The sequence below is a fragment of the Oncorhynchus masou genome, chromosome 15, assembly GCF_036934945.1.
Source record: "Oncorhynchus masou masou isolate Uvic2021 chromosome 15, UVic_Omas_1.1, whole genome shotgun sequence".
NCBI lineage: Eukaryota > Metazoa > Chordata > Actinopteri > Salmoniformes > Salmonidae > Oncorhynchus > Oncorhynchus masou.
In genome coordinates this window covers 74,854,053-74,977,587 of record NC_088226.1, presented here as the reverse complement: position 1 = coordinate 74,977,587, position 123,535 = coordinate 74,854,053, and the positions used below count along the sequence as shown (strand labels likewise).

The 123,535-nt window shown below is 45.1% G+C and overlaps 3 protein-coding genes across 3 annotated transcripts in view; all 3 read right to left on the bottom strand.

Moving 5' to 3' along the window:
• Nucleotides 1–1,908: 1,908 nt before the first annotated feature.
• Nucleotides 1,909–40,438, bottom strand: fbxl22 (F-box and leucine-rich repeat protein 22). Its single transcript, XM_064990237.1, has 2 exons — nt 39,961–40,438; nt 1,909–3,421 (listed from the first exon to the last, which is right to left on the bottom strand). The coding sequence occupies exons 1-2, from the start codon at nt 40,335–40,337 to the stop codon at nt 3,064–3,066; spliced, it is 735 nt and encodes a 244-aa protein (XP_064846309.1). The 5' UTR covers nt 40,338–40,438; the 3' UTR covers nt 1,909–3,063.
• Nucleotides 40,439–57,295: 16,857 nt separating this feature from the next.
• Nucleotides 57,296–90,873, bottom strand: usp3 (ubiquitin specific peptidase 3). The gene is made up of 14 exons (XM_064990236.1): nt 90,500–90,873; nt 87,064–87,124; nt 86,723–86,866; nt 85,209–85,292; nt 84,148–84,229; nt 80,394–80,476; nt 76,201–76,314; nt 72,977–73,090; nt 71,973–72,188; nt 69,014–69,120; nt 68,837–68,917; nt 65,355–65,587; nt 62,207–62,274; nt 57,296–59,989 (listed from the first exon to the last, which is right to left on the bottom strand). The coding sequence occupies exons 1-14, from the start codon at nt 90,588–90,590 to the stop codon at nt 59,815–59,817; spliced, it is 1,653 nt and encodes a 550-aa protein (XP_064846308.1). The 5' UTR covers nt 90,591–90,873; the 3' UTR covers nt 57,296–59,814.
• Nucleotides 90,874–104,960: 14,087 nt separating this feature from the next.
• si:dkeyp-73b11.8 (BPTI/Kunitz domain-containing protein) overlaps nt 104,961–123,535 on the bottom strand; it is a 23,186-nt gene continuing 4,611 nt past the window's right edge. The window contains exons 2-6 of the mRNA XM_064990235.1: nt 122,953–123,159; nt 118,759–118,935; nt 118,393–118,437; nt 114,477–114,555; nt 104,961–106,598 (exon numbers count right to left, since the gene is read on the bottom strand). Of these exons, the coding sequence (XP_064846307.1) occupies nt 106,514–106,598; nt 114,477–114,555; nt 118,393–118,437; nt 118,759–118,935; nt 122,953–123,159 (593 nt within the window). The 3' untranslated portion in view covers nt 104,961–106,513. The remainder of the gene's footprint in view (nt 106,599–114,476; nt 114,556–118,392; nt 118,438–118,758; nt 118,936–122,952; nt 123,160–123,535) is intronic.

Genomic DNA, 123,535 nt, shown 5'->3' with positions numbered 1-123,535 from the left:
CTGTATCTACAGTACAGTAGTTATATCTCTTCATTCTGTATCTACAGTAGTTCTATCTATTCATTCTGTATCTACACTAGTTCTATCCATTCATTCTGTATCTACACTAGTTCTATCTATTCATTCTGTATCTACAGTACAGTAGTTCTATCTATTCATTCTGTATCTACAGTAGTTCTATCTATTCATTCTGTATCTACACTAGTTCTATCTATTCATTCTGTATCTACACTAGTTCTATCCATTCATTCTGTATCTACACTAGTTCTATCTATTCATTCTGTATCTACAGTACACTAGTTCTATCTATTCATTCTGTATCTACAGTACAGTAGTTATATCTATTCATTCTGTATCTACACTAGTTCTATCTATTCATTCTGTATCTACAGTGCAGTAGTTCTATCTATTCATTCTGTATCTACTCATTATGTATATACAGTAGTTCTATCTATTCACAATGTATCTACAGTAGTTCTATCTATTCATTGTGTATCTGCAGTACAGTAGTTCCATCCATTCATTCTGTATCTATGCCCTCTCCCCCTCCTCCCCTTGCCCTCTCCCCCTCCTCCCCTTGCCCTCTCCCCCTCCTCCCCTTGCCCTCTCCCCCTCTTCCCCTTGCCCTCTACCCTCCTCCTCTCCTCCCCTCCCCTTGCCCTCTCCGCCTCCTCCCCATGCCCTCTCCCCCTCCTCCCCTTGCCCTCTCCCCCTCCTCCCCATGCCCTCCTATGCCCTGTCCCCCTCCTCCCCTTGCCCTCTCCCCCTCCTCCCCATGCCCTCCTATGCCCTGTCCCCCTCCTCCCCTTGCCCTCTCCCCCTCCTCCCCATTACCTCTCCCCCTCCTCCCCATTCCCTCTCCTCCCTCCTCCCCATTCCCTCTCCTCCCCTTGCCCTCTCCCCCTCCTCCCCTTGCCCTCTCCCCCTCCTCCCCTTGCCCTCTCCCCCTCCTCCCCTTGCCCTCTCCCCCTCCTCCCCCTTGCCCTCTCCATGCCCTCCTATGCCCTGTCCCCCTCCTCCCCTTGCCCTCTCCCCCTCCTCCCCATTACCTCTCCCCCTCCTCCCCATTCCCTCTCCTCCTCCTCCCCATTCCCTCTCCTCCCCTTGCCCTCTCCCCCTCCTCCCCTTGCCCTCTCCCCCTCCTCCCCTTGCCCTCTCCCCCTCCTCCCCTTGCCCTCTCCCCCCCTCCCCTTGCCCTCTCCCCATTCCCTCTCCCCCTCCTCCCCTTGCCCTCTCCCCATTCCCTCTCCCCCTCCTCCCCTTGCCCTCTCCCCATTCCCTCTCCCCCTCCTCCCCTTGCCCTCTCCCCATTCCCTCTCCTCCCCTTGCCCTCTCCCCCCCCTCCTCCCCTTGCCCTCTCCCCATTCCCTCTCCCCCTCCTCCCCTTGCCCTCTCCCCCTCCTCCCCTTGCCCTCTCCCCATTCCCTCTCCCCCTCCCTCCCCTTGCCCTCTCCCCCTCCTCCCCTTGCCCTCTCCCCATTCCCTCTCCCCTCCTCCCCTTGCCCTCTCCCCATTCCCTCTCCCCCTCCTCCCCATTCCCTCTCCCCCTCCTCCCCTTGCCCTCTCCCATTCCCTCTCCCCTCCTCCCCTTGCCCTCTCCCCCTCCTCCCCTTGCCCTCTCCCCTTTCCCCCTCACAGAGAACATGTTGGAAACTCTGCACTCCAGTCCATATCCACAGAGTCCAGTAAAGTAAGCAACTTAATGTGTTCAAAGGGGAATTGGTCCAACATAGCCTGCACTGCACTGTTGTTTTCTGGGAATGAAACGTGAGGCGTTAATTGTGAATGACTCAATCAGTTTATATAACATTGAGAGTGACAGGCTTACATTCAGTTAGGGACCTCAACTGTGTCATCCACAGTTAGTGTTTAATAAAACAAACATTAAAACAAATCTCAGTATAAAACCCAACCACACAAAAAGTATAAAGCACCTCAAATAAAAATCGGTATAAAGTCCAAAACAATTATAATAATTGCCACTTTTAATTCAGAACCGAAACTATTTTTGCTCCTATCAATAAGACTGAAGTCCAAAACAAGTCAACAGTGACCCTCCCATTCACCTTTAGGCATTTCCACACCGCCTCCTAGTGGTGAAACTATGGATTGTGTCCCAAATATTCCCTACATTACTATTTACCAGAGCTCAATGGGCCCTTGTCAAATGTAGTGCACTATTTAGGGAATAGGGTGCCATTTGAGAAGCAACTGTCTGTGGTTAAGTCTATGGTCCTCTGGATAACTGAAGAACCTTCAGCAGTCCGTATTGGGTTCTGGTCATCTGAAGAACCTTCAGCAGTCCGTATTGGGTTCTGGTCATTAGGATAACGGAAGAACCTTCTGCAGTCCATATTGGGTTCTGGTCCTCAGGAGAACTGAAGAACCTTCAACAGTCCATATTGGGTTCTGGTCATCTGAAGAACCTTCAGCAGTCCATATTGGGTTCTGGTCATCAGGATAACTGAAGAACCTTCAGCAGTCCGTATTGGGTTCTGGTCATCAGGATAACTGAAGAACCTTCAGCAGTCCATATTGGGTTCTGGTCATCAGGAGAACTGAAGAACCTTCAGCAGTCCGTATTGGGTTCTGGTCATCAGGAGAACTGAAGAACCTTCAGCAGTCCATATTGGGTTCTGGTCATCAGGATAACTGAAGAACCTTCAACAGTCCGTATTGGGTTCTGGTCATCAGGATAACTGAAGAACCTTCAGCAGTCCATATTGGGTTCTGGTCATCAGGAGAACTGAAGAACCTTCAGCAGTCCGTATTGGGTTCTGGTCATCAGGATAACTGAAGAACCTTCAGCAGTCCGTATTGGGTTCTGGTCATCAGGATAACTGAAGAACCTTCAGCAGTCCGTATTGGGTTCTGGTCATCAGGATAACTGAAGAACCTTCAGCAGTCCGTATTGGGTTCTGGTCATCAGGACCATGACAACTGCAGGACATTCTGCAGCAGTAGGTTTGTCTCCCAAATAGCTCCCTATTCCGCATGTAGTGCAGTCCTTTTAACCAGGGCCCATAGAGACACAGCCTCATCAGGGGAACTGTAGTGATGTCATCAGGAGAACATTAGGCCCTTCGGCATTAGTCTCTGTCTGAGTGGTAGGTGTGTCCTCTTGTCCGGTTTACTATCAGGTATCATCCCTGCGCTCCTCTCAGCGGTCAGCCTAATGTCCGGCCGTCTTTCCCGGATCATCTCCAGCCCTGCCTGGGTAACGTTACGGCAGAAGTCCACTGTGACCTGGTGGAGGCCGGCCCCGTGGAGCACCAGGGCCTGCAGGGTCAGGTCTGTGACCCGGACACAGTTCTCCAGATGGAGGGAGCGGAGGCGACTGCAGCTCTGCAGAACACAGATCACTTCCTGGTCTGAGATATGCCCGCAGCCAGACAGGGTCAGGGACAGCAGGTTAGGACACCTGGAGAAAGGAAGAATCATGTATATTTCACATTGTAATAATTTAGCAGGCGTTCTTAAAGAGAGACTTAGTTAGTGAATTCATCTTAAGATAGCTGGGTGAAACAACCACATTATCACAGTACGTAGTAATGTTTTCCTCAATAAAAAGGTATCAGAAAAGTTAGTGCTAGTAGGTAAAATGTGTGGTAAATAAAGCATGCGTAACATGATCTACAGTAACAGTCAAAGACCTGGAGGGAGGAAGAGACCAGGTTAATGCTGGTACTAAACTAACCACACCTGGAGGGAGGAAGAGACCAGGTTAAGACTGGTACTAAACTAACCAGACCTGGAGGGAGGAAGAGACCAGGTTAAGGCTGGTACTAAACCAACAAGACCTGGAGGGAGGAAGAGACCATGTTAAGGCTGGTACTAAACTAACCAGACCTGGAGGGAGGAAGGACAAGAGACCAGGTTATGTCTGGTACTAAACTAACCAGACCTGGAGGGAGGAAGGACAAGAGACCAGGTTAAGGCTGGTACTAAACTAACCAGACCTGGAGGGAGGAAGAGACCAGGTTAATGCTGGTACTAAACTAACCAGACCTGGAGGGAGGAAGGACAAGAGACCAGGTTAATGCTGGTACTAAACTAACAAGACCTGGAGGGAGGAAGAGACCAGGTTAAGGCTGGTACTAAACTAACAAGACCTGGAGGGAGGAAGAGACCAGGTTAAGGCTGGTACTAAACTAACAAGACCTGGAGGGAGGAAGGACAAGAGACCAGGTTAATGCTGGTACTAAACTAACAAGACCTGGAGGGAGGAAGAGACCAGGTTAAGGCTGGTACTAAACTAACAAGACCTGGAGGGAGGAAGGACAAGAGACCAGGTTAAGGCTGGTACTAAACTAACCAGACCTGGAGGGAGGAAGAGACCAGGTTAAGACTGGTACTAAGCTAACAAGACCTGGAGGGAGGAAGAGACCAGGTTAAGGCTGGTACTAAACTAACAAGACCTGGAGGGAGGAAGAGACCAGGTTAAGACTGGTACTAAACTAACAAGACCTGGAGGGAGGAAGAGACCAGGTTAAGACTGGTACTAAACTAACAAGACCTGGAGGGAGGAAGAGACCAGGTTAAGACTGGTACTAAACTAACAAGACCTGGAGGGAGGAAGAGACCAGGTTAAGACTGGTACTAAACTAACAAGACCTGGAGGGAGGAAGAGACCAGGTAAAGGCTGGTACTAAACTAACAAGACCTGGAGGGAGGAAGAGACCAGGTTAAGACTGGTACTAAACTAACAAGACCTGGAGGGAGGAAGGACAAGAGACCAGGTTAATGCTGGTACTAAACTAACAAGACCTGGAGGGAGGAAGGACAAGAGACCAGGTTAAGGCTGGTACTAAACTAACAAGACCTGGAGGGAGGAAGAGACCAGGTTAAGGCTGGTACTAAACCAACAAGACCTGGAGGGAGGAAGAGACCAGGTTAAGGCTGGTACTAAACTAACAAGACCCGGAGGGAGGAAGAGACCAGGTTAAGGCTGGTACTAAACCAACAAGACCTAGAGGGAGGAAGAGACCAGGTTAATGCTGGTACTAAACCAACAAGACCTGGAGGGAGGAAGAGACCAGGTTAAGGCTGGTACTAAACTAACAAGACCTGGAGGGAGGAAGGACAACAGACCAGGTTAATAAGGCTGGTACTAAGATAAAATAACATGTTAAGATGGTCATACTACTATAGCCAATAGAAACGCATTGAATAACACATTCATATTAATGGCAAAAAAGACAGTCAAAATAAAGTCTCTCTCCTTTGTGTAAAACACTAAAGCTAAAGCTGAGGAAATATCTATATTTTTTTGCACATTTTTAAACCCTTTTTTTCGATGACACAAAACTACTTCCTACATTTGTACGGGTCACCTTCAGAGTCCCGTGACACATGTGGGGGTCGTAGAGGAACATGGAGAGCACCATCATGTTTGTGAGAGCCTCCCCATTCCACAGTGGGGTCATATCAGTTTGTTTCAGACAGAGGTTGCAGCATTAGAATGATCAACTTCAGAGGAGGAGTCCCATTGGGGTTGTGGGGGTCGTAGAGCAAAACAGCCAAACCATTTGGACGCTACAAACATTTTTTTGTGAAAAGACCTATTTATTTTCGGGATGTCTCAAGGTCTGACAAACACCACTGTAGCACAAAGGCCTATATAGGCGGATGCGGCTATTGACACACAAGGGTGTGTCAATAGACTCTTCAGGCTGTTAAGCGATTCTGGGTCCTTGAAAAGCACTATATAAATACATTAATATTACACTGAACAACCTATACATACCGAGTGCCTTCAGAAAGTATTCAGAGCCTTTGACTTTGACATTTTGTTACGTTACAGCCTTATCCTAAAAGGGATTAAATCTATGTTTTTCCTCATCAATCTAAACCCCCCATAATGACATCACAACATCACAATGCTCCATAATGACATCACAATCACCCATAATGACATCACAATACCTTATAATGACAAAGTGAAAAAAAATGTTTACAAAATGTACTAAAAATATAAAACAGAAATACCTTATTCACTATGACAGAGCTCCAGAGTTCCCCTGTGGAGAAGGGAGAACCTTCCAGAAGGACATACATCTCTGCAGCACTCCACCAAATCAGGTAGAGTGGCCAGACGGAAGCTACTCCTCACTAAAAGGACACGACAGACCGCTTGGAGTTTGTCAAAAGGCACCTAAATATTCTCTGATCAAATGAAACCAAGAATAAACTCATTGGCCTGAATGCCAAGTGTCACATCTAGAGGAAACCTGGCACCAGCCCTACAGTGAAGCATGGTGGTGGCAGCATCATGCTGTGGAGATGTTTTTCAGCGGCCGGGACTGGGAGACTAGTCAGGATCAAGAGAAAGCTGAACGGAGCAAAGTACAGTGAGATCCCTGATGAAATCCTGCTTCAGAGCGCTCAGGACCTCAGACTGGGGTGAAGGTTCACCTTCCGACAGGACAACGACCCTAAGCACACAGCCAAGACAAGCAGGAGTGGCTTCGGGACATCTCTCTGAATGTCTGTGAGTGCCAAGCCAGAGCCTGGACTTGAACCCGATAGAACATCTCTGGAGACCTGAAAATAGCTGTGCAGCAACGCTCCCCATCCAACCTGACAGAGCTTGAGAGGATCTGCAGAGAAGAATGGGAGAAACTCCGCAAATACAGGTGTGCCAAGCTTGTAGTGTCATGCCAAAGAAAACTCTAGGCTGTCATCGCCGCCAAAAGTGCTTTAACAAAGTACTGAGTAAAGGGTCTGAATACTTATGTAAATGTGATATTTCAGTTGATTTATTCTAAAAACCTGTTTTTGCTTTGTCATTATGGGGTATTGTGTACAGATTGATGAGGGGAAAAACAATTTCCCTCTCCCCCTCCTTCCCCATTCCCTCTCCACCTCCTCACCTTGTCCTCTCCCCTCCTCCCCATTCCCTCTCCCCCTCCTCCCCTTGCTCTTCCTCGCCCTCTCCCCCTCCTCCCCATTCCCCTCTCCCCCTCCTCCCCCCTCCTCCCCATGCCCTCTCCCCCTCCTCCCCATTCCCCTCTCCCCCTCCTCCCCTTCCCCTCTCCCCCTCCCCTCCCCTTGCCCTCTCCCCCTCCTCCCCTTGCCCTCCTCCCCTTGCTCTCCTCCCCATGCCCTCTCCCCCTCCTCCCCATGCTCTTCCTCGCCCCTCCCCCTCCTCCCCTTGCCCTCGCCCCCTCCTCCCCATGCCCTGTCCCCCTCCTCCCCTTGCCCTCTCCCCCTCCTCCCCTTGCCCTCTCCCCCTCCTCCCCTTGCCCTCTCCCCCACCTCCCCTTGCCCTCTCCCCCTCCTCCCCATGCCCTCTCCCCATTCCCTCTCCCCCTCCTCCCCTTGCCCCCTCCCCCTCCTCCCCTTGCCCTCTCCCCCTCCCCCTCCTCCCCTTGCCCTCTCCCCCTCCTCCCCTTGCCCTGTCCCCCTCCTCCCCTTGCCCTCTCCCCCTCCTCCCCATGCATGCCCTCTCCCCTCCTCCCCATGCATGCCCTCTCCCCCCTCCTCCCCATTTCCTCCTCCCCTTGCCCTCTCCCCCTCCTCCCCATGCATGCCTTCTCCCCCTCCTCCCCATTCCCTCTCCCCCTCCTCCCCTTGCCCTCTCCCCCTCCTCCTCATGCATGCCCTCTCCCCCTCCTCCCCTTGCCCTCTCCCCCTCCTCCCCATTCCCTCTCCCCCCCCTCCTCCCCTTGCCCTCTCCCCCTCCCTCCCCATGCATGCCCTCTCCCCCTCCTCCCCATTCCCTCTCCCCCTCCTCTCCATTCCCTCTCCCCCTCCTCCCCTTGCCCTCTCCCCCTCCTCCCCATGCATGCCCTCTCCCCCTCCTCCCCTTGCCCTCTCCCCATTCCCTCTCCCTCTCCTCCCCATTCCCTCCCCCCCCCCCCCTGCCCCCCCCCTCCCCTTGCCCTCTCCCCCTCCCCTCCCCTTGCCCTCTCCCCCTCCTCCCCTTGCCCTCTCCCCCTCCTCCCCTTGCCCTCTCCCCCTCCTCCCCTTGCCCTCTCCCCCTCCTCCCCATTCCCTCTCCCCCTCCTCCCCATGCCCTGTCCCCCTCCTCCCCATGCCCTGTCCCCCTCCTCCCCATTCCCTCTCCCCCTCCTCCCCATTTCCTCTCCCCCTCCTCCCCATTCCCCTCCCCCTCCTCCCCTTGCCCTCTCCCCCTCGACCTCTCCCCTTTCCCCCTCACAGAGAACATGCTGGTAACTCTGCACTACAGTCCATATCCACAGAGTCCAGTAAAGTAAGCAACTTAATGTGTTCAAAGGGGAATTGGTCCAACATAGCCTGCACTGCACTGTTGTTTTCTGGGAATGAAACGTGAGGCGTTACTTGTGAATGACTCAATCAGTTTATATAACATTGAGAGTGACAGGCTTACATTCAGTTAGGGACCTCAACTGTGTCATCCACAGTTAGTGTTTAATAAAACAAACATTAAAACAAATCTCAGTATAAAACCCAACCACACAAAGAGTATAAAGCACCTCAAATAAAAATCGGTATAAAGTCAAAACAATTATAATAATTGGCACTTTCAATTCAGAACCAAAACTATTTTTGCTCCTATCAATAAGACTGAAGTCCAAAACAAGTCAACAGTGACCCTCCCATTCACCTTTAGGCATTTCAACACTGCCTCCTAGTGGTGAAACTATGAATTGTGTCCCAAATATTCCCTACATTACTATTTACCAGAGCTCAATGGGCCCTTGTCAAACATTGTGCACTATATAGGGAATAGGGTGCCATTTGAGAAGCAACTGTCTGTGGTTAAGTTTATGGTCCTCAGGATAACTGAAGAACCTTCTGCAGTCCATATTGGGTTCTGGTCATTAGGATAACGGAAGAACCTTCTGCAGTCCATATTGGGTTCTGGTCCTCAGGAGAACTGAAGAACCTTCTGCAGTCCATATTCGGTTCTGGTCCTCAGGAGAACTGAAGAACCTTCTGCAGTCCATATTGGGTTCTGGTCATTAGGATAACGGAAGAACCTTCTGCAGTCCATATTGGGTTCTGGTCCTCAGGAGAACTGAAGAACCTTCTGCAGTACATATTGGGTTCTGGTCCTCAGGAGAACTGAAGAACCTTCTGCAGTCCATATTGGGTTCTGGTCCTCAGGAGAACTGAAGAACCTTCAGCAGTCCATATTGGGCTCTGGTCTAAAGGAGTGCACTATATAAGGAATAAGGTGCCATTTGGGACACAGCCATAGCCTGGGCTGTTATTAACGGGTGTTCTAGGGTGAGCTGCTATTAACAAGTGTTCTAGGGTGGGCTGTTATTAACAAGTGTTCTAGGGTGGGCTGTTATTAACGGGTGTTCTAGGGTGAGCTGTTATTAACAAGTGTTCTAGGGTGGGCTGTTATTAACAAGTGTTCTAGGGTGGGCTGTTATTAACAAGTGTTCTAGGGTGGGCTGTTATTAACGGGTGTTCTAGGGTGAGCTGTTATTAACAAGTGTTCTAGGGTGGGCTGTTATTAACAAGTGTTCTAGGGTGGGCTGTTATTAACGGGTGGGCTGTTATTAACAAGTGTTCTAGGGTGGGCTGTTATTAACAAGTGTTCTAGGGTGGGCTGTTATTAACAAGTGTTCTAGGGTGGGCTGTTATTAACGGGTGTTCTAGGGTGAGCTGTTATTAACAAGTGTTCTAGGGTGGGCTGTTATTAACAAGTGTTCTAGGGTGGGCTGTTATTAACAAGTGTTCTAGGGTGGGCTGTTATTAACAAGTGTTCTAGGGTGGGCTGTTATTAACGGGTGTTCTAGGGTGGGCTGTTATTAACGGGTGTTCTAGGGTGAGCAGTTATTAACAAGTGTTCTAGGGTGGGCTGTTATTAACAAGTGTTCTAGGGTGGGCTGTTATTAACAAGTGTTCTAGGGTGGGCTGTTATTAACGGGTGTTCTAGGGTGAGCAGTTATTAACAAGTGTTCTAGGGTGGGCTGTTATTAACAAGTGTTCTAGGGTGGGCTGTTATTAACAAGTGTTCTAGGGTGGGCTGTTATTAACGGGTGTTCTAGGGTGGGCTGTTATTAACGGGTGTTCTAGGGTGAGCAGTTATTAACAAGTGTTCTAGGGTGGGCTGTTATTAACAAGTGTTCTAGGGTGGGCTGTTATTAACAAGTGTTCTAGGGTGGGCTGTTATTAACGGGTGTTCTAGGGTGGGCTGTTATTAACGGGTGTTCTAGGGTGGGCTGTTATTAACAAGTGTTCTAGGGTGGGCTGTTATTAACAAGTGTTCTAGGGTGGGCTGTTATTAACGGGTGTTCTAGGGTGGGCTGTTATTAACGGGTGTTCTACAGTGGGCTGTTATTAACAAGTGTTCTAGGGTGGGCTGTTATTAACGGGTGTTCTAGGGTGGGCTGTTATTAACGGGTGTTCTAGGGTGGGCTGTTATTAACAAGTGTTCTAGGGTGGGCTGTTATTAACGGGTGTTCTAGGGTGAGCTGTTATTAACAAGTGTTCTAGGGTGGGCTGTTATTAACAAGTGTTCTAGGGTGGGCTGTTATTAACGGGTGTTCTAGGGTGAGCTGTTATTAACGGGTGTTCTAGGGTGGGCTGTTATTAACGGGTGTTCTACGGTGGGCTGTTATTAACGGGTGTTCTACAGTGGGCTGTTATTAACGGGTGTTCTAGGGTGGGCTGTTATTAACAAGTGTTCTAGGGTGGGCTGTTATTAACGGGTGTTCTAGGGTGGGCTGTTATTAACGGGTGTTCTACAGTGGGCTGTTATTAACGGGTGTTCTAGGGTGGGCTGTTATTAACGGGTGTTCTAGGGTGGGCTGTTATTAATGGGTGTTCTAGGGTGGGCTGTTATTAACGGGTGTTCTAGGGTGGGCTGTTATTAACGGGTGTTCTACAGTGGGCTGTTATTAACGGGTGTTCTAGGGTGGGCTGTTATTAACGGGTGTTCTAGGGTGGGCTGTTATTAACGGGTGTTCTAGGGTGGGCTGTTATTAACGGGTGTTCTAGGGTGGGCTGTTATTAACAAGTGTTCTAGGGTGGGCTGTTATTAACGGGTGTTCTAGGGTGGGCTGTTATTAACGGGTGTTCTAGGGTGGGCTGTTATTAACGGGTGTTCTAGGGTGGGCTGTTATTAACGGGTGTTCTAGGGTGGGCTGTTATTAACGGGTGTTCTAGGGTGGGCTGTTATTAATGGGCGTTCTATGGTGGGCTGTTATTAACGGGCGTTCTATGGTGGGCTGTTATTTACGGGTGTTCTAGGGTGGGCTGTTATCAGGGCAAGGTGTCTGGTAACATGACTGAATACAAACAGTGCAGCTATTCCCTCCGTAAGGCTATCAAACAAGCTAAGCGTCAGTAGGGAGACAAAGTAGAATCTCAATTCAACGGCTCAGACACAAGAGGCATGTGGCAGGGTCTACAGTCAATCACGGACTACAGGAAGAAATCCAGCCCAGTCACGGACCAGGATGTCTTGCTCCCAGGCAGACGAAATAACTTTTTTGCCCGCTTTGAGGACAATACAGTGCCACTAACACGGCCTGCAACGGAAACATGCGGTCTCTCCTTCACTGCAGCCAAGGTGAGTAAAACATTTAAACGTGTTAACCCTCGCAAGGCTGCAGGCCCAGACGGCATCCCCAGCCGCGCCCTCAGAGCATGCGCAGACCAGCTGGCTGGTGTGTTTACGGACACATTCAATCAATCCCTATACCAGTCTGCTGTTCCCACATGCTTCAAGAGGGCCACCATTGTTCCTGTTCCCAAGAAAGCTAAGGTAACTGAGCTAAACGACTACCGCCCCGTAGCACTCACTTCCGTCATCATGAAGTGCTTTGAGAGACTAGTCAAGGACCATATCACCTCCACCCTACCTGACACCCTAGACCCACTCCAATTTGCTTACCGCCCAAATAGGTCCACAGACGATGCAATCTCAACCACACTGCACACTGCCCTAACCCATCTGGACAAGAGGAATACCTATGTGAGAATGCTGTTCATCGACTACAGCTCGGCATTCAACACCATAGTACCCTCCAAGCTCGTCATCAAGCTCGAGACCCTGGGTCTCGACCCCGCCCTGTGCAACTGGGTACTGGACTTCCTGACGGGCCGCCCCCAGGAGGTGAGGGTAGGTAACAACATCTCCTCCCCGCTGATCCTCAACACTGGGGCCCCACAAGGGTGCGTTCTGAGCCCTCTCCTGTACTCCCTGTTCACCCACGACTGCGTGGCCACGCACGCCTCCAACTCAATCATCAAGTTTGCGGACGACACAACAGTGGTAGGCTTGATTACCAACAACGACGAGACGGCCTACAGGGAGGAGGTGAGGGCCCTCGGAGTGTGGTGTCAGGAAAATAACCTCACACTCAACGTCAACAAAACTAAGGAGATGATTGTGGACTTCAGGAACAGCAGAGGGAACACCCCCCTATCCACATCGATGGAACAGTAGTGGAGAGAGTAGCAAGTTTTAAGTTCCTCGGCATACACATCACAGACAAACTGAATTGGTCCACTCACACAGACAGCATCGTGAAGAAGGCGCAGCAGCGCCTCTTCAACCTCAGGAGGCTGAAGAAATTTGGCTTGTCACCAAAAGCACTCACAAACTTCTACAGATGCACAATCGAGAGCATCCTGGCGGGCTGTATCACCGCCTGGTACGGCAACTGCTCCGCCCTCAACCGTAAGGCTCTCCAGAGGGTAGTGAGGTCTGCACAACGCATCACCGGGGTCAAACTACCTGCCCTCCAGGACACCTACACCACCCGATGCTACAGGAAGGCCATAAAGATCATCAATGACATCAACCACCCGAGCCACTGCCTGTTCACCCCACTATCATCCAGAAGGCGAGGTCAGTACAGGTGCATCAAAGCTGGGACCGAGAGACTGAAAAACAGCTTCTATCTCAAGGCCATCAGACTGTTAAACAGCCACCACTAACATTGAGTGGCCGTTGCCAACACACTGACACTGACTCAACTCCAGCCACTTTAATAATGGGAATTGATGTAAATATATCCCTAGCCACTTTAAACAATGCTACCTTATATAATGTCACTTACCCTACATTATTCATCTCATATGTATACGTATATACTGTACTCTACATCATCGACTGCATCCTTATGTAATACAACCCGGTTCCGGTTTGGAGCGAGCGGTCGCATCTACACTCGCATCTACACTTCGGTCCGCAGGTAGTATAACTTTTCATTACATTTTCATTACATTTCATTATAGTACAACGGTTTGATTTGTCTAATCTTAGCAATTTCTTCTTAGCTAGCTACATAGCCGTCTTTGTATCAAAGATAATTGCGTAATTATCGTATTTCGTCGTCCTAACGTAGTCTACACTGCTAGCTAAGCAGCTAGCTAACGTCCACTGTCCACCAGCACTGTAGAAACTATTACACTCAACTGAACAACTCGATTAGTGTAGTGTTAGCTAGCTACATAGTTGTCTTTGCTGTCTTCGTATCCAAGATAATTGTGTAGTTTAGAGTGTGTAGACTTAGAGTGATTATCTTAATTTACCGAGGTTAGCTAGCCAGCTATTTGTCGTCCTTAACGTAGGAGATACTGCTAGCTAGCTAGCCAACAGCTAGCCAACGTCTACTGAATAGAACTTCAACTACCCGGTCAACATTCCGCTTCGCTCCACAGGTAGTATCACATTTTCATTTCACTTCATTACAGTACAACGGTTTGATTTGTTTGATCGTAGCTAGCTAGCTACATAGCCGTCTTTGTATCTAAGACAATTGTGTAGTCTAGAGCGATTTTCTAGGTTAGCTAGCCAGCTATTGTCGTTCTTTTAACGTAACGTAACGTAATCAACACTGCTAGCTAGCCAGCTAGCCCCCGAATAGCAGCACTGTAGAAACTATTACAGTACAACGGTTTGATTTGTTTGATCGTAGCTAGCTAGCTACATAGCTGTCTTTGTATCTAAGACAATTGTGTAGTCTAGAGCGATTTTCTAGGTTAGCTAGCCAGCTATTGTCGTTCTTTTAACGTAACGTAACGCAATCAACACTGCTAGCTAGCCAGCTAGCCCCCGAATAGCAGCACTGTAGAAACTATTACACTCGACGGAACGACTTGATTAGTGTAGTGTCAACATCGCAGCCACTGCCAGCTAGCCTACAAAGTCAACAACGCAGCCACTGCCAGCCAGCCTACTCCAGCAGTACTGTATCATTTCAATCATTTTAGTCAATAAGATTCTTGCTACGTAAGCTTAACTTTCTGAACATTCGAGACGTGTAGTCCACTTGTCATTCCAATCTCCTTTGCATTAGCGTAGCCTCTTCTGTAGCCTGTCAACTATGTGTCTATCTATCCCTGTTCTCTCCTCTCTGCACAGACCATACAAACGCTCCACACCGCGTGGCCGCGGCCACCCTAATCTGGTGGTCCCAGCGCGCACGACCCACGTGGAGTTCCAGGTCTCCGGTAGCCTCTGGAACTGCCGATCTGCGGCCAACAAGGCAGAGTTCATCTCAGCCTATGCCTCCCTCCAGTCCCTCGACTTCTTGGCACTGACGGAAACATGGATCACCACAGATAACACTGCTACTCCTACTGCTCTCTCTTCGTCCGCCCACGTGTTCTCGCACACCCCGAGAGCTTCTGGTCAGCGGGGTGGTGGCACCGGGATCCTCATCTCTCCCAAGTGGTCATTCTCTCTTTCTCCCCTTACCCATCTGTCTATCGCCTCCTTTGAATTCCATGCTGTCACATTTACCAGCCCTTTCAAGCTTAACATCCTTATCATTTATCGCCCTCCAGGTTCCCTCGGAGAGTTCATCAATGAGCTTGATGCCTTGATAAGCTCCTTTCCTGAGGACGGCTCACCTCTCACAGTCCTGGGCGACTTTAACCCCCCCACGTCTACCTTTGACTCATTCCTCTCTGCCTCCTTCTTTCCACTCCTCTCCTCTTTTGACCTCACCCTCTCACCTTCCCCCCATACTCACAAGGCAGGCAATACGCTCGACCTCATCTTTACTAGATGCTGTTCTTCCACTAACCTCATTGCAACTCCCCTCCAAGTCTCCGACCACTACCTTGTATCCTTTTCCCTCTCGCTCTCATCCAACACTTCCCACACTGCCCCTACTCGGATGGTATCGCGCCGTCCCAACCTTCGCTCTCTCTCCCCCGCTACTCTCTCCTCTTTCATCCTATCATCTCTTCCCTCTGCTCATACCTTCTCCAACCTATCTCCTGATTCTGCCTCCTCAACCCTCCTCTCTTCGCTTTCTGCATCCTTTGACTCTCTATGTCCCCTATCCTCCAGGCCGGCTCGGTACTCCCCTCCCGCTCCGTGGCTCGACGACTCACTGCGAGCTCACAGAACAGAGCTCCGGGCAGCCGAGCGGAAATGGAGGAAAACTCGCCTCCCTGCGGACCTGGCATCCTTTCACTCCCTCCTCTCTACATTTTCCTCCTCTGTCTCTGCTGCTAAAGCCACTTTCTACCACTCTAAATTCCAAGCATCTGCCTCTAACCCTAGGAAGCTCTTTGCCACCTTCTCCTCCCTCATGAATCCTCCCCCCCTCCTCCCTCTCTGCAGATGACTTCGTCAACCATTTTGAAAAGAAGGTCGACGACATCCGATCCTCGTTTGCTAAGTCAAATGACACCGCTGGTTCTGCTCACGCTGCCCTACCCTGTGCTCTGACCTCTTTCTCCCATCTCTCTCCAGATGAAATCTCGCTTCTTGTGACGGCCGGCCGCCCAACAACCTGCCCGCTTGACCCTATCCCCTCCTCTCTTCTCCAGACCATTTCCGGAGACCTTCTCCCTTACCTCACCTCGCTCATCAACTCATCCCTGACCGCTGGCTACGTCCCTTCCGTCTTCAAGAGAGCGAGAGTTGCACCCCTTCTGAAAAAACCGACACTCGATCCCTCCGATGTCAACAACTACAGACCAGTATCCCTTCTTTCTTTTCTCTCCAAAACTCTTGAACGTGCCGTCCTTGGCCAGCTCTCCCGCTATCTCTCTCAGAATGACCTTCTTGATCCAAATCAGTCAGGTTTCAAGACTAGTCATTCAACTGAGACTGCTCTTCTCTGTATCACGGAGGCGCTCCGCACTGCTAAAGCTAACTCTCTCTCCTCTGCTCTCATCCTTCTAGACCTATCGGCTGCCTTCGATACTGTGAACCATCAGATCCTCCTCTCCACCATCTCCGAGTTGGGCATCTCCGGCGCGGCCCACGCTTGGATTGCGTCCTACCTGACAGGTCGCTCCTACCAGGTGGCGTGGCGAGAATCTGTCTCCTCGCCACGCGCTCTCACCACTGGTGTCCCCCAGGGCTCTGTTCTAGGCCCTCTCCTATTCTCGCTATACACCAAGTCACTTGGCTCTGTCATAACCTCACATGGTCTCTCCTATCATTGCTATGCAGACGACACACAATTAATCTTCTCCTTTCCCCCTTCTGATGACCAGGTGGCGAATCGCATCTCTGCATGTCTGGCAGACATATCAGTGTGGATGACGGATCACCACCTCAAGCTGAACCTCGGCAAGACAGAGCTGCTCTTCCTCCCGGGGAAGGACTGCCCGTTCCATGATCTCGCCATCACGGTTGACAACTCCATTGTGTCCTCCTCCCAGAGCGCTAAGAACCTTGGCGTGATCCTGGACAACACCCTGTCGTTCTCAACCAACATCATGGCGGTGGCCCGTTCCTGTAGGTTCATGCTCTACAACATCCGCAGAGTACGACCCTGCCTCACACAGGAAGCGGCGCAGGTCCTAATCCAGGCACTTGTCATCTCCCGTCTGGATTACTGCAACTCGCTGTTGGCTGGGCTCCCTGCCTGTGCCATTAAACCCCTACAACTCATCCAGAACGCCGCAGCCCGTCTGGTGTTCAACCTTCCCAAGTTCTCTCACGTCACCCCGCTCCTCCGCTCTCTCCACTGGCTTCCAGTTGAAGCTCGCATCCGCTACAAGACCATGGTGCTTGCCTACGGAGCTGTGAGGGGAACGGCACCGCAGTACCTCCAGGCTCTGATCGGGCCCTACACCCAAACAAGGGCACTGCGTTCATCCACCTCTGGCCTGCTCGCCTCCCTACCACTGAGGAAGTACAGTTCCCGCTCAGCCCAGTCAAAACTGTTCGCTGCTCTGGCCCCCCAATGGTGGAACAAACTCCCTCACGACGCCAAGACAATGGAGTCAATCACCACCTTCCGGAGACACCTGAAACCCCACCTCTTCAAGGAATACCTAGGATAGGATAAGTAATCCTTCTCACCCCCCCCCCTCCCTTAAATGATTTAGATGCACTATTGTAAAGTGGCTGTTCCACCGGATGTCAGAAGGTGAATTCACCAATTTGTAAGTCGCTCTGGATAAGAGCGTCAGCTAAATGACTTAAATGTAAATGTACATGTATCACTAGCCACTTTAACTATGCCACTTTGTTTACATACTCATCTCATATGTATATACTGTACTCGATACCATCTACTGTATCTTGCCTATGCTGCTCTGTACCATCACTCATTCATATATCCCTATGTACATATTCTTTATCCCCTTACACTGTGTATAAGACAGTAGTTTTGGAATTGTTAGTTAGATTACTTGTTGGTTATTACTGCATTGTCGGAACTAGAAGCACAAGCATTTCGCTACACTCGCATTAACATCTGCTAACCATGTGTATGTGACAAATAAAATTTGATTTTATTTTATTTTATTAACAGGTGTTCCAGGGTGGGCTGTTATTAACGGGTGTTCTAGGGTGGGCTGTTATTAATGGGTGTTCTAGGGTGGGCTGTTATTAACGGGTGTTCTAGGGTGGGCTGTTATTAACGGGTGTTCTAGGGTGGGCTGTTATTAACGGGTGTTCTAGGGTGGGCTGTTATTAACGGGTGTTCTAGGGTGGGCTGTTATTAACGGGTGTTCTAGGGTGGGCTGTTATTAACAAGTGTTCTAGGGTGGGCTGTTATTAACAAGTGTTCTAGGGTGGGCTGTTATTAACGGGTGTTCTAGGGTGGGCTGTTATTAACGGGTGTTCTAGGGTGGGCTGTTATTAACGGGTGTTCTAGGGTGGGCTGTTATTAACGGGTGTTCTAGGGTGGGCTGTTATTAACGGGTGTTCTAGGGTGGGCTGTTATTAACGGGTGTTCTAGGGTGGGCTGTTATTAACGGGTGTTCTAGGGTGGGCTGTTATTAACGGGTGTTCTAGGGTGGGCTGTTATTAACGGGTGTTCTAGGGTGGGCTGTTATTAACGGGTGTTCTAGGGTGGGCTGTTATTAACGGGTGTTCTAGGGTGGGCTGTTATTAACAAGTGTTCTAGGGTGGGCTGTTATTAACAAGTGTTCTAGGGTGAGCTGTTATTAACGGGTGTTCTAGGGTGGGCTGTTATTAACGGGTGTTCTAGGGTGGGCTGTTATTAACGGGTGTTCTAGGGTGGCTGTTATTAACGGGTGTTCTAGGGTGGGCTGTTATTAACGGGTGTTCTAGGGTGGCTGTTATTAACGGGTGTTCTAGGGTGGCTGTTATTAACGGGTGTTCTAGGGTGGGCTGTTAATAACGGGTGTTTTAAGGTGGGCTGTTATTAACGGGTGTTCTAGGGTGGGCTGTTATTAACGGGTGTTCTAGGGTGGGCTGTTAATAACAGGTGTTTTAAGGTGGGCTGTTATTAACGGGTGTTCTAGGGTGAGCTGTTATTTACGGGTGTTCTAGGGTGGGCTGTTATTAACGGGTGTTCTAGGGTGGGCTGTTAATAACGGGTGTTTTAAGGTGGGCTGTTATTAACGGGTGTTCTAGGGTGGGCTGTTATTAACGGGTGTTCTAGGGTGGGCTGTTAATAACAGGTGTTTTAAGGTGGGCTGTTATTAACGGGTGTTCTAGGGTGAGCTGTTATTTACGGGTGTTCTAGGGTGGGCTGTTATTAACGGGTGTTCTAGGGTGGGCTGTTAATAACGGGTGTTTTAAGGTGGGCTGTTATTAACGGGTGTTCTAGGGTGAGCTGTTATTAACGGGTGTTTTATGGTGGGCTGTTATTAACGGGTGTTCTAGGGTGAGCTGTTATTAACGGGTGTTCTAGGGTGGGCTGTTATTAACGGGTGTTTTACGGTGAGCTGTTATTAACGGGTGTTCAAGGGTGGGCTGTTAATAACGGGTGTTTTACGGTGAGCTGTTATTAATGGTGTTCTAGGGTGGGCTGTTATTAACGGGTGTTTTACGGTGAGCTGTTATTAACGGGTGTTCTAGGGTGGGCTGTTAATAACAGGTGTTCTACAGTGGGCTGTTATTAACGGGTGTTCTAGGGTGGGCTGTTATTAACGGGTGTTCTAGGGTGGGCTGTTATTAACGGGTGTTCTAGGGTGGGCTGTTATTAACGGGTGTTCTAGGGTGGGCTGTTATTAACGGGTGTTCTAGGGTGGGCTGTTATTAATGGGTGTTCTAGGGTGGGCTGTTATTAACGGGTGTTTTACGGTGAGCTGTTATTAACGGGTGTTCTAGGGTGGGCTGTTAATAACGGGTGTTTTACGGTGAGCTGTTATTAACGGGTGTTCTAGGGTGGGCTGTTAATAACAGGTGTTCTACAGTGGGCTGTTATTAACGGGTGTTCTAGGGTGGGCTGTTATTAACGGGTGTTTTACGGTGAGCTGTTATTAACGGGTGTTCTAGGGTGAGCTGTTATTAACGGGTGTTCTAGGGTGGGCTGTTATTAACGGGTGTTCTAGGGTGGGCTGTTATTAACGGGTGTTCTAGGGTGGCTGTTATTAACGGGTGTTCTAGGGTGGGCTGTTATTAACGGGTGTTCTAGGGTGGGCTGTTATTAACGGGTGTTCTAGGGTGGGCTGTTAATAACGGGTGTTTTAAGGTGGGCTGTTATTAACGGGTGTTCTAGGGTGGGCTGTTATTAACGGGTGTTCTAGGGTGGGCTGTTAATAACAGGTGTTTTAAGGTGGGCTGTTATTAACGGGTGTTCTAGGGTGAGCTGTTATTTACGGGTGTTCTAGGGTGGGCTGTTATTAACGGGTGTTCTAGGGTGGGCTGTTAATAACGGGTGTTTTAAGGTGGGCTGTTATTAACGGGTGTTCTAGGGTGGGCTGTTATTAACGGGTGTTCTAGGGTGGGCTGTTAATAACAGGTGTTTTAAGGTGGGCTGTTATTAACGGGTGTTCTAGGGTGAGCTGTTATTTACGGGTGTTCTAGGGTGGGCTGTTATTAACGGGTGTTCTAGGGTGGGCTGTTAATAACAGGTGTTTTAAGGTGGGCTGTTATTAACGGGTGTTCTAGGGTGAGCTGTTATTAACGGGTGTTCTAGGGTGGGCTGTTAATAACAGGTGTTTTAAGGTGGGCTGTTATTAACGGGTGTTCTAGGGTGAGCTGTTATTAACGGGTGTTTTATGGTGGGCTGTTATTAACGGGTGTTCTAGGGTGGGCTGTTATTAACGGGTGTTTTATGGTGGGCTGTTATTAACGGGTGTTCTAGGGTGAGCTGTTATTAACGGGTGTTTTACGGTGGGCTGTTATTAATGGGTGTTCTAGGGTGGGCTGTTATTAACGGGTGTTTTACGGTGAGCTGTTATTAACGGGTGTTCTAGGGTGGGCTGTTAATGACAGGTGTTCTACAGTGGGCTGTTATTAACGGGTGTTCTAGGGTGGGCTGTTATTAACGGGTGTTCTAGGGTGGGCTGTTATTAACGGGTGTTCTAGGGTGGGCTGTTATTAACGGGTGTTCTAGGGTGGGCTGTTATTAACGGGTGTTCTAGGGTGGGCTGTTATTAACGGGTGTTTTACGGTGAGCTGTTATTAACGGGTGTTCTAGGGTGGGCTGTTAATAACGGGTGTTTTACGGTGAGCTGTTATTAACGGGTGTTCTAGGGTGGGCTGTTAATAACAGGTGTTCTACAGTGGGCTGTTATTAACGGGTGTTCTAGGGTGGGCTGTTATTAACGGGTGTTTTACGGTGAGCTGTTATTAACGGGTGTTCTAGGGTGAGCTGTTATTAACGGGTGTTCTAGGGTGGGCTGTTATTAACGGGTGTTCTAGGGTGGGCTGTTATTAACGGGTGTTCTAGGGTGGCTGTTATTAACGGGTGTTCTAGGGTGGGCTGTTATTAACGGGTGTTCTAGGGTGGGCTGTTATTAACGGGTGTTCTAGGGTGGGCTGTTATTAACGGGTGTTCTAGGGTGGGCTGTTAATAACGGGTGTTTTAAGGTGGGCTGTTATTAACGGGTGTTCTAGGGTGGGCTGTTATTAACGGGTGTTCTAGGGTGGGCTGTTAATAACAGGTGTTTTAAGGTGGGCTGTTATTAACGGGTGTTCTAGGGTGAGCTGTTATTTACGGGTGTTCTAGGGTGGGCTGTTATTAACGGGTGTTCTAGGGTGGGCTGTTAATAACGGGTGTTTTAAGGTGGGCTGTTATTAACGGGTGTTCTAGGGTGGGCTGTTATTAACGGGTGTTCTAGGGTGGGCTGTTAATAACAGGTGTTTTAAGGTGGGCTGTTATTAACGGGTGTTCTAGGGTGAGCTGTTATTTACGGGTGTTCTAGGGTGGGCTGTTATTAACGGGTGTTCTAGGGTGGGCTGTTAATAACAGGTGTTTTAAGGTGGGCTGTTATTAACGGGTGTTCTAGGGTGAGCTGTTATTAACGGGTGTTCTAGGGTGAGCTGTTATTTACGGGTGTTCTAGGGTGGGCTGTTAATAACGGGTGTTTTACGGTGAGCTGTTATTAACGGGTGTTCTAGGGTGGGCTGTTAATAACAGGTGTTCTACAGTGGGCTGTTATTAACGGGTGTTCTAGGGTGGGCTGTTATTAACGGGTGTTTTACGGTGAGCTGTTATTAACGGGTGTTCTAGGGTGAGCTGTTATTAACGGGTGTTCTAGGGTGGGCTGTTATTAACGGGTGTTCTAGGGTGGGCTGTTATTAACGGGTGTTCTAGGGTGGCTGTTATTAACGGGTGTTCTAGGGTGGGCTGTTATTAACGGGTGTTCTAGGGTGGGCTGTTATTAACGGGTGTTCTAGGGTGGGCTGTTATTAACGGGTGTTCTAGGGTGGGCTGTTATTAACGGGTGTTCTAGGGTGGGCTGTTATTAACGGGTGTTCTAGGGTGGGCTGTTATTAACAAGTGTTCTAGGGTGGGCTGTTATTAACAAGTGTTCTAGGGTGGGCTGTTATTAACGGGTGTTCTAGGGTGGGCTGTTATTAACGGGTGTTCTAGGGTGGGCTGTTATTAACGGGTGTTCTAGGGTGGGCTGTTATTAACGGGTGTTCTAGGGTGGGCTGTTATTAACGGGTGTTCTAGGGTGGGCTGTTATTAACGGGTGTTCTAGGGTGGGCTGTTATTAACGGGTGTTCTAGGGTGGGCTGTTATTAACGGGTGTTCTAGGGTGGGCTGTTATTAACGGGTGTTCTAGGGTGGGCTGTTATTAACGGGTGTTCTAGGGTGGGCTGTTATTAACAAGTGTTCTAGGGTGGGCTGTTATTAACAAGTGTTCTAGGGTGAGCTGTTATTAACGGGTGTTCTAGGGTGGGCTGTTATTAACGGGTGTTCTAGGGTGGGCTGTTATTAACGGGTGTTCTAGGGTGGGCTGTTATTAACGGGTGTTCTAGGGTGGGCTGTTATTAACAAGTGTTCTAGGGTGGGCTGTTATTAACAAGTGTTCTAGGGTGAGCTGTTATTAACGGGTGTTCTAGGGTGGGCTGTTATTAACGGGTGTTCTAGGGTGGCTGTTATTAACGGGTGTTCTAGGGTGGGCTGTTATTAACGGGTGTTCTAGGGTGGCTGTTATTAACGGGTGTTCTAGGGTGGCTGTTATTAACGGGTGTTCTAGGGTGGGCTGTTAATAACGGGTGTTTTAAGGTGGGCTGTTATTAACGGGTGTTCTAGGGTGGGCTGTTATTAACGGGTGTTCTAGGGTGGGCTGTTAATAACAGGTGTTTTAAGGTGGGCTGTTATTAACGGGTGTTCTAGGGTGAGCTGTTATTTACGGGTGTTCTAGGGTGGGCTGTTATTAACGGGTGTTCTAGGGTGGGCTGTTAATAACGGGTGTTTTAAGGTGGGCTGTTATTAACGGGTGTTCTAGGGTGGGCTGTTATTAACGGGTGTTCTAGGGTGGGCTGTTAATAACAGGTGTTTTAAGGTGGGCTGTTATTAACGGGTGTTCTAGGGTGAGCTGTTATTTACGGGTGTTCTAGGGTGGGCTGTTATTAACGGGTGTTCTAGGGTGGGCTGTTAATAACGGGTGTTTTAAGGTGGGCTGTTATTAACGGGTGTTCTAGGGTGAGCTGTTATTAACGGGTGTTTTATGGTGGGCTGTTATTAACGGGTGTTCTAGGGTGAGCTGTTATTAACGGGTGTTCTAGGGTGGGCTGTTATTAACGGGTGTTTTACGGTGAGCTGTTATTAACGGGTGTTCAAGGGTGGGCTGTTAATAACGGGTGTTTTACGGTGAGCTGTTATTAATGGTGTTCTAGGGTGGGCTGTTATTAACGGGTGTTTTACGGTGAGCTGTTATTAACGGGTGTTCTAGGGTGGGCTGTTAATAACAGGTGTTCTACAGTGGGCTGTTATTAACGGGTGTTCTAGGGTGGGCTGTTATTAACGGGTGTTCTAGGGTGGGCTGTTATTAACGGGTGTTCTAGGGTGGGCTGTTATTAACGGGTGTTCTAGGGTGGGCTGTTATTAACGGGTGTTCTAGGGTGGGCTGTTATTAATGGGTGTTCTAGGGTGGGCTGTTATTAACGGGTGTTTTACGGTGAGCTGTTATTAACGGGTGTTCTAGGGTGGGCTGTTAATAACGGGTGTTTTACGGTGAGCTGTTATTAACGGGTGTTCTAGGGTGGGCTGTTAATAACAGGTGTTCTACAGTGGGCTGTTATTAACGGGTGTTCTAGGGTGGGCTGTTATTAACGGGTGTTTTACGGTGAGCTGTTATTAACGGGTGTTCTAGGGTGAGCTGTTATTAACGGGTGTTCTAGGGTGGGCTGTTATTAACGGGTGTTCTAGGGTGGGCTGTTATTAACGGGTGTTCTAGGGTGGCTGTTATTAACGGGTGTTCTAGGGTGGGCTGTTATTAACGGGTGTTCTAGGGTGGGCTGTTATTAACGGGTGTTCTAGGGTGGGCTGTTAATAACGGGTGTTTTAAGGTGGGCTGTTATTAACGGGTGTTCTAGGGTGGGCTGTTATTAACGGGTGTTCTAGGGTGGGCTGTTAATAACAGGTGTTTTAAGGTGGGCTGTTATTAACGGGTGTTCTAGGGTGAGCTGTTATTTACGGGTGTTCTAGGGTGGGCTGTTATTAACGGGTGTTCTAGGGTGGGCTGTTAATAACGGGTGTTTTAAGGTGGGCTGTTATTAACGGGTGTTCTAGGGTGGGCTGTTATTAACGGGTGTTCTAGGGTGGGCTGTTAATAACAGGTGTTTTAAGGTGGGCTGTTATTAACGGGTGTTCTAGGGTGAGCTGTTATTTACGGGTGTTCTAGGGTGGGCTGTTATTAACGGGTGTTCTAGGGTGGGCTGTTAATAACAGGTGTTTTAAGGTGGGCTGTTATTAACGGGTGTTCTAGGGTGAGCTGTTATTAACGGGTGTTCTAGGGTGGGCTGTTAATAACAGGTGTTTTAAGGTGGGCTGTTATTAACGGGTGTTCTAGGGTGAGCTGTTATTAACGGGTGTTTTATGGTGGGCTGTTATTAACGGGTGTTCTAGGGTGGGCTGTTATTAACGGGTGTTTTATGGTGGGCTGTTATTAACGGGTGTTCTAGGGTGAGCTGTTATTAACGGGTGTTTTACGGTGGGCTGTTATTAATGGGTGTTCTAGGGTGGGCTGTTATTAACGGGTGTTTTACGGTGAGCTGTTATTAACGGGTGTTCTAGGGTGGGCTGTTAATGACAGGTGTTCTACAGTGGGCTGTTATTAACGGGTGTTCTAGGGTGGGCTGTTATTAACGGGTGTTCTAGGGTGGGCTGTTATTAACGGGTGTTCTAGGGTGGGCTGTTATTAACGGGTGTTCTAGGGTGGGCTGTTATTAACGGGTGTTCTAGGGTGGGCTGTTATTAACGGGTGTTTTACGGTGAGCTGTTATTAACGGGTGTTCTAGGGTGGGCTGTTAATAACGGGTGTTTTACGGTGAGCTGTTATTAACGGGTGTTCTAGGGTGGGCTGTTAATAACAGGTGTTCTACAGTGGGCTGTTATTAACGGGTGTTCTAGGGTGGGCTGTTATTAACGGGTGTTTTACGGTGAGCTGTTATTAACGGGTGTTCTAGGGTGAGCTGTTATTAACGGGTGTTCTAGGGTGGGCTGTTATTAACGGGTGTTCTAGGGTGGGCTGTTATTAACGGGTGTTCTAGGGTGGCTGTTATTAACGGGTGTTCTAGGGTGGGCTGTTATTAACGGGTGTTCTAGGGTGGGCTGTTATTAACGGGTGTTCTAGGGTGGGCTGTTATTAACGGGTGTTCTAGGGTGGGCTGTTAATAACGGGTGTTTTAAGGTGGGCTGTTATTAACGGGTGTTCTAGGGTGGGCTGTTAATAACAGGTGTTTTAAGGTGGGCTGTTATTAACGGGTGTTCTAGGGTGAGCTGTTATTTACGGGTGTTCTAGGGTGGGCTGTTATTAACGGGTGTTCTAGGGTGGGCTGTTAATAACGGGTGTTTTAAGGTGGGCTGTTATTAACGGGTGTTCTAGGGTGGGCTGTTATTAACGGGTGTTCTAGGGTGGGCTGTTAATAACAGGTGTTTTAAGGTGGGCTGTTATTAACGGGTGTTCTAGGGTGAGCTGTTATTTACGGGTGTTCTAGGGTGGGCTGTTATTAACGGGTGTTCTAGGGTGGGCTGTTAATAACAGGTGTTTTAAGGTGGGCTGTTATTAACGGGTGTTCTAGGGTGAGCTGTTATTAACGGGTGTTCTAGGGTGAGCTGTTATTTACGGGTGTTCTAGGGTGGGCTGTTATTAACGGGTGTTCTAGGGTGGGCTGTTAATAACAGGTGTTTTAAGGTGGGCTGTTATTAACGGGTGTTCTAGGGTGGGCTGTTATTAACGGGTGTTCTAGGGTGGGCTGTTAATAACAGGTGTTTTAAGGTGGGCTGTTATTAACGGGTGTTCTAGGGTGAGCTGTTATTTACGGGTGTTCTAGGGTGGGCTGTTATTAACGGGTGTTCTAGGGTGGGCTGTTAATAACGGGTGTTTTAAGGTGGGCTGTTATTAACGGGTGTTCTAGGGTGGGCTGTTATTAACGGGTGTTCTAGGGTGGGCTGTTAATAACAGGTGTTTTAAGGTGGGCTGTTATTAACGGGTGTTCTAGGGTGAGCTGTTATTTACGGGTGTTCTAGGGTGGGCTGTTAATAACAGGTGTTTTAAGGTGGGCTGTTATTAACGGGTGTTCTAGGGTGAGCTGTTATTAACGGGTGTTCTAGGGTGGGCTGTTAATAACAGGTGTTTTAAGGTGGGCTGTTATTAAAGGGTGTTCTAGGGTGAGCTGTTATTAACGGGTGTTTTATGGTGGGCTGTTATTAACGGGTGTTCTAGGGTGGGCTGTTAATAACAGGTGTTTTAAGGTGGGCTGTTATTAACGGGTGTTCTAGGGTGAGCTGTTATTAACGGGTGTTTTATGGTGGGCTGTTATTAACGGGTGTTCTAGGGTGAGCTGTTATTAACGGGTGTTTTACGGTGGGCTGTTATTAATGGGTGTTCTAGGGTGGGCTGTTATTAACGGGTGTTTTACGGTGAGCTGTTATTAACGGGTGTTCTAGGGTGGGCTGTTAATAACAGGTGTTCTACAGTGGGCTGTTATTAACGGGTGTTCTAGGGTGGGCTGTTATTAACGGGTGTTCTAGGGTGGGCTGTTATTAACGGGTGTTCTAGGGTGGGCTGTTATTAACGGGTGTTCTAGGGTGGGCTGTTATTAACGGGTGTTCTAGGGTGGGCTGTTATTAATGGGTGTTCTAGGGTGGGCTGTTATTAACGGGTGTTTTACGGTGAGCTGTTATTAACGGGTGTTCTAGGGTGGGCTGTTAATAACGGGTGTTTTACGGTGAGCTGTTATTAACGGGTGTTCTAGGGTGGGCTGTTAATAACAGGTGTTCTACAGTGGGCTGTTATTAACGGGTGTTCTAGGGTGGGCTGTTATTAACGGGTGTTTTACGGTGAGCTGTTATTAACGGGTGTTCTAGGGTGAGCTGTTATTAACGGGTGTTCTAGGGTGGGCTGTTATTAACGGGTGTTCTAGGGTGGGCTGTTAATAACGGGTGTTTTAAGGTGGGCTGTTATTAACGGGTGTTCTAGGGTGGGCTGTTATTAACGGGTGTTCTAGGGTGGGCTGTTAATAACAGTTGTTTTAAGGTGGGCTGTTATTAACGGGTGTTCTAGGGTGAGCTGTTATTTACGGGTGTTCTAGGGTGGGCTGTTATTAACGGGTGTTCTAGGGTGGGCTGTTAATAACGGGTGTTTTAAGGTGGGCTGTTATTAACGGGTGTTCTAGGGTGGGCTGTTATTAACGGGTGTTCTAGGGTGGGCTGTTAATAACAGGTGTTTTAAGGTGGGCTGTTATTAACGGGTGTTCTAGGGTGAGCTGTTATTTACGGGTGTTCTAGGGTGGGCTGTTATTAACGGGTGTTCTAGGGTGGGCTGTTAATAACAGGTGTTTTAAGGTGGGCTGTTATTAACGGGTGTTCTAGGGTGGGCTGTTATTAACGGGTGTTCTAGGGTGGGCTTTTAATAACAGGTGTTTTAAGGTGGGCTGTTATTAACGGGTGTTCTAGGGTGAGCTGTTATTTACGGGTGTTCTAGGGTGGGCTGTTATTAACGGGTGTTCTAGGGTGGGCTGTTATTAACGGGTGTTCTAGGGTGGGCTGTTATTAACGGGTGTTCTAGGGTGGGCTGTTAATAACGGGTGTTTTAAGGTGGGCTGTTATTAACGGGTGTTCTAGGGTGAGCTGTTATTAACGGGTGTTTTATGGTGGGCTGTTATTAACGGGTGTTCTAGGGTGAGCTGTTATTAACGGGTGTTTTACGGTGGGCTGTTATTAATGGGTGTTCTAGGGTGGGCTGTTATTAACGGGTGTTTTACGGTGAGCTGTTATTAACGGGTGTTCTAGGGTGGGCTGTTAATAACAGGTGTTCTACAGTGGGCTGTTATTAACGGGTGTTCTAGGGTGGGCTGTTATTAACGGGTGTTCTAGGGTGGGCTGTTATTAACGGGTGTTCTAGGGTGGGCTGTTATTAACGGGTGTTCTAGGGTGGGCTGTTATTAACGGGTGTTCTAGGGTGGGCTGTTATTAATGGGTGTTCTAGGGTGGGCTGTTATTAACGGGTGTTTTACGGTGAGCTGTTATTAACGGGTGTTCTAGGGTGGGCTGTTAATAACGGGTGTTTTACGGTGAGCTGTTATTAACGGGTGTTCTAGGGTGGGCTGTTAATAACAGGTGTTCTACAGTGGGCTGTTATTAACGGGTGTTCTAGGGTGGGCTGTTATTAACGGGTGTTTTAAGGTGGGCTGTTATTAACGGGTGTTCTAGGGTGGGCTGTTATTAACGGGTGTTTTACGGTGAGCTGTTATTAACGGGTGTTCTAGGGTGGGCTGTTAATAACAGGTGTTCTACAGTGGGCTGTTATTAACGGGTGTTCTAGGGTGGGCTGTTATTAACGGGTGTTCTAGGGTGGGCTGTTATTAACGGGTGTTCTAGGGTGGGCTGTTATTAACGGGTGTTCTAGGGTGGGCTGTTATTAACGGGTGTTCTAGGGTGGGCTGTTATTAATGGGTGTTCTAGGGTGGGCTGTTATTAACGGGTGTTTTACGGTGAGCTGTTATTAACGGGTGTTTTACGGTGAGCTGTTATTAACGGGTGTTCTAGGGTGGGCTGTTAATAACAGGTGTTCTACAGTGGGCTGTTATTAACGGGTGTTCTAGGGTGGGCTGTTATTAACGGGTGTTTTACGGTGAGCTGTTATTAACGGGTGTTCTAGGGTGAGCTGTTATTAACGGGTGTTCTAGGGTGGGCTGTTATTAACGGGTGTTCTAGGGTGGGCTGTTAATAACGGGTGTTTTAAGGTGGGCTGTTATTAACGGGTGTTCTAGGGTGGGCTGTTATTAACGGGTGTTCTAGGGTGGGCTGTTAATAACAGGTGTTTTAAGGTGGGCTGTTATTAACGGGTGTTCTAGGGTGAGCTGTTATTTACGGGTGTTCTAGGGTGGGCTGTTATTAACGGGTGTTCTAGGGTGGGCTGTTAATAACGGGTGTTTTAAGGTGGGCTGTTATTAACGGGTGTTCTAGGGTGGGCTGTTATTAACGGGTGTTCTAGGGTGGGCTGTTAATAACAGGTGTTTTAAGGTGGGCTGTTATTAACGGGTGTTCTAGGGTGAGCTGTTATTTACGGGTGTTCTAGGGTGGGCTGTTATTAACGGGTGTTCTAGGGTGGGCTGTTAATAACAGGTGTTTTAAGGTGGGCTGTTATTAACGGGTGTTCTAGGGTGAGCTGTTATTAACGGGTGTTCTAGGGTGAGCTGTTATTTACGGGTGTTCTAGGGTGGGCTGTTATTAACGGGTGTTCTAGGGTGGGCTGTTAATAACAGGTGTTTTAAGGTGGGCTGTTATTAACGGGTGTTCTAGGGTGGGCTGTTATTAACGGGTGTTCTAGGGTGGGCTGTTAATAACAGGTGTTTTAAGGTGGGCTGTTATTAACGGGTGTTCTAGGGTGAGCTGTTATTTACGGGTGTTCTAGGGTGGGCTGTTATTAACGGGTGTTCTAGGGTGGGCTGTTAATAACGGGTGTTTTAAGGTGGGCTGTTATTAACGGGTGTTCTAGGGTGGGCTGTTATTAACGGGTGTTCTAGGGTGGGCTGTTAATAACAGGTGTTTTAAGGTGGGCTGTTATTAACGGGTGTTCTAGGGTGAGCTGTTATTTACGGGTGTTCTAGGGTGGGCTGTTATTAACGGGTGTTCTAGGGTGGGCTGTTAATAACAGGTGTTTTAAGGTGGGCTGTTATTAACGGGTGTTCTAGGGTGAGCTGTTATTAACGGGTGTTCTAGGGTGGGCTGTTAATAACAGGTGTTTTAAGGTGGGCTGTTATTAACGGGTGTTCTAGGGTGAGCTGTTATTAACGGGTGTTTTATGGTGGGCTGTTATTAACGGGTGTTCTAGGGTGGGCTGTTAATAACAGGTGTTTTAAGGTGGGCTGTTATTAACGGGTGTTCTAGGGTGAGCTGTTATTAACGGGTGTTTTATGGTGGGCTGTTATTAACGGGTGTTCTAGGGTGAGCTGTTATTAACGGGTGTTTTACGGTGGGCTGTTATTAATGGGTGTTCTAGGGTGGGCTGTTATTAACGGGTGTTTTACGGTGAGCTGTTATTAACGGGTGTTCTAGGGTGGGCTGTTAATAACAGGTGTTCTACAGTGGGCTGTTATTAACGGGTGTTCTAGGGTGGGCTGTTATTAACGGGTGTTCTAGGGTGGGCTGTTATTAACGGGTGTTCTAGGGTGGGCTGTTATTAACGGGTGTTCTAGGGTGGGCTGTTATTAATGGGTGTTCTAGGGTGGGCTGTTATTAACGGGTGTTTAACGGTGAGCTGTTATTAACGGGTGTTCTAGGGTGGGCTGTTAATAACGGGTGTTTTACGGTGAGCTGTTATTAACGGGTGTTCTAGGGTGGGCTGTTAATAACAGGTGTTCTACAGTGGGCTGTTATTAACGGGTGTTCTAGGGTGGGCTGTTATTAACGGGTGTTTTACGGTGAGCTGTTATTAACGGGTGTTCTAGGGTGAGCTGTTATTAACGGGTGTTCTAGGGTGGGCTGTTATTAACGGGTGTTCTAGGGTGGGCGGTTATTAACGGGTGTTCTAGGGTGGCTGTTATTAACGGGTGTTCTAGGGTGGGCTGTTATTAACGGGTGTTCTAGGGTGGGCTGTTATTAACGGGTGTTCTAGGGTGGGCTGTTATTAACGGGTGTTCTAGGGTGGGCTGTTAATAACGGGTGTTTTAAGGTGGGCTGTTATTAACGGGTGTTCTAGGGTGGGCTGTTATTAACGGGTGTTCTAGGGTGGGCTGTTAATAACAGGTGTTTTAAGGTGGGCTGTTATTAACGGGTGTTCTAGGGTGTGCTGTTATTTACGGGTGTTCTAGGGTGGGCTGTTATTAACGGGTGTTCTAGGGTGGGCTGTTAATAACGGGTGTTTTAAGGTGGGCTGTTATTAACGGGTGTTCTAGGGTGGGCTGTTATTAACGGGTGTTCTAGGGTGGGCTGTTAATAACAGGTGTTTTAAGGTGGGCTGTTATTAACGGGTGTTCTAGGGTGAGCTGTTATTTACGGGTGTTCTAGGGTGGGCTGTTATTAACGGGTGTTCTAGGGTGGGCTGTTAATAACAGGTGTTTTAAGGTGGGCTGTTATTAACGGGTGTTCTAGGGTGAGCTGTTATTAACGGGTGTTCTAGGGTGAGCTGTTATTTACGGGTGTTCTAGGGTGGGCTGTTATTAACGGGTGTTCTAGGGTGGGCTGTTAATAACAGGTGTTTTAAGGTGGGCTGTTATTAACGGGTGTTCTAGGGTGAGCTGTTATTAACGGGTGTTCTAGGGTGGGCTGTTAATAACGGGTGTTTTATGGTGGGCTGTTATTAACGGGTGTTCTAGGGTGGGCTGTTAATAACAGGTGTTTTAAGGTGGGCTGTTATTAACGGGTGTTCTAGGGTGAGCTGTTATTAACGGGTGTTTTATGGTGGGCTGTTATTAACGGGTGTTCTAGGGTGAGCTGTTATTAACGGGTGTTTTACGGTGGGCTGTTATTAATGGGTGTTCTAGGGTGGGCTGTTATTAACGGGTTTTTTACGGTGAGCAGTTATTAACGGGTGTTCTAGGGTGGGCTGTTATTAACGGGTGTTTTACGGTGAGCTGTTATTAACGGGTGTTCAAGGGTGGGCTGTTAATAACGGGTGTTTTACAGTGAGCTGTTATTAATGGTGTTCTAGGGTGGGCTGTTATTAACGGGTGTTTTACGGTGAGCTGTTATTAACGGGTGTTCTAGGGTGGGCTGTTATTAACGGGTGTTTTACGATGAGCTGTTATTAACGGGTGTTTTACGGTGAGCTGTTATTAACGGGTGTTCTGTGGTATTATAGTGCGCTCCAACATTATTGGGACAGATTATTTTGTGTCCAATAGAAGTTAATGGTAAATAATGTATTGTGTCATGACTTTTTTACTTTTATTGTAAATAAGAATAGAATGTTTCTGAACACTTCCACATTAATCTGGGTGCTACCATGGTTATGGATAATCCTGAATGAATTGTGAGAAAGTTGCTTGTTGTTATGATATAAAATGCTAACCTCCCCTGTTATTGTAATGATGAGAGGTTAGCATGTCTTAGTGGTATGATATATAATGCTAACCTCCCCTGTTATTGTAATGGTGAGAGGTTAGCATGTCTTAGTGGTATGATATATAATGCTAACCTCCCCTGTTATTGTAATGGTGAGAGGTTAGCATGTCTTGGAGGTATGATATATAATGCTAACCTCCCCTGTTATTGGTAATGGTGAGAGGTTAGCATGTCTTGGGGTTATGATATAAAATGCTAACCACATTGTATTCTCTGTACAAAAGGTGCTTTAGTTTCTAAACAGTTCACCCAATATGGATGACAGTCTGCACTTTAACCTCATATTCATTGTGTCTTTTCAAATCCAAAGTGATGGAGTACAGAGCCTAAACAAATTGTCACTGTTCCAATACTTCTGGAGATCACTGTGTTTTTTCTGTTATATTGTGTTTTTACCTGACATTCTTCTCTAGGGGGTTGAAGAGGATTTCTCACATTCAACAGACATGCTTCTCTAGGGGGTTGAAGAGGATTTCTCACATTCAACAGACATGCTTCTCTAGGGGGTTGAAGAGGATTTATCTTACAGGCAACAGTCCCCTCGGTCATCTCACAGCTGTGACCTCAACAGCCTTCAGGACACAGAAACAATACCACTTAAAACAATGAGCCCCGTAGAGCCCACAGACAGACTCTCAGTAACTGTAGCAAGACCAGCTCACCTGGGATGTCAGGAAGCTAGAGAGCAGCTGTTGCTCCTCCAACATACCTACAACCTGTTCCTGCTAGTCTAGTCTGGAGACAGGCTGACAAGTGTCCTGGGGGGAGCCCCTGTGTTTCTCTCAGAGAGTGTGTGTGAAAGAGACAGACAGTAACTGATGGCAGCAGCAGTAGGATGTACATAATGTTTCTACCACCGTCTCTTATGACCAAAAAGACCTTCTGGACATCAGGACAGGGATTAATCACCTCGTACTGGACAAAAAACTTCTGGACATCAGGACAGGGATTAATCACCTCGTACTGGACAAAGAGCTTCTGGACATCAGGGCAGGGATTATTCACCTCGTACTGGACGAAGACCTTCTGGACATCAGGGCAGGGATTACTCACCTCGTACTGGACAAAGAGCTTCTGGACATCAGGACAGGGATTACTCACCTCGTACTGGACAAAGACCTTCTGGACATCAGGACAGGGATTACTCACCTCGTACTGGACGAAGATTTTTAACAAAGGATTTACTTCAGACACCGACAAATCCCTGTGATTCGCATGAAGAGACAGATATATCGGGGTCGTAGGTCGGGGTGCCTTGTACGGATTCGACTGCAAGTGGGTAATCTGCCTCTACCATCAGTCTTATTAGCCAACGTACAATCATTGGATAACAAAATGGAGGAGCTATGATCACGAATATCCTACCAACAGGACATTACAAACTGTAATATCTTATGTTTCACCGAGTCGTGGCTGAACGATGACATGGATAGCTGGCTGGGTTTACGCTGCGTCGGAAAGAAAAGCTGCGGCTGTCTATGTATATTTGTAAACAGCTGGTGCACGAAATCTAATATTAACGTAGTAATGCGTACGGCCCAGTACATCACTGGGGCCAAGCTTCCTGCCATCCAGGACCTCTTTACCAGGTGGTGTCAGAGGAAGGCCCTAAAATTTGTCAAAGACTCCAGCCACCCTAGTAATAGACTGTTCTCTCTGTTACCACACGGCAAGTGGTACCAAGCACCAATCTAGGTACAAAAGGCTTCTTAACAGCTTCTACCCCCAAGCCACAAGACTCCTGAACATCTAATCAAATGGCTATCCAGGCTATTTGCATCGGAAATGGACAGCTCATTGTGCTGAAAGTCAGAAAATTCCATAATTTCAACTGTTGTTCATTTTAATTCGACTTTACTATCAACAAGAGGGCTTTCTATAGTCAAGTGGAAGACAATTCTAACATTCTTCAAAAAGGAACAGGTTTCAATTGCAAATTTTACAAGGACATGTATCTGCAACAGAGCATGCTAAACTTAATTTTCTTCTTTTAATTCAAACAAAAGAGGCACTGTCATCCTTATTAACAAAAACGCCCCAGTCATTTCTGACCCACGCCCCAGTCATATCTGACCTCGCCCCAGTCATATCTGACCTCGCCCCAGTCATATCTGACCACGCCCCAGTCATATCTGACCTCGCCCCAGTCATTTCTGACCTCGCCCCAGTCATATCTGACCCACGCCCCAGTCATATCTGACCCACGCCCCAGTCATATCTGACCTCGCCCCAGTCATATCTGACCCACGCCCCAGTCATATCTGACCTCGCCCCAGTCATATCTGACCACGCCCCAGTCATATCTGACCTCGCCCCAGTCATATCTGACTCACGCCCCAGTCATATCTGACCTCGCCCCAGTCATATCTGACCTCGCCCCAGTCATATCTGACCTCGCCCCAGTCATATCTGACCACGCCCCAGTCATATCTGACCCACGCCCCAGTCATATCTGACCCACGCCCCAGTCATATCTGACCTCGCCCCAGTCATATCTGACCACGCCCCAGTCATATCTGACCTCGCCCCAGTCATATCTGACAACGTCCGAGTCATATCTGACCCACGCCCCAGTCATATCTGACCCACGCCCCAGTCATATCTGACCCACGCCCCAGTCATATCTGACCTCGCCCCAGTCATATCTGACCTCGCCCCAGTCATATCTGACCACGCCCCAGTCATATCTGACCCACGCCCCAGTCATATCTGACCCACGCCCCAGTCATATCTGACCCACGCCCCAGTCATATCTGACCTCGCCCCAGTCATATCTGACCTCGCCCCAGTCATATCTGACCTCGCCCCAGTCATATCTGACCACACCCCAGTCATATCTGACCCACGCCCCAGTCATATCTGACCCACGCCCGTCATATCTGACCACGCCCCAGTCATATCTGACCACGCCCCAGTCATATCTGACCTCGCCCCAGTCATATCTGACAACGTCCGAGTCATATCTGACCCACGCCCCAGTCATATCTGACCCACGCCCCAGTCATATCTGACCTCGCCCCAGTCATATCTGACCTCGCCCCAGTCATATCTGACCACGCCCCAGTCATATCTGACCCACGCCCCAGTCATATCTGACCACGCCCCAGTCATATCTGACCTCGCCCCAGTCATATCTGACCCACACCCCAGTCATATCTGACCTCGCCCCAGTCATATCTGACCCACACCCCAGTCATATCTGACCTCGCCCCAGTCATATCTGACCTCGCCCCAGTCATATCTGACCCACGCCCCAGTCATATCTGACCTCGCCCCAGTCATATCTGACCTCGCCCCAGTCATATCTGACCTCGCCCCAGTCATATCTGACCCACGCCCCAGTCATATCTGACCTCGCCCCAGTCATATCTGACCTCGCCCCAGTCATATCTGACCTCGCCCCAGTCATATCTGACCTCGCCCCAGTCATATCTGACCTCGCCCCAGTCATATCTGACCTCGCCCCAGTCATATCTGACCTCGCCACAGTCATATCTGACCACGTCCGAGTGTAGATAGATCTGGATCTCGGCACAACAACCCCAAAATAAGATATTGGAGACTTAATGCATCCACCCTTAAAGTGGAACTGACACGGTTTTAACTACTTTCCAGATAATATCAGTCCAAAGTACCACATTTCCAGTTTATGCTACAAAACCAACTTTGGCTAATATGCTACCTTATCTATTTATGTAGCAAGTTAACAACACTGAGCCTAATGTTAGCTTGCTAGCAGCTAGGAGGACGTCATGTCAGTGGAGGAGTGGGTGGCTGTCCTCTTATCGTTTTTCATTGGCTACAGCAAGAGATGTACGTGCCATTTGGTTAGCTAGCAATAAATGGCCATCACTATGCTGAACGACTTATCCAGTTAGCATCTCTCGCATTTGCAAATTCACTCTGGCTAGCGATCTACTCTGATTTCAGAGCACTCTTCAGAGATAGTAAATTCATCAGTTATTCTGCACTAACAAGCAAGACCCGGCGAAGAAGGAAATAAATTCCACAAATTAGCTTAAGACACACCTGTTAATTGAAATGCAATCCAGGTGACTATCTCATGAAGCTGGTTGAGAGAATGCCAAGAGTGTGCAAAGCATTGTGTCCCACCACCTGCCAACCCCTCTTTTTACGCTTCTGCTACTCTCTGTTCATCATGTATATGCATAGTCACTTTAACGATACCTACATGTACATACTACCTCAATAAGCCTGACTAACAGGTGTCTGTATATAGCCTTGCTACTCTTTTTTCAAATGTCTTTTTACTGTTGTTTTATTTCTTTACCTACCTACCTACCTACCTACCTCTTTTTTGGGCACCATTGGTTAGAGCGTGTAATTAAGCATTTCACTGTAAGGTTTACACCTGTGGAATTCGGCGCACGTGACAAATAAACTTTGATTTGGAGGCTATTTGGGGACTATTTGAAGAATCTCAAATCTCAAATATATTTTGATTTCCTTAACACTTTTTTGTTACTTACATGATTCTATGTGTTATTTCATAGTTTTAATGTCGTCACTATTATTCTACAATGTAGAAAATAAAAGAAAAGAAAAACCCTTGAATATGTCGGTTTTCTAAAACTTTTGACCGGTAGTGTATTAGTCATTTTGTCCTAATTAATCCTGTCCCCTAAAATGGGGGGACGACGTACCAAAAGTGCTGTAATTTCGAAACAATTGGAAATCGCCTGCTCGTCTTTCTGCAACTTGCCTGCCAATGCATGCTTGTCCCAACCAAGCACTCAGGCTAACGGGCTAAAGTTGGCTAGCTTGCTGGCTAGCTACTTCCAGACACAAATGAGAGAATACCTCACTCTGACCATTTTACCGGCCGTAGCAGAGCTGGTCAGGCTGTTTACATGTTATCTAGAGTGCTGATGACTAACTGTGCTGCTGTCAATAATTACCCTAACAATAATGTGCTGCTGTCAATAATTACCCTAACTAGTCAAAAGTTTAGTATTTTGTCCCATATTCCTAGCACGCAGTGATTATATCAAGCTTGTGACTCTAGAAACTTGTTGGACGCATTTGCTGTTTGTTTTGGTTGTGCTTCAGATAATTTTGTGCCCAATAAAAGTGAACACTAAATAATGTAGTGTCTCATTTTGGCGTCACTTACTGTAAATAATAATGTTTCTGAACACTTTCACAATAATGTGAATTCTACCATGATTACGGATAGTCCTGAATGAATTGGGAATAATGATGAGTGAGAAAGTTAAAGGCATAAATATCAGATCCTGAGGTTTTCGTCAAAGATCTCTGTACTTTGCTCCGTTGATCTTTCCCTCTATCCTGACTAGTCTCCCAGTCCCTGCCGCTGAAAAACAGCATGCTGTTGCCACCACCAGGCTTCACTGTACAGATGGTGCCAGGTTTCCTCCAGACTGGAGCTCTGTCAGAGGGACCATCGGGTTATTGGTCACCTCCCTGACTAAGGCCCATCTCCGATTACTCAGTTTGGGAGGGCAGCCAGCTCTAGGAAGAGTCTTGGTGGTTCCAAACTTTTTCCATTTAAGAATGATGGAGGGCTGTGTGTTCTTGAGGACAATGCTGCAGACATTGTTTGGTACCCTTCCACAGATCTGTGCCTCGACACAATCCTGTCTTGGAGCTCTACGGACAATTCCTTCCACCTCATGGCTTGTTTTTTGCTCTGACATGCACTGTCAACTGTGGGACCTTAAATAGACAGGTGTGTGCCTTTCCAAATCATGTCCAATCAATTGAATTTACAACAGTTGGACTCCAATCAAGTTGTAGAAACATCAAGGATCAATGGAAACAGTATGCATCTGAGCTCAATTTACAGTCCCATAGCAAAGGGTCTGAATACAGTATGTTTTTTATTTTTTTATAAATACATAAACATTTCTAATAAACTGTTTTAGCTTTGTCATTATGAGGTTGTGTGAATAGATCGATGAGGATCTTTATTTAATCCATTTAAGAATAAGGCTGTAACGAAACAAAATGTAGAAAAAGTCAAGGAGTCTGAATACTGTCCGAATGCACTGTACATAAACAGAAACACAGGTTAACACGTATAAACAAAAACACAGGTTAACATATATAAACAGAAACACAGGTTAACATATATAAACAGAAACACAGGTTAACATATATAAACAGAAACACAGGTTAACAGAAACACAGGTTAACATATATAAACAGAAACACAGGTTAACAGAAACACAGGTTAACATATATAAACAGAAACACAGGTTAACATATATAAACAGAAACACAGGTTAACATATATAAACAGAAACACAGGTTAACATATAAACAGAAACACAGGTTAACATATATAAACAGAAACACAGGTTAACAGAAACACAGGTTAACATATATAAACAGAAACACAGGTTAACATATATAAACAGAAACACAGGTTAACAGAAACACAGGTTAACATATATAAACAGAAACACAGGTTAACATATATAAACAGAAACACAGGTTAACAGAAACACATGTTAACATATATAAACAGAAACACAGGTTAACAGAAACACAGGTTAACATATATAAACAGAAACACAGGTTAACAGAAACACATGTTAACATATATAAACAGAAACACAGGTTAACAGAAACACAGGTTAACATATATAAACAGAAACACAGGTTAACAGAAACACAGGTTAACATATATAAACAGAAACACAGGTTAACATATATAAACAGAAACACAGGTTAACATATATAAACAGAAACACAGGTTAACAGAAACACATGTTAACATATATAAACAGAAACACAGGTTAACAGAAACACATGTTAACATATATAAACAGAAACACAGGTTAACAGAAACACAGGTTAACATATATAAACAGAAACACAGGTTAACAGAAACACATGTTAACATATATAAACAGAAACACAGGTTAACAGAAACACAGGTTAACATATATAAACAGAAACACAGGTTAACAGAAACACATGTTAACATATATAAACAGAAACACAGGTTAACAGAAACACAGGTTAACATATATAAACAGAAACACAGGTTAACAGAAACACATGTTAACATATATAAACAGAAACACAGGTTAACATATATAAACAGAAACACAGGTTAACAGAAACACATGTTAACATATATAAACAGAAACACAGGTTAACAGAAACACAGGTTAACATATATAAACAGAAACACAGGTTAACAGAAACACAGGTTAACAAAACACAGGTTAACATATATAAACAGAAACACAGGTTAACAAATATAAACAGAAACACAGGTTAACAAATATAAACAGAAACACAGGTTAACATATATAAACAGAAACACAGGTTAACATATATAAACAGAAACACAGGTCAACATATATAAACAGAAACACAGGTTAACATATATAAACAGAAACACAGGTTAACAGAAACACAGGTTAACATATATAAACAGAAACACAGGTTAACAGAAACACAGGTTAACATATATAAACAAAAACACAGGTTAACAGAAACACAGGTTAACATATATAAACAGAAACACAGGTTAACATATATAAACAGAAACACAGGTTAACATATATAAACAGAAACACAGGTTAACAGAAACACAGGTTAACATATATAAACAGAAACACAGGTTAACAGAAACAAACAGATATTTACTTACATGGTACAGACGCGTTCTAGGAAGCTGCTGACCAGACTCTCATGTTTACTACAGAGATCCTTCTGGAACTGATTCTTCATCCAGTCCTCTATGTTACAGACCTTGACCCTGGAGCTGTGCCAGGTGACAGCCAGATAGCGCAGCGACGATCCTAACACATAGTTCTCTCTCCTCAGCTCAGAGGGGGAGTGGAACAAGAGCAGTGACCACAGCCTGGGGTCCAGGTAGACCTCTCTGAGCCGATGGCAGGTCAGGGAGAAAGACCTACAACTGTCTTTATCCAGGTAGGAGAGGAGGTGGAGGAGACACTCCTGGTTCAACTGGGTGATGGTGAGGGCCGCAGTGGGCTGGATGAGCTTGGTGGTGCTGGCGTCCATGGTTGCACGGTGAGACAGACACAGAAAGACTGGCTGACCAGGCTCCGATGGACAGAGAGAGGCCTCGTCTGATCCTCGGGTCCCCAAAGCTTACCACTGACCAGCTGCCTCCAGGCTACAATGAGGCAGCAGCAAATCGACTGTATTGTCCTGCCTGGATATATGATGCCTTCTCAGCACAGGCTGAGAGCTTGGAGCAGGGTGGGGGGCTCGAGGGTAACACAGTTGCTGCTGGACATATATGGCTGTGGAATGGAGGTTATTTTGGGAGGTGGAGGCCAACTGTTTGGTGGAGCTGTCAGAGAGAGAAGTGTTAGAGCTAAGACACACACTGCCTCTGTGAGAGACAGACACACACACAAACCCCTCTCTCCCATCTGTCAACCTGTTTCCTCCACAGGTTCTGGCTCTCTGGACAGGGACAGATGTTTACACTAGCGTAGAGGCCCAGAATCTCAAATACAAATATCAGCCTGAATATACACCTTAAATATAAATATTATGTTCACTGGACGTGCTACCTTGTCCTGGACCTGCTGTTTTGGACTCTCTCTCTACCGCACCTGCTGTCTTTAACTCTGAATGATAGGCAATGAAAAGCCAACTGACATTTTCTCCTGAGGTGCTGTACCCTCTATAACCACTGTGATTATTATTATTTGACCCTGCTGGTCATCTATGGACATTTGAACATCTTGGCCCCATGTTCTGTTATAATCTCCACCCGGCACACTCTGGCCACCCCTCAGTCTGGTTCCTCTCTATGTTTCTTCCAAGGTCTTTCTAGGGAGTTTTTCCTAGCCACTGTGCTTCTACACCTGCATTGCTTGCTGTTTAAGGTTTTAGGCTGGGTTTCTGTACAGCACTTGTAAAAAAGGGCTTCATAAATACATTTGATTGATTGATTGAAACATACATTAGCCTGAACATATACATACCAGTCAACAGTTTGGACACCTACTCATTCAAGGGTTTTCTTTATTAAAAAAAAAATATTTTCTACATTGTAGAACTATGAAATCACACATACAGTGGGGAAAAAAGTATTTAGTCAGCCACCAATTTGTGCAAGTTCTCCCACTTAAAAAGATGAGAGGCCTGTAATTTTCATCATAGGTACACTTCAACTATGACAGACACAATGAGAAACAAAATACAGAAAATCACATTGTAGGATTTTTTATGAATTTATTTGCAAATTATGGTGGAAAATAAGTATTTGGTCAATAACAAAAGTTTATCTCAATACTTTGTTATATACCCTTTGTTGGCTGTCATAGAACCCCTTCTGTTTCTAGGTAGAACCCTTTTGGGCTCCATTCCACAGAGGTTCTACATGGATCCAAAAGGATTTCTACCTGGAACCAAAAAGTGTTCTCCTTTGGTGACAGCCGAAGATCCCTGTTGGAAGGCCTTGGACCGACCATGAGGCCTTGGACCGACCATGAGGCCTTGGACCGACCATGCTGCACTGAGATGGGCACAGAGGTATGTATGTAGTCCTTTTCAGTGTGGCGGAAAATTAATTGAACAGGAGAACAGGATGTGGTTGGTTGAGGAGGGAGAGCAGGGGGAGTGGTGGGTTGAACAGGATGTGGTTGGTTGAGGAGGGAGAGCAGGGGGGTGGTGGGTTGAACAGGATGTGGTTGGTTGAGGAGGGAGAGCAGGGGGAGTGGTGGGTTGAACAGGATGTGGTTGGTTGAGGAGGGAGAGCAGGGGGAGTGGTGGGTTGAACAGGATGTGGTTGGTTGAGGAGGGAGAGCAGGGGGAGTGGTGGGTTGAACAGGATGTGGTTGGTTGAGGAGGGAGAGCAGGGGGAGTGATGGGTTGAACAGGATGTGGTTGGTTGAGGAGGGAGAGCAGGGGGAGTGGTGGGTTGAACAGGATGTGGTTGGTTGAGGAGGGAGAGCAGGGGGTGGTGGGTTGAACAGGATGTGGTTGGTTGAGGAGGGAGAGCAGGGGGAGTGGTGGGTTGAACAGGATGTGGTTGGTTTAGGAGGAAGAGCAGGGGGAGGGGTGGGTTGAACAGGATGTGGTTGGTTGAGGAGGGAGAGCAGGGGGGTGGTGGGTTGAACAGGATGTGGTTGGTTTAGGAGGGAGAGCAGGGGGGTGGTGGGTTGAACAGGATGTGGTTGGTTGAGGAGGGAGAGCAGGGGGGGGGTAGAACAGCTACAGTGATGCTGATTGGTTGCTCTGGCTCATCATTTCTTGACTAAAAGAAATATAGATTTATGAATGAGTTTGCCATAGTTCAACGGCTGAAAAGCCTTCATTGACCTTCTCCCACAGACAGCAAGACATTCAGCATTCACTGAATGAAGGAGCCAAGCCATCCACAATTTCATTCATCAATGAAATAAATTATACTATCGCACATTCCCTGACATTATTAAAGTAGACTATAGGCTACTCCTGTAGCTACCTTGTACAACACCGTAATCATTGAAATAAGTAGAGTAGCCATCCACATTTCCACTTTTATTGATCAATGAGATAATACCGGCACATATTTACATTATAGTAGAACAGGCTACTCCTGTATCTGCACTATATTAGCGTTATGATTTCATTGGTCTTGTCAGGCATGACTTTAGGTCTTCAATCGAAGTTGTCTCTCTTTTCCCTCCTTCAGGGAAGTAGTACGCATCCCTTATTCAAATCAGATCCAGTGTTAATGTGTAGACCTAGTGACAGTGGAGAGATGCACCCACAGCTCCAGTGTTAATGTGTAGACCTAGTGACAGTGGAGATACACCCACAGCTCCAGTGTTAATGTGTAGACCTAGTGACAGTGGAGATGCACCCACAGCTCCAGTGTTAATGTGTAGACCTAGTGACAGTGGAGATACACCCACAGCTCCAGTGTTAATGTGTAGACCTAGTGACAGTGGAGAGATGCACCCACAGCTCCAGTGTTAGTGTGTAGACCTAGTGACAGTGGAGAGATGCACCCACAGCTCCAGTGTTAGTGTGTAGACCTAGTGACAGTGGAGATACACCCACAGCTCCAGTGTTAATGTGTAGACCTAGTGACAGTGGAGATATACCCACAGCTCCAGTGTTAATGTGTAGACCTAGTGACAGTGGAGAGATACACCCACAGCTCCAGTGTTAATGTGTAGACCTAGTGACAGTGGAGATGCACCCACAGCTCCAGTGTTAATGTGTAGACCTAGTGACAGTGGAGATACACCCACAGCTCCAGTGTTAATGTGTAGACCTAGTGACAGTGGAGATACATTAACACTGGAGCTGTGGGTGTGTAGACCTAGTGACAGTGGAGAGATACACCCACAGCTCCAGTGTTAATGTGTAGACCTAGTGACAGTGGAGAGATACACCCACAGCTCCAGTGTTAATGTGTAGACCTAGTGACAGTGGAGAGATACACCCACAGCTCCAGTGTTAATGTGGAGATACACCCACAGCTCCAGTGTTAATGTGCAGACCTAGTGACAGTGGAGAGATACACCCACAGCTCCAGTGTTAATGTGTAGACCTAGTGACAGTGGAGATACAGCTCCAGTGTTAATGTGTAGACCTAGTGACAGTGGAGATACACCCACAGCTCCAGTGTTAATGTGTAGACCTAGTGACAGTTGAGAGATGCACCCACAGCTCCAGTGTTAATGTGTAGACCTAGTGACAGTGGAGAGATACACCCACAGCTCCAGTGTTAGTGTAGACCTAGTGACAGAGGAGAGATACACCCACAGCTCCAGTGTTAATGTGTAGACCTAGTGACAGTGGAGATACACCCACAGCTCCAGTGTTAATGTGTAGACCTAGTGACAGTGGAGAGATACACCCACAGCTCCAGTGTTAATGTGTAGACCTAGTGACAGTGGAGAGATACACCCACAGCTCCAGTGTTAATGTGTAGACCTAGTGACAGTGGAGAGATACACCCACAGCTCCAGTGTTAATGTGTAGACCTAGTGACAGTGGAGATACACCCACAGCTCCAGTGTTAATGTGTAGACCTAGTGACAGTGGAGATACACCCACAGCTCCAGTGTTAATGTGTAGACCTAGTGACAGTGGAGATACACCCACAGCTCCAGTGTTAATGTGTAGACCTAGTGACAGTGGAGAGATGCACCAACAGCTCCAGTGTTAATGTGTAGACCTAGTGACAGTGGAGAGATACACCCACAGCTCCAGTGTTAATGTGGAGATACACCCACAGCTCCAGCACACAATGGCATGTAGGGGTGTAGTAGACAAGTCAGTTTAGGACAAATTCTTATCAACAATGACGGCCTACCGGGGCCGTCCTATGGGACTCCCAATCACGGCCGGTTGCAATACAGCCTGGAACCGAACCAGGGTCTGTAGTGAAGCCTCGAGCACTGAGATGCAGTGCCTTAGACCGCTGCGCCACTCAGGAGCCCTACATGTAAATTACATATATGCTACATTTACAATTGAATTCATCCATGAAATAAATACTAACACATCTAATTAAGTTATTTTACACTAGCCTACTCCCCTATCGACACAATATTACCTACGTGCTTTCAACAAATACGTTATCAAGGGAAATGTATTATTTTTTAAATAAACCAAGTTTTCCTCATCAATAAATATTTCCTAACGAATTCCCAATTTAATATAGCCTACTTACTCCTCAATCAGATCAAGGACATCGTGGTAATTATTTTAATCGTCTCAGGAAACTCTGGGGTTAACCCTCTCGAAAACCGCTTCTGCCGCTTGTAAAAACGACCCTAAAACCTTCAACTATAATCCTGAACCATTTTGATTGAGGTAGCGACATCCCAAGGATCCCGAATAGCACTGCGAAAGCCTATGGGACTCCTCTATCCGACTGAAAGCCACGGACAACTGTCTGTTTCGGCTACTGGGAACACAGTCTGTGATTGGCTAACAACATTTAGATCTGTATAGGGGGAGTTAAGATAACATACCATGAGGTGTTGATTGAGAGGCAGATTACCTACAGATTGGACAGTCTTTTTTAGGCCCTTAGAGATAACAGGAAATACACGAGCCGGAGACTACACTACAGCTCAAGGAGGCTACGTAGGAATGTCGACCTGCAGGGGGAAACATTTCTAACGTTTTATTAATACAAATATGAACTACGCACCTTATGACTCATTAACACGCAGACTTTAGTACAGGATTGGTACTGTATGAGACGGTAGTTACAGTGAGACGTCATGTAGAGGATTGGTACTGTATGAGACGGTAGTTACAGTGAGACGTCATGTAGAGGATTGGCACTGTATGAGACGGTAGTTACAGTGAGACGTCATGTAGAGGATTGGTACTGTATGAGACGGTAGTTACAGTGAGACGTCATGTAGAGGATTGGTACTGTATGAGACGGTAGTTACAGTGAGACGTCATGTAGAGGATTGGTACTGTATGAGACGGTAGTTACAGTGAGACGTCATGTAGAGGATTGGTACTGTATGAGACGGTAGTTACAGTGAGACGTCATGTAGAGGATTGGGACTGTATGAGACGGTAGTTACAGTGAGACGTCATGTAGAGGATTGGTACTGTATGAGACGGTAGTTACAGTGAGGCGTCATGTAGAGGATTGGTACTGTATGAGACGGTAGTTACAGTGAGGCATCACGTAGGCGTCACGTAGACGGCGAGAGAAGCATGAGATTGAGAGAAGCATGAGAGCGAGAGAAGCATGAGAGTGAGGGGAAATCACCAAGGTCAGGTGTAGTGTCTCTTAGGTTGTCATATAACAGATGTTATTGTGGTTGTAGTGAAATGCTTGTGATCCTAGCATCAACAGTGCAGTAATATCTAACTAAATGCTTGTGTTTCTAGCTCCAACAGTGCAGTCGTATCTAACTAAATGCTTGTGTTCCCATCTCCAACATTGCAGTAGTATCTAACTAAATGCTTGTGTTCCCATCTCCAACATTGCAGTAGTATCTAACTAAATGCTTGTGTTCCTAGCATCAACAGTGCAGTAGTATCTAACTAAATGCTTGTGTTCCTAGCATCAACAGTGCAGTAGTATCTAACTAAATGCTTGTGTTCCCATCTCCAACATTGCAGTAGTATCTAACTAAATGCTTGTGTTCCTAGCATCAACAGTGCAGTAGTATCTAACTAAATGCTTGTGTTCCCAGCATCAACAGTGCAGTAGTATCTAACTAAATGCTTGTGTTCCTAGCATCAACAGTGCAGTAGTATCTAACAATTCACAACAATACACACATCTAAAAGTAAAATAATGGAATTAAGAAATATATAAATATTAGGACGAGCAATGTCAGAGTGGCATTGACTAAAATACAGTAGAATAGAATACAGTATGCACATTAGAAATTAGTATAGCAGTATGTAAACATTATTAAAGTGACCAGTGATTCAATGGGGTGCAGGGTTGAGTAACCGGGTGGTAGCCAGCTAGTGATGGCTATTTAACAGTCTGATGGCCTTGAGATAGAAGCTGTTTCTCACTCTCCCGGTCCCAGCTTTGATGCACCTGTACTGACCTCACCTTGAGTTTGGTTTATTTTTACAGGGACAGTGCACAATAATCAACGTTTCAGTAAAAGTGCCAGTTTTAGCCAACCGGCTAATTTTCAACTGCAGTCCCTGTGCAGGTTATTAAAAACAATTACAATACAGACAATCATTGAGCAGTGAGCACACACAGAACAACATAGGACAAGCAAGACAGGTCTTAATGTTGTACAGCAAGCTTGGGCCCAACAAGTCAAGCAGTATGTAAAATGGGGGAGTATCACAGATTTGAAGTCAAACAATTTCGTATAAATCGGAAATTAGCTAGGTTGAATTTGGTTGTTTGAATGACCTTTTTCACATGCTTTTTAAAAGAGAGGTTGGAACCAAGTATGATGCCAAGGTACTTATCAGATACCACCTGGACATCTGGCTCAGTAGCATCAGATACCAGCTGGAGCTTCTCCCCTGACACACAGACATCTGGCTCAGTAGCATCAGATACCACCTGGAGCTTCTCCCCTGACACATAGACATCTGGCTCAGTAGTATCAGATACCACCTGGAGCTTCTCCCCTGACACATAGACATCTGGCTCAGTAGCATCAGATACCAGCTGGAGCTTCTCCCCTGACACACAGACATCTGGCTCAGTAGCATCAGATACCACCTGGAGCTTCTCCCCTGACACACAGACATCTGGCTCAGTAGCATCAGATACCACCTGGAGCTTCTCCCCTGACACATAGACATCTGGCTCAGTAGCATCAGATACCAGCTGGAGCTTCTCCCCTGACACATAGACATCTGGTTCAGTAGCATCAGATACCACCTGGAGCTTCTCCCCTGACACACAGACATCTGGCTCAGTAGCATCAGATACCACCTGGAGCTTCTCCCCTGACACATAGACATCTGGCTCAGTAGCATCAGATACCACCTGGAGCTTCTCCCCTGACACATAGACATCTGGCTCAGTAGTATCAGATACCAGCTGGAGCTTCTCCCCTGACACATAGACATCTGGCTCAGTAGCATCAGATACCAGCTGGAGCTCCTCCCCTGACACACAGACATCTGGCTCAGTAGCATCAGATACCACCTGGAGCTTCTCCCCTGACACACAGACATCTGGCTCAGTAGCATCAGATACCAGCTGGAGCTTCTCCCCTGACACATAGACACATAGACATCTGGCTCAGTAACATCAGATACCAGCTGGAGCTCCTCCCCTGACACATAGACTACTGGTTCAGTAGCATCAGATACCAGCTGGAGCTTCTCCCCTGACACATAGACATCTGACTCAGTAGCATCAGATACCACCTGGAGCTTCTCCCCTAACACACAGACATCTGGCTCAGTAGCATCTGTTGCCCTCTTTGTGAATAACATGCAGACAGTTTTTTTCACATTGAGATGCAAACATGAGTCACTGAGCCACTTTGTAACCTGGACCATTACAGTAGTGAGTTCTTGTGTAGCTTGTTGTTTTTTTTGTTGTTTTTTTTAAATTTTATTTCACCTTTATTTAACCAGGTAGGCTAGTTGAGAACAAGTTCTCATTTACAACTGCGACCTGGCCAAGATAAAGCTTAGCAGTGTGAGCAGACAACACAGAGTTACACATGGAGTAAACAATTAACAAGTCAATAACACAGTACAAAAAAGGCGAGTCTATATACATTGTGTGCAAAAGGCATGAGGAGGTAGGCGAATAATTACAACCTTGCAGATTAGCACTGGTGATAAATTATCAGATGGTCATGTACAGGTAGAGATACTGGTGTGCAAAAGAGCAGAAAAGTAAATAAATAAAAACAGTGTGGGGATGAGGTAGGTGAAAATGGGTGGGTTATTTACCAATAGACTATGTACAGCTCTTTGCATGCACATATATCACTGTATCATCTGAATACATTTGAACTTCAGACCCAGTACAGACAGAAGGCAGATCATTAATGTACAGGCTGAACAGGAGGGGCCCCAGTATTGAACCTTGGGGCACGCCCACATCATAGCGTGGGCGACAGCTCATTGCTCACTCTGACACACTGAGTTCTACCTTCAAGGTATGATTTCATCCATCTCAAGGCATCGGGGGAAAAGTTAACTTGGGCAATTTTGTGATGAGAATCTCATGGTTAACAGTATCAAAAGCCTTCCTTAGGTCCAGAAGCACAGCCCCAACAGCGCCCCCTTTGTCCATCTTGGACTTCACATTTTCCAGAAGAAAGCAGTTAGCCGTTTCTGTGGAGTGTTTCGCTCTAAAGCCAAACTGCATGGAGTGTAATGTGAAGGGGCTGTTGTTGATGTGGGCTTTCAGTTGCTCTGCGACACACTTTTCAACAACCTTTGACACCACAGGTAGTTTACTAATGGGCCTGTAGTTACTCACGTCAGCAGGGTCGCCCGATTTAAAGATGGCCGTCTTCCATACCCTTGGAAACACCCTGAGACCAATAGATGTGTTGGTGACTTTAGTAATGGGGCCAATGAGTGACTCTTTGTAGTTTTTAAGAAAGGTAAAGTCCAGCACAAACACATCTTTGGCTTTAGAATTCTTTAGTGAGCTTGTTCACCTTTGACTCAGAAACCTCCCTTATGATGAAGACAGGTTAAGCGTCATTCACTAGCACTGAGGCCAAGAAACCAGTGGAGGGGTTCTGTGTCAGTACCCTGACAGAGTCAATAAAGTAGGAATCGAAGGCTATTCCTTTTTTGACTGCATCCTGTGTTAGATTGTCATTCACCATGATTTCTAGTCTTTTTGCAGTGTTACTATGGTCTTTCCCTGTTAACTTTTTTAGATTCTAATATCAGTTTAGAATTTCCCTTTGCTTCACCAATTATGTTAATAAAAAGTTTGCCTTGGTCTGTCTGATTTCTTTCATCACCTTATTTCTCAACATGGTAAACCTACGTCTGCCATGCTCCAATTTGGAACTTAGGGCTATTTTTAGAGCATAATCTCGTTGTTTCATCATTTCCAGATTTCTCTGTTCAGCCAAGGAAGAGGGCTCTTCTGGCCAGGTTTGGATTTGATTTTCTTTAGGAAACCATTTATTGTAGTCTGGATTGTGGATAGAAAAACCTGACTATCAGCTTCCACGTCTGTATAGGACAAGAGATCATTCCAGTTTATTTCCTTAATTGCATTTAAAAAATATAGTTTAATTCACTCATAGGTATTCTTAGTTGATCCGGCATTCTAACAGTAGAGAGGTTAAACATGCTCTTAGACAGCTTTCTGGCTATAAGTGTCAGATTATGATCAGATAGCCCAGTAACCATATTGAATGAAGTAGTCACTCTCTCTCTGGTTTATTACTGAACACCAAATCAATCTGTGTTTTAGAGCAACAAGTCACCCTGCTTGGCCCTTTAACTAGCTGTGTAAGGTCAAAGGTATTAATGAGCCATTTGGGGGTTTTCCTACAAGACTTGTCGTCATAATTAATGTTAAAATCTCCCATTAAGATGACATCTTTCCCAAACTCACATTCCCTAAGCAAGTTATTAAACTGATAAAAAAACACACTTTTGGTGGAAGGTGGCCTATACATTCCAATAAGGGTAAAAGACATTTGGGGAGACAGTGTAACGTTCAGGCCGATACATTCTAGTTCATTATCACATGACCACTCAATTTGTTTACATCGGATATGTTCTTTAATGTAAATCATCAGACCCCCTTCCTCTTCCTTCAATCCCGTCTCTCCTGAAAACCTGGTAGCCAGGCACAACCAAAGCAGCTGTCGTGTCTTTGGCTATGCCGGATTAAGTGATATGACATGCTATTCTATAAAATACATTTCTCCGTAATTAATATTACCTGAATAAGCTAATCATGTAAATGTAATTAACTAGAGAGCCGGGGCACCACGAAAGAATATAACTCTTAAAGACCTAGTAATATTTTTCATCAATAGCAGTCAATATTAATCATCACCTTAATTCAGTCTCATCTGAAGTTGTACATTCTTGGTTATCTGCACAAACCCTGGCTAACAAGTTGTATCAGCAATACAAAATTGGGGTTAATTATTTATTTACTAGCTACCTAACTAATCACACAGAATTACACATACACAGAATGAATCATAACTTGATTACAAATTATGTCATAAAGGAAGATGTCCCTAGCGGGCGGAACAGATATGACAGCTTGTTAAACAAAAGAAAAGGGGCGGGGTTTGAGTGAAGGAGTGGGAAGACTGAGGAACAAAGGGTAGAAGCTGTGCTATCGTAAATACAGTATCTTATGCATTCTAAATTACCGCCCATTTGGAAAAGGAAAATGCAATAAATATTTATTCTGAGCTGCGCTTCAGTAGGTTGGTGGTAGATGGAAGGCCGTGTTGCTAAACCGAGTCCTTTGAAGAATGTCTTTGGTGGTCAATTGGATACGTTGTAGTAACGTCGTAGTGTGATAGACGGGATACTCTGTCTGTTCCTTCCTGACCTTCGTTTGCAGCTGCTGTTGCTAACTCAATGGCTAGGAGGTATCACTTCTGTAGTGAATAAGAGTTCAAAGTTCATACCATTCGCAACCAAAGCTCAAGCTGATGTTGGCTTCATTCTGTTAGTTATTGTCTGATCCTCGGAACAGGAGGTTATATTGTCGTCAAGGCTTTATATAGGGAGCGAGAGGAAGGTGTGTTTTAAAAGTTTTATAGCCCATGTCCCTTCAAAGGGGCGGGCCACTGATTGAGCAGAGCCCTACCTTATGAAAACCCACATTTTAGAAGCTAAAATCACATTTCATCCCATCACGAATAATTTCATATTCAAACATTTAAATTGAACAATTCCATGTGAATCCGATAACTCTGATGTGTAGCCTTTCCACTGTAGAGTTTGTCATCTTATCATTGATGAGAATGTATCAGATGACAACCGAACTGACATCATATTCATTAAGTACCACCGCATATGTTCAGTTGGTCGGATGACCAGAATATACTTCATTTCCCCCCACCTTCTGATGTTCCCAGAATCTCCATGTTAACCAAGGGGTTTGCAAATGTCACATCAGTAGGGTAGAGAGGAAAAAGGGGGGGAAGAGGTATTTATGACTGTCATAAACCTACGCCCAGGCCAATGTCATGACACAGCATATGGAGAGTTTTTATGGAGCTGTGTCTCTGAGAGGCAGAGGAAGTCAAGGTTGGAGTCAGTGAGAAGATGTTGAATTTGATCACTTTTTGGAATGACACTACGAAATGTTCAAGTGCCCCCCTAGTAGTCCCTTGGGCTTAGCTCTTGGGTCCCAGATGACTCCAGAGTGATTGACACATTGAAAAAAAGTTCCATTTTTGTTTTCTGCCGGCTGGGTTTAGGCCGCGTACCAGAAGCAGAGTCATGGATCACATTTACCGACTTGGGTATGTTTGAAGAGTCAAAATCTATCCTGGAGCCAGGTGAGTTGAGAGAAACCATGGGACCATAGCACTCACCCACTTCCACAGCGGCGACGATCAGTGGACGAGGTCATCCACTGCTTTCCACTCCGGTGAGTATCGCTGGCTCGGTGATGTTAGGCCCAGGGTTGAGGCTGGCTCGGTGATGTTAGGCCCAGGGTTGAGGCTGGCTCGGTGATGTTAGGCCCAGGGTTGAGGCTGGCTCGGTGATGTTAGGCCCAGGGTTGAGGCTGGCTCGGTGATGATAGGCCCAGGGTTGAGGCTGGCTCGGTGATGTTAGGCCCAGGGTTGAGACTGGCTCGGTGATGTTAGGCCCAGGGTTGAGGCTGGCTCGGTGATGTTAGGCCCAGGGTTGAGGCTGGCTCGGTGATGATAGGCCCAGGGTTGAGGCTGGCTCGGTGATGTTAGGCCCAGGGTTGAGACTGGCTCGGTGATGTTAGGCCCAGGATTGAGGCTGACTCGGTGATGATAGGCCCAGGGTTGAGGCTGGCTCGGTGATGTTAGGCCCAGGGTTGAGGCTGGCTCGGTGATGTTAGGCCCAGGGTTGAGGGTGGCTCGGTGATGTTAAGCCCAGGGTTGAGGCTGGCTCGGTGATGTTAAGCCCAGGGTTGAGGGTGGCTCTGTGATGTTAAGCCCAGGGTTGAGGCTGGCTCGGTGATGTTAGGCCCAGGGTTGAGTTGTACATCCCCGGAGAGCAGGAGGGTAGTGAACAGGTAGTTTAACAGTTTCCGATAAATGTTGGGCTTGTGTTTGTTACGCCTAAACGGTTCAGTGGAATAGGGAGCGAGGTAGACTTGGCCATTATTCAGAACATTATGGTATGCTGTGTACGGTCCGCTCCCGTGGAACAGAGAAACAATGTGTTTGGTGTTGATATTATCCGGCAGTAGACTGGTGTCATCCCAGCAAGGACACACTGAGATTATCAGTAGAGCAGCTACATAACTGACAATCATGGCAAAGTACTGGAGATAAAACCCATAATTGTGCTCTCTAGAGTGTAGGGGGCAGTATTTTGATGTTTGGATGAAAAATGTACCCAAATGAAACTGCCTATTTCTCAGGTCCAGAATATGCATGTAATTGTCAGATTAGGATAGAAAACTCTGAAGTTTCCAAAACTGTCAAAATATTGTCTGAGTATAACAGAACTGATATTGCAGGCAAAAACCTGAGGAAAATCCAACCCGGAAGTGCTGTTTTTCCTGAAAGCTCTCATGCTCTCTGCATGCCTTTCCTCCATTTAAAGGGATATCAACCAGATTCCTTTTTCTATGACTTCCACACGGTGTGGACAGTCTTTAGACATAGTTTCAGGCTTTTATTTTGAAAAATTAGCGAGAAAGATCACATCTCGTCATTGGATGGCTGGGTGCCAGCAGCGTTTTGCATGCGCCAACAGAGTGGAGCAGACATTTACTCTCTCTGCTATTGAAGAAGCTACAGCCAGGTTGAAATATTATCAATTATATATTGTAAAAACAACCTGAGGATTGATTATAAAAAAATATTTAACATGTTTCTACGAACTTTACGGATACTATTTGGAATTTGTCTGCCCCGTTGTGACTGCTCGAGCATGTGGATATATGAACATACCTCCATTTTGTTGGCGCGTTATTTTGGATATAAAAATAATCTTTATGGAACAAAAGGAACATTTATTGTGTAACTGGGAGTCTCGTGAGTGCAAACATCCGAAGAACATCAAAGATAAGTAATTAATCTTATTGCTTTTCCGACTTTCGTGATCAATCTACTTTGCTGCTAGCTGTTTGTAATGTTTGGTCTGCTTAGAGAGATGTCTTTACATAAAAGCTTGGTAAGCTTTTTTGAAATCTGGCACGCCAGGTAGATTAACAACAAGCTAAGCTGTGTTTTGCTATATTGCACTTGTGATTTTATTAAATATTTTTAGTAATTTAATTTGAAATTGGCGCTCTGCAATTCAGTGGATGTTGACGAAAATGATCCCGCTAACGGGATGGGTGCCTCAAGAAGTTAACTCTTTGCATGCGTTACTTAGCTGGGGTCGGCGTACCCCTGATGTTTTACATAAAATAACAGCATTTGAATGAGAAGAGGCACCTGCCGCACCACCCTGTCTTCCGTCCACCATTAAAAAATCTAATCAAATTGTATTTGTCACATACACATGGTTAGCAGATGTTAATGCGAGTTTAGCGAAATGCTTGTGCTTCGAGTTCCGACAATGCAGTAATAACCAACGAGTAATCTTACTAACAATTCAAAAACTACTGTCTTATACACACAAGTGTAAGGGGATAAAGAATATGTACATACAGCTATATGAATGAGTGATGGTACAGAGCAGCATAGGCAAGATACAGTAGATGGTATCGAGTATAGTATATACATATGAGATGAGTATGTAAACAAAGTGGCATAGTAAAAGTGGCTAGTGATACATGTATTACATAAAGATGCAGTAGATGATAGAGTACAGTATATACGTATACATATGAGATGAATAATGTAGGGTATGTAAACATTATATTAGGTAGCATTGTTTAAAGTGGCTAGTGATATATTTTACATCATTTCCCATCAATTCCCATTATTAAAGTGGCTGGAGTTGAGTCAGTGTGTTGGCAGCAGCCACTCAATGTTAGTGGTGGCTGTTTAACAGCCTGATGGCCTTGAGATAGAAGGGTGGAGGTGATATGATCCTTGACTAGTCTTTCAAAGCACTTCATGATGACAGAAGTGAGTGCTATGGGGCGATAGGCATATAGTTCAGTTATTTTTGCTTTCTTGGTCAGAGGAACAATGGTGGCCATCTTCAAGCAGACAGCAGACTGGCATAGGAAGAGATTGAATGTGTCCCTAAAAACTCGAGCCAGCTGGTCATGCTCTGAGGATGTGGCTATGGATGTTGTCTGGGCTGGCAGTCTTATGAGGGTTAACACGTTTAAATGTCTTACTCACGTCGGCCACAGAGAATGAGAGCCTACAGTCCTTGGGAACAGGCCGCGTCAGTGGCACTGTGTTATCCTCAAAGAAGGTGAAGGTGTTTAGCTCATCCGGAAGAAAGACTGTGTCCGCGATGTGGCGGTTTTCCCTTTATAGTCCATGATTGTCTGTAGACCCTGCCACATACGTGTCTGAGCCGTTGAATTGAGACTCCTCTATTCTGACACTTAGCTGGTTTGCAGGGAGAATAACTCCTGTTTGTAAACGTCCATGTTCCCAGTTAAATGCGCTGGTTCACACTTTCAGTTTTGCGCGAATGCCGCCATCTATCCACGGTTTGTTTTAATAGTCACGGTGGGAACAACATCCTCTATAAACTTCCTGATGAACTCAGTCACAGTGTCCATGTTACGTCAATGTTAGTCTCAAAGGAACATGTCCACGTGATCAAAACAATCTTGAAATATGGATTCTGATTGGTCAGACCAGCATTGAATAGACCTTAGCACGGGTACTTCCTGTGAGTTTCTGCCTATAGGAAGGGAGGAGCAAAATGAAGTCATGATCTGATTTGTCGAAGGCGGGTGAGGGCCTTGTAAGCATCCTGGAAGAGAGAATTGCAGTGGTCAAGTGTTTTTCCAGCACGAATACCAAACACAGCAACAAAAAAAGGGACCTTTTATCTTTCAATTCATAAAAATCCAAATAACTTCACAGATGTTAATTGTAAAGGGTTTAAACACCGTTCCCCATGCTTGTTCAATGAACCATAAACAATTAATGAACATGCACCTGTGGAACGGTCGTTAAGATACTAACAGCTTACAGACGGTAGGCAATTAAGGTCACAGTTATGAACATTTAGGACACTAAAGAGGACTTTCTACTGACTCTGAAAAACACCAAAAGATAGATGCCCAGGGTCCCTGCTCATCTGTGTGAACGTGCCTTAGGCATGCGGACTGCAGATGTGGCCAGGGCAATAAACTGCAATGTCCGTACTGTGAGACGCCTGAGAGTGCTACAGGGAGATAGGATGGACAGCTGATCGCCCTCGCAGTGGCAGACAAAATGTAACACCTGCACAGGATCAGTTCATCTGAACATGACACCTTCGGGACAGGTACAGGATGGCAACAACAACTGCCCGAGTTACACCAGGAACACACAATCCCTCCATTAGTGCTCCGACTGTCCGCAATAGGCTGGACTGAGGGCTTGTAGGCCTGTTGTAAGGCAGGTCCTCACCAGACATCACCGGCAACAACGTCGCCTATGGGTACAAACCCACTGTCGCTGGACCAGACAGGACTGGCATCAAGTGCTCTTCACTGACAAGTCGCGGTTTTGTCTCACCAGGGGCGATGGTCGGATTTACGTTTATCGTTGAAGGAATGAGCGTTACACCGAGGCCTGTACTCTAGAGCAGGATCGAGGTGGAGGGTCCGTCTTGGTCTGGGGCGGAGTGTCACAGCATCATCGGACTGTGGTTGTTGTCATTGCAGGCAATCTCAACTCTGTGCGTTACAGGGAAGACATCCTCCTCCCTCATGTGGTACCCTTCCTGCAGGCTCATCCTGACATGACCCTCCAGCATAACATTGCCACCAGCCATACTGCTTGTTCTGTGCGTGATTTCCTGCAAGACAGGTATGTCAGTGTTCTGTCATGGCCAGCGAAGAGCCCGGATCTCAATCCCATTGAGCACTTCTGAGACCTGCTGGATCGGAGGGTGAGGGCTAGAGTCATTCCCCTCAGAAATGTCCGAACTTCCTGGTACCTTGGTGGAAGTGTGGGGTAACATCTCACAGCAAGAACAGGCAAATCTAGTGCAGTCCATGAGGAAATGCACTGCAGTACTTAATGCAGCTGGTGGCCACACCAGATACTGTTACTTTTGATTTTGACCCCCCCTTTGTTCAGGGACACACTATTCAATTTCTGTTAGTCACATGTCTGTGGAACTTGTTCAGTTTATGTCTCAGTTGTTGACTCTTGTTATGTTCATACAAATATTTACACATGTTAAGTTTGCTGAAAATAAACAGTTGACAGTGAGAGGACGTTTCTTTGTTGTTGCTGAGTTTACATTGTATGTGTTGACATAACTTCGGTAAAACAAACACACCGATTCCATTGAGCTCCATCGTGTTTAATATGAGGAAGGATAGTGGTTTAATAGGTTTATATGGAATAATCTAAACATGTGTTGTTCTACTGCTCTTCAAGGAGGTACGATGATACGACCTGTATATTCTAAAGTTTTGTAAAAACAGATTCCATTGATCTGCATGTTGTTGTTTTTTCATACAGCTGACACCATTTCTATAATCTCTTCATCCTATTTAATAAAACATCTAGCCTGAAGTGGCAGACTGAGGAAAAGGAAACAGGAAAATCAAGAGAACATATTACATAATGTTGATACATTGTTCACATTGGTTCTGATCAAGAGGGTACACTCAGTCACTATATATCATTTAAAAATCAGGACATCAGTCAAGTTCTAATGCCTAAGATCACATTTAGTTGAAAATAGAAAACTACCAACTGGCTTAGACAGAGAAGACCAATAGACTCAAGAAAGAAATATACACATTTTCTGAACCTTGGTGTCCACCGCCAGGACAGGGTCATGTCCACCGCCAAGACAGATCACCACCAGGACATGGTCATGTCCACCATCAGGACAGATCACGGTCATGTCCACCGCCAAGACAGATCACCACCAGGACATGGTCATGTCCACCGCCAGGACAGATCACGGTCATGTCCACCGCCAGGACAGATCACCACCAGGACATGGTCATGTCCACCGCCAGGACAGATCACCACCAGGACACGGTCATGTTCACCATCAGGACAGATCACCGCCAGGACACGGTCATGTTCACCATCAGGACAGATCACCGCCAGGACACGGTCATGTTCACCGCCAGGACAGATCACCACCAGGACACGGTCATGTTCACCATCAGGACAGATCACCGCCAGGACACGGTCATGTTCACCGCCAGGACAGATCACCGCCAGGACAGATCACCACCAGGACACGGTCATGTTCACCGCCAGGACAGATCACCGCCAGGACAGATCACCACCAGGACACGGTCATGTTCACCGCCAGGACAGATCACCTCCATGGAGGAATGTTAATATGACACCATATTCTCTACACAGGGCACTACCCCCCTGACCGGGGCACTACATAGAGAATAGGTTGCCATTTTGAGACCCATTTTTTCCTCTTTCAAACAGAACTCAAATATCAAGCAGCAATTTGGTTGTGTGCTTTAAGGACGTGATTCAGGCTGAGAGGAAAAGGTCTTGTCCCTGGTGATGAGGTAGGTCTGGGGTCGGGAACGGTCTGCCGTCAGTCTGGTGTCGGGAACGGTCTGCCGTCAGTCTGGTGTCGGGAACGGTCTGCCGTCAGTCTGGTGTCGGGAACGGTCTGCCGCCAGTCTGGGGTCGGGAACGGTCTGCCGCCAGTCTGGGGTCGGGAACGGTCTGCCGCCAGTCTGGGGTCGGGAACGGTCTGCCGCCAGTCTGGGGTCGGGAACGGTCTGCCGCCAGTCTGGGGTCGGGAACGGTCTGCCGCCAGTCTGGGGTCGGGAACGGTCTGCCGCCAGTCTGGGGTCGGGAACGGTCTGCCGCCAGTCTGGGGTCGGGAACGGTCTGCCGCCAGTCTGGGGTCGGGAACGGTCTGCCGCCAGTCTGGGGTCGGGAACGGTCTGCCGCCAGTCTGGGGTCGGGAACGGTCTGCCGCCAGTCTGGGGTCGGGAACGGTCTGCCGCCAGTCTGGGGTCGGGAACGGTCTGCCGCCAGTCTGGGGTCGGGAACGGTCTGCCGCCAGTCTGGGGTCGGGAACGGTCTGCCGCCAGTCTGGGGTCGGGAACGGTCTGCCGCCAGTCTGGGGTCGGGAACGGTCTGCCGCCAGTCTGGGGTCGGGAACGGTCTGCCGCCAGTCTGGGGTCGGGAACGGTCTGCCGCCAGTCTGGGGTCGGGAACGGTCTGCCGCCAGTCTGGGGTCGGGAACGGTCTGCCTCCAGTCTGGGGTCGGGAACGGTCTGCCGCCAGTCTGGGGTCGGGAACGGTCTGCCGCCAGTCTGGGGTCGGGAACGGTCTGGGGTCGGGAACGGCCTGCCGTCAGTCTGGGGTCGGGAACGGTCTGCCGCCAGTCTGGGGTCGGGAACGGTCTGCCGTCAGTCTGGGGTCGGGAACGGTCTGCCGTCAGTCTGGGGTCGGGAACGGTCTGCCGTCAGTCTGGGGTCGGGAACGGTCTGCCGTCAGTCTGGGGTCGGGAACGGTCTGCCGTCAGTCTGGGGTCGGGAACGGTCTGCCGTCAGTCTGGGGTCGGGAACGGTCTGCCGTCAGTCTGGGGTCGGGAACGGTCTGCCGCCAGTCTGGGGTCGGGAACGGTCTGCCGTCAGTCTGGGGTCGGGAACGGTCTGCCGTCAGTCTGGGGTCGGGAACGGTCTGCCGTCAGTCTGGGGTCGGGAACGGTCTGCCGTCAGTCTGGGGTCGGGAACGGTCTGCCGCCAGTCTGGGGTCGGGAACGGTCTGCCGTCAGTCTGGGGTCGGGAACGGTCTGCCGTCAGTCTGGGGTCGGGAACGGTCTGCCGTCAGTCTGGGGTCGGGAACGGTCTGCCGTCAGGTTAACGCCTGGTGTCAGTCTCAGGTGTAGTTTTGTCAGATCTCTCTGTGTAGAAAAGAATGTAAGCCTTGGCTTTAACCACCGTCTCCTCCTCAGTCAGAGTCACTGTGCTGTCGTTGAAGTGGTACCAGCGACCCTCCCGTTTCCCGTACGCTGTGTAATGTCCCGATCCAACCCTGCCAACACAATGCAAACAGATTTGAATGGAAGAAAACAGAGTGAAACAGGTCAGACCAACTAGTAATGGGGGGGGGGATTGCTAAAGTTACAGATCGGGATATAAACTGCTCAAAAAAATAAAGGGAACCTTAAAATAACACATCTGAATGAAATATTTTTATTAAATACTTTTTTCTTTACATAGTTGAATGTGTTGACAACAAAATCACAAAAATTATCAATGGGAATCAAATTAATCAACCCATGGAGGTCTGGACTTGGAGTCACACAAAATTAAAGTGGAAAACCACACTACAGGCTGATCCAACTTTGATGTAATGTCCTTAAAACAAGTCAAAATGAGGCTCAGTAGTGTGTGTGGCCTCCACGTGCCTGTATGACCTCCCTACAACGCCTGGGCATGCTCCTGATGGTCTCCTGACTAAATGCATCTGCCAACTCCTGGACAGTGTGGTGCAACAGACTGTTGTAGGGAGGGTAGTGCCCTGGTTGGTGGATGGAGCGAGACGTGAAGTCGCAGATGTGCTAAATTGGATTCAGGTCTGGGGAACGGGCGGGCCAGTCCATAGCAGTCCATAGCATCAATGAGGATCTCATCTCAGTACCTAATGGCAGTCAGGCTACCTCTGGCGAGCACATGGAGGGCTGTGCAGCCCCCCAAAGAAATGCCACCCCACACCATGACTGACCCACTGCCAAACCGGTCATGCTGGAGGATGTTGCAGGCAGCAGAACGTTCTCCACGGCGTCTCCAGACTGTCACATGTGCTCAGTGTGAACCTGCTTTCATCTGTGAAGAGCACAGGGCGCCAGTGGCGAATATGCCAATCTTGGTGTTCTCTGGCAAATGCCAAACGTCCTGCACAGTGTTGGACTATAAGCACAACCCCCACCTGTGGACGTTGGGCCCTCATACCACCCTCATGGAGTCTGATTCTGACCGTTTGAGCAGACACATGCACATTTGTGGCCTACTGGAGGTCATTTTGCAGGGCTCTGGCAGTGCTCCTCCTGCTCCTCCTTGCACAAAGGTGGAGGTAGCGGTCCTGCTGCTGGGTTGTTGCCCTCCTACGGCCTCCTCCACGTCTCCTCATGTACTGGCCTGTCTCCTGGTAGCACCTCCATGCTCTGGACACTACGCTGACAGACACAGCAAACCTTCTTGCCACAGCTCGCATTGATGTGCCATTCTGGATGAGCTGCACTACGTGAGCCACTTGTGTGGGTTGTAGACTCCGTCTCATGCTACAGCTAGAGTGAAAGCACCGCCAGCATTCAAAAGTGACCAAAACGTCAGCCAGGAAGCATAGGAACTGAGAAGTGGTCTGTGGTCACCACCTGCAGAACCACTCCTTCATTGGGGGTGTCTTGCTAATTGCCTATAATTTCCACCTGTTGTCTATTCCATTTGCACAACAGCATGTGACATTTATTGTCAATCAGTGTTGCTTCCTAAGTGGACAGTTTGATTTCACAGAAGTGTGATTGACTTGGAGTTACATTGTGTTGTTTAAGTGTTCCCTTTATTTTTTTGAGCAGTGTATATAGTATCGACAATATTGCAATATTATTTTTCCGCTAGTTGTCTGTACCTGCACCAAAACACCAGTATTTTTTCTTTAAAGCTTGTTCTCCATCTTTTTTAAAAATAGGGAGCAAATTTGTTTACAGCACTTCCACAACTAACCGAAACTCATGTTCTCAGTGCTCTCTTGTCCCTCTGCAGTAGATCTATGGTGAGCAATTCGTTTGGAACATCGAATCACAATACATATCGGCATCTTAGTATCGTGATATCAGTAGTATCGTGGGGTCCCTGGCAATTCCCAACCCCACGCAGTACCTTAAGCAAAGCGGATGCTTATTTTCTGTTCTCAAAACGTTTTGCCCCAATGAACATGACCCTGCTGGCTGCCTTTATGCAATGATCAGCTATTAATGGGGACACGTTCAGTAGGCTCATCAGGCAGGAACACCACCAACTGAGGGAACTACGGAGTGGTTGAAAAACATCTTGCAACATTGGCTGCGTTTACACAGGCAGGAACAATTCTGATAATTTTTTCCCCCTAATTGGTCTTTTGACCAATCAGATCAGAGCTGAAAAAGATCTGATGTGATTGGTCAAAACACCAATTAGTGGAAAAAAATCTGAATTAGGCTGCCTGTGTAAACAGCCATTATAACCCAGTTGAGAGAGCATCAGTACTCACCCTGACCCATGATGCACCACCACAGCTACCAGGTCATACAGCCACCGGTCAGGCAACGCCTCCTCCGGCTGCTCAAACACAACAAAACAGAACATTTCTCATCTGAAGTCTTCAGCCTTTGACATAAGGATTTTTGAGGCTCATTTCACAGACATTAAATCACAGCCAATAGAGATTCCTAGTGTTTGGATTATCACCTCATGTCCACTCCTCAGAGAAGATACGTAGGGTCAGGTCTCACCTCCAGTAAGTACCAGTTCACAAAGAGGGGACAACTCTACGTAAGGTCAGGGGTTTAGGGTTTAAGGCTTTGCCAGCAGCAAACCTGCATCCCAAGAAGAGGGAAACAGGCCAGTCTCTCTGTGCTGCTTAAAGAACTGATTTGACCATGGAAAGATGACTCACGAACACGAAGGCGTTCTCTGTTTTGCTAAAAGACCCCCACAGGGACTCAGGGGACTCGTCTGAAGTCCGTAACGCTGATGACTTCTAGTCTGTAGCGTCCGAACCGTTTACACACTAATATGACCCCCTTGCGGAAAGATGACTCTTGAACACTGTGTACACCGTTCTTTTCTACAACCCCCACAAGTGTCATGGAAGTATGAAGGTAGTTTGTGCAAAAAAAAGGGGTTAAATGTACTGTCGAAAAGAATGACACTAATAAACATTTTCATAAAGTCTGCTGCCTCAGTTTGTATGATGGCAATCGGCATATACTCCAGAATGTTATGAAATGCAAATAATCTGAATCCCCAAAAAACATTTCCACTGCATTTCAGCCTTGCCACAAAAGGACCAGCTGACATGTCAGTGATTCTCTCGCTAACACAGGTGTGAGTGTTGAAGAGGACAAGGCTGGATATCAATCTGTCATGCTGATTGAGTTCGAATAACAGACTGGAAGCTTCAAAAAGAGGGAGGTGCTTGGAATCATTGTTCTTCCTCTGTCAACCATGGTTACCTGCAAGGAAACTCGTTCCGTCATCACGACTGTCTCCTAAAGTTGATTCAGGAAAAACATCAGGGACAGACTGATATTCTGCAAAAGGTACAGGGATTGGACTGCTGAGGACTGGGGTAAAGTAATTTTCTCTGATGAATCCCCTTTCCGATTGTTTGGGACACCTGGAAAAATGCTTGTCCGGAGAAGACAAGGTGAGCGCTACCATCAGTCCTGTGTCATGCCAACAGTAAAGCATCCTGAGACCATTCATGTGTGGGGTTGCTTCTCAGCCAAGGGAGTGGGCTCACTCACAATTTTGCCTAAGAACACAGCCATGAATAAAGAATGGTACCAACACATCCTCCGAGAGCAACTTCTCCCAACCATCCAGGAACAGTTTGGTGACAAACTACACTTTTTCCAGCATGATGGAGCACCTTGCCATAAGGCAAAGGTGATAACTAAGTGGCTTGGGGAACAAAACATCAATATTTTGGGTCCATGGCCAGGAAACTCCCCAGACCTTAATCCCATTGAGAACTTGTGGTCAATCCTCAAGAGGCAGGTGGACAAACAAAAACCCACAAATTCTGACAAACTCCAAGCATTGATTATGCAAGAATGGGCTGCCATCAGTCAGGATGTGGTCCAGAAGTTAATTGACAGCATGCCAGGGCGGATTGCAGAGGTCTTGAAAAAGAAGGGGCAACACTGAAAATATTGACTCTTTGCATCAACTTCATGTAATTGTCAATAAAAGCCTTTGACACTTATGAAATACTTGTAATTATACTTCAGTATTCCATAGTAACATCTGACAAAAATATCTAAAGACACTGAAGCAGAAAACTTTGTGGAAATTAATGTGTCATTCTCAAAACTTTTGGCCACGACTGCATGTCCAAAAAAAAAAAACACTTCCTGAGCTTTCTACCTACCTCCTAGATAAAGACACTTCAAAACAACAACAAAAACACAGCTTTCTACCTACCTCCTAGATAAAGACACTTCAAAACAACAACAAAAACACAGCTTTCTATCTACCTCCTAGATAAAGACACTTCAAAACAACAAAAACACAGCTTTCTACCTACCTCCTAGATAAAGACACTTCAAAACAACAACACAGCTTTCTACCTACCTCCTAGATAAAGACACTTCAAAACAACAACAAAAACACAGCTTTCTACCTACCTCCTAGATAAAGACACTTCAAAACAACAACAAAAACACAGCTTTCTATCTACCTCCTAGATAAAGACACTTCAAAACAACAACAAAAACACAGCTTTCTACCTACCTCCTAGATAAAGACACTTCAAAACAACAACACAGCTTTCTACCTACCTCCTAGATAAAGACACTTCAAAACAACAACAAAAACACAGCTTTCTACCTACCTCCTAGATAAAGACACTTCAAAACAACAACAAAAACACAGCTTTCTACCTACCTCCTAGATAAAGACACTTCAAAACAACAACAAAAACACAGCTTTCTATCTACCTCCTAGATAAAGACACTTCAAAACAACAACAAAAACACAGCTTTCTACCTACCTCCTAGATAAAGACACTTCAAAACAACAACACAGCTTTCTACCTACCTCCTAGATAAAGACACTTCAAAACAACAACAAAAACACAGCTTTCTACCTACCTCCTAGATAAAGACACTTCAAAACAACAACAAAAACACAGCTTTCTACCTACCTCCTAGATAAAGACACTTCAAAACAACAACAAAAACACAGCTTTCTATCTACCTCCTAGATAAAGACACTTCAAAACAACAACAAAAACACAGCTTTCTACCTACCTCCTAGATAAAGACACTTCAAAACAACAACACAGCTTTCTACCTACCTCCTAGATAAAGACACTTCAAAACAACAACAAAAACACAGCTTTCTACCTACCTCCTAGATAAAGACACTTCAAAACAACAACAAAAACACAGCTTTCTACCTACCTCCTAGATAAAGACACTTCAAAACAACAACAAAAAACACAGCTTTCTATCCATCTCGTAGATAGACACTTCAAATCCGCAGGATTAATTATTGTTGATTATTGTACTGATGCCTTAAGGGGTTCTAAAATTCTAAATAAAATGGTCCTTAGTATGATCGTTTCAAAATATCCATATGTTGACCTATTAACCCCCCCCCCCCTCCCCCGAGGTTTAAGGGTTAGTGTTCACCTGTAGTAAATACCCCCTCATGTCCAGGCCTCGAAGAGGGAACTCGACATAGGTGGTTACTTTGTTCCTCAGGTAGGATGTCCAGTGGAACCTCTTCAGGTGCAGACACAACACCTTGGGCAGCTTCTGGACCCAGAACTTCTTGGTCGATTTCTGTCTCTTCTTACACCTGTGGCACATATAGAGCTCTGCCTGGTCTAGTTCCTCCAGGTCTGTGAAGCTACACAGGCAGTCTGAAGAAGAGCAGGGACAGAGAGATGTCGTGGATTACACTAAACCAGAAAGGATTTAAACCTGAAATGGCTTGAGTCAATAAGTATTCAACCCCTTTGTTATGGAAAGCCATAAGTTCAATAAGTAAAATATAATAAGTAAAGTAAGTAAATGTAAAACATTTGCTTAACAAGTTGCGTAATAAGTTGCATGGACTCACTCTGTGGGCTAGTAGTGTTGCCCACAGTGTTTAACATGAATGACTACATCTCTGTACCCCACACATACAGATAATGGTAAGGTCCCTCAGTCGAGCAGTGAATTTCAAACACAGATTGAACGACAAAGACACCTATTGGTAGTTAAAAAAAAAAACACTTTGAAAATATCTCCCGGAGAGGAAGGAACCCAGTCAGAGATTTCACCATGAGGCCAATGGTGACTTTAAAACAGTTACAGAATTTAATGGCTGTGACAGGAGAAAACAGTATGGATCAACTACATTGTAGTTACTCCACAATATTAACCTAAATTACAGAGTGAAAAGAAGGAAGCCTGTACAGAATAAAAATAGTACAAAACATGCATCCTGTTTGTAACAAGGCACTAAAGTAAAACTAACTTTATGGATTGAATACAAAGTGTTATGTTTGGGGCAAAGCCAACAACATCACTGAGTACCACTTCATATGTTTAAGCATGGTGGTGGCTGCATCATGTTATGGGTATGCTTGTCATCATTAAGGACTGGGGAGTTTAAGGATAAAAATTAAACAATACAGCTATAAGCACAGGCAAAATCCTAGAGTAAAACCTGGATCAGCCTGCTCTCCACCAAACACTTGGAGATTAATTCACCTTTCAGCAGGACAATAACCTAAAACACAAGGCCAAATCTACACTGGAGTTGCTTCCCAAGAAAACATTGAATGTTCCAAAGTGGCCTCGTTGCAGTTCTGACATCAAATCAGCAAGACTTGAAAATGGCTGTCTAGCAATGATCAACAACCAACTGGACAGAACTTGAATTCTTTAAAGAATAATGTGCAAATATTGTACAATCCAGGTGTGCAAGAAAGAAATGTAGCCGCTACATACAAACACCATACTAGGAGCTATATGTAGTGAATATATCTATAGTTGAAGTCTGAAGTTTACATTCCACTTAGGTTGGAGTCATTAAAACTCATTTTTCAACCACTCCACAACTTTCTTGTTAACAAACTATAGTTTTGGCAAGTCAGTTAGGACATCTACTACTTTGTGCATGACACAAGTAATTTTTCCAACAATTGTTTACAGACAGATTATTTCACATAATTCACTGTATCACAATTCCAGTGGGTCAGAAGTTTACATACACTAAGTTGACTGTGCCTTTAAACAGCTTGGAAAATTCCAGAAAATGTCATGGCTTTAGAAGCTTCTGATAGGCTAATTGACATCATTTGAGTCAATTGGAGGTGTACCTGTGGATGTATTTCAAGGCGTACCTTCAAACTCAGTGCCTCTTTGCTTGAAATCATGGGAAAATCAAAAGAAATCAGCCAAGACCTCAGAAAAAAAAATTGTAGACCTCCACAAGCCTGGTTCATCCTTGGGAGCAATTTCCAAACACCTGAAGGTTCCACGTTCATCTGTACAAACAATAGTAAGCAAGTATAAACATCATGGGACCACGCAGCCGTCATACCGCTCATGAAGGAGACATGTTCTGTCTCCTAGAGATGAATGTACTTTGGTGCGAAAAGTGCAAATCAATCCCAGAACAACAGCAAAGGATCTTGTGAAGATGCTGGACGAAACAGGTACAAAATAATCTATATCCACAGTAAAACGAGTCCTATATCGACATAACCTGAAAGGCCGCTCAGCAAGGAAGAAGCCACTGCTCCAAAACCACCATTAAAAAAAACAGACTACGGTTTGCAACTGCACATGGGGACAAAGGTCGTACTTTTGAGGAATGTCCTCTGGTCTGATGAAACAAAAATAGAACTGTTTGGCCATAATGACCATTGTTATGTTTGGAGGAAAAAGGGGGATGCTTGCAAGCCGAAGAACACCATCTCAACTGTGAAGCACGGGTGTGGCAGCATCATGTTGTGGGGGTGCTTTACTGCAGGAGGGACTGGTGCACTTCACAAGATAGATGACATTATGAGGGAGGAAAATGATGTGGATATATTGAAGCAACATCTCAAGACATCAGCCAGGAAGTTAAAGCTTGGTTGCAAATGGGTCTTCCAAATGGACAATGACCACAAGCATACTTCCAAAGTTGTTGCAAAATGGCTTAAGGACAACAAAGTCAAGGTATTGGTGTGGCCATCACAAAGCACTGACCTCAATCCTATAGAACATTTGTGGGCAGAACTGAAAAAGCGTGTGCAAGCAAGGAGGCCTACAAACCTGACTCAGTTCCACCAGCTCTGTCAGGAGGAATGGGCCAAAATTCAAGCTTGTGGAAGGCTCCCTGAAATGTTTGACCCAAGTTAAACAATTGAAAGGCAATGCTACCAAATACTAATTCAGTGTATGAAACTTCTGACCCACTGGGAATGTGATGAAAGAAATCAAAGCTGAAATAAATCACTCTACTATTATTCTGACATTTCACATTCTTAAAATAAAGTGGTGACCTAAAACAGGGAATTTTTATTAGGATTAAATGTCAGGAATTGTGACAAACTGAGTTAGATATATAACAATCTCTCTGTCTGGTCTAGTTCCTCAAAGTCCGAAGCTACATATATAGGCAGTCTGATGACCAACAAAACACGCACTATGACCTAAGAGACAGAGAACACGCACTATGACCCAAGAGACAGAGAACACGCACTATGACCCAAGAGACAGAGAACACGCACTATGACCCAAGAGACAGAGAACACGCACTATGACCCAAGAGACAGAGAACACGCACTATGACCCAAGAGACAGAGAACACGCACTATGACCCAAGAGACAGAGAACACGCACTATGACCCAAGAGACAGAGAACACGCACTATGACCCAAGAGACAGAGAACACGCACTATGACAGAGACCGAGCATATTAAACAACACCTATACATTTGTTTACGTCCACCACTGTTCAATAGAACATAACTCATCTTGTATGGGTAGTGCATAGAGAGTGGGATACGCCCAGTCACTCCTCAGTCATATGTATCTACAACAGAACAGGTGCAGGCAGTCTGACAACCAACAGCAGAATACAGCTACAGTTGAGCACATTAGAGCATCAATGGTACAACAGAACTCACCTCGTAACGTGCAGGTAGGACCAGGCTCTTGGTCCTTGGTTCTCTTGTGTCGGAACTGACTGGGAATATCCAGGGACAGATCTGGAGGCCAGGGGACGTTTGGAATTTCTGTTAAGTTCCTGATTTGACGGAATTGAAATGGAATTGACCCCCGGGCTGAAGGTGGGCGGGACTTACCAAGGAAAGGGTCAAACTTTCTCGACTCAGTCCCACAGATCAGGCAGTTGACTTCATTCTGCAGAACGCCGCCAAATATAGACGTGACCACAGTAGAACTGCCGTCTCTGAAAAGAAGAGCCACTTCAGCAAGCGTCTGCAACGTGGTCGTGGAAATGCATGTTCCTTTCAACGGTATTGATGTAGAAAACAGAGGCTCTATCCCCTCTCTCACATGATCGCAGCGTTCAGCTGGACAGCATTCAGCTGGACAGCGTTCAGCTGGACAGCATTCAGCTGGACAGCGTTCAGCTGGACAGCGTTCAGCTGGACAGCATTCAGCTGGACAGCATTCAGCTGGACAGCGTTCAGCTGGACAGCATTCAGCTCACTCAACAGAAACCTTTTATTTGAGGGCATTTTCCTCTCTGTTTTAGCATTTAGAAATCAAAGTAATTTATGCATCTATTCCCCCTTCAAGTATTTGGACAAATTCAAATTCAGTGAAGTTTTTTTAAATTTTGGTCCCATATTACGTCACGCAACGACTACATCAGGGTTCCCCAACAGGTGGCCCGTGGGCCAACTTTAGCCCACAGGTGATTTTATTTGGTCCCCCAAAATTGTGAGCAAGAAATTATAATGGACATAAGACTAAAAAACACCCGGACATCAGCGACAGGTGAATTTCAATTTTGGAAATGTGTTCAAAGTAATCCCACACATAAGAGACATATCATATAGGTTTTATTTTCATTTATTTAACCAGGCAAGTCGGTTAAGAACAAATTCTTATTTACAAAGACAGCCTACCAAAAGACCTCCTGCAGGGACAAGATTAAATAAAAATATAGGACAAGTGACCATATACAAATGTAAGCAAGGTTTGAAATAATGTTTTAGTCAAATATTTTATCTGTCTGGGATTCTTGTGGTCAATTTGCAGTCCAAAAATGTATTGTAATTATGTTCAGGCCCCCTGACCATCCCCTCAGTAAAATATATATGTACATATCTCTAGGCCCGTGGCTGAATCAGGCTGATGATCCCCTGGACGACGTCACCCCTTAGACATGCTAACCTCTCACCATTACAATAACAGGGGAGGTTAGCATTTTATATCATACATCCAAGACATGCTATCCTCTCACCATTACAATAACAGGGGAGGTTAGCATTTTATATCATACCTCCAAGACATGCTAACCTCTCACCATTACAATAACAGGGGAGGTTAGCATTTTATATCATACATCCAAGACATGCTAACCTCTCACCATTACAATAACAGGGGAGGTTAGCATTTTATATCATACATCCAAGACATGCTAACCTCTCACCATTACAATAACAGGGGAAGTTAGCATTTTATATCATACATCCAAGACATGCTAACCTCTCACCATTATCAATAACAGGGGAGGTTAGCATTTTATATCATACATCCAAGACATGCTATCCTCTCACCATTACAATAACAGGGGAGGTTAGCATTTTATATCATACCCCCAAGACATGCTAACCTCTCACCATTACAATAACAGGGGAGGTTAGCATTATATATCATACCACTAAGACATGCTAACCTCTCACCATTACAATAACAGTGGAGGTTAGCATTTTATATCATACCCCCAAGACATGCTAACCTCTCACCATTACAATAACAGTGGAGGTTAGCATTATATATCATACCCCCAAGACATGCTAACCTCTCACCATTACAATAGAAGTGGAGGTTAGCATTTTATATCATACCCCCAAGACATGCTAACCTCTCACCATTACAATAGAAGTGGAGGTTAGCATTTTTGGTGGTTATTATATTTATGCCTCAGTAACTTTCTCACTCATCGTTATTCACGGTTCATTCAGGATTATCCATAACCATGGTAGCACCCACATTAATGTGTTTAGAAACATTCTATTATTATCTATAATAAAAGTGACTCCAAAATGAAAATACATTTACCATTAATTTCTATTGGACACAAAGTAATCTGAAACAACCCAAACTAATCACATCCAACCAGTTTGTAGTCCCCAGCTTGATGTAGTCATTGCGTGATATGAATATGGGACCAAATACTAAACTTTTGACTACTTTAATACACCAAGTGAAATTGTCGAAATACTTGTGACGCCTTTAAAAATTGGAGGGGGGAGGGACTAGACACAAAGTACCTTCATTTCTAAACAGTAAAACAGATATGAAAATATCCTCAAATTAAAGGAGACATTCTATCCTGTCGCTTCAAAATGTTTCAGTTCCAGACCTGCTGTTTTGGACTCTCTAGAGAGCAGGAGCGGTAGAGATACTCCTAATGATTGGCTATGGAACCCTGACCTGCTGTTTTCAACTCTCTAGACAGCAGGAGCGGTAGAGATACTCCTAATGATCGGCTATGAAAAGCCAACTGACATTTACTCCTGAGGTGCTGTTGCACCCTCTACAACCACTGTGATTATAATTATTTGACCATGCTGGTCATTTATGAACATTTGAAATCTTGGACATGTTATGTTATAATCTCCACCCGGCACAGCCAGAAGAGGACTGGCCACCCCTCATAGCCTGGTTCCTCTCTAGGTTTCTTCCTAGGTTCCTGCCTTTCATGATAGTTTTTCCTAGCCACTGTGCTTCTACACCTGCATTGCTTGCTGTTTGGGGTTTTAGGCTGGGTTTCTGTACAGCACTTTGAGATATCAGCTGATGTAAGAAGGGCTTTATAAATATATTTGATTGATTTGATTGAGTATAAAGTCCAATGAATTTGTTTTACTGTTTAAATAAATAGGTAGGGGAGTGTACATGACTCAGTATGGTCTTGTCTGTCCTAGGCCATCTGCTGTGGTAAACATGCATCAGGGTTCAGCTGTTCTATCTGAAATCCAGATACCATGGCCGGCCAATGGCTCCTGTACATGGAAACACCAGACAGACACTACTATCCAATCAGACTAGAAAGGAAGTTCTTACATGCAGCATTTCCCCCCGGCGGCGGGCAGTTTCCCCTCGTCCTGGGGCACCGGGAGCCCGTCTCGTGACAGAGTAGGGTCTACTGACACGTTAACAGAATCCGGTGGACCGGGGAGAGCAGGGTGCTTGGCTCCGTTCAGACCGCCCTGTAGTTCTCTATGGAGATGGTCCAGTAGGTAACGCATGAACTCATGAGCATCCTGCTGCTGGTACCCTCTGGGAAGAACACAGGGTCAAAGGTCAAGGACATCAACGTTACCCCCTGGACACAACACAGGGTCAAGGACATCAACGTTACCCCCTGGACACAACACAGGGTCAAGGACATCAACGTTACCCCCTGGACACAACACAGGGTCAAGGACATCAACGTTACCCCCTGGACACAACACAGGGTCAAGGACAGCAACATTACTGGTCAACAGTGATATGTTCTGAACATGTCTGCAACCCAAACGTTAAGGCTGCTTTAGACATGCTGAGGGCAGATCGAGATCCAATATAAAATGACACTAACAGATCTATAATAGATGGACTGAAGGTGTCCTCTTCCCTACCAGCCAATTAAAGTTCTGACGAGCGAGACAAAGTCTGAGGATATAAGGACAGTAATGTCACAAATAGGAAGCTCAGGTTTCAATAGGTGATAAGACGTCATGAAAGGATATTTGGCCTGGCAAAGCAGGCGCTGACTGGAGCTGATAGGAGGTTTTTACTCCACTGGTTTCGGGAAGAAATTATCCGTCCTCAATGTCTGAAAATAAAATTCTGACTCGAGACACTCAATTGGTCTCAAATATTACAACACTGCCACAAAGAGAGAGAAGGCGTGTTGATTTAGGATCAGGACTCCACCTGTCTATTTAATCTTAACAGATGTTCTGAAAGGCCAGAACTGATCCTAGATCAGTTGTCTTATGTTATGATCCCAACATTAAATCGGAGGGGAAAAGCCCACTGTCATTACATTTACATTTAAGTCATTTAGCAGACGCTCTTAGTACCTGAAGCTGGGCATGATTTTCCAGACAACGTAGAACAAAGAGTCGGGGCTGAAGGCTGTTGGGCCACCCTGCCACAGATAACACAGGGTCTTCCTCAACTCCTCCACCAAGGACCTGGGAAACAGAGACAAACATAGGACTACTGTCAATACCAGGAACCTTCAAGATCACACCTCCTTCAGTTAAACATCCTCTGTGCTGCTCACAAACTCCAAACCAATCAGCATATGTTTTTGTGCAACAGGTATGTTCTAAATCATGATGAATGCACAATGCAAGAATATGTTAGCTACATTAAAAAGCTAAGATAAAACATGTAGCCAAAGATTATAGGGTCCCCTATGAAACACTTATCAACACTTTGGTTCCAACCCTGTCACAACAAATCCTCCCTGGCATTTAAATTCTTTGTCATGTCAAACACTGTATTCAAAGTGCCCACATTTATATTCTAACTATAGAATGAATCATTATATTTCCAAGACTCTTAACAGTACACCCAAGAGTTTTGATCTAAATCACAAGTCAAATCGCAATTCCAACACTTGGTTAAAAACAGGCCTATAAATTGTTTGCCCATAACGTGCAGCTCTACATGCAGTGTAGAAATTCTCAAATGAGTGCAGGAAATGCAGAAACTGATGACTATAATTTTGGGTTGAAGTTGAACAGTATAAAACAGTGAGAAAGGAGAAAGACCCATTGAAATCACTTACAATGTACAGTACCAGTCAAACATCTGGACACCTACTCATAAGTCCCCCCCTCCACTATTTTCTACATTGTAGAATAGTGAAGCCACCAAAACTAGCTTTGCACACTTGACATTCTCTCAACCAGCTTCATGAGGTAGTCACCTGGAATGCATTTCAAATAACAGGTGTGCCTTTTTAAAAGTTAATTTGTAGAATTAATTTCCTTCTTAATGCGTTTGAGCCAATCAGTCGTGTTGTGACACGTGGTATACAGAAGATAAGCAAATAAGCAAATAAGGCTAAAGACCAAGCCCAATAAACACGAGAAATGGACATTCGATATGTTGGAACTCCTTCAAGATTCTTGGAAAAGCATTGAAGGAAAGGTGGTTGAGAGAATGCCAAGTAGGCAAAGCTGTCATCAAGGGAATGCCAAGTAGGCAGAGCTGTCATCAAGGGAATGCCAAGTAGGCAAAGCTGTCATCAAGGGAATGCCAAGTAGGCAAAGCTGTCATCAAGGGAATGCCAAGTAGGCAAAGCTGTCATCAAGGGAATGCCAAGTAGGCAAAGCTGTCATCAAGGGAATGCCAAGTAGGCAGAGCTGTCATCAAGGCAAAGGGTGGCTACTTTGAAGAATCTAAAATACATTTAGATTTGTTTAACACTGATTCTCTTACTACATGATTCCATGTGTGTTGTTTCATAGTTTTGATGTCTTAAATAAAAGCCCTGGAATGAGTAGGTTTGTCCAAACGTTTGACTGGTGCTGTATGTGTTGCCACCCTAGTGCCATGCGCTACTCAATAAAGCACATTAACTTATATTATTCAAAAACATAAAATAAGGTGAAGTGTATTTTTATACTGTGATATGATATTTGGTATCGCCCAGCCCTATGGTGTATTTTTGACTCTTACATGAGGGTAGATTAAGGCTTTGGCGGGTAGGAAGTCCATTTAACCAGCCACGTTGGCAGACGGTCAGGGGACAACAGTGGGAGCATTTAACCAGCCACGTTGGCAGACGGTCAGGGGACAACAGTGGGAGCATTTAACCAGCCACGTTGGCAGACGGTCAGGGGACAACAGTGGGAGCATTTAACCAGCCACGTTGGCAGACGGTCAGGGGACAACAGTGGGAGCATTTAACCAGCCACGTTTGGCAGACGGTCAGGGGACAACAGTGGGAGCATTTAACCAGCCACGTTGGCAGTCGGTCAGGGGACAACAGTGGGAGCATTTAACCAGCCACGTTGGCAGTCGGTCAGGGGACAACAGTGGGAGCATTTAACCAGCCACGTTGGCAGACGGTCAGGGGACAACAGCGGGAGCATTTAACCAGCCACGTTGGCAGACGGTCAGGGGACAACAGCGGGAGCATTTAACCAGCCACGTTGGCAGACGGTCAGGGGACAACAGCGGGAGCATTTAACCAGCCACGTTGGCAGACGGTCAGGGGACAACAGCGGGAGCATTTAACCAGCCACGTTTGGCAGACGGTCAGGGGACAACAGCGGGAGCATTTAACCAGCCACGTTTGGCAGACGGTCAGGGGACAACAGCGGGAGCATTTAACCAGCCACGTTTGGCAGACGGTCAGGGGACAACAGCGGGAGCATTTAACCAGCCACGTTGGCAGACGGTCAGGGGACAACAGCGGGAGCATTTAACCAGCCACGTTGGCAGACGGTCAGGGGACAACAGCGGGAGCATTTAACCAGCCACGTTGGCAGACGGTCAGGGGACAACAGCGGGAGCATTTAACCAGCCACGTTGGCAGACGGTCAGGGGACAACAGCGGGAGCATTTAACCAGCCACGTTGGCAGACGGTCAGGGGACAACAGTGGGAGCATTTAACCAGCCACGTTGGCAGACGGTCAGGGGACAACAGTGGGAGCATTTAACCAGCCACGTTGGCAGACGGTCAGGGGACAACAGTGGGGGCATTTCACTCGTATTTGTGAATAAAATAGTCAAGTATAATCACATGTATAGCAAAATAAATGCTGCAGTAGCAGTTTTCAAAGTATTTCTGCCATTTTGTTAAATAGCTGGTAAATGAATGGCACAAAAAACTATATCCCACCTCGCGCTGCAACACAGCCTGGCTGGGTGCCGAGTGAGACATTCATTTATAGAAGGCATAAAAGTTGGGCCTAATTTACTCAAAACTGAAGTGAGACTGTCCTCATGTTTCTTGGCTACTTAGATTTTGTTCACAAGCTAGGTTTCTTTTCAATGTCTGAATATCAGCGTCGAGGGAAGAGAGCAGCTACTGGTCAGCTACACCCTGACTCCAGTGGTTAAAAGAAATGGAGCAATAGACCACATTACTTCTTACTAGAATCACACGCATTGTTTTACAAACAAAGCATGCTCAAGTGTTACGGTTTTTGGTGTAAATGTTTTATATTAGCTGGTAAAAATCTGCGTGGCTGGTAGATCTGCCACAGTGGCTGGTGGACCAAAAATGTAGCTTCAGGCCCTGCAAACACACACACACACACACACACACACGTAAGACCTTACACACTGGTGTCCCCCTGGCTGCGGGTGTGGTACATCCGTCGCCCTGCAGTCTTCCCGCTCCGCAGCGCCACCGCTGGCAGCTCCATGAAATAACAGCTGAACTGCTGGATGTTGCTGGAATAGAAACAGCTTCTTAACACCCAGCCTCTTTTCCCCTCGGCACAGCCCCCCCCCCAAGCCCAGCCTCCGTCCCACCCCCCGGCCCAGCCCATCCTCCGTCCCACCCCCAAGCCCAGCCTCCGTCCCACCCCCCGGCCCAGCCCATCCTCCGTCCCACCCCCAAGCCCAGACTCTTCCCCCGCCCCAAGCCCAGCCTCTTTTCCCCCAAGCCCAGACTCTTTCCCAACCCCCTTCCTTCCCCCAGGCCCAGCCTCTTTCCCCCGGCCCAGCCCAACCTCCTTCCCCCCGGCCAAGCCTCTTCCCCCAGCCCAGCCTCTTTCCCCCCGTCCCCCAGCCTCTTTTCCCCCAGCCCAGCCTCCGTCCCCCAGCCTCTTCCCCCCCACCAAACCCAGCCCCCCCCCCCAGCCTCCTTTCCACCCCCCAGCCTCCTTTCCACCCCAGACTCGTTCCCCCCAGCCTCCTTCCGCCCCCGGCCCAGCCCAGCCTCTACCCCCAACAAACCCAGCCTCTTTCCCCCCCCCAGCCTCCTACCCCCAACAAACCCAGCCTCTTTCCCCCCAGCCTACTACCCGCCCGGCCCAGCCCAGCCTCCTCCCCCCGGCCCGGCCCAGCCCCCCCCCAAGCCCAGCCTCCGTCCCACCCCCGGCCCAGCCCAGCCTCTTTCCCCCCCAAGCCCAGCCTCTCTCCCCCCCCAAGCCCAGCCTCTTTCCCCCCCAAGCCCAGCCTCTTTCCCCCCCCAAGCCCAGCCTCTTTCCCCCAAGACCAGCCTCCTCCTTCCCCCGGCCCAGCCCAGCCCAGCCTCTTTCCCCCAAGCCCAACCTCCACCCCCGGCCCAGCCTCCTTCCCGCCCGGCCCAGCCCAGCCTCCCCCCCCAAGCCTCCTTCCCCCCCAAGCCCAGCCTCTTTCCCCCAAGCCCAGCCCCCCCCCCCGGCCCAGCCCAGCCTTTTTCCCACCCCCAAGCCCACCTTCTTCACCCCCCCCCCAAGCCCAGCCTCTTTCCCACCCCCAAGCCCACCTTCTTCACCCCCCCCCAAGCCCAGCCTCTTTCCCCCCCCAATCCCACCTTCTTCACCCCCCCCCAAGCCCAGCCTCTTCCCCCCCCCCAATCCCAGCCTCTTTCCCCCCCAATCCCAGCCTCTTTCCCTCCCCCAAGCCCAGCCTCTTTCCCCCCCCCAAGCCCAGCCTCTTTCCCCCAAGACCAGCCTCCTCCTTCCCCCCGGCCCAGCCCAGCCCAGCCCAGCCTCTTTCCCCCAAGCCCAACCTCCACCCCGGCCCAGCCTCCTTCCCGCCCGGCCCAGCCCAGCCTCCTCCCCCCAAGCCCAGCATCTTTCCCCCCAAGCCCAGCCTCTTTCCCCCAAGCCCAGCCTCTTTCCCCCAAGCCCAGCCTCTTTCCCCCAAGCCCAACCTCCACCCCCGGCCCAGCCTCCTTCCCGCCCGGCCTAGCCAAGCCTCCCCCCCAGCCCAGCCCCTTTCCCCCCAAGCCCAGCCCCTTTCACCCAAGCCCAGCCTCTTTCCCCCCCCAAGCCCAGCCTCCCCCCCCCCCAAGCCCAGCCTCCTCCCCCCAGCCCAGCCTCTTTACCCCCGGAACCAGCCCAGCCTCCTTCCCCCCCCCCCAAGCCCAGCCCATCCTCCTTCCCCCCCCAGCCCAGCCCATCCTCCTTCCCCCCCCAAGCCCAGCCTCTTTCCCCCCCAAGCCCAGCCTCTTTCGCCCCCCCCCGGCCCAGCTTCCTTCCTCCCCCGGCCCAGCCCATCCTCCTTCCCCCAGCCTCTTTTCCCCCCCAAACCCAGCCTCCTCCCCCGGCCCAGTCCAGCCTCCGCCCGCCCCCGGCCCAGCCCAGCCCAGCCCATCCTCCTTCCCCCAGCCTCTTTCCCCCTCCCCCAAGCCCAGCCTCCTCCCCCGGCCCAGCCCAGCCTCCGCCCGCCCCCCCGGCCCAGCCCAGCCCATCCTCCTTCCCCCAGCCTCCGCCCGCCCCCCCGGCCCAGCCCAGCCCATCCTCCTTCCCCCAGCCTCTTTCCCCCCCCAAGCCCAGCCTCCTCCCCCGGCCCAGCCCAGCCTCCGCCCCCCCCCCCCCCAAGCCCAGCCTCCTCCCCCCAGCCCAGCCTCTTTACCCCGGAACCAGCCCAGCCTCCTTCCCCTCCCAAGCCCAGCCTCTTTCCCCCCAGCCCAGCCTCTTTACCCCCGGAACCAGCCCAGCCTCCTTCCCCCCCCAAGCCCAGCCTCTTTCCCCCAGCCCAGCCTCCTTCCCCCCCCCAAGCCCAGCCTCCCCCCCCCCCCAAGCCCAGCCTCCTTCCCCCAGCCCCAAGCCCAGCCTCCTTCCCCCAGCCCAGCCTCTTTACCCCCGGAACCAGCCCAGCCTCCTTCCCCCCAAGCCCAGCCTCTTTCCCCCCCAGCCCATCCTCCTTCCCCCAGCCCATCCTCTTTACCCCCCCGCCCATCCTCCTTCCCCCAGCCTCTTTACCCCCCCCCAAGCCCATCCTCCTTCCCCCAGCCTCTTTACCCCCCCAAGCCCATCCTCCTTCCCCCAGCCTCTTTACCCCCCCCAAGCCCAGCCTCTTTACTCCCCCCAAGCCCAGCCTCTTTACCCCCCCAAGCCGGGCCCAGCCTCCTTCCCCCCAAGCCCAGCCTCCCCCCCCCCCCCCAAGCCCAGCCTCCCCCCCCCGGGCCCAGCCTCCTTCCGCCCCCAAGCCCAGCCTCTTCCGTTTCCCCCCCAAGCCCAGCCTCTTCCGTTTCCCCCCCCAAGCCCAGCCTCCTCCCCAGCCCCTTTCCCCCCAAGCCCAGCCCCTTTCCCCCACAAGCCCAGCCCCTTTCCCCCACAAGCCCAGCCCCTTTCCCCCACAAGCCCAGCCTCTTTCCCCCCAAGCCCAGCCCCTTTCCCCCCAAGCCCAGCCCCTTTCCCCCACAAGCCCAGCCCCTTTCCCCCACAAGCCCAGCCTCTTTCCCCCCAAGCCCAGCCTCTTTCCCCCCCAAGCCCAGCCCCTTTCCCCCCCAAGCCCAGCCCCTTTCCCCCAAGACCAGCCTCCTCCTTCCCCCAAGCCCAGCCTCCCGCACCCCCCACCGGGCCAAGCCTCCTTCCCAGCCCAGCCCAGCCTCATTCCCCCAAGCCCAACCTCCGGCCCAGCCTCCTTCCCGCCCGGCCCAGCCAAGCCTCCTCCCCCCCCCAGCCCAGCCCCTTTCCCCCAGCCCATCCTCCTTCCCCCAGCCCCCCCCCCCAGGCCCAGCCTCCCCCCAGGCCCAGCCTCCCCCAAGGCCCAGCCTCTTTCGCCCCCCCCCAGGCCCAGCCTCCCCCCCCCCAGGCCCAGCCTCCCCCAAGGCCCAGCCTCTTTCGCCCCCGGCCCAGCTTCCTTCCGCCCCTCTTCCACCCCGGCACAGCCTCTTCCCCCCGCCCCAAGCCCAGCCTCCAGAGAGGTTATGCTTGGGCAGAGAGACTTGCCTAAGCCTAACCCACAACTCACCAGAGAGACTTGCCTAAGCCTAACCCACAACTCACCAGAGAGACTTGCCTAAGCCTAACCCACAACTCACCAGAGATACTTGCCTAAGCCTAACCCACAACTCACCTGAGAGACTTGCCTAAGCCTAACCCACAACTCACCTGAGAGACTTGCCTAAACCTAACCCACAACTCACCTGAGAGACTTGCCTAAGCCTAACCCACAACTCACCTGAGAGACTTGCCTAAACCTAACCCACAACTCACCTGAGAGACTTGCCTAAGCCTAACCCACAACTCACCAGAGAGACTTGCCTAAGCCTAACCCACAACTCACCTGAGAGACTTGCCTAAGCCTAACCCACAACTCACCTGAGAGACTTACCTAACCCACAACTCACCTGAGAGACTTGCCTAAACCTAACCCACAACTCACCTGAGAGACTTACCTAAGCCTAACCCACAACTCACAAGAGAGACAAAGTGGCTGGGCTGGGCCGGGGGAGGCTGGGCTGGGCCGGGAAAGTGGCTGGGCTGGGCCGGGGGAGGCTGGGCTGGGCTGGGCTTGGGGGAAAGAGCCTAACCCACAACTCACCAGAGAGACTTGCCTAAACCTAACCACAACTCACCTGAGGGACTTACCTGAGAGACTGCAGGATGGCGTTCATAAAGCATGTGTTGCCTAGGTTACGTAATCCCATGGCAGAGAGAGCGGAGGCCCCACCCTGAGAGGAAGGAGAGAGACCATAGCTGAGCCTTTATGAAGCAACAGTGCACACAGACAGGGAAACTGCCAATAGATTCCTCTATTAGAGGACGAAGTTGGGGCAGCCATCATAAGTAGTCTGAGGGTGTCAAAGCAGACATGACTGTTTAGAGAACAGTCAGTCTGGGTCTACAGCAGCTGGACTGTGTTTAGAGAACAGTCAGTCTGGGTCTACAGCAGCTGGACTGTGTTTAGAGAACAGTCAGTCTGGGTCTACAGCAGCTGGACTGTGTTTAGAGAACAGTCAGTCTGGGTCTACAGCAGCTGGACTGTGTTTAGAGAACAGTCAGTCTGGGTCTACAGCAGCTGGACTGTGTTTAGAGAACAGTCAGTCTGGGTCTACAGCAGCTGGACTGTGTTTAGAGAACAGTCAGTCTGGGTCTACAGCAGCTGGACTGTGTTTAGAGAACAGTCAGTCTGGGTCTACAGCAGCTGGACTGTGTTTAGAGAACAGTCAGTCTGGGTCTACAGCAGCTGGACTGTGTTTAGAGCCATTTGGGTTGTCACAGTCTGTAAACTAGTAGCCATTTGGGTTGTCGCGATATTACAGTATTATCATTGATGACCGACAGCCATGGTGACGACATCGTGATGTGACGGACAATAGTCTAACCTATTCGAACCCGACTGGCGCTGGGCAGTAAAGAGCACCAGTGACAGTCAGCCAATAGAAATAGGATGAGTTACTCTATTTGCTGTTCAATCAGAAAAGATTGTTTCTATTTCTCCGTCTCTGATGCATAGACAAACTATTCGTGTATTTTAATTTAACACTTAAAAACGTACGCTATATTCCCTTCTCTTCCCATTTGATTGGCTATGAAAATGACTCAGTCTTTCATTGGTTTATGACTGCATGGCTTTCTCCAGATCAAACTGTGGGACCCATCTCATCCAAAAGTGTTGACTCAAGATAGCCAAAAAGCACATGGATGATCATTAAAACTCTTGGAAGAATATTCTACGGACAGATGAGTCAAAAGTATAACATTTTGGACGACATGAGTCCCATTATGCCTGGTGAGAAACCAAACACTGCATTCCACAGGAAGAATCTCATAGCAACGGTTACACATGGTGGTGGTAGTGTGATGGTTTGGGGTCCAGCGTGGTGATGGTAGTGTGATGGTTTGGGGTCCAGCGTGGTGATGGTAGTGTGATGGTTTGGGGTCCAGCGTGGTGATGGTAGTGTGATGGTTTGGGGTCCAGCGTGGTGGTGGTAGTGTGATGGTTTGGGGTCCAGCGTGGTGGTGGCAGTGTGATGGTTTGGGGTCCAGCGTGGTGGTGGCAGTGTGATGGTTTGGGGTCCAGCGTGGTGGTGGCAGTGTGATGGTTTGGGGTCCAGCGTGGTGGTGGCAGTGTGATGGTTTGGGGTCCAGCGTGGTGGTGGCAGTGTGATGGTTTGGGGTCCATCGTGGTGGTGGCAGTGTGATGGTTTGGGGTCCATCGTGGTGGTGGCAGTGTGATGGTTTGGGGTCCATCGTGGTGGTGGCAGTGTGATGGTTTGGGGTCCATCGTGGTGGTGGCAGTGTGATGGTTTGGGGTCCAGCGTGGTGGTGCTAGTGTGATGGTTTGGGGTCCAGCGTGGTGGTGCTAGTGTGATGGTTTGGGGTCCAGCGTGGTGGTGCTAGTGTGATGGTTTGGGGTCCAGCGTGGTGGTGCTAGTGTGATGGTTTGGGGTCCAGCGTGGTGGTGCTAGTGTGATGGTTTGGGGTCCAGCGTGGTGGTGCTAGTGTGATGGTTTGGGGTCCATCGTGGTGGTGCTAGTGTGATGGTTTGGGGTCCAGCGTGGTGGTGCTAGTGTGATGGTTTGGGGTCCAGCGTGGTGGTGCTAGTGTGATGGTTTGGGGTCCAGCGTGGTGGTGCTAGTGTGATGGTTTGGGGTCCAGCGTGGTGGTGCTAGTGTGATGGTTTGGGGTCCAGCGTGGTGGTGCTAGTGTGATGGTTTGGGGTCCAGCGTGGTGGTGCTAGTGTGATGGTTTGGGGTCCAGCGTGGTGGTGCTAGTGTGATGGTTTGGGGTCCAGCGTGGTGGTGCTAGTGTGATGGTTTGGGGTCCAGCGTGGTGGTGGTAGTGTGATGGTTTGGGGTCTAGCGTGGTGGTGGTAGTGTGATGGTTTGGGGTCCAGCGTGGTGGTGGTAGTGTGATGGTTTGGGGTCCAGCGTGGTGGTGGTAGTGTGATGGTTTGGGGTCCAGCATGGTGGTGGTAGAGTGATGGTTTGGGATCAGCATGGTGGTGGTAGTGTGATGGTTTGGGGTCCAGCATGGTGGTGGTAGAGTGATGGTTTGGGATCAGCATGGTGGTGGTAGTGTGATGGTTTGGGGTCCAGCGTGGTGGTGGCAGTGGGATGGTTTGGGGTCCAGCGTGGTGGTGGCAGTGTGATGGTTTGGGGTCCAGCGTGGTGGTGGTAGTGTGATGGTTTGGGATCAGCATGGTGGTGGTAGTGTGATGGTTTGGGGTCAGCATGGTGGTGGTAGTGTGATGGTTTGGGGTCAGCATGTTGGTGGTAGTGTGATGGTTTGGGGTCAGCATGTTGGTGGTAGTGTGAGGGTTTGGGATCAGCATGGTGGTGGTAGTGTGATGGTTTGGGGTCAGCATGTTGGTGGTAGTGTGATGGTTTGGGGTCAGCATGTTGGTGGTAGTGTGAGGGTTTGGGATCAGCATGGTGGTGGTAGTGTGATGGTTTGGGGTCAGCATGGTGGTGGTAGTGTGATGGTTTGGGGTCAGCATGTTGGTGGTAGTGTGAGGGTTTGAGGAGGCTTTGTTGCCTCGGGACCTGGACGACTTAATAGACGGAACCATGAATTCTGCTCTGTATCAGAGAATGTCAATCCATCAATCTGGGAGGTGATGCTGAAGCCAGCTGGGTCATGCAGCAAGACAATGATCCAAAACACAATTAAGTCCAAATGAAAATGGTTAAGAAGCAACAAATTTGAAGTTTAGGAAAGGCTTAGCCAAAGTCCAGACCTAACCCCAATAGAGATGTTGTGGCAGGACATGAAACGACCAGTTCATGATTGAAAACCAAACAAATGTTGCTGAGTTAAAGCAGTTCTGCATGGAAGAGTTGGCCACAATTCCTTCAGAGACATGAGACTGGTCAACAACTACAGGAAGTGTTTGGTTGGAGTCATTGCAGCTAAAGGTGGAACAACCAGTTATTGAGTGTAAGTGGGCAATTACTTTCTCCACACAGGGGCATTGGGTGCTGCAATTACTTTTTCATAGCTTTGTTATTTAAATATGTAATTGTTGTGTTATTTGTTCACTCAGGTTCCCTTTATCTAATATTAGGTGTTGGTTGAAGATCGGATAACATTCAGTATCAACAATAAGGGGGGGCAATAATGCACTAACATACGGAATTATTTTAAGGACAAACCAAGGATCATTTAGCTATTTGATTTAGACTTTTAAAGACCACTTGAAGGATCAAAAAATATTTAAAAAAATATGTATTATTATCTATTAGCCCATAGAAACACATTGCATAACAGATTCACTACATCTTACAAAACAATCTAAAAGGAAGTTTGTTCTGAAGTGTCTGTATCTGAGAGATATAAGATCAGGAAACATCTAATTGTTACATCTGGCAAATGAAACCCATCAAACCGTGGAACTCACATTGTCCTTCACCAGTTTACTGGTAGGAGAGTTGCTTTCCAGAAGTTTCCTCTTTGTCCGCCTGTCAACAGCCAGTGGAGAGCTGTAGGAGATAAATAACATCCAGTCTCAACTGACAAATGCACAGCATTATAATTAAGCAATAATACCCGAGGGGGTGTGGTATATGGTCAATATACCACGGCCAAGGGCTGATGTTAAGCACGACTCAACGCGGAGTGCCTAGATACAGCCCTTAGCTGTGGTTTATTGGCCACATACACCACAAGCCTTATTGCCATTATAAACTGTTTACCAATGTAATCAGAACAGGAAAAACAGGAAAAATACATGTTATGCCATACGCGTAGTATACAGTCGGAAATATCACGGCTGTCAGCCAATCAGCATTCAGGGTCGAACCACCCAGTTCATCATGTAAATTATAGCAGTTAGACGAGAGCTTCTCTGTCTGTCAACAGCCAATGGAGAACTGGAAGACATTGCATTGTAGATATATCATTAATGATAAGTAGGCAGTGTAGAATAGGGTCCCGAATGACACCCTCTATCAGGGATCATCAACTAGATTCAGCTGTGAGATTATTTTCTTCAGCGGATTTATTTTTTTGAGCGGTGTATAACCATATACAATTTCAGAAGCACATGTGTAAGAATGATGGACTGTACCATCCCCACAGCCTCCACAATGGATCAGTCCACTCAGAGGAGCCAATCAGACAGTTGTCTTGAACACCATGATATTTTTACGCTTATTTTTGGGGCGGCTGCTCAACTAAAACAAATCTCGGTCGACCAGCAAACAGCCTATCGACCCAACAAACGACCAGTCGACTAAATGTGATTAGCCCTAATATTCATTAGTTGCACACTAGAGCAAAATGTTTGGCAACAGAAACCATTTTGCAATACAAATTAGGGTTTTGCTTAGACAAATTCAGTTAGGTCCCTCCACGTTCTGTTCAATTTGCTCCCATTTGATTCTTAGTGAAAACACCCCAGTTGGCAAACAGTAGCAAATGACAAGACATTGTAGGGTCATCCTGCTAATGAATACTCACTTGTCCAGACTCCGTAGATGCTCTCTGACCTTCTGCACATGTCCTAGCTTGGTGTCGTTCACTACAAAGTCATCACACCTGTAACTACAGAGAGAGGGAGGTCAACGCCACACCTGTGACAACACACACACAGAGAGCGAGAGAGAGCGAGAGAGAGAGAGAGCGAGAGCGAGCGAGAGCGAGCGAGAGCGAGAGAGCGAGAGAGAGGTCAACGCCACACCTGTAACTACAGAGAGAGAGAGAGAGAGGTCAACGCCACACCTGTAACTACAGAGAGAGGTCAACGACACACCTGTAACTACAGAGAGAGAGAGGGGGTCAACGCCACACCTGTAACTACAGAGAGAGAGAGGTCAACGCCACACCTGTAACTACAGAGAGAGAGAGAGGTCAACGCCACACATGTAACTACAGAGAGAGAGAGAGGGGTCAATGCCACACCTGTCACTATGCCGTAATAAGTACGCAAGGGCCAAGATGTTTCTGAATCCTGTACCACAGTTCTTCTCAGGTAAAGTCAATGCACAATGGCCTCTACTAGTCTAGCAAACACAGCTATCAAGCTAAGTGGCCCACTCACCAGAAGAGACTGTAGCTGCTACAGACCAGGCGGCCCACTCACCAGAAGAGACTGTAGCTGCTGCAGACCAGGCGGCCCCCTCACCGGAAGAGACTGTAGCTGCTACAGACCAGGTGGCCCACTCACCAGAAGAGACTGTAGCTGCTGCAGACAAGGCGGCCCACTCACCAGAAGAGTGTAGCTGCTACAGACCAGGCGGCCCCCACTCACCAGAAGAGACTGTAGCTGCTACAGACCAGGTGGCCCACTCACCAGAAGAGACTGTAGCTGCTACAGACCAGGCGGCCCACTCACCAGAAGAGACTGTAGCTGCTACAGACCAGGCGGCCCACTCACCAGAAGAGACTGTAGCTGCTACAGACCAGGTGGCCCCCACTCACCAGAAGAGACTGTAGCTGCTGCAGACCAGGCGGCCCCCACTCACCAGAAGAGACTGTAGCTGCTACAGACCAGGTGGCCCACTCACCAGAAGAGTGTAGCTGCTACAGACCAGGCGGCCCCCACTCACCAGAAGAGACTGTAGCTGCTACAGACCAGGTGGCGCACTCACCAGAAGAGACTGTAGCTGCTACAGACCAGGCGGCCCACTCACCAGAAGAGACTGTAGCTGCTACAGACCAGGTGGCCCCCACTCACCAGAAGAGACTGTAGCTGCTACAGACCAGGCGGCCCACTCACCAGAAGAGACTGTAGCTGCTACAGACCAGGTGGCCCCCACTCACCAGAAGAGACTGTAGCTGCTACAGACCAGGTGGCCCACTCACCAGAAGAGACTGTAGCTGCTACAGACCAGGCGGCCCCCACTCACCAGAAGAGACTGTAGCTGCTACAGACCAGGTGGCCCACTCACCAGAAGAGACTGTAGCTGCTACAGACCAGGTGGCCCACTCACCAGAAGAGACTGTAGCTGCTACAGACCAGGTGGTCCACTCACCAGAAGAGACTGTAGCTGCTGCAGTCCATGCAGACCAGGTGCTGAGCGTTCTTCTCCTGCTCCTCACATCTCTTCTGACCAGCACCTCCCGTCACCTGACTCTGGCTGTCCTCATAGTGCTGCTTAGCATGAGCATTCACATACCTGGAGAGGGAAAAAGGTTGACTGCATTAAACACAACACAAGCACTGAACTACAGTTTTACATCGGTTAAGGTAATATCACTTTCGCAATAGTCACATGGACCTTCATACACATCTAAAAGCTGGAATGGGTCCTGTTGAAATAGATGACCGACTATCTACTGCAAGTAGCTACAATGATTGCATGTCAATACTAACCTCCCACAATGCACATTGAGACAGGTGAGACATACCCAAGGACTTTTGTTTGACCTGCAAACTAGAGAGAAGAAGAGACGTTAGACGCTATGTAACGTTAGGACATTCATAGCTCTCCAACCCTTCTTCGCCGTATGTAGGGTTCAGAGGTTACATTGGCCCACATGTGGCTCCGTATGAACCAGTGTTTTCCCCACGATGCGTATTAAAGTAGTGGCGAGAGGCACACACAGCTTGTAAAATAATCAGGATATCATTCTGCCAGGTAGGCATAGGCTACTTTATATAAAATATATATATATTATATATTTCAATTGATTAACTTCCTTGTATGAACTATCTATGAAATTGCTGCTTGTTGCGTTTATATTTTCTTCAGTGTAAATGTTAACTAGCTACAAAGTAGCCTATGCCTACCTGGCAGAATGATATCCTGCTGCAGGGTAGCCAGGTTGGGGCGGCAGGGTAGCCTAGTGGTTAGAGCGTTGGACTAGTAACCGGAAGGTTGCGAGTTCAAACCCCCAAGCTGACAAGGTACAAATCTGTCGTTCTGCCCCTGAACAGGCAGTTAACCCACTGTTCCCAGGCCGTCATTGAAAATAAGAATTTGTTCTTAACTGACTTGCCTGGTAAAATAAATGAAATCCTGATTATTTTACAAGCTGTGTGTGCCTCCAGTTCATGAAATACGCTTCCTCCCCACCAGTTAGGCTCACACAGGTTTTCGGAGCGTGATAGATCGCTAATTAGAGCAGGTGGCCACTTTTCCCGACTGTCTCAGTAAATAAGCGATGTAACGTGGAGATATGTGGTTGGGGACAAGATGGCGGAGTGAGTGGTCTCATTAAACTGAGCTCCTGAACTTTACAGTGAATTCAAGCCATCTTAAAATTAAAATTACGTTGGTTTTTTTGCTGTCTTTTTTATTTATTTTTATTAGTTTGATGGTTTGGGTTGCAATTCTTTTGTCCAAGACAGATGGTTTATCTAAAATCATTTACCCAAGTCAGTTACTTTCTCTTCTAATAACCTAAAACAAAAAAAAGTAAATTCTGTTAAATTTAGATTTGTTTGGAGGAATTAAACATATTATATTTGGAAATCACAATTAGTGAAAGACTATGATCGTGGAGGTTAACAGGCTATTGATTTTGAGTTGTTAGTGGGAGCTTTTAGAATGAAATGGTTGAAATGTCTGTCTAATCCTACCTCTGTGGTATCATATCCCTAACTGTTTAATAAACTTGGACTTAAATTCCTAATGAAATGTGATTTTGACCCTAGCAAATTAAATGTCAAGTTGTTTAAGTTACACCAGCACATGTTATTTTTCTGGAAAATTATAATCAAGGACAATAAACCCCCCCCCCCACAAAACATGGATTTGGAATAATAGTTTTAAAATTAATAGGAAATCCGTTTTCAAAGGCCTTTGGTTTGACAAGAGTACTCATTTTGTATGTGATTTGGTAGACAACACTGGGGAGATCTTACCATTTGATGAGTTCATTGGTACATTTCAGGTTAATATTACTCAGAGAGAATATATGAAAGGTTTGCAAAGCATTTCCACTTCCTTTACTTGGACTTATTAAGAACACTTTTATGAAGTTGTTCTCTCTTTTCCAAGTTTACAAATTAATGACTAATCTTTTGGATAAAATAAAAATGCAACAATAAGTGGATATGATTGGCAGTTAAGTGATTGTTTGTGATTATAATTCTATAATGCTATGGAAGGGACCAACCCATGTTATGGTCAAATGCAACTACCTTTTGCCTTACTTGCCCAGTCATCCCAAAAGTTAAACTAATTTTACAATATTTTTTTACATCTATCCTGGAAATGATTTCTTGCACAAAAGATTCCATTTTGACCAAATGCCTGGTTTCTTCTGTTCCGCTGATTCAGAATCTAAAGAGCATGTATTTTTTTCATGCCACCATTCTAGTAAACTATGGATTGAAATTCATGAATGGTTGTGTATAAAATCTCCAGAATTACCTATGTTTCATTTTACCAGAATTACCTATGTTTACCTTTCATGATGTTAAATGGCATTATGCTTATCCTTGTAATTCTAATCATAACTATTTTTTAAACATTGTTATTCACAAATTTAAATGGGGTGGAAAATGTCCTTATTTTGTAGGTTTTTATTCTTCTTCATTGAACTGATCATTTTTTATAAATCCCTCCAACTTGTGAAACTTAAAAAGTTGGGGAAATGATTAGATGTCTCAATGTCTGTTAATGTCTCATTGCCTTGTCACATATTAATGATGTCCTGGTGTTCTATTACTTCATTTTTGTCATTGTATTCACAGGAATGTCCGTGTATTGATGTGTAATATTGTTATTGTTGCAATAAATAAATAAAAACATGGCGATATGTCTGTGTGGGAACACCAACCCTAACAATGCGAGTAGTTATTTTTTTAAATATGTTTTTGGAAATATAAGGAACTATAAGGAAATATAAGCAAGCTATGCGTGTTAATGTTTAAACAAGCGTCCGGGCTCTTAATAAAGACAACTTGACCGGTCAGAAGATACTATCAAAGATGTGTGTAACTAAACCAAGACAGAGCACAGCCTGTCGTTTCCAATGGGAGCAAATGAGTCAGAGGGAAAAACAAGAAAGGAAGTGGGCAGAGTTAAGCACGAGATAGCGAGATCCTATTGGCGAGTTCTATAAGATATCTGCATATTTCCGTTAGGGAACGCCTTCTCTGAAGTGCCGAGTGTGCAATAACTGAATTCGCCTTTCCACTCCTAAACAACGCAATTTTAAACTTTTGCAAAGGGTAAAGTCTACAAGACTTAGTCCACTCTGTTCATAATATATTTTAGTTTTGGTAACTTAACTTTATTGAGATCAAACGTTTCAGTGATGATAAAATGTGCAAAATGTCAGCCAAACTCCATCTAGTTCCATCTTCTCACACTGCCGGCCAGTGGGCTTCCTCTCACTACCAGATTTGTGTGAAGCGGATGCTTCACATTTATACATCCGATGAAATATCTGCCTCATTATTCTCTATGTGATACTACCGTTAAGCGATGAGTGTTAATGTTTAGACTCGTGTCGGGGGTCTTAACGCAACTCCCCCGGTCAGGAGATACTATCGTGAATAGGCGTCAATGAATGGGGTTACATTCACACGCCATGAAAATAGATGAGTCACCATCAAGTTAGTTTCATTATAGAAATATCTGAATATTATTAAATCAATGAAGGTGCATCGCATTGCGTTGGTGCAAAATGTGTAAAAATGTGTGCGAGGCAAATAACTTCACAAATCAAGAGACAGCCAGGGGAAACTGTAGAAAAACAAGTCCTAGTCAAGACAAGTAGCTATCAGGTGGGCTAGTTAGCTCAACTAAAGGTGGTTGTTAACGTTAGCTACCAGAATTAAATGTATACTAACTCACCGCTGCAACACCAGGAGGATGGGGAACCATGGGGGAAGCTTGAGGAATCTATGGTAATGCAAACATTGGAGTTCAAATGAGGGCACTCCATCAAACTAGATTAGGGTAGCTAGCTAACGTCTCCCGAGTTTCAGCAGTGTTGTTGCGCTAGCTACGTAGCAGCTTTGGCAAAAGATAGCTAATTAGCTATTGTGTCGTGATTAAATGGTTGCTTAATTAGCGAGCTAACGTAGCAACAGACCATATTATAAATAGATGTAGTAATTTATCTTCATTTGAGACCATTTCGATGGGAGCCACGATCAAAACAAAACCTATCACGTCCACAAAAAAAGAAAGTGTAAACGAGTCAAACGCTCCAAAAAAAATTAAGAGAATTTAGAGGAAGTGACGTATTAGCGAAAACAACTCGAGTTGTTAGTGATTGGTTAACGGTGTTATCCGTCAGCATCCCGCTTTCTCTCAGAGGTTAAAAACTAAATCCGTGTTTTAATTGGCTCCAGCGTGACCTCCCTATTATTGGAAGGGTTTTATTGTCCAAAGCAGAGGGTCTGTCACGTTTTGTTTTACCCTGCTCAAACCTTATTTGTAGCTGATCAAACCAGCAAGGATACCAACAAAACTTTTCTAGACTTTATATGGGAAAATAAACAACACAAACTTGAGAAGTCTGTGATATCATACCTAAGAGCTGATGGTAGGCTTGAAGTACTAGATTTCATTGATATCAACGATACCTTTAAAGTAAACTGGATAAAAGATGTTTAACTCTGAATCTTTATGGTACTTCATTCTAAAACTGGGTGGTCTTACATGTGTGTGGAAGTGCAACTATTCTCTAGCAAAATTACCCATCAAACGGTCCAAATTTCATGAACAAGCCCTTTTAGCCTGGAAACTATGTTATGGCCACAACTTCTCCCCACACAAGGCACTTCTGTGGAACAACAAAAATATTGAGGTTAAAAACAGTTCTTTGTTCTTCCCTAAGTGGTTTGAAAGAAATATTATATTTGTGCTTGATCAATTTGATAAAGAAGGAAATATACTTTAGCAATAAGGCCTGAGGAGGTGTGGTATATGGCCAATATACTATAGCCTAATAGATGACTTAATTGTTTTCTACCAACAGGAAAGAACGGTTAGTATAGCATGCCAAACTGACCCCTTGGTGTCAGAGTGTTCCTGTGCTGTGGTAGAGCTCAAGGCCCAGCTAGATAAGGTAGAGCTCAAGGCCCAGCTAGATAAGGTAGAGCTCAAGGCCCAGCTAGATAAGGTAGAGCTCAAGGCCCAGCTAGATAAGGTAGAGCTCAAGGCCAAGCTAGATAAGGTAGAGCTCAAGGCCAAGCTAGATAAGGTAGAGCTCAAGGCCCAGCTAGATAAGGTAGAGCTCAAGGCCAAGCTAGATAAGGTAGAGCTCAAGGCCAAGCTAGATAAGGTAGAGCTCAAGGCCCAGCTAGATAAGTTAGAGCTCAAGGCCCAGCTAGATAAGGTAGAGCTCAAGGCCAAGCTAGATAAGGTAGAGCTCAAGGCCCAGCTAGATAAGTTAGAGCTCAAGGCCCAGCTAGATAAGGTAGAGCTCAAGGCCAAGCTAGATAAGGTAGAGCTCAAGGCCCAGCTAGATAAGGTAGAGCTAAAGGCCCAGCTAGATAAGGTAGAGCTCAAGGCCCAGCTAGATAAGGTAGAGCTCAAGGCCCAGCTAGATAAGGTAGAGCTCAAGGCCCAGCTAGATAAGGTAGAGCTAAAGGCCCAGCTAGATAAGGTAGAGCTCAAGGCCCAGCTAGATAAGGTAGAGCTCAAGGCCCAGCTAGATAAGGTAGAGCTCAAGGCCCAGCTAGATAAGGTAGAGCTAAAGGCCCAGCTAGATAAGGTAGAGCTCAAGGCCCAGCTAGATAAGGTAGAGCTCAAGGCCCAGCTAGATAAGGTAGAGCTCAAGGCCAAGCTAGATAAGGTAGAGCTCAAGGCCCAGCTAGATAAGGTAGAGCTCAAGGCCCAGCTAGATAAGGTAGAGCTAAAGGCCCAGCTAGATAAGGTAGAGCTCAAGGCCCAGCTAGATAAGGTAGAGCTCAAGGCCCAGCTAGATAAGGTAGAGCTCAAGGCCCAGCTAGATAAGGTAGAGCTCAAGGCCAAGCTAGATAAGGTAGAGCTCAAGGCCAAGCTAGATAAGGTAGAGCTCAAGGCCCAGCTAGATAAGGTAGAGCTCAAGGCCAAGCTAGATAAGGTAGAGCTCAAGGCCCAGCTAGATAAGGTAGAGCTCAAGGCCAAGCTAGATAAGGTAGAGCTCAAGGCTCAGCTAGATAGCGCTCACAGAGATCAGTGAAGACCAGAACTACACCACAGATGGAGCCGATGGAGATCAGTGAAGACCAGAACTACTCCACAGATGGAGCCGATGGAGATCAGTGAAGACCAGAACTACACCACAGATGGAGCAGATGGAGATCAGTGAAGACCAGAACTACACCACAGATGGAGCTGACGGAGATCAGTGAAGACCAGAACTACACCACAGATGAAGCTGACAGAGAGTGAGATCAGTGAAGACCAGAACTACACCACAGATGGAGCTGACGGAGATCAGTGAAGACCAGAACTACACCACAGATGGAGCTGACGGAGATCAGTGAAGACCAGAACTACACCACAGATGAAGCTGACGGAGAGTGAGATCAGTGAAGACCAGAACTACACCACAGATGGAGCTGACGGAGATCAGTGAAGACCAGAACTACACAATAGATGGAGATGATGGAGATTAGTGAAGACCAGAACTACACCACAGATGGAGCTGATGGAGATCAGTGAAGACCAGAACTACACCACAGATGGAGCCGATGGAGATCAGTGAAGACCAGAACTACACCACAGATGGAGCCGATGGAGATCAGTGAAGACCAGAACTACACCACAGATGGAGCTGATGGAGATCAGTGAAGACCAGAACTACACCACAGATGGAGCCGATGGAGATCAGTGAAGACCAGAACTACACCACAGATGGAGCTGATGGAGATCAGTGAAGACCAGAACTACACCACAGATGGAGCCGATGGAGATCAGTGAAGACCAGAACTACACCACAGATGGAGCTGATGGAGATCAGTGAAGAGCAGAACTACACCACAGATGGAGCTGATGGAGATCAGTGAAGACCAGAACTACACCACAGATGGAGCCGATGGAGATCAGTGAAGACCAGAACTACACCACAGATGGAGCCGATGGAGATCAGTGAAGACCAGAACTCTCTGTATGAACCTGAGAGCTCTGAAGCCAAGATATACTTTTGAAGATGCAAGATCCACAATACATAGTCTGATAGAAAGCTTAAGGAGTTCAATGTCAATGTCTGCAATGAGCCAGGATGTCGAGCAGGTGTCATCAGTTCATCCCTGAAAATACATGGTTTTGCCATCACCATGGAGACTGTGTGTTGTGGGCCACAGGAGGAAGTGGGATCCCCAGACCAGAGTGGGAAAGTTGTTTGCAGGGAATCTGTTGGTGCCATCAGCAGCCTTCTTTACTGGCGGCTCCCGCTACATATTTGTGGAAACATGTCACCTCCTCAGTCTGGTGTCAATGTCTCTGTGACGGTTCACAAGCCAACAGCACCATGTGCCAGAGGTTAACTACATGTTGACCCAGCACACGGAGGCCATTCTGGATACAGTTGGTGACAGTCCACTAATCGTATCTGGAGACGCACGGTGTGATTCACCCGGCCGTTGTGCCTCCGTTGGCTCTCACACCATCCTGGACTCTGCTTCCCCCAGGAGACTGTTCTTCCTTTGGCTCTCACACCATCCTGGACTCTGCTTCCCCCTGGAGACTGTTCTTCCTTTGGCTCTCACACCATCCTGGACTCTGCTTCCCCCAGGAGACTGTTCTTCCTTTGGCTCTCACACCATCCTGAACTCTGCTTCCCCCAGGAGACTGTTCTTCCTTTGGCTCTCACACCATCCTGGACTCTGCTTCCCCCAGGAGGCTGTTCTTCCTTTGGCTCTCACACCATCCTGGACTCTGCTTCCCCCAGGAGACTGTTCTTCCTTTGGCTCTCACACCATCCTGGACTCTGCTTCCCCCAGGAGACTGTTCTTCCTTTGGCTCTCACACCATCCTGGACTCTGCTTCCCCAGGAGACTGTTCTTCCTTTGGCTCTCACACCATCCTGGACTCTGCTTCCCCAGGAGGCTGTTCTTCCTTTGGCTCTCACACCATCCTGGACTCTGCTTCCCCAGGAGACTGTTCTTCCTTTGGCTCTCACACCATCCTGGACTCTGCTTCCCCCAGGAGACTGTTCTTCCGTTGGCTCTCACACCATCCTGGACTCTGCTTCCCACCTGATCCTCCTGATCCACCTGAACCTTTATTTTGTTACCTCGCCTAAGGGTTGTAAGTGTGTATTTGGTATGTTTTTACGTTTGTATGAAAAGTTTCACAAATGAGTTGCTTTTTTAGACCTATACATGCCTCTTGTAAGACCCTGTGATCTGTGAAGTGTACATGATACAGACAATGTCTTCGTTTCATTATTCTCCTTATAGTGGGCTCTAAAATATGGAATATCTCTAGATTCTGGAGGAAAAAATCACTTCATGTTTGAGACATTTAGCATTATCTCAAAGACCGTCGTGAGAGTTAGTTTTACCCTTGAAGAGGATGTAGGTACCTTTAGGATAATAATAATAATAATAAAATCACTATTACTAACAGGCCCATGGATGCAGTATTCAAACCCTGGCCACTGGCAGGCATCCAAGTGTGAGGGTGACCTTGAGGGACTCACCTGCTGATATCTGGCATGACTATGACCTGTGACCTGGTGGCCGTCGGGAAGCCAGAGGTAATGTCATATATTTTGTGTGGCTCAGGTAATGTCCTGTGTGGCTCAGTCGGTAGAGCATGGCGCTTGCAACGCCAAGCGTCGTGGGTTCGATTCCCGCTGGGACCACCCATATGTAAAAAAGTAGTGGCCCCAGCCGACTTGTAAGTCGCTTTGGACAAAAGCGTCTGCTAAATGGGATATATTATTATTATATTTTATAGGAAAATCTTTTTTTTTTATATATATATATATATATATATATATTTTTTTTATATATATATATATTTTTTTTTTTACTGTATTATTGACTGTGTTTTGTTTACTCCATGTGTAACTCTGTGTTGTTGTTTGTGTCTAACTGCTTTGCTTTATCTTGGCCAGGTCGCAGTTGTAAATGAGAACTTGTTCTCAACTAACCTACCTGGTTAAATAAATAACAAATAATACATAAAACTATGATTTGCGTAACTTATATCTGTCTCTAGGACCATCCCAGCAGACTCTCCTGACTGCCCAAAGAGAGAGAGTACCCATCACTTTGGGGCGGTGGGCTGGTGTTCCGAAAATGGATAAGGAGCAGGCCATTCAACAGCGAATTCAAAGATGCAGACATCTATAAATACATAAATGTACAGTGCCTTGCAAAAGTATTCATTCCACTCCGGCATTTTTCCTATTTTGTTGCATTACAACCTGTAATTTAAATTGATTTTTATTTGGATTTCATGTAACACAAAATAGTCCATATTGGTGAATTTCAATGAAAAAAAATGACTTGTTTAAAAAAATTCCTAAAGATAAAAAACGGAAATGTGGTGCGTGCGTATTCACCTCCTTTGCATATGTATTCACCTCCTTTGCATATGTATTCACCTCCTTTGCATATGTATTCACCTCCTTTGCATATGTATTCACTCCCTTTGCATATGTATTCACCTCCTTTGCATATGTATTCACCTCCTTTGCATATGTATTCACCTCCTTTGCATATGTATTCACCTCCTTTGCATATGTATTCACCTCATTTGCATATGTATTCACCTCCTTTGCATATGTATTCACCTCCTTTGCATATGTATTCACCTCCTTTGCATATGTATTCACCTCCTTTGTATATGTATTCACCTCCTTTGCATATGTATTCACCCCCTTTGTATATGTATTCACCCCCTTTGCATATGTATTCACCTCCTTTGCATTTGTATTCACCCCCTTTGCATATGTATTCACCCCCTTTGCATATGTATTCACCTCCTTTGCATATGTATTCACCCCCTTTACATATGTATTCACCCCCTTTGTATATGTATTCACCCCCTTTGTATATGTATTCACCCCCTTTGCATATGTATTCACCTCCTTTGCATATGTATTCACCCCCTTTGCATATGTATTCACCCCCTTTGCATATGTATTCACCTTCTTTGCATATGTATTCACCCCCTTTACATATGTATTCACCCCCTTTGCATATGTATTCACCCCTTTTGTATATGTATTCACCCCCTTTGCATATGTATTCACTCCCTTTGCATATGTATTCACCCCCTTTGTATATGTATTCACCCCCTTTGCATATGTATTCACCCCCTTTGCATATGTATTCACCCCCTTTACATATGTATTCACCCCCTTTGTCTATGTATTCACCCCCTTTGCATATGTATTCACCACCTTTGCATATGTATTCACCCCCTTTGCATATGTATTCACCCCCTTTGCATATGTATTCACCCCCTTTACATATGTATTCACCCCCTTTGTCTATGTATTCACCCCCTTTGCATATGTATTCACCACCTTTGCATATGTATTCACCCCCTTTGCATATGTATTCACCCCCTTTGCATATGTATTCACCCCTTTGCATATGTATTCACCCCCTTTGCATATGTATTCACCCCCTTTGCATATGTATTCACCTCCTTTGCATATGTATTCACCCCCTTTGCATATGTATTCACCTCCTTTGCATATGTATTCACCCCCTTTGCATATGTATTCACCCCCTTTGCATATGTATTCACTCCCTTTGCATATGTATTCACCCCCTTTGCATATGTATTCACCCCCTTTGCTATGAAGCCCCTAAATAAGATCTGGTGCAACCAATTACCTTCAGAAGTCACATAATTAGTTAAATAAAGTCTGCTTGTGTGCAATCTAAGTGTCACATGATCTGTCAGATGATCTCAGTCAATATACACCTGTTCTGAAAGGCCACCGAGTCTGCAACACCACTAAGTAAGGGACACCACCATGCAAGCGGCATCATGAAGACCAAGGAGCTCTCCAAACAGGTCAGGGACAAAGTTCTGGAGAAGTACAGATGGGTTATAAAAAAATATCTGAAACTTTCACCATCCCACGGAGCACCATTAAATACATTATATTATTATAAAATGGAAAGAGTATGGCACCACAACAAACCTGCCAAGAAAGGGCCGCCCAACAAAATTCATGGATCAGGCAAGAAGGGCATTAATCAGAGAGGCAACAAAGAGACCAAAAATAACCCTGAAGGAGCTGCAAAGCTCCACAGCGGAGATTGGAGTATCTGTCCATAGGACCACTTTAAGCCGTACCACTCCACAGGGCTTTACGGAAGAGTGGCCAGAAAAATGCCATTGCTTAAAGTGTTTGCCAAAAGGTATGTGGGAAACTCCCCAAACATATGGAAGAAGGTACTCTGGTCAGGTGAGACTAAAATTGAGCTTTTTGGCCATCAAGGAAAACGCTATGTCTTGCGCAAACCCAACACCTCACATCCATCCGAAAAAACCATCCCCACAGTGATGCATGGTGGTGGCAGCATCATGCTTTGAGGATGTTTTTCATCAGCAGGGAAACTGGGAAACTGGTCAGAATTGAAGGAATGATGGATGGTGCTAAATACAGGGAAATTCTTGAGGGAAAACTGTTTCAATCTTCCAGAGATGTGAGACTGGGACGGAGGTTTGCCTTCCAGCAGGACAATGACCCTAAGCATACTGCTAAAGCAACACTCAAGTGGTTTAAGGGGAAACATTTAAATGTCTTGGAATGGCCTAGTCAAAGCCCAGACCTCAATCTGTGGTATGACTTAAAGATTGCTGTACACCAGTGGAACCCATCCAACTTGAAGGAGCTGGAGTAGGTCTGCCTTGAAGAATGGGCAAAAATCCCAGTGGCTAGATGTGCTAAGCTTATAGAGACATACCCCAAGAGACTTGCAGCTGTAATTGCTGCAAAAGGTGGTTCTTTGGGGGGGCAAAACTCCACTCCATCCTGTTAAACGCTCAAGTTTTCTGTTTTTTTTGTATTATTTCTTGTTTGTTTCACAAGAAAAAATATTTTGCATCTTCAAAGTGGTAGGCATATTGTGTAAATCAAACGATACAAACCCCCCAAAAAATCTATTTTAATTCCAGGTTGTAAGGCAACAAAATAGGAAAAATGCGAAGGGGGGTGAATATTTTCGCATGCCACTGAATGTAGTTCTGTCCTTGATCTGTTCTTGTCTATTAATGTTCTGTGTTATGTCATGTTTCATGTTTTGCAACAGCTAATGGAGATCAATAACAAACCCCAGGAAGAGTAGCTGCTGCTTTTGCAACAGCTAATGGGGACCCTAATAAAATATCAAATAAAAGGAATCAAGGGAGAATTGTTTTTCCACTGAATGTTTTTATTTTACCCGTTTCAATGGATGTGCTACCTTGTCTCTGCTATTTCGACTTTCTCTCTCCCGGACCTGCTGTCTCGACCTATAAATTCTCAGTTATGAAAAGCCAACTGACATTTGCTCCTGAGGTATTGAACTGTTGCAGCCTCTATAACCATTGTGGATATAATTTTTTTATGTAAAATACATTTGATTGATTGCTATGCTGCATGTTGTGCATGTTGTGTATTCACTAACTGTCTGAGTGATGTCTGAGTTAATCTGCAATTTAACTTCTTAAAGTGTCAATCAGCAGTAGAAACAATAACAAAGTGTCCTCCTCTTTCTGTAAAAGCGAAGGGGCTGGAGAAATGTAACCGCTCTCAAATTCATAGAGCTATGGAAGCAAGGACTGATCATCCACGATATCAACATTGTAGTTTTTATTTATTTTTTATTTAAAGTTTTATTAAGTTTTCTTGTTTTTCAATCAACCAACAAAACACATTCCACATTCAGACTTTTTTTTAAAAAGAAGAGAAAAAAAAGAGTAAAAAACATATAATACATTTGAAAAAATATATACAATTAAAATAAAAGATTAAGAAAAAATAATAACACTTTTTTTTTTCCTTGGTGCATATATATATATATATATACATACATACGTACACGTACATTTTTTTTTTTAAACACAAAAAAAATCATTTTTATTAGCTATTTCAAGCCTTCGCTGAAACGAGGGGCCAATAATTTGTTTTTAGGTTTTACAGCACCTTACACAACATGTATCTGCACATTTCCCTAGTCACCCCGTTCACTCTGTCCAGTTTGAAATATAGTTGAATAGTGGAGACCAGAGTCTATCAAACTTGGGCTGTCTCTTGTGGAGGTCATAAGTGAGCTTTTCAAGAGGGAGAAAGTCAACAATCTGGTCAATCCACATTTTAAATGTAGGAGGGGTATTAGAGGCCCACAATAGAATAATACATTTCTTAGCAAAGTATGTAATAGTCATAAGCAAATTTTCTCTGTCAGGATCAAGAACAAAGTCCAGCTGGGCATTAAGAAGATAGATACTCGGGGTCATATCAAACTGTACATCTAGTTTTTTCTGTGCAGCAGTATGTATAGATTGCCAGAATCTCTACAGCTCCAAAATACATGCATATAGGTTCCACTTTCAGAGGTACATCTTTTACAGTTAGGTGACATATCTGTTTTCATTCTATGGAGTCTCAAAGGAGTATAATAAAATTTGTACAAACATTTGTAATTAGATTCTTTCATTTTTACATTGGTAGAGGAGCAGTATACCCTGTCGCAAACCTCCGCCCATAACTCATCGCTGATAGTCAGACCAAGGTCCTTTTCCCAGATTATTTTCAAATTAGTAAAGGAGGAGCCTCCTTTCTCAGAAAGGAGTCTATATATGTAAGATATTTTTCCTTTAATGGATTGTGCTGTGACAAGAAGGGTTTCAACTTCATTCAACTGAGTTCTAAACCTCCTCTTGGAGGTAAATTAGGAAATTACATGTCTAATTTGAAGATATATTTTTTTTAAATGGGATCTTGGCACATCAAATTCACTGCAGAGATTTTGAAAGGATTTCAGTGTAGTGGTTTTCTGATGAAATAGGTCTGAAAAGGTCCTGATTCCTAGAGTATGCCAAAGATTAAAGTTGGCATCCCTCAGGGCTTTTGGCAAGTCTGGGTTGCCTACTATAGGCGAGTGAGAACATATTTGGGAGGAAATGCCCAGGTATTTCTTCCAGTCCCTCCACACTAGTAGGGTGCTGTAAATCACAAAGGTTTTGGCTATGTTGCCCACTTCACTAAAGTTATTAATGAATATAATTGAGCTTAAGGGCAATGAACCACAGGATTGGGCTTCTATCTGAATCCACGTTGACTCTTGTCTGTTTGTGATCCATGTTAGCATGTTGCGGATTTGGGCAGACCAGTATTACAATTGAAGGGAGGGAAGAGCAAGACCACCCTTCAATTCAGGTTTCGATAGAGTGGAAAACATGATCCTAGGTTTTTTATTGACCCATATAAATTTGGTGATGCTTTGGTTAGTTGTTTTGGGAGAAGTGGGAGCATCTGAAATAAGTAGTTCAGTCTAGGGAGGACGTTCATACGGATGACATTAATTCTTCCTGCTAAGCTAATTGGGAGGGAGATCCAGGTTTGGAGATCGTTCTTGATTCGATCCAGGAGTGGAAGATAATTTTCCTTGAAAAGGCAATTCAGATCTGGTGTTATGAAGATCCCGACCAAGAAGATCTCAACTCCCCCTTCACTCCTGAGGGGATCCTGGAGGCAATTACCTCCATGCCATCTAATAAGTCCCCAGGCCCAGATGGATTCCCCAGAGAGTTCTACAAAGCTTTTTGGCCCCAGCTCCGCCCTATCTTCATGCCAATGCTGGAGGATTTTTGCAAAAACTGAGTTCTCCCAGACTCAATGCACACAGCTCGCATTACAGTGTAGGACCCCCTATCCTGCTCGTCCTTCCGGCCCATAAGCTTGTTGGATTTCGACTATAAAATAATTACCAAATTGCTCGCCAAAAGACTAAACACTCTTCTTCCCAAAATAATAAAAGCGGACCAAACTGGATTTATTAGAGACAGATACTCTTCTGATAACATTCGCCGTCTTTTTGATATTATTGATCAAGTAAAAGCACAGAAGACCCCTGTCCTGCTGGCTTCATTGGATGCTGAGAAGGCGTTTGACAGGATGGAGTGGAGCTTTCTGTTTTCAGTCTTAGAAAAGTTCAATATGGGACCAAATGTTATTAAATGGATCAAATCACTATACTCTCATCCAAATGCCATGGTGACTACTAATGGACTGAACTCTGACAGATTCCCTCTGGAACGGGGCACAAGACAAGGGTGCTCGCTGTCCCCCCTGCTCTACTTGTTGGGGGCGGAGCCTCTGGCAGAGCTGATAAGGAGCAATCCAAGTATTATGGGTGTCTCTGCAGGCGGCCTGCAGCACAAGATTTCGCTTTACGCGGATGATGTCTTGCTCTACATATCCAACCCTGAGAAATCCCTCCCTCTCATTTTAGACACAATTGCTCAGTATGGCAAGTTTTCAGGTTATAAGATACATTTTAACAAATCCCCCCTCTCAATATTACACTCACCAGCTCTATGAAGACACTATGTCCTTTCCAATGGAAAACACAGGGTTTCAATACCTCGGGATCTTCATAACATTGTAGTTTTAATCATGTTATGAGGCTATACAGGACTGACCATCCATGATATCAACATTATAGTTTTAACCAAGTTATGAGACTATACAGGACTGACCATCCATGATATCAACATTATAGTTTTAACCATGTTATGAGACTATACAGGACTGACCATCCATGATATCAACATTATAGTTTTAACCAAGTTATGAGACTATACAGGACTGACCATCCATGATATCAACATTATAGTTATAACCAAGTTATGAGACTATACAGGACTGACCCTCCATGATATCAACATTATAGTTTTAACCAAGTTATGAGACTATACAGGACTGACCATCCATGATATCAACATTATAGTTATAACCATGTTATGAGACTATACAGGACTGACCCTCCATGATATCAACATTATAGTTATAACCATGTTATGAGACTATACAGGACTGACCATCCATCAACATTATAGTTATAACCATGTTATGAGACTATACAGGACTGACCATCCATGATATCAACATTATAGTTATAACCATGTTATGAGACTATACAGGACTGACCCTCCATGATATCAACATTATAGTTATAACCATGTTATGAGACTATACAGGACTGACCATCCATCAACATTATAGTTATAACCAAGTTATGAGACTATACAGGACTGACCCTCCATGATATCAACATTATAGTTATAACCATGTTATGAGACTATACAGGACTGACCATCCATGATATCAACATTATAGTTTAACTTTGTTTTGAGGATATACAGCGTTTGTTTACATTTCTTTGTTTACAAACATTGGAGTAAAACAAGCTTATATTTTGGGTTCTCGTGGAGTGTGATCGTTGAACGAAGCACATGAGCCATTTATCAATTCAATTCTTCAAGAATCAATGGTTACATATAATTAATTTATAAGAGCAAAAACGGATGAAGCAACTGCTGATTGCCCCTTTAAGGTATGCTACTGTTGTTTGTCTATTGATCTTGTGCAAGAGGCAAAGACTTGCAATCACAAGCCTTTCTAAGCTAAGCTAAGAAGGACGTGAATAATCAAGTCAATAAACGTTGGGTAGTTAGATATCAGATAGTTAATATACTGGAAAGTTTGATGTATTAGTAGCCAACTAACATTAGGTAGCTAGCTAACATACCGGTACATACTGCTGTAATGATATGCTATGCGGTTCGTAAGAATTGCGTAACTAACAAATTGTCAGCCAACATAACTTGCAACTTATTAGAAACCTAATTACTTTATTACATTGCTCAACATTTTCTTAACATTTGTCATAATTAGTTAAAACATTGAATTTGTATCCGCTCTCGTCGGACGTCAGCTGCATATTCTCCGCCATTTTATTCAAAGATGAAAACGTTTGTGAAGCCACGCCCATTTCCAGAGGAATTGCATTATGGGCCCTAAAAGCACAGAAATGGTGTCCATCCACTGTATGTATACTTCGTATTTTGGTGAATGTAGTACTACATCTGGGAACTTTTGGCATAGTAACTGTATCCATACTTAAAAAAAAAAAATGTTATTATAAAATATTTTTTAAATTAACAACAAATCAATACAGAAAGTACATGAGGGAACACAAGTATATATAGATTATAAACAATGGACAATCGAGCTAGGGGGTACAATATCAATTATACAAGGACAATTACACAAGGACCTTAAGGGACATACATACACTTATAATTCTAACAGCTTTTTTTGTTAGTAGAGTATTTAACTGTTTTAAAATACAGTTCAATTTCTTTATGTAGGGTAAGAAAATTTGTTTTGTTTTTTATTGTAAATTTACATTTGTGTATATGAAATTTGGCCAAAAGAATACTGAAATTAATTACATAAAAATGTTTCCGCTTATTTCTATCGTATGTAAAGAATCCAATCAGGACATCTCTCCACAATAGTGTAAAATCTTCATAAATGTGTTCAATTATAAACCTACTGATGTCTTGCCACAGTTTTCTTACAGGCATACAATGCCAAAAAAGATGCAACACTGTTTCTGGGTGGTCATTACAAAAGGAGCAATTTGTGTAGATGTTTTCCTTAAACTTCTTCATATAGTGGTTGGCAGGATAATAATTTACAAACCATTTTAAAGGAAACTTCCTTAATTTTGTTAACAAGTAGGTATGTGTGTGGCAACATCCAAACTTTTTCCCCAACAGATATTATCAATAAATCCATTCCAATAAGGCATGACATAAGGTATAGACACAACATCCTGCTGAAACAAGGTTCGTATCGCTCTGTTGTTGAATGGACCAAAAGAGGAACAAATCTTTCCTACAGATGAGTCAACAGGGTCAATAGAAGGTCGGCTCTGAGGGTCTTGACATGTTCCTGAATAACAGAGCAACACCTGAGGGAATGGCATCTAAAACTATTACAACATCTTTAGGTGTTACAGGGACCTTGTAAAGTGATAAGAATTCTTTATAACTGAGTAAAAGACCCTCTGCATTTACCAGTTCGCTCACCAATAGGATATTATTTCAGAACCAATATTCTAAAAACAAAGTATTTTTGTTACAATATATCCCGATTATTCCATATATAATATCTGTGTGGAGAAAAATTGTGTTTATAAATTAAGGACCATGACAAGAAAACCTGCCGATGAAAAGTAGAAAGTTTCACTGGAATTTTGTCAATATTATAATTGCAAAACAACATGAAGTTAAGGCCACCAAAAGTAGAGAAGACATGACGAGGAATAAAACTCCAGATAGAAGTGGGTCTTCTTAGGCATTGTTTTATCCAATTGATCTTAAAAGTATTTTTTAAAGTAGTACAGTCCAGAAAATTCAGCCCACAGTGTTCATTACAACAGTTTTCCCAATGTAATGGGTACAGTTTCTCCACAGAAAGTTGAAAAGCATCTGGTCTATCTCCTTGCTAATTTTACTCTCAAGATATAAAGATTGAGCGCCATATGTTAGTCTAGAGATACCTTCAGCCTTGGTTATTAGGACTCTACCTTTTAAAGATAAGTCCCTCTGTAGCCATTGATTTAGCTTCTTCTGTTTTTTTAATAAGAGGGTTAAAATGTAGTAAATCATCTCGACTTCTGATCCTTTGTAATGGTTAAATTTCACTGGAATACCATCATATGAAGGTGTCACACAATCTTTGACAGCTATGAGTATCCATACTATGAACAATAAGCATACTACATTTACATCACAAATAGTATGGTTAGTGCAGTTAGTATGAGTATTCGGTATTTGAACACAGCTCCATTCCCCTTTAAGTTATGCACATCTTTCATGTTTGTGTTTATCTGTGTTAATTTATTTTTGTAACACATTTGAATATGTATCCTTCAAAATGTATATGGAATTTCACAACAACAACATCACAGCACATATTGACTCGCTGCTTTTATTTACTTCCTGCTTTTTTTAACTTCCTGCTTTTACTTCCTGCTTTGCTCCTTATGGGTACACTCAAAATGGCTGCCAGTCCAGGAGGATGACATCATCTCAGTCCCATAATGGCACAATTTACTTGAATGGGGATGACAGTTCTATTCATTCTATTTCTGTGCGTAAAACCTGTCCCATAATATATATATTTTTAAACAGTGTTTTGGTTCATTCTCACATCATGCCTTACAATAATGTTACATACAGTAGTTGGAACAAAACCAATGTGAATGTTGATACAGACCAAACATAAACAGAACGAAGCAAGTAAAATAAAACACACATTCCACATGAAGAACTATGGGAATATCAGAAGAACCCTGTTGGCCCACTGAGGAGTTCAGTAAAAGCACACAATGCCGTAATCAAATTAATAAACAATAGTGGCCCGTGGAGGTGATGTGAGCAGCTACCAAATATACCTGAAATAAACACAGATGTCATATTGTAAAAGATGAGTGAGTGCAGAAAGCCTTATACATGTTGTAAGATAATTGAGAGTCATTTTAAACATAACCATGAGGAAAATAGCCTGGCCTGCATTAGTGAAGGAGAAGGCAGATACCATACGACTCTCTCATTGTCCACTCCTCCAACCCAGGAACAAGGATTTGTGAATAATCTGATAACAACACATGATGGGAACATGACATTACATTGTAGGGTTGTTAGTTGTAGATCTACATTCCTCTATTAAATCAACCTGAGAGGGGCCATTCAGGTGAGGGCCCTGCCTGGTGTTTCCCCTAGAAATACAATGACTGGCATGGGTACACTTAAAATGGAAAGTGGACTTGAATGGGATCATGCGCTCTAGTCATTCTCATTTCTATGGTGTTTCCAGTCATTTCTGTGTTCTCTTCTCTATGCCATCTCAATTGGCTCCTGTTGCAGTGGTGTCTCCATCTTGGCTTCTTTCACATTCTTTGGTGCACGTTTGTGATTCTTACTGATATTTGATATAAAAGAGCAGTTAGTTATTTGTAGTATAATTAAGACAAATTACAACAAAGAATCATTCTGTAACAATTATTTTAATTTTAATTCTATTTTTAATTAAAGAGAATAATGAACAGTGTACTGTACTATATCAGAGAATAATTTATTTTTATTTTACCTTTCTTTTACTAGGCAAGTCAGTTAAGAACAAATTCTTATTTTCAATGACAGCCTAGGAACAGTGGGTTAACTGCCTGTTCAGGGGCAGAACGACAGATTTGTACCTTGTCAGCTCGGGGGTTTGAACTTGCAACCTTCCGGTTACTAGTCCAACGCTCTAACCACTAGGCTACACTGCCGCCCCGATGAACAGTGTACTGTACTGTATCAGAGAATAATGAACAGTGTACTGTACTATATCAGAGAATAATGAACAGTGTACTGTATCAGATAATAATGAACAGTGTACTGTACTGTATCAGAGAATAATGAACAGTGTACTGTACTATATCAGAGAATAATGAACAGTGTACTGTATCAGATAATAATGAACAGTGTACTGTACTATATCAGAGAATAATGAACAGTGTACTGTATCAGAGAATAATGAACAGTGTACTGTACTATATCTGATAATAATGAACAGTGTACTGTATCAGATAATAATGAACAGTGTACTGTACTGTATCAGATAATAATGAACAGTGTACTGTACTATATCAGAGAATAATGAACAGTGTACTGTATCAGAGAATAATGAACAGTGTACTGTACTGTATCAGAGAATAATGAACAGTGTACTGTACTATATCAGAGAATAATGAACAGTGTACTGTACTATATCAGAGAATAATGAACAGTGTACTGTACTATATCAGAGAATAATGAACAGTGTACTGTATCAGAGAATAATGAACAGTGTACTATATCAGAGAATAATGAACAGTGTACTATATCAGAGAATAATGAACAGTGTACTGTACTATATCAGAGAATAATGAACAGTGTACTGTACTATATCAGATAATAATGAACAGTGTACTGTATCAGATAATAATGAACAGTGTACTGTACTGTATCAGAGAATAATGAACAGTGTACTGTATCAGAGAATAATGAACAGTGTACTGTACTGTATCAGAGAATAATGAACAGTGTACTGTATCAGAGAATAATGAACAGTGTACTGTATCAGAGAATAATGAACAGTGTACTGTACTGTATCAGAGAATAATGAACAGTGTACTGTACTATATCAGAGAATAATGAACAGTGTACTGTATCAGAGAATAATGAACAGTGTACTATATCAGAGAATAATGAACAGTGTACTATATCAGAGAATAATGAACAGTGTACTGTACTATATCAGAGAATAATGAACAGTGTACTGTACTATATCAGATAATAATGAACAGTGTACTGTATCAGATAATAATGAACAGTGTACTGTACTGTATCAGAGAATAATGAACAGTGTACTGTATCAGAGAATAATGAACAGTGTACTGTATCAGAGAATAATGAACAATGTACTGTACTATATCAGAGAATAATGAACAGTGTACTGTACTATATCAGAGAATAATGAACAGTGTACTGTATCAGAGAATAATGAACAGTGTACTGTATCAGAGAATAATGAACAGTGTACTGTACTGTATCAGAGAATAATGAACAGTGTACTGTACCGTATCAGAGAATAATGAACAGTGTACTGTATCAGAGAATAATGAACAGTGTGCTGTATCAGAGAATAATGAACAGTGTACTGTATCAGAGAATAATGAACAGTGTACTGTACTGTATCAGAGAATAATGAACAGTGTACTGTACTATATCAGAGAATAATGAACAGTGTACTGTATCAGAGAATAATGAACAGTGTACTGTACTGTATCAGAGAATAATGAACAGTGTACTGTACCAGAGAATAATGAACAGTGTACTGTACTGTATCAGAGAATAATGAACAGTGTACTGTATCAGAGAATAATGAACAGTGTACTGTACTGTATCAGAGAATAATGAACAATGTACTGTACTATATCAGAGAATAATGAACAGTGTACTGTACTATATCAGAGAATAATGAACAGTGTACTGTATCAGAGAATAATGAACAGTGTACTGTATCAGAGAATAATGAACAATGTACTGTACTATATCAGAGAATAATGAACAGTGTACTGTACTGTATCAGAGAATAATGAACAGTGTACTGTACTGTATCAGAGAATAATGAACAGTGTACTGTATCAGAGAATAATGAACAGTGTACTGTACTGTACCAGAGAATAATGAACAGTGTACTGTACTATATCAGAGAATAATGAACAGTGTACTGTATCAGAGAATAATGAACAGTGTACAGTATCAGAGAATAATGAACAGTGTACTGTATCAGAGAATAATGAACAGTGTACTGTACTGTATCAGAGAATAATGAATAGTGTACTGTATCAGAGAATAATGAACAGTGTACTGTATCAGAGAATAATGAACAGTGTACTGTACTGTATCAGAGAATAATGAACAGTGTACTGTACTGTATCAGAGAATAATGAACAGTGTACTGTACTATATCAGAGAATAATGAACAGTGTACTGTATCAGAGAATAATGAACAGTGTACTGTACTGTATCAGAGAATAATGAACAGTGTACTGTATCAGAGAATAATGAACAGTGTACTGTATCAGAGAATAATGAACAGTGTACTGTACTGTATCAGAGAATAATGAACAGTGTACTGTATCAGAGAATAATGAACAGTGTACTGTATCAGAGAATAATGAACAGTGTACTGTATCAGAGAATAATGAACAGTGTACTGTATCAGAGAATAATGAACAGTGTACTGTACTGTATCAGAGAATAATGAACAGTGTACTGTACTATATCAGAGAATAATGAACAGTGTACTGTATCAGAGAATAATGAACAGTGTACTGTATCAGGGAATAATGAACAGTGTACTGTACTGTATCAGAGAATAATGAACAGTGTACTGTACTATATCAGAGAATAATGAACAGTGTACTGTATCAGAGAATAATGAACAGTGTACTGTATCAGAGAATAATGAACAGTGTACTGTACTGTATCAGAGAATAATGAACAGTGTACTGTACTGTATCAGAGAATAATGAACAGTGTACTGTATCAGAGAATAATGAACAGTGTACTGTACTATATCAGAGAATAATGAACAGTGTACTGTATCAGAGAATAATGAACAGTGTACTGTACTGTATCAGAGAATAATGAACAGTGTACTGTATCAGAGAATAATGAACAGTGTACTGTATCAGAGAATAATGAACAGTGTACTGTACTGTATCAGAGAATAATGAACAGTGTACTGTACTGTATCAGAGAATAATGAACAGTGTACTGTATCAGAGAATAATGAACAGTGTACTGTATCAGAGAATAATGAACAGTGTACTATATCAGAGAATAATGAACAGTGTACTGTATCAGAGAATAATGAACAGTGTACTGTACTGTATCAGAGAATAATGAACAGTGTACTGTATCAGAGAATAATGAACAGTGTACTGTATCAGAGAATAATGAACAGTGTACTGTACTGTATCAGAGAATAATGAACAGTGTACTGTATCAGAGAATAATGAACAGTGTACTGTATCAGAGAATAATGAACAGTGTACTGTACTGTATCAGAGAATAATGAACAGTGTACTGTATCAGAGAATAATGAACAGTGTACTGTATCAGAGAATAATGAACAGTGTACTGTACTGTATCAGAGAATAATGAACAATGTACTGTATCAGAGAATAATGAACAGTGTACTGTATCAGAGAATAATGAACAATGTACTGTATCAGAGAATAATGAACAGTGTACTATATCAGAGAATAATGAACAGTGTACTGTACTGTATCAGAGAATAATGAACAGTGTACTGTATCAGAGAATAATGAACAATGTACTGTATCAGAGAATAATGAACAGTGTACTATATCAGAGAATAATGAACAGTGTACTGTACTGTATCAGAGAATAATGAACAATGTACTGTATCAGAGAATAATGAACAATGTACTGTATCAGAGAATAATGAACAGTGTACTATATCAGAGAATAATGAACAGTGTACTGTACTGTATCAGAGAATAATGAACAGTGTACTGTACTATATCAGAGAATAATGAACAGTGTACTGTATCAGAGAATAATGAACAGTGTACTGTATCAGGGAATAATGAACAGTGTACTGTACTGTATCAGAGAATAATGAACAGTGTACTGTATCAGAGAATAATGAACAGTGTACTGTATCAGAGAATAATGAACAGTGTACTGTATCAGAGAATAATGAACAGTGTACTGTACTGTATCAGAGAATAATGAACAGTGTACTGTACTATATCAGAGAATAATGAACAGTGTACTGTATCAGAGAATAATGAACAGTGTACTGTATCAGGGAATAATGAACAGTGTACTGTACTGTATCAGAGAATAATGAACAGTGTACTGTACTATATCAGAGAATAATGAACAGTGTACTGTATCAGAGAATAATGAACAGTGTACTGTATCAGAGAATAATGAACAGTGTACTGTACTGTATCAGAGAATAATGAACAGTGTACTGTACTGTATCAGAGAATAATGAACAGTGTACTGTATCAGAGAATAATGAACAGTGTACTGTACTATATCAGAGAATAATGAACAGTGTACTGTATCAGAGAATAATGAACAGTGTACTGTACTGTATCAGAGAATAATGAACAGTGTACTGTATCAGAGAATAATGAACAGTGTACTGTATCAGAGAATAATGAACAGTGTACTGTACTGTGTCAGAGAATAATGAACAGTGTACTGTACTGTATCAGAGAATAATGAACAGTGTACTGTATCAGAGAATAATGAACAGTGTACTGTATCAGAGAATAATGAACAGTGTACTATATCAGAGAATAATGAACAGTGTACTGTATCAGAGAATAATGAACAGTGTACTGTATCAGAGAATAATGAACAGTGTACTGTACTGTATCAGAGAATAATGAACAGTGTACTGTATCAGAGAATAATGAACAGTGTACTGTATCAGAGAATAATGAACAGTGTACTGTATCAGAGAATAATGAACAGTGTACTGTATCAGAGAATAATGAACAGTGTACTGTATCAGAGAATAATGAACAGTGTACTGTACTGTATCAGAGAATAATGAACAATGTACTGTATCAGAGAATAATGAACAGTGTACTGTATCAGAGAATAATGAACAATGTACTGTATCAGAGAATAATGAACAGTGTACTATATCAGAGAATAATGAACAGTGTACTGTACTGTATCAGAGAATAATGAACAGTGTACTGTATCAGAGAATAATGAACAATGTACTGTATCAGAGAAAAATGAACAGTGTACTATATCAGAGAATAATGAACAATGTACTGTATCAGAGAATAATGAACAGTGTACTATATCAGAGAATAATGAACAGTGTACTGTACTGTATCAGAGAATAATGAACAGTGTACTGTACTATATCAGAGAATAATGAACAGTGTACTGTATCAGAGAATAATGAACAGTGTACTGTACTATATCAGAGAATAATGAACAGTGTACTGTATCAGAGAATAATGAACAGTGTACTGTACTGTATCAGAGAATAATGAACAGTGTACTATATCAGAGAATAATGAACAGTGTACTGTACTGTATCAGAGAATAATGAACAGTGTACTATATCAGAGAATAATGAACAGTGTACTGTACTATATCAGAGAATAATGAACAGTGTACTGTATCAGAGAATAATGAACAGTGTACTGTACTGTATCAGAGAATAATGAACAGTGTACTATATCAGAGAATAATGAACAGTGTACTGTACTGTATCAGAGAATAATGAACAGTGTACTGTACTATATCAGAGAATAATGAACAGTGTACTGTACTATATCAGAGAATAATGAACAGTGTACTGTATCAGAGAATAATGAACAGTGTAATGTACTGTATCAGAGAATAATGAACAGTGTACTGTATCAGAGAATAATGAACAGTGTACTGTATCAGAGAATAATGAACAGTGTACTGTATCAGAGAATAATGAACAGTGTACTGTATCAGAGAATAATGAACAGTGTACTGTATCAGAGAATAATGAACAGTGTACTGTACTGTATCAGAGAATAATGAACAGTGTACTGTATCAGAGAATAATGAACAGTGTACTGTATCAGAGAATAATGAACAGTGTACTGTACTGTATCAGAGAATAATGAACAGTGTACTGTACTATATCAGAGAATAATGAACAGTGTACTGTACTATATCAGAGAATAATGAACAGTGTACTATATCAGAGAATAATGAACAGTGTACTATATCAGAGAATAATGAACAGTGTACTGTATCAGAGAATAATGAACAGTGTACTGTACTGTATCAGAGAATAATGAACAGTGTACTGTATCAGAGAATAATGAACAGTGTACTGTATCAGAGAATAATGAACAGTGTACTGTACTATATCAGAGAATAATGAACAGTGTACTGTATCAGAGAATAATGAACAGTGTACTGTATCAGAGAATAATGAACAGTGTACTGTATCAGAGAATAATGAACAGTGTACTGTACTATATCAGAGAATAATGAACAGTGTACTGTATCAGAGAATAATGAACAGTGTACTGTATCAGAGAATAATGAACAGTGTACTATATCAGAGAATAATGAACAGTGTACTGTATCAGAGAATAATGAACAGTGTACTGTATCAGAGAATAATGAACAGTGTACTGTACTGTATCAGAGAATAATGAACAGTGTACTATATCAGAGAATAATGAACAGTGTACTGTATCAGAGAATAATGAACAGTGTACTGTATCAGAGAATAATGAACAGTGTACTGTACTGTATCAGAGAATAATGAACAGTGTACTGTACTATATCAGAGAATAATGAACAGTGTACTGTACTATATCAGAGAATAATGAACAGTGTACTATATCAGAGAATAATGAACAGTGTACTGTATCAGAGAATAATGAACAGTGTACTGTATCAGAGAATAATGAACAGTGTACTGTATCAGAGAATAATGAACAGTGTACTGTACTGTAACAGAGAATAATGAACAGTGTACTGTATCAGAGAATAATGAACAATGTACTGTACTGTATCAGAGAATAATGAACAGTGTACTGTATCAGAGAATAATGAACAATGTACTGTACTATATCAGAGAATAATGAACAGTGTACTGTATCAGAGAATAATGAACAATGTACTGTACTATATCAGAGAATAATGAACAGTGTACTGTATCAGAGAATAATGAACAGTGTACTGTACTGTATCAGAGAATAATGAACAGTGTACTGTATCAGAGAATAATGAACAGTGTACTATATCAGAGAATAATGAACAGTGTACTGTACTGTATCAGAGAATAATGAACAGTGTACTGTACTATATCAGAGAATAATGAACAGTGTACTGTATCAGAGAATAATGAACAGTGTACTGTATCAGAGAATAATGAACAATGTACTGTACTATATCAGAGAATAATGAACAGTGTACTGTATCAGAGAATAATGAACAATGTACTGTACTATATCAGAGAATAATGAACAGTGTACTGTATCAGAGAATAATGAACAGTGTACTGTACTGTATCAGAGAATAATGAACAGTGTACTGTACTATATCAGAGAATAATGAACAGTGTACTGTATCAGAGAATAATGAACAGTGTACTGTATCAGAGAATAATGAACAGTGTACTGTATCAGAGAATAATGAACAGTGTACTGTATCAGAGAATAATGAACAGTGTACTGTATCAGAGAATAATGAACAGTGTACTTACTTGCTCTGTATCACCAGGAAAATAACAACTCCAATAATTATTCCTCCCGTGATCCCCAACACCACCCCCAGAATCAGGGCTGCAGGAAGCAGAATGACAACAACATAAGTTAACTAATTAATAAAAGATCAAAACTGTTGAATAGACCTACACCATATAGACAAAAGTATGTGGACACCCCTTCAAATTAGTGGATTTGGCTATTTCAGCCTCAGCCGTTGCTGACCGGTGTATAAAATTGAATAACACAGTGTACTGCACTGTATCAACAAAGACTGAACACTCTACTATAATGTACTATATCACCAGTAATGATTAACAGTGTACTGTACAGTACTTTATCACAAGAGCTCAGTGTCTTTCAACATGGCACTGTCATAGGATGCCACCTTTCCAACAAGTCAGTTTGTCCTGCTAACGCTGCCCTGGTCAACTGTAAGTGCTGTTATTGTGAAGTGGAAACGTCTTGGAGCAACAACGGCTCAGCCGTGAAGTGGTAGGCCACACAAGCTAACAGAACCATCGAGTGCTGAAGCACGTCTGTCCTCGGTTGCAACACTCACCACTGAGTTCCAAACTACCTCTGGAAACAACATCAGCACAAGAACTGTTTGTCGGGAGCTTCCTGAAATGGGTTTCCATGGCCGAGCAGCCACACACAAGTCAAAGGTCACCATGCGCAATGCCAAGCGTTGGCTGGAGTGGTGTAAAGCTTGCCGCCATTGGACTCTGGAACAGTGGAAACACCTTCTCTGGAGTTATGAATCACGCTTCACCTTCTAGCAGTCTGACGGACAAATCTGGGTTTGGCGGATGCCAGGAGAACGCTACCTGCCCCAATGCATAGTGCCAACGGTAAAGTTTGGTGGAGGAGGAAAATTGTGTGCGGCTGTTTTTCATGGTTCGGGCCCCTTAGTTCCAGTGAAGGGAAATCTTAACGCAACAGCATACAATGACATTCAAGACAGTTCTGTGCTTTCAACTTTGTTGCAACAGTTTGGGGAAGGACCTTGCCTGTTTCAGTATAACAATGCCCCCAAGCACAAAGCGAGGTCCATACAGAAATGGTTTGTTGAGATTGGTGTGGAAGAACTTGACTGGCCTGTACAGAGCCCTGACTTCAACCCCAAAGAACACCCTTTGGGATGAATTGGAACGCCACCTGCAAGCCAGGCCTAATCGGCCCTACATCAGTGCCCGACCGCACTAATGCTTTTGTGGCTGAATGGAAGCAAGTCTCCACAGCAATGTTCCAACATCTAGTAGAAAGCCTTCCCAGAAGAGTGGAGGCTATTATAGCAGCAATGTTCCAACATCTAGTAGAAAGCCTTCCCAGAAGAGTGGAGGCTGTTACAGCAACAATGTTCCTACATCTAGTGGAAAGCCTTCCCAGAAGAGTGGAGGCTGTTATAGCAGCAATGTTCCTACATCTAGTGGAAAGCCTTCCCAGAAGAGTGGAGGCTGTTACAGCAGCAATGTTCCTACATCTAGTGGAAAGCCTTCCCAGAAGAGTGGAGGCTGTTATAGCAGCAATGTTCCTACATCTAGTGGAAAGCCTTCCCAGAAGAGTGGAGGCTGTTATAGCAGCAGTGTTCCAACATCTAGTGGAAAGCCTTCCCAGAAGAGTGGAGGCTGTTATAGCAGCAGTGTTCCAACATCTAGTGGAAAGCCTTCCCAGAAGAGTGGAGGCTGTTACAGCAGCAATGTTCCAACATCTAGTGGAAGGCCTTCCCAGAAGAGTGGAGGCTGTTATAGCAGCAATGTTCCTACATCTAGTGGAAAGCCTTCCCAGAAGAGTGGAGGCTGTTATAGCAGCAATGTTCCAACATCTAGTGGAAAGCCTTCCTAGAAGAGTGGAGGCTGTTATAGCAGCAGTGTTCCAACATCTAGTGGAAAGCCTTCCCAGAAGAGTAGAGGCTGTTATAGCAGCAATGTTCCAACATCTAGTGGAAAGCCTTCCCAGAAGAGTGGAGGCTGTTCAAACATCTAGTGGAAAGCCTTCCCAGAAGAGTAGAGGCTGTTATAGCAGCAAAGGGGGGACCAACCATATTAATGCCCATGATTTTGGAATGAGATGTTTCACAAGCAGGTGTCCACATACTTTTGGTCATGTAGTGAATCTCTCTACTCACCAATAGGAGTATATAGACCTGTATCTCTACTCACCAATAGGAGTATATAGACCTGTATCTCTACCCACCAATAGGAGTATATAGACCTGTATCTCTACTCACCAATAGGAGTATATAGACCTGTATCTCTACTCACCAATAGGAGTATATAGACCTGTATCTCTACCCACCAATAGGAGTATATAGACCTGTATCTCTACCCACCAATAGGAGTATATAGACCTGTATCTCTACTCACCAATAGGAGTATATAGACCTGTATCTCTACCCACCAATAGGAGTATATAGACCTGTATCTCTACTCACCAATAGGAGTATATAGACCTGTATCTCTACTCACCAATAGGAGTATATAGACCTGTATCTCTACTCACCAATAGGAGTATATAGACCTGTATCTCTACTCACCAATAGGAGTGTATAGACCTGTATCTCTACCCACCAATAGGAGTATATAGACCTGTATCTCTACCCACCAATAGGAGTATATAGACCTGTATCTCTACTCACCAATAGGAGTATATAGACCTGTATCTCTACTCAACAATAGGAGTATATAGACCTGTATCTCTACTCACCAATAGGAGTATATAGACCAGTATCTCTACCCACCAATAGGAGTATATAGACCTGTATCTCTACTCACCAATAGGAGTGTATATAGACCTGTATCTCTACTCACCAATAGGAGTATATAGACCTGTATCTCTACTCACCAATAGGAGTATATAGACCTGTATCTCTACTCACCAATAGGAGTATATAGACCTGTATCTCTACTCACCAATAGGAGTATATAGACCTGTATCTCTACTCACCAATAGGAGTATATAGACCTGTATCTCTACCCACCAATAGGATTATATAGACCTGTATCTCTACTCACCAATAGGAGTGTATATAGACCTGAAACTCTACTCACCAATAGGATTATATAGACCTGTATCTCTACTTACCAATAGGAGTGTATATAGACCTGTATCTCTACTCACCAATAGGATTATATGGACCTGTATCTCTACTCACCAATAGGAGTGTATATAGACCTGTATCTCTACCCACCAATAGGAGTATATAGACCTGTATCTCTACTCACCAATAGGAGTATATAGACCTGTATCTCTACTCACCAATAGGAGTATATAGACCTGTATCTCTACTCACCAATAGGAGTGTATATAGACCTGTATCTCTACTCACCAATAGGATTATATAGACCTGTATCTCTACTTACCAATAGGAGTGTATATAGACCTGTTTCTCTACTCACCAATAGGATTATATGGACCTGTATCTCTACTCACCAATAGGAGTGTATATAGACCTGTATCTCTACCCACCAATAGGAGTATATAGACCTGTATCTCTACTCACCAATAGGAGTATATAGACCTGTATCTCTACTCACCAATAGGAGTATATAGACCTGTATCTCTACTCACCAATAGGAGTATATAGACCTGTATCTCTACTCACCAATAGGAGTATATAGACCTGTATCTCTACTCACCAATAGGAGTATATAGACCTGTATCTCTACTCACCAATAGGAGTGTATATAGACCTGTATCTCTACTCACCAATAGGAGTATATAGACCTGTATCTCTACCCACCAATAGGAGAATATAGACCTGTATCTCTACTCACCAATAGGAGTATATAGACCTGCATCTCTACTCACCAATAGGAGTATATAGACCTGTATCTCTACTCACCAATAGGAGAATATAGACCTGTATCTCTACTCACCAATAGGAGTATATAGACCTGTATCTCTACTCACCAATAGGAGTATCGGGCTCATCCTCCTCATCCTCATTACCTTCATCTGATGACAAAACATCAGATTAATATGTCAGGTTATTCTGTCAGATTATTATAAATATAGTATCAGTTAATTATTCAACATTACATTCATGTGTTTTTTCAGTGTCATGTGGCATTGAAAACTCCAAAAATATTTGTAGAGCCTCTAAATTAGGATATTTCATGATTCACAATGCATTTGTTTTTGCTATGTTTTTTTAAGTGTTATGTGATGTAATTTTTGTCACGTTGGGTCAAATTGTGCAATCTTATGTCATGCTATGCCATATTATTTCATATTATGCCATCTTATGTCATGTCATGTCATGTCATGTCATCTCACCATGAATCCCAGCACAGGTGGTGTTGCAGGCCTGATGGTCGATGAACCTGTTCCCGTTCCCCACACAGCCAGTCCAGTGAAACTTCTTACACTTCTCATGGATGGGGTCGTAGAAATAACGCAGGTAGGTGCCAAAGCATTCACCCAGATTCTTCTTGAAGTGGCAGGCTTTAGACTCTGGGGAAGGACAGGGGTTGGGGTAGGGAGAGAGACAAAGCATTAATCACACACAAAAAACACACTGATTCCAGTGTAGGTTCAACCCATGAACAAAGTTGTCCTCGCATGGCATTGTTCTGGGTGTTGTTACTATGTTTTGCCACATGGTGGCGCATTGCAACGACGATAAATGTCCTGCTGCACACGAGTACACAGTTGCGTTAGTGCTTAGATACTGTAAGCCAGGGATCGTCAACTAAATTCAGCCTTAGGCCAATTTACCTTGAGGAGATGGCCGGGGGCCAGAACACAGTTATAAATCATTTGTACACTGCAGATTGACCTCAAGAATCCCGAACAGACATAGTTTTGGACAATAACAGAATCATTTCAAACATTGATTACATTGGGATACGATCACATACGCCTCTCTTTTTATGTTTCTGAATCCTCGGGAATTTCTTGGGGATTTGATAGTCCTTAACATTACATTTGCTCAGAAAACGTAGGGGCCAAATAAATGTAGACGGTGGGAAGCATATTGGGGAGTCCTGGTGTAAACCCTGAAATCAGCAGTAGGTTTTGAATGAGTTACTCTTTTCATTTCAGACACTATGGATGACCTTTGCCTCACATTTAGATGGTAAACCTCAAGAAACCCAACACTAGATGACAGTAAAAAATCTCTCTCTCTCTATCTCTCCCTCTCTCTCTCTCTCTCTCTCTCTCTCTCTCTCTCTCTCTCTCTCTCTCTTACACAAACACTCACCCACTACCCAATATAGTCAGAGCAGGGGCAATAAAAACCTCTTCCTCTGTAAAACTGTTACTCCAAAGTCCTTGTTCATGGCCATGCCAAAATAAGTCATTGTTCATGGCCATGCCACAAGAAATTGCACAGTAGACTGTCTTGACAGACATTACACACTACAAGTGTGGGGTCTTAAATGGGTTATACTATATTGGGCATTATGAGTATCTACCAACCATCCAACCTACCAATAGGATTTCATGAACAGAACACTGTGTCCACCTACTATGTCTGTATCTACCAATAGGATTTCATGAACAGAACACTGTATCCACCTACTATGTCTGTATCTACCAATAGGATTTCATGAACAGAACACTGTATCCACCTACTATGTCTGTATCTACCAATAGGATTTCATGAACAGAACACTGTATCCACCTACTATGTCTGTATCTAACAACCATCCAACCTACCAATAGGATTTCATGAACAGAACACTGTATCCACCTACTATGTCTGTATCTACCAATAGGATTTCATGAACAGAACACTGTATCCACCTACTATGTCTGTATCTACCAATAGGATTTCATGAACAGAACACTGTATCCACCTACTATGTCTGTATCTACCAATAGGATTTAAAGAACAGAACACTGTGTCCACCTACTACGTCTGTATCTACCAATAGGATTTCATGAACAGAACACTGTGTCCACCTACTATGTCTGTATCTACCAATAGGATTTCATGAACAGAACACTGTATCCACCTACTATGTCTGTATCTACCAATAGGATTTAAAGAACAGAACACTGTGTCCACCTACTACGTCTGTATCTACCAATAGGATTTAAAGAACAGAACACTGTATCCACCTACTACGTCTGTATCTACCAATAGGATTTCATGAACAGAACACTGTATCCACCTACTATGTCTGTATCTACCAATAGGATTTAAAGAACAGAACACTGTGTCCACCTACTATGTCTGTATCTACCAATAGGATTTCATGAACAGAACACTGTGTCCACCTACTATGTCTGTATCTACCAATAGGATTTCATGAACAGAACACTGTATCCACCTACTATGTCTGTATCTACCAATAGGATTTCATGAACAGAACACTGTATCCACCTACTCTGTCTGTATCTACCAATAGGATTTCATGAACAGAACACTGTATCCACCTACTATGTCTGTATCTACCAATAGGATTTCATGAACAGAACACTGTATCCACCTACTCTGTCTGTATCTACCAATAGGATTTCATGAACAGAACACTGTATCCACCTACTATGTCTGTATCTACCAATAGGATTTCATGAACAGAACACTGTATCCACCTACTATGTCTGTATCTACCAATAGGATTGACTGTGCTGAATGTGTACAATAAATGTACAGAACACCAAGGTCTGGACAGGTTCTATATTAAAGGACAGGGACTGGACTGGTTCTGGTATACTACCTATATTAGAGGACAGGGACTGGTTCTGGTATACTACCTATATTAGAGGACAGGGTCTGGTTCTGGTATACTACCTATATTAGAGGACAGGGTCTGGTTCTGGTATACTACCTATATTAGAGGACAGGGTCTGGTTCTGGTATACTACCTATATTAGAGGACAGGGTCTGGTTCTGGTATACTACCTATATTAGAGGACAGGGACTGGTTCTGGTATTCTACCTATATTAGAGGACAGGGACTGGACTGGTTCTGGTATACTACCTATATTAGAGGACAGGGTCTGGTTCTGGTATACTACCTATATTAGAGGACAGGGTCTGGTTCTGGTATACTACCTATATTAGAGGACAGGGTCTGGTTCTGGTATACTACCTATATTAGAGGACAGGGTCTGGTTCTGGTATACTACCTATATTAGAAGACAGGGACTGGTTCTGGTATACTACCTATATTAGAGGACAGGGACTGGTTCTGGTATTCTACCTATATTAGAGGACAGGGACTGGACTGGTTCTGGTATACTACCTATATTAGAGGACAGGGTCTGGTTCTGGTATACTACCTATATTAGAGGACAGGGTCTGGTTCTGGTATACTACCTATATTAGAGGACAGGGTCTGGTTCTGGTATACTACCTATATTAGAGGACAGGGTCTGGTTCTGGTATACTACCTATATTAGAGGACAGGGACTGGTTCTGGTATACTACCTATATTAGAGGACAGGGTCTGGTTCTGGTATACTACCTATATTAGAGGACAGGGTCTGGTTCTGGTATACTACCTATATTAGAGGACAGGGTCTGGTTCTGGTATACTACCTATATTAGAGGACAGGGACTGGTTCTGGTATACTACCTATATTAGAGGACAGGGACTGGTTCTGGTATACTACCTATATTAGAGGACAGGGACTGGACTGGTTCTGGTATACTACCTATATTAGAGGACAGGGACTGGTTCTGGTATACTACCTATATTAGAGGACAGGGTCTGGTTCTGGTATACTACCTATATTAGAGGACAGGGACTGGTTCTGGTATACTACCTATATTAGAGGACAGGGACTGGTTCTGGTATACTACCTATATTAGAGGACAGGGACTGGACTGGTTCTGGTATACTACCTATATTAGAGGACAGGGACTGGTTCTGGTATACTACCTATATTAGAGGACAGGGACTGGACTGGTTCTGGTATACTACCTATATTAGAGGACAGGGTCTGGTTCTGGTATACTACCTATATTAGAGGACAGGGTCTGGTTCTGGTATACTACCTATATTAGAGGACAGGGTCTGGTTCTGGTATACTACCTATATTAGAGGACAGGGTCTGGTTCTGGTATACTACCTATATTAGAGGACAGGGACTGGTTCTGGTATACTACCTATATTAGAGGACAGGGACTGGTTCTGGTATACTACCTATATTAGAGGACAGGGACTGGTTCTGGTATACTACCTATATTAGAGGACAGGGACTGGTTCTGGTATACTACCTATATTAGAGGACAGGGACTGGTTCTGGTATTCTACCTATATTAGAGGACAGGGACTGGTTCTGGTATACTACCTATATTAGAGGACAGGGACTGGTTCTGGTATTCTACCTATATTAGAGGACAGGGACTGGTTCTGGTATACTACCTATATTAGAGGACAGGGACTGGTTCTGGTATACTACCTATATTAGAGGACAGGGACTGGTTCTGGTATTCTACCTATATTAGAGGACAGGGACTGGACTGGTTCTGGTATACTACCTATATTAATGATTAAATGTGTGCTATCTCACCGTCCACGGGATAAATCTCCTCTGCCTTGGCAGAACAGTTCCTCATACAGAGCCTCTCCAGGGTGAAGCGGTTCGCGTTGCCGCCCTCCCCCAGGTACTTGAAGGGGTAGCACAGGTCTTTAGCTGCATCATAATACAGCATGATCTGGAAGTCCTCTGCTGTTGAGGCTGGAGCTGTACCCACGTCCTGTGGTAGTAAACAGTGTTCTGTGGAGAGGAGAGGAGAGGAGAGGGAGGAGGAGAGGAGGGAGGGAGGGAGGGAGGGAGGGAGGGAGGGAGGGGAGAGGAGAGGGAGAGGAGAGGAGAGGAGAGAGAGAGAGAGAGAGGGAGGGAGGGAGGGAGGGAGGGAGGGAGGGAGGGAGGGAGGGAGGGGAGAGGGAGAGGAGAGGAGGGGGAGGGAGGGAGGGAGGGAGGGAGGGAGGGAGGGAGGGAGGGAGGGAGGGAGGGAGGGAGGGAGGGAGGGAGGGAGGGGGGGAGGGAGGGAGGGGAGAGGAGAGGAGGGAGGGAGGGAGGGAGGGAGGGAGGGGAGGGAGGGAGAGGAGAGGAGGAGAGGAGAGAGGAGAGGGAGGGAGGGAGGGAGGGA

Excerpts from the sequence above, each read along its gene's own strand:
- fbxl22 (XM_064990237.1), bottom strand. The coding sequence starts at position 40,337 with ATGGACGCCAGCACCACCAAGCTCATCCAGCCCACTGCGGCCCTCACC. Across the intron at positions 3,422-39,960 it reads CTAGAACGCGTCTGTACCAT|GTGTCCTAACCTGCTGTCCC; the intron begins GTAAGTAAATAT and ends TCCTTTCTCCAG.
- usp3 (XM_064990236.1), bottom strand. The coding sequence starts at position 90,590 with ATGGAGTGCCCTCATTTGAACTCCAATGTTTGCATTACCATAGATTCC. Across the intron at positions 84,230-85,208 it reads CATCTACGGAGTCTGGACAA|CTCTCCACTGGCTGTTGACA; the intron begins GTGAGTATTCAT and ends TATCTCCTACAG. Across the intron at positions 80,477-84,147 it reads GTAAACTGGTGAAGGACAAT|GGTGGGGCCTCCGCTCTCTC; the intron begins GTGAGTTCCACG and ends CCTTCCTCTCAG.